Raw genomic sequence first — 144,179 nt, 5'->3', positions numbered from 1 at the left:
ATTGTGAATTTACCTCCACCGAAGACCGTGAGGCAGCTTTGCACCACACTGGGACATAAAGATATTACAAAAAGTTTATCAAAGGATATGCGCAAATCACTGCACCTATGGAAAAATTGTTGAAGAGAGATGTAACATTTCTATGGAATGAAGAATGTCACAAGAGCCTCGGCACACTAAAAGAAAAGATGGTACCTGCACCTATTTTCGTTTTCCTAGAATGGAATAATGAATTTCATGTTCATGTGAATGCTTCATGCATAAATTTAGGAGTAGTATTGGCACAACCTGGTGCGGGAGAAATAGATCACCCCATAGCTTTTACAAGTAGGAAATTGTCTAAAGCAGAGAAGAACTATACAACTACATAAAGGGAAGGTCTAGCTATGGTATATGCATTACAGAATTTCCGACATTATTTGTTGGGATCATATTTCAAGATATTCATAGATAACTCCGCACTAAAGTATTTGGTCAACAATCCTATTTTAGGAGGAAAATTTGCAGGTGGCTATTACTATTTCAGGAGTATGACTTTGAAGTTATTGTTAAGTCAGTAAGACTAAATGTTGGACCTGATCATTTGTTGAGGATAGAAACAGGAGAAGAACCAACAAATATAGAGGATAACCTTCTTGATGTGCAGTTGTTTTCGATCAGAGTAGCAGATGATCACTTTGATGATATTATTCAATTCTTAACCATAGAGATGGCTCCTTCATAATACACTTCGCAGCAAAATAAATAGTTGGTGGTTAAGGCAACTAATGTTTCACTGATAGCATGGCATTTGTATAAATTGGAACCAGATGAAATACGACGCAGGTATGTTCCTGAGCACGAAAGACAGATAATTTTGATAGAAGCTCATAGTGGTGCAGCTGGTGAACATTATGCAAGGAAAGCCACTGCACAAAACATTTTAAGAGTAGGACTATGGTGGCCTACATTACACAAAGATGTAAAGGAATAATGTCGAGCTTGTGATGTCTACCAAAGAATAGGAAAACCTTCAAGAAGAGAAGAAATGCCACTAGTACCACAAGTAACATTGCAGGCTTTGACAAATGGGCTATTGATTTTGTGGGACCAATCAATCCACTATGGAAAAAGACTGGTGCAAGGTATATAATCATTGCGATCAATTTTCTGACAAGGTGGGCTGAAAAACAACCAGTGAAGGATTGCAACGCAAAAACTGTTGTGAAGTTCATTTTTGAATACATACTGTCTAGATTTGGGTGCCCAAGAATATTAATGAGTGACCAAGGGTCACATTTCTTGAATAAGACCATTGAAGCATTAAATGAGGAAATTAAATTTTACCGCCAGAAGAGCACTCCTTATCATCCTCGGAAAAATGGACTATCGAAGCATTCAATAAGATTCTGGAGAATGCACTCACAAAAGTGTGCAATGTGAACAAAAATGATTGGGATCTAAGGATTCCATCGATGTTGTGGGCGTATAGGACAACATGCAAGAAAATGACAGGGCAGACACCTTTTAGGTTGGTATATGGACAAGAAGCAATCATGCCTATGGAGTACATTGTGCCAAGTTTAAGAGTTGCAACCTTCAAAAACATGGTAGACTCCAATATAATGGAAGAAAGGATGGCACAATTACTTTCTCTTGAAGAATACAGGTTTATAGCATGTTTTCTTCAACAAGTGCAAAAGGCAAGGGAGAAATCCTTTTGACAGACACATCAAGAAGAAGACATGCTTGGAAGGAAATATTGTACTTTTATATGATAGAAAATTCATGAAGTTCCTAGGAAAATTTAAAACACATTGGTTAGGATCATATATCATCAAGCACATCTTTGATGGTGTTGCAGTTCAGCTCATGAAGTTAAAAGGTCAGTTGATTCCAAGACAAGTGAATGGTAGCATATTAAAGGTATATAGGGATGACTATGTCCTTAGAGCTTTGCACTAAAGGATGACAGGAGAATAGTCTTAGTGCCACCTGCAGTTGAAAGTGGGCACTTGACTATAAACTACTTTACATAAGGGAACTTCGCCAAAGGAACATTACTATGCGATATCCAGGAGTATGTTGAAGTTCGAAAGAACTGCGACAAAGGAAGGATTGTTGCACCACAAGCGAAAGTTCATCGAATTTTTCTGGAAATATAATCATTGGAAGGAAAAAGTTGTCATTAAAAGAAATTTTTCGTTAAGAGGCGTGGGAGAAACACATTTATGAAGCACAAATGGTCGAATCTAGTTCCATATCTGCATTAAATGAGCAATGCCTAAGATAATCATGGGGTTCAAAATTCAAATTCGCTATAAAAGCCATGTCCTACTCCACATTTTACACTTTTCTATCGGGAGAATTTAGTTTGAGAATTTGCGAACAAGTGTGAGACAAGTGTGTTGTTGTATGTTTGAGAGAAGTTTCGAAGAAATTGCTAGAGATTTTGCAGAGAAAGGGCTAGCATGCATCATGGAAGCCTAGGCTGGTAAATCCGCAACATCAAGTGTACCTATGTCCCCAAGGCACACGAGGTCGTCGCGAAAACAAGTAGCCATGGAAGAACAACCATAAAGAAGACAAGAAAAGAGACCATTTGAAGCCTCTAGAGTAGATCTAAGGAAATCCCTGAGAAAGAAGGTAATGAAAGAGAAACATACAAAGAAAAAGTGGGATAAGAAACCTCCATAGAAGGCGAAGAAGCCAGTGTAACAGAAAGAACAAGAACAAATCCATGATAGTGAGGAGGAAGTCGAGATGTAGCAAATGGAGATAGAGGACGCATAAATTCCCTTTGTGCTGCCAAGCCGATTAAAGATCCCAAAGACGTGAAATGCCACACTTTTACATAGCTGCTACCATAAAAAGTGTCATTTGACAGAGAATTATTGGGAAAATTTTCGCAATTAAAGATGGAGGATTGTGACTTCAAGGACCAGAGTAAGTATCAACATTTCGATGCAAGTAGGTACCTACAACATGTATACTATCGAGAGAGAAGAGTTACAAGGTTGGAGCCACACCAGTGGGATCAGGGATTGGATAGATCAGCCTTGCTGAACATGTTAAACATGCCACACTTCGGTAGAAGCACGACCCACATAACCTGTTTTCGACAATTACTAGTATTAGTGCATGATGGATTCCTTTGGCTGGGGAAGAGGATCCTAATTCATGAAATGTTAATACGTAAGATTACTGATTGCCCTACCAAGGAAAGGACCCCGTCGAAGAGTTCGTCGGAAAAACCAAGACAAGGCAATAGCACAAACCATGAAGGACAAGTTTGGGATAATCAAAAAGTCGTGAGGTTATGATATTAAATCCAGCAATGACCAAGGGGTGCGCTTCGCTGCACACATCTTAGCCAGGAAGATAATGAGGAAGTGTAGAGTAAACGAAGTCTCTGCGGCCATGGTTTCTGTTAGTGTCAGTCTTTCCAGCCTTCCTCCAGTGATCAAATATGCTCTTACAAAGTGGTCTCAGAGTGTCAAGGTCAAATTTTGTCATTTCAGTGAGTCTTCAAGCAAAATTTGGTCACTAGGCATTAGGTCTAGGGTTTGCTTTCACTCTTTTCAAAATTGCCCAAATGCCAATCCATGTCATCATTTAGCTGATTCTATCATTATTCATAGGGTTTTCCTCATCATGAAAAGTTCCATTGGGTCATTTTACAGCTTATTCATGCTTCAGTTGCACCTAGGCAAGGTCATTTCCCTCTCCTAGGGTTTTGAAACTAATTTCTCTTGGACGGTCAAATCATCGGCAAAACTTGTATCCTGATGTTCATACACCTTCCCCTATCCTTAAAATACCTTATCAAATGCTTCCCATCACTGAGATCCCCCAAATTCCTCATTTTCGTGCAAACCCTAGTTTCTTGCTACAACTTGGCAATTTTCTAGGTTGGGCCTGTGTTTTGCCCTTTTGGACCCCTTCCCCTCACTCGATCTCTATGATTCCACTTTCCCCTGCTCCATAACATCCCTCCCTACTTCCAAAAATTTCCCCAAGAATTTAGAAGCCTCTTATCCCCTTCATTTCGCTTCATTTCGACAAAATCCCTTGTTTCACACATCGGGATAGGTTTCACTCAAAAGATGTTTCAGAGCAATCAAAGATGAATTTTGGAAAAATGAGAGAGGTTTTTTTCCACAACATGCCAAAGAATAAAAACCTCCTTCATGTTTTACACAGGTGTCATGGTTTTAGAGAAATGTCAAAAATACAATCGCCAGATCCAAGGAGGTTGAGCAAAGCACTAAAACGGCGAAAGAGGCTAGATCCACTTCGATTTTTGGCCAAGGCTTATTTGGTTGAGCATGGTACTTGATTGGGGACTCCCAGCCCAAATTTCAAGAAATTTGGAGAAAATTTTGTCAATTGTGAAATTTTTGTATTAAAAACAGGGTTTTGCCCTCAACGCGTAGCGCGCCGCGCGCTACCCTGAAGATGGGCAAGTCCATTTCTCAAAAACTCAGCATTTTTGGATTTGTCATGACAAATTACACTTGCTCAGCAATTTCCAAGACATTTCATCAGGTTTTGAGCCCTCAGAAGGTCAAAAAACATGCAAAAAAATGACTTTCTGCCACTTTTTGGACACACAGGAAGCAGTCTTGGGAGATTGCAATTTTGGAGGGGCAAATGGACACCAAATTGAGAAATTCCACTTGGGTTGGAAAGTAGACATCCATACCTTTCCAAAAAGCCTACTTTTGCCTCATTTGGATGCCGGGAAGTGCCTCAAAAGTTGGCTCAAAGACGCGCTACGCGTAGAGAATTGGGGCGCTACGCATCAGGGAAATTTGCCAGATTTTCACCTACAGCTCAGCAAAACGCAGATTTGACTAGTTTTGACTTTTTGGAGTGATTTTTCATCCTCCTTGATGTAATTGATGTAATTTTATGATGTCATGGCACTTATTTATCTCTTCTAGAAGATTCATTCATAAAAAGTCAAAAATTTAATGAATGAATTGGTTTCCTAGCTTATAGAGGCAAGTTGTTTTGACTGCCTAGATTTTAGTGCTCAGTTTAGAATTGGTTGAAATAGCTCCTAGAAGGATGAGCTCGACCCCTAGAGGCAAGGAAAGGTGTTAGCTTGCCTATATTATGTATTTTCTTAGTCATTTTCAGGGTTGGACTCTTGAGGGGTAAGCTTTTATTGTATTACACTTTGTATCTCTACAATTTTGGTAAAGGAAAGACCAGGGTTTTGCAGCCCTCTTTGGGATTCCTGTGGTTACTTGTGTTGATGGTGTGCTTCTCTTATGTACTTGTAAGTTTTATTATGTGTATCATTTTCTCACTTTTCCTTCTGCAAATTAGGCAAATGAAGTGATAAGGTAGAATTCATGACTGCTATGCTCTTCCTTTAAGTTTGCTTAATATCAATGTTTTCATCTGTTTAAGGAGAACTCATGGTGATTTCTTGCTCTCCTTAGCTCCTCACCAGTCATTCCTATCCACCCAACTCTTTCAAAGGCATCAAGACAGTCTCCTACCTTGCCCCAAAAAGACCTCTGCAAAAGTTGTGTCTCATCCCCGCACCCAAAATTGCTTTCCCCCTGTTTTCCACCAAAACCCTAAAAATCTGAAATCAAACCTTCTATATTAGTTTACTAGCCTAAAATCAGTGTTCTTTATTGGTTATCTCTGCCCTTTGAAGATCTTTGCCGAGATAGACCCGGAGAGAGCCCTCTCCTGTCCTCGTAGGGCTAGCTACGAGGCTAAGTGGTTTGATGTTGCCTTGGATTTTGCCTTCTTCAGCCTGAGGCCAGATTCGAGCGCTAACAGTTTCCTTAGCTGCGTAGTTCAACATCCGGGTTTAGTTCAACTGGGTCGGATATTTATGTGGGGAATTTTTGGAGGACTGTCAAGAGGCACAGGAAGAGGGTAATACATTTTACTATACATGGTTGATATTTATCATCACGTCGTTAGCATGCAAGGAGCTAGAGGATTCACAGTTTCCTCCAGTCGAAGCAGATGTATGTGAAGTCGCGTGGTATGCCTCACTCTGGCAAACCAAGGAGCCATCGCACGCAAAATATAACATGATATTCTTTGTACTATTGCACATGGACTTGCACATAGTGGTGAACTAGCATCCTAGGCTATCACCAAGTTTGTATGATTAGTATTGCAATATAACAAAGTTTAAGGCAGACTTTCACAGGATATATGTAAAGGCTTGGAAGGATTCGATGGAGACATGGCATCCTCTGCAATATTTAGTCACCGAAGATGACCTTCTCGGAATAAAACAACACTGGTCAATAGAGTGGATAACCCCAACCACAGAAGACATTGAAGCAGATAATGACACCTCGCATCATGCGGCTCCAAGTGGAAAGGACAAAGGAAAAGACAAACAAAGACAGAGCCAAAGCAGGAACAGGGTACCCAAGACCCTCTTAGCATTGAAGAGGCAACATAGGAATCATCGTTCATCATCAAGAAGAGGATACCTACAACGACTACGGTGAGCGCAAGGAAGAAGTAGAAGGTGGACAAATCTAAGGGTGCAATACCACTTGTCCTTACTGATGGGGACATCGACGAAATTGGAGACAAAGTCCAGGAAGTAACAATAGAAACATGGACCAGGATTGATAATCGCTACAGAGCACTCTTGACAGATGTTCAACAAGGTATTGAAAAGTTAAAGGCACTACCACAGATAACCAGACAACCGGAACAGACGGGTCAACCACTGCAGCCAAAGCAACAGATAGAAACAACATTTGGATTAAGGATTATGCAAATACTAGCTGGAGCATTACAGTTTGAATCAATCGAAGAAAAAGAGTGAGCAAAAGGGTGGGACCATGTCAATATGAACATCGCCGCACTGCCAACTTAGATATTGCACGATTTCCACCAAGGTATAACAACTGAACTGCAGGAGCGAGAACAACACACTTCACTGTTAAATATTCAGGTGGAGAAGGAAAGAGCTTCACTGAAGAAGGAGCTTGATTAGTTAATTAAGGAAAGGGATGGAGCATGCTAGCAACAAAAACAGCTAGAGGAAGTCATCACAAAAACTTGTAGTGAACTTCCAGATGTAAAGGTCTGCGAAGAAGAGTCACCAAGAAAGAAGGTTGTGAAGCTCAGCCTTGAAATAAGGTATTCAAAGAATAAGTTTGTATAAATGAAGTTCGAGTATGAAGTGAATATTACTGAGCTACAAATGATGTTACAACCAGTCACACCACTAGAAGTATGTAAGCAAAGGGAAATAGATCTAAAATTTTCACTACGAGGCTTCTCCGACACAGTGGCACATTGTGGCAAACTACTAGAAGAAATTATGCAAATTTGGACCTCACTGCAGGAGGATCCAAACATTCATAGGATCAAAGAGGAGCTCTAGATGAAGCAGAAGCCATTGGAAGAACTCCAGGAAATTGTGAATACCTTACTAATCTCGCAAAGGCTTACCATAATCACTGAAGGACAGACTCTTCAAAAGAAGATTGAAGACCTTTAGAGAAAAGAGCAGATTTTGATGGAGAGGACTCGGTCATGGGAATATGGGACCCTCCAGCTTTCGCAAGCTGTAGATGATATGCTCAAGGAGATACAATAGAGGGAGAAAGAAGTGCTATAGAAGATTACCGGACCAACAACAGAGGCACTAGTGGAAGAATTGACCAAGAGGACAAGCAGGTAGCAGAAATACTTCAGCAGTATAATGATGCCTACATGAGCATCGCAACAAAGATTCGGGGCATAGCAGCTGAGTGACTCGGGACGAGTCACATGTGAGCGTTGGGGGCTTGTTGGGCGCAACCCAACTTGGCCAGATTTTGGGCTGATTTTGGGAAGAAATCCAAGTTTTGTGGAAGTGTGCAATAGAAAGGATGTCGTGGAGTATGAAGTGAACCGCGCAATAGAGAAGAAGAGCATGAAAAAGACCACACAACAAAGTCACCGCGAAGCATCGAGGCTTCACGGAGGAGCCCCTTCCTTTTTGTAAATCCATTAAAATATTGTGAAGTTGTTGGTTTTGGTCCATATTCCCTTGTATTTCATAAACCATGGTATCGGGTCCATGGTAAGGTAGCGATGTAAATCCCTCATGTAATAGTATATATAGGGATGAATAATAAAGAAGGAAGGCATCAAATCAATCAAACTGATCCAGATCTATGTTTACATGATATTTTTGTGGTTTGTACTTTGAAGGGCGAGGCTTCGTAGTTGTGTGCGTGGAGGCCTGGGTTTGTAGATTAGTGTGCAAACACCTTGCAGTTGTGTGCGCGGGGAAGAACTGTTTGTTGTACCAAATTCCATATTATAAGCAACATTTCTTGTGGATGTAGTCCCACATTGGGATGAACCATGGTAAAATCTGTGTCTCAAGTGTTTATTTTCTTATTATCTACACTTTATTTCAGTACTCCACAATTTATGAATGTTTATGACATGTTAAGCAATGAATGTAATTATGCGAAGTAGTATTTAAGTGCAAAGTGTTTTATGAATGTGAAGTAGTAGATACATGTTAAACATAAAATAATACAATGGTGCCACAATGCAGTATCCCTTAGGCTACAAAAACCTAGTTCTGCAACCTCCCATAATCACTTCGGGTGATACTGTGATCTAATTGCAGGTCGTTGCCAAGAGGGCCAGTGGTTGAGGGTTTTGTTGGTGCACAATACATTTTCAACCTGGGTCGAACCCACCTTAGCCAAAAATTAGTCATAACTCTAGGAAGGTATTTTTGGTTCTGGACAGATGTCCGCATACAGGTCTTAACAATTTGTAACCATTTTACAATTTGTGTCCCATATTTCATCTACAACCATGGTTAGGTTTAGTTCCCCTACCAATATTAGAGATCTTATATTCAACAAAAGACATCAATCCATACGATTCCAGAACTCAAGCATAGAAGTATATGGAAAATATATATCTAATATATGGAGGTGAGTACTGGAACCTTTGGCAAAACTAAAAAGTATAACCCTTACAAAAAATTTATATGCTCGAAAGTTAATGACATGTGGATCCCATAAAATAGCCCATCCCCCTAAAAGACTAGAGGCATTTGTTGCACAAACCCTCCATCCCGGGAGAATTTCAAGAAATATTCCCAAGCTTTTTCATGAGGAACCATAGTCTCATGTACAAGGATGACCACGGGCCTCTGTACCCTAATTAAATGGTGCATGGATAACCTCTTTGTGGCATTGCCCAAGCCACAAATTTTTACAGACACAATCTTCATGGGGGCACATTATATATGATCGAGATAACTCTAAGGGATCAAGTAACATAAAATTCATCATCAACTACCACAACAAATGAATGAGGATTGTCCAGAACCTCTAGAAATTTTTCTTCGAATGCAGATGCAGGTGGATCACTAGAAAAGCCTTTTTAAAGTTTTTTAGCCGATTTTTTCTAATGGTGACATTCTGTCTAGATTTAGGAGTAATGTGACAACATTTTGATGGGAAGAAGGAACATTTAATGGTTAGTGACTCCATGTCCATAAACAAATTATGCTGCAAAAACTCAAGATCACTCCTAGTTGAAATATTAGGCAAGTAGTCTAGAGCCAAAACTGATTACAGGATCATGTTTATTAGAGGGGAGACTGTTATGTTCAACCCCAGATTCATGAAAAAATGTCTTTGGGGAAAAATTTAAACATTTGAAGTAGTGTTCTATGTATTTTTGAGCTTACGTAATGACGAAGAAAAAATAGAAGACACCCCTTATTCCCCTCCCTATTATAGGATTAAAATGTGATTTATCATTTTTTCCCACATATTTCTTTGGACATTGAGCCTATAAAGCCCCTAATTTATTAGAAACACCATCATATGCACCATATTAAGGGGGAAAAGGACATCATGTTTAGTACATGTTACAAAAGAAGCATGCCCAAATGACTTCAATTCCGCCTGATGTGATTTAAAATGTATATTCTAGTTCAAACTTCCTAACTAGTAGTGTGAACGACGAGCATTCCCATGTCTCTGTGGGAAGGAATCAAGCATGTGGCCTATAGAATGACATCCCAATAATATGAATGGGACACACTAGTAATCTATTCGATGGCGGAAATAAATGTTATGCTAGACCAATTCTATCTCTGCAGGAAGTCTGCCAAAAAAGTCCATCTCAAGCAAGACCCATGCAATGTGTTTTTCCAGACCGCCAAGGTTGTTGTCCTCCATAAAAATAAATTTTCCAATTGTGTCATCGGTCGCCATAATATCCTACCTTGTCCATGTAGGTTTTAACCCTGTACATAAATTACCTGAAAAATGAATTCTTAAAAGATAGAAAATATACAATGGCAAGAGCATAAAACATAAAACAGATATACACAAAGATTTTCCCCTAGATCCCAAAACCGGGACTACCAGATTGCTTTTTCATTATATTTCTTTCAATGTTACTATATATATATATACAGAAGCATTCATAAACCCCAATCCATTAACCCTATATTAGAACATAACCATAGTTCCCTTGATCGAATCTACAAAATACCATGGGCAGAAAACCATCATGCCCAAAACCATGTGTGAAACCCATGCAAAAAACCATAGGTAGGTTTGCCCACCTAATATACGTTCAAGAAAAAAAAAATTCTCGGGGCGCTGCCTTGGACCTCAAAGAGGGGGGCTACCGCTCCCCTATAACCCCCCGACATGGGGGGCTGCCACCCCCCTTGTTACCCCCCCCCCCCCCCCCATGCCAGATGTAACGAAGGTGACACTGGCCACCCCCCCTAACCCCGTGGTTTCGTGCCTAGGGCTAGTCGTGGAAATAATATAACACACACCCAACAGTCCATAGCTCGAGGGGAATCCCTGAGAACTTGATCCATACAAAATTCTTCCATGAGACTTCATTTAATCGATTAAAACCCAAAAACTAGTGTTATAGTGCTAGGAAACCACAACCATAGACCCATGGAAGGGAAATAATTTCATCCACATCCTTAACACGAAGGAAATGGAAGTAGAACCAACTATTGAATAAAAAAATGATTTTTGGTTTGTATTTAAGAATGGGGAACCAATGTAGCTCAACCCATTCCTTCATGAACACCATTCATTCTCACAAATTCCCACTAGCTGATAAGTGCTTGTTGCTTCAACCTAGTAATCTAGTGCCAAAATACATCTACTCCAAAAACAAGCTTTTGAATATGCGTCGTTGGCTAAATCATATTGTTTCTCCTCCTATGTGAATTTGGCACCAATTGTGTAATAGGCTTAGAAATAGGATGATCTACATAAGCATTGCAATTGAGGGAAAATTCAGGACATGGACCAGAACTAGGAAGAATACGAGAGGATGAATGCCCAGGAATGTGACCAACGATAAGTTCTACCTCCTCGGTCACCCGGATGGGATCTTTTGCATATGGGGAAGGTAGACAATACATGTCTATGCTAAGTGGCCTTTGCATACACAACCCAGATGGTCCCATCTAATCATATATGTCGAAGGATGAGGTAATCACGGTAGCTGGAAATCTATACACCACAATCATTACAAATCATGTCTCCCTTCCAAAACACACACATAATAAAAGAGATATAACCACGTCGACAATCGAATGAAAATGGATCTTTTCCAAACATACATAACAATGCAAAGAAACAAAAACTCCCATTCCATCTGGAAAAAACACCACAAAGAAAAGGAGATTTAATGTCAGTGGCCTCAAATATTGCATAGAATTATTCTAACACCTCTATCAAATACTAAAAATAATAAACAACCACTACCTTAGTACAAACTATGAGGCCCAACAATCTAGGAGAAGGAGAAAATTTAAAAAAATCATTGTAGACCCAACATATCATGCCCATCAGACCCCATAAAACTTGCCACATGGAAAAACAATGTGTCATTCTTAATTCCCTCTTGGGAAAATCCACGAAAATAAAATATATGGTCCCCATAGTCGTGTGAGCATTGAAAATCTCCATGCCAGATCCAAATGTTAATCAAGAAAACATCAAAATTGGATAGGTAAGAGTTTATGTATCCAAAATTCCATGTAAAAAGTCGAGACCTCTACACAATAGAGAAATCAATAATAGGGAGCACATTTATCATCAATAGAACTAATCTAAAAAAATGACCCACTATCGCACCTTTGATTGAAACAAACGTAAATTATGCACTAGCAATATATCATTTAGAAATTTGATAGAAAATGAAACTACTCAATATTTCAAATTGAAAAACAAGAGACACAATTCCACTCTATTGATCTGCGGAATGGAAATCACAATTTAGAACAACATGCATAGACAAGAAACAAGCAAAACCACAAGTACAAAGTGCTTTCTAGGGTAACCCAACTGGGAAAAATCCCTCAAGCTTCTTTGCATTAATCAGTTGAATAAAGAAACTATTACAATTTCTTTCTCTATCTCTGAGCACAACCTACAAAAGAAAATTATTCTCTTTGTTGAATGAGAGCCTTTAGCCAACACTTATCCAATTATCTACTCTTCCAACCTCCTATTTCCTTCCGTAAATCTGAGCAAATTCGAGCTCCTAAACAATAGGGCAATCCCTATTTTCTTGCACAATTCCCAAGGAATTGATATCTTGACTGCTTGCAACAATTGTACACTCAACTAGTACAACTCATATTTCACTGACCTTGTCTCCTCTACTCCAGCTGAGCAATTCAAATTCCATGCTTGCATTAGCTATTTTGGGTTGATTAATCAATTAACTGACATATCTATGAGTGAGACTCCTATCCCATTGCTCAACTAACCTTCCACTGACTCTATCAATAGTCAGAGGTCAATTATCAAAATACAAATGAAAATAACTGAACTAGATTGCTAAAATTTAGTAATCGCATATGCATGACTGAAATCCAAGCCCAATAACTCGAATTTAGTTAGCTAACTAAGTGAAAAGAGCCATGTCACACTAGTTAACTACCTCCAAGTTGTCCTGTTGATGTGGAAATTCGATTTACTCAATTTGACTAAGGCTAAAGTCAAATTGAGCCTTTCTTGCCACATTTTTTAACACTCCCTCTTAGCAAGAAAGCGATTTTTCACCACCACTATCCTGCACCTATGGAATTAGAATTTACCTCTTGAAAATGCCTTTATCAAGATGTCAACATCTTGCTCATCAATCAGAATGTATTATAGCAACATAATTCTCCTCTGCACACAGTCCTGCAAATGATGATACTAGATATCAATGTGCTTGGACCTGTCATGAAATACCATATTCTCAAAGAGCTTAATGTAACTATAATTATCACAATATATCACTTTTGGTTCCATCTCCTGACTGAAAATACCCAAAAGTATTCTCCTCATCCATATGTCCTCACATGCTACTTGACTTGCAACCATGTATTTAGCCTCTACTGAGATGAGTGCCACAAAAGTCTGCTTCCTGTTGTTCCAGGAAATAGCTATGGACCCAAAAATGAAGATAGAACTTGAAGTACTTTTCTTGTCTGATGGACTCCCTACCCAATCTGCATCGGTGAAGCCTTGATGCTTCACTCCCTCTGTCCTCTTGTACCCTAATACATACTCAGTAGTGCCTCTCAGGTATTGTAACACATGTTTTGTTGCCTTCCAATACAACTTGGTAGATCTTACCAGAGCTTGACTAAGTTAATTTACGGTATAGCACATGTCAGGTCTTGTGTTCACAATATACATCAAAAACCCCACAAGATGCCTGTAATTGTAGCATAAACGTATTCACCTGAAGTGGCATTCTCCTTCCTCTAGTTTGTAGCTAGAGGTGTGTCCATAGGCTTACAATTATCCATGTGAAATACTTGAAGTATTTCAAAGGCATACTTACCCTAAGACACAAACAATTCACTATCACCTTTCCATACTTCCAGCCTGAGGAAGTAATGCATTAAGCCCATGTATTTCATCTCAAATTCCCTTGAAAGAGCAGATCAACTACTCATCACCTGTCAATATTAAATCATCAACATCTAAAATAAGAATAAGAAACTTACCATCTACCATAATGTGATAGAGGTTTGCATTTGCTTCACTTTTTGTGAATGCCAATCCACTAAGATAACTATCGATCCAAGTGTACCATGCTTAGGGCACCTATTTGAGACTATACAATTCTCTCCTGAGTCTGCACACATGTGACTTCTTATCATATGTCTCAAATACCTCTGGATCCTATATGTAAATTTCCTCCTCAACAACACCATTGAGAAAGGTGGTCTTCACATCCATCTGGTGGATTTTCCACACCATCTCTGCAGCTAAGGCTAGAATGGGTCCAATTAAGGAATATCTTGCAAATGGTGCAAAATTTTCCTCATATTCCACTCCCTCTACTTGAGAGAATCCTTTGGCCACAAATTTGGCCTTGCACTTCTCTATGCTCCCATCAGCAGCATGCTTCACTTTGTAGATCCATCTCGAACAAACCATTGATTTCCCTTCTGGTCTTGGTATCACCTCCCATAAAATCTTCTTCATGATGGATTCATATTCTTCCACCATGTCATCAACCTAAATGGGTCGAGAAATTGCTTCCTCAAATGAAGAAGGTTCTTAATCAATGAGCTTTGTCATGAGAGCCATGTAACCAATATACCTCTCAGGAGACCACCTATTCCTGCGTACTGGTGTAGTGGCTCCCACATTCTCCTTAGAATCTTGCAACAATCTACCATCTTCTTTGGTTCTCTTTCTCCCTTCTCTAGAAGATTCTAGTTCAGTGGGTTCCTCCACTCTGCCTCTTGTCTTCTCCGCTGCATGTGAATGCTCCACAACCTCCTGAAGCTCATCCTTAGGCTCCTCCTTTGGAGCTAGAAGCTCCTATACCGGTGGGATTCTCAAATCTCATTACGGAGAGCATCTCATTGCCTTCTCCTCATCAAAATTGACACCTCTGCTCACAACTGTTATCCTCGGTCAAGGTAAATACACCTAGTAATTATGTGGAGTTTCAGTGTATCCTACAAAAACTCCCAACTCTGTTATAGGCTCAAGTTTCTTCCTTGAATCCTTAAAGATATGACAATAAACTAAAGCTCCAAATTTTTTGAAATGAGACACATCAAGATTTATCCCAGAGAAAGCTTCCTTCTGTGTGATCATACTAAGTATTCTATGAGGACTCTAGTTCCACAAGTAGATTGGGATGTTGCATGCTTCTACCCATATATGTAATGGAAACTTTTGGTCATGCAACATGGCTCTTGTTACTCCCATTATGCTTCTATTCTTCCTTTCATCTACCCCATTCTGTTGTGTGTTATGGGGCGCTATCAGTTCTCTTCGTATACCTTCTTTGGCATAGAAATCCTTGAAGAAATTCGAAAAAATATCACCTCGATTGTCACTCCCGAGAGCCTTCATATTCTTCCTAGTCTCCTTCTCAACCAATGCGTTGAATTCAACAAATTTTGAGAAAACTTCATCATGTAGAAATTAATGTGTAGATCAAAACTACTCATGAAATTTTGTAAATCACAAGACTTGAAGCTACTCTACTCATCTGCGGAAGTTAAGTCACCATCTAAAACGAGAAACATAGACATAACAAAGGAAACATCAGACATGCACAAAGATTTATCTAGGGGAAAACAACTGCTCAAAACCATTTCCTATCTGTATTGCATTAATCAAAGAATATGGATGAATACAATATGTTTGCTCAAGCTTGAGCACAACATGCACTTGTATCTTCTATATTTTGCCTGACTCACTGAAGCTGGCCAATACTTAGCCAATTTTCAAGCCCTCCAAGCTCCTAATTCCTTGGGTTGTTCCTCAAGGAATTAGCCCCCTATTTAAAAGGAATTTTCCTCATCTGTATTACACAATTCCTTTAGGTCAATTCTCTCACTGCATGCACCACCTGTACACACTAGAATACTCTACAACGGATCGTAAACTTCCCTTGAACTCCAATCGCAATTGGGTAACTCGAATTTTCTACATGCATGAGATAATTTAGGTTGATTAATTAATTAACTAATTGATCATTGAAGTCACACCTCGCTACTTGAAATTCCACTAGTTCCTCCAATAGTTAGAACTAGTTTAACTAACCATAAATCAATTTAACTAAATTAAATTTTTACAACTGAAATTAACTCAACCTAGGCTCCTAAAATTTACGAACCCATTGCACACAACTGAACTTCATGTCCCTAACTCGAATTAACTAAGTCAGACTCCTATTTTTTAGGAATCAACACAAGTAAATTGAACCTCAACTCATTAACTCGAATTGATTGTTCTTAACTGAGTGACAAGTGCCATGTCACCTTAGTTAACTCCTCCAAGTTGTTTGCTAATATGGAATTTCGAATTTCCTCAATTTTAATTAAGGAAAAGATCAAAATTGAGACTTTTCTTGCTACATTTTCAATGCTTCCTCTCAACAAGAAGGGGATTATCTACCACCCCCATCCTGCACCTGTGGAATGTACTGCATGCAACTCGTCTCACTGTTGTTGTTACTACTACAACATATGCAAATTAGAAGCATAAAAAGAAAAAATTGAATCAACTGTGTTTGTAACTATGTACTGGGAAAACTGTGCTACTGTTGATTCTTTTACTGAGTCACCTACTCTGCTGTCAACACTCCTATGCACTCCTCAGTATCTAACTGACACTGATGCTCCTGCTACTAAATATTATGGGCCCCCGTAACAAGGTAATGATCCATGAGGAGAATACCTCAATGAACCCTACCCAAATTTCTGGAACTATGGGGCTAGGGATATACATCGCCCCAACTCACTCTTGGAGGTATAGCTAAATGCATGGAAAAATCTGATCTACTAATACTACTGCTACTTCTTTGTTGTTGCTTCACCTCTGCTGCTACAACTACTACAATAACGAGTCTGATCTCCTGAGATCCTGAAGTACTAGCTTCCATAGGGCTACTCCCTTTAAAACTAGACTCCCCCTAAGTCTCGATCTACTTGTGGGAAATATTTCTACCCCTCAATTTGCCAATATCAATGATCACAACTCCTTTTTGTGTCACTAAACATTGGCTTGTTGATCTACCCACTAGAAGCCTGTTAGCTCCATTAAGAAGTTTGCGCATAGGGTCTTCTGGATCTTCCTTGAGCTAGGGCTCCATAACTCTACCTCCTAACAACTCATTAGTTCTTCAATGATCATTTTACATGAGGACTTCAAGGACTAGTTCTAATGTGAATCGTGCTCTGATACCATGTAGAAATTAATGTGTAGATTCAAAACTTCTCATGAAATTTTCTAAATCACAAGACTTGAAGTTAGTCTACTCATTTGCCGAAGTTGATTCACCATCTAAAACAAGAATCGTATATGTGCAAAAGGAAACATCACACATGCACAGATATTTATCTAGGGGAAAGAAACTGCACAAAACGCCTTCCTATCTGTATTCCATTAATCAAAGAATCTGAATGAATACAATATGCTTTCTCAAGATTGAACACAAATTGCACCTGTATCTTTTATCCTTTTCCTGACTGATTGAACCTTGCCAATACTTAGCCAATTTTCAAGCCCTCCAATCTCCTAATTACTTGCGTTGTTCCTCAAGGAATTAGCCCCTTATTTAATAGAAATTTTCCTCATCTAGATTGCACAATTTCCTTATGTCCTTCCTTTGACTGTATGCACCACCTGTACACACTGGAATACTCTACAACTGATAGTACACTGCCCTTGAACTCCAATCTCAACTGGGTAACTCAAATTATTTGCATGCATGAGCTAATTTAGGCTAATTTATCAGTTAACTGGTTCATCACTGAAGTCACACCCCGCTACTTGACCTTCCACTAGTTCCTCCGACAGTTAGAACTAGTTTAACTGACCATAACTCAATTTAACTAAATTAAATTTTTACAACTAAAATTAACTCAACTTAGGCTCCTAAAATTTAGGAACCCACTGCGCATAACTGAACTTCATGTCCCTAACTCGAATTAACTGAGCTAGACTCCTAATTTTTAGGAATCAACACAAGTAAATTGAACCTCAACTCATTAACTCGAATTGAGTGTTCTTAACTAAGTGAAAAGTGCCATGTCACCTCAATTAACTCCTCCAAGTTGTTTTCTGACATGGAATTTCGAATTTCCTCAATTTTAATTGAGGCAAAAATCAAAATTGAGACTTTTCTTGCTACATTTTCAACACATCCTTCTTCCGCATGAAGAAGGTCTAGAATTTTCTGGAGAATCCATCAACAAAAATAACATGGTACTTATGTTTTGTTGTGGAGGATGTAAAAAAGGGTCAACGGACATCAGAGTGGAAAGTGGATTTGGAAAACTTCCCTAGTGCAACCCTTGTAGACATCCTGCTGGTCAAGGGAGCCTTTAGGAAGATCGGTGGTAATTTTTTGCATGATTTTAAGGCACCATGGTGAATGACCCAATCTCTTTTGTCATAGTTCTCCAACATCTCGACTCTGGAATTTTTCAACCTTGCTGCTCAATGTAGTGCAATCTCCCACCTCAAGTTTGTATAGGTTCTTCACTCGAACTCCAATCTGCTTCACTTTCCTGATAGCTATGTGTCTCAGAAAGGATTTCCCTTTATTTAAAATAACATCATAGCCTTTATCCTCTAATACTACTACAAATATCAAGTTCTTCTTCAGCCCAGGTACAAACATAACATCTTTGAGGCAAAGAGGAGAGGTTTTCTCCCCCTCAAAGGTGACAGTATCAATTCCTATAGCACTGTACCTCCTATCATTCCCCATTTCGATACGCATATGGAGATCCTTCTCCACTAGGTTATTGAAAAACTCCTTGCACCTTGTCATATGGAATGAGTCACCAGAATCAAGGTACCACACACTCCCCATAATAGTGTTGTCCATGCATGCTATTAGGGTGAAGTCTAATTCAAATTGTGAAGCCAATGCTTCACCTCCTCCTCCTAAAGGCTTCTTGTGAGACTTCTTGTGCTGACATTTTGTTTCATAGTGCCCATATTCATGGCAATGGAAACATTTTATCTTGCTCAAGTCTTTCTTCTTGCCATTATTTTGGCTGGATTCAGGTTTTATTTGGGTCTTCTTTCCTTTTCCCTTCTTCCCCTTTCCAACCAAGGAAAAATTCTCTTCATCATTTTCTCTAGATGAAGTTCCATCTCTGGTATTTCTCCTGAACTCTTCTTGAACCAAATTGGACCACAACCTTTACCAATTCGGTAATTTTTCCTTTCCATTCATAAAGTCCCGGTATATGTGCCAAGATTTTGGAAGGCCTAGAAGAGCTAGGCTCACTAGGTCATCTTCTACAACATTCACCCCAACCCCTCCAAGCTCATCTCGAACTTGAGTAAATCTGGAGAGATACTATGGAATGGTATCATTCTTTTGCATCCTAATGTTTTGAAGTTTGACTTTAAAGGCCAATTTTCTATGATCATTGTTATTTTCAAATACCTCAGTCAATTTATTCCACATAGAAAATGATGTCTCTTTGCCATGGAGAATTGAGACCACATGGTCTTTCGTGCCTTCCAGAAGAATTCTCCTGGTCTTTGTAACATCCTTCTTCCATTGGGATATTTTTTGTGTATCAGACTGTCAGGGTTTTACAATGTCAGTTTTAACATATTCTAACACACCATTATCATCAAGCACTGCTTCCATTTGATCCTTCCAGGCTATGAAATTTTAGCTCCACTCTAGGGCATACTCCAATCTCAGTCTGTTGAAAGATATTCTCTCGATTTTGAAGAAAAAGTTGCTACACTGAAGCTGCAAATTCGAAATTCCTGAGGGAAAAATTCAAAATACTAGTTCTAATGTGATTTTAGGGCTTTGATACCATGTAGAAATTTGATATAAATTGCAAATGCTCAATATTTCAAACTAAAAAACAAGACACACAATTCTACTCTACTGATCCGTGGAATGGAAATCAAAATTTAGAATAACGTGCAACAAGAAAAACCACAAGTACACAGTGACTTCTAGGGGAACACAACTGGGAAAGAACCCTCAAGCCTCTTTGCATTAATCAATTGAATAGATAAACTATTACAATTTATTTCTCTAGCTCTGAGCACAAATTGCAAAAGAATAACTGTTCTCTCTACTGAATGAGAGCCTCTAGCCAACACTTAGCCAATTATTTTATCCTCCAACCTCCTATATCATTCCACAAATCTGATCAAATTCGAGCTCCTAAACAATAGGGAAGTCCCTATTTCCTTGCGTAATTCCCAAGGAATTGATCTACTGACTGCATGCAACAACTGTACACTCAACTAATATGCAACTCATGTTACATTGGCCTTGTCTCCTCCACTCCAGTTGAGCAATTCAAATTCCATGCATGCATTAGCTATTTGGGTTGATTGATTAGTTAATTGACAAATATCTGAGTTAGAATGTTGTCCCACTGCTCAACAGACCTTCCACTAACTCTATCAATAGTTAGAGGTTAGTTAACTGAATACAACTGAAAATAACTGAACTAGATTGCTAAAATTTAGCAACCACACATGCATGAATGAACTCCAAGCCCACTAACTCAAATTTACTAAGCTAAATAAGTGACAAGAGCCATGTCACACTAGCCAAGTTATCTTGCTGATGTGGAAATTTGATTTACTCAATTGACTAAGGCTAAAGTCAAATTGAGCCTTTCTTGCTACATTTTTTAACAAATCACGGTTTGGATGGACAGATGGAATTAATCATTGTTCAATGAAAATTTCTAGAAATTGCAGCCAAGAGAGATCACCTTTATACGTAATGTATCAAGAATATAGATATGATGACACGACATATATCTAACACCCTCCACTAACAATAAATCATAATAAATTCCACCCTGATGAACTATTGCAAAACTAAGAACCAGAGCATCCCTTGGATATAGAACCTATCGAAACAAGAAGTGTACAAATAACCACTTCTATATAGCGATACCAATATAGACCTTCGATATCGCCACTGCAACAAAAAAATATAGAATGAAAACAAACCAGTTGTATCTCTATGATAAATAGTAAGATATCCCAAAAATGTCTCTCGGAGGAAGGAACTTGAATTTGTACCATCTTTTAACATGAAAACATGTTCATGTTGTAACATACCAGCACAAAATCAATAAGAAAATATATCATATAGTGATCAAGCTCTCGCTACCTTAAACCGCTTCATCTATTGCACAAGTTATGATAAATATGAATCCTTTGTAAAGTATTCAACCTCAATAAAATAGACAACATCGAAATCCAATGTCGAGGTCATAAAACATACACTAGACAATTTCGGCACATAAAAAATCTCTACTTTGTATCACCCACTCCCATAGAGTTAATGTCATAAACATACATAAGAATCATTTGTCGACCAATACAACCATTAAATCTTGTTCTTCACCTATCCAAATTCACGAGATCACATTTTCGAAGATTTAATTAAAAAATTAAATATGCTTATTTGTTTTTATATCATGTGAGTCAATAAGTATTTCAATTAACATGTACCATACAAGCATTGATAGAACAACATACAAACAAGAGCCAGGAAGTGGCAATGTCACTGCCCTTTGCACATTGCTACTACATGGCTTTTGTTTATTGTGCATTGTTGTGTAACATACACTGTGTGTGGTTGAACAGCGACGTTGCTAGTAACATCATTAATTGTAATGCCTATTTATGTACTCTTTAATTTAGTTAATAATTGGTTAAACCAAAATTGATTTCAATGAATGATAATTATAATATTGAATGTCACTCAAATAACTACATAAAGGAGGAACATGTTGGCTCTTCTTAAATCACAAGGAATGTCTCATCTTTACTTATTAATTAATTTATTAAAAATTTAATTTTATAAATAATTTATAAACTATTTGATTTTTAAAAATGCTATTTTATAATTATATATTTTTAAAATATATATTTGATGATACTATCTTTTTTTAGGAAAATAAGACTAAGTTGTAATCAATTTAATACTTTTAATTTCAACAATCCATGTATGAGAGGAAGGTTAAATACTTTTCTTTATGACAATCTCAAATGAGGTGATTTTAGTATATTATCATGGACTCACATGATTTTCTCAATTTTTTTTTTTTAAATTAATAAAATAATTATTTATTATAAAAATAAAGTCATCCTCTAATATTCCTATTTCTTTTTTAAGAACACATCATGTATTAGAGGCATGAGAAGTAGATTGAACTTGTTTCTTTGTTATATATTCTTCTTTTTTGCTCTTTACTCTCTTGTCTTTTGCACTAAGGTTCTTATATTGATGCAAGGAAGGCTTTAGAGTTAGGGTTTTCTCTAAGAAAACAAAGGAAGCTAAGGTTTATGAGAAACCTTAGAGAAGAAAAGGGAGCACTTGTTTTTGTGATTCTTTTCAAAGAAGAAGCTTACATTTTTTTTGCATTTCGAAACATTCGTACTACTTCAGGCATTTGATGTGACGAAGATAATGGAAGACTATATTGTTGTATATTCTACACTTGTCTCATGTAAAAATGCAAAGAAAAACGATTATTGTGTACACTTTCCTATTGTAAATTTTTAGTTGAGAGACTAACTTTAATTGAGAATAAATTTTAGCAAAGTTAATGACTAAGATTTTGTTATCATTCCCCTCATTAAAGTTTAAAAGCATTTTAAAAATTCTAAAAACTTAAGGTAATATTTAAAGTGTTACATATGAATGTTTGAGGTTTTATTAACATATAATTTGTATAGATGACAAATTTCTTATAATCCAAACTTTGTATATTTTGTAACTTTATTTTTATTTTCAACATGTGTTCTCATGATGAACATTTTGAGTAAAATATAACCTCAAAAATTATTATTATTTTATCATTTTACTAAAAATTCAATCCATGTTAGGAGGAGGTGACATCATCTTAAAGTTAAAAGACACATTTAGTGGCTTAAATGTTAAAAATAATGAATAATCATGCATGGCCTAGCTGTAAAAATAATAAAATGGAGTCCTTATCCATTGGTGGCATCTATAATACAATATTTTTCTAACCAAGATTCCATTTCATTATGTAACTTTATATTTTTTAATTTATGAATGAAAGGTTGAATTTGAGGGAGCAAAAACTACAAACGCTATGTTACTAGGATTCCGTACTTTTGTGTTTGAAATTATAGAATCAACATTCACAATATCACATCTAAATCCATGTCCTCCATAATAAATATATGATCTCTATATAAACCTATCCACTCATTAGACATGTGGTCCATTTATTATTCAGATGACCATATTACATATACATCATTGACACAATACATGTACATTAACCCCACATGTCCCTCTTGCGGGACATACCATATACATTTAACCTAATATAAGCCCCCATTGAGGTCATAACATTGTGTTCATGGCTTAGGATTGGATGAAAATTAAATCATCGAAAAGCTCTTGATGAATTGAAGATGACGTTGATTTCAAAAAATAGTTTTAAGGTGGTTGAAGGAAGAGGAATTTTGATAACTCTATATCCATAAAATAATCTTGGATATTGGTTTATTCACTTCATACCTTTAAAAAGGACTTGATAGGACTACATGTATGACATTTTATTTACCAAAAATGCAAAACTGATAACGCTAGGCAATGATAATGTAAACACACTATCATTTTCTCCCAAAATATAAAGAAACTACAAAACTCAGAACCATTAGCTTAGCCTATGTTGACACGATTTTGCATTGATGTATATCAAATCACTTGTAAATAGAACGTGGCCACCTAAAATACCACACTAATAATCCGTAAGGGGGTGGCCATTAGTTATTCTTTTAGAAAATTACCTAAACTCAAGTTATTCACAAGGAAAATTGACATCTATATCCCAATATTGAATTCAAGATATCAACATCAACATAAATGGAAATATATTCCATGGCAATACTAAACATTCTTGGATAAAGTAAATAAGACACAATGAAATCACATGTAGATTTAACTCATAAAAAAAATGAGATGATAGTGATGTTGTTTGTGCTTATGTAATTTATTGAACAACACGAACATAAGATCCAACTAAATGATGGGTTTTTGTCACAAGTATTTGAAATTGGGTTAAAAAAAAGGATGGGGTTGATTGTAAAATGTCCTTATTATTGACTAACTCAAACATTATAGAAAACACATTTATTATTTGTACAAAACGTAAACTCTTTCCCAATATAAAAATCACATAGTTATCACATACATCATATCCTTTTCTATTTGAAATAATAGGTGATGTTACAACAATCACATAGTTATCACATACGTCATATCCTTTTTTATTTGGAATAATTGGTGTTGTTGTAACATCGACAAAAACACATACGAAATACTTCTTAGAAATGAAGGATAACAATACACATGATGTCAAAGTGATAGTAAGAGCACATTCAATGTTATATATCAAATACATTGTCTTTGATATTTTCTTTAATATGTTTCAAATGCATATTGTTATATATGTTTCTTACTTATGTAACAAGTACAACTACATGAAACAAAGTTTCCTTATTTTTCCATAATCCAAGGAAAATTACATGGAAAATAGTTTACAATGTTATTTAAAATATAATTCATGTTTCAAATGCATATTGTTATATATGTTTCTTACTTGTGTATTAAGTACAACTACATGAAACAAAGTTTCTCTATTTTTGCATCAATCCAAGGGAAATTACATGGAAAATAGTTTATAATGTTATTTAAAATATAGTGAAAAAAACAAGAGAGAACATTCTACATTTCTCAATCAACATTTATTTGTACATAGAAAATTTGAAGAAAAAAGGTAGAAAATCTTGGTTGCCTCAACCTCTAAGCAATTTGAAATAAACAACATCATACATAAACATTTATGGTTATATATAATTTTTGTCTCTAAATTATAATATACTAAACTTTATTTTGCTATATAATTTTGCCAACAAGTAAAAGTAACATTTAAAATAGCAAAAAAACACTCTAATATCTTTGAGTCTTTATATGCAAATGTAATTTCTCATTGGTAACTTTTATACCATTACTTGAAAACAATTATAAATTATATTCAATGTTAAATAAATTAACAAGTATACAGTGTTGAAATAAGTATCCTTTTAGATACTATTTGTGCTTAAATTATATCATATATATTCATAATTTCTTTTGCAACTATTCTAATTGTTCAAACAATACTTTGCTATAATTCATAACATTCATATGCATTTTAATAGTGAGAATATTTTGATATGATCTTATCATTATCTATATGATTATGAAATCAAAACCTTTAATACATTTCAAATTTGTTACACAATGTTCTTTAACAAAATGTTTATAACTTTTAATCATTTTGGTTGTAAACACAAACTGAATTCTTCATCAAAACCTGACAAATTCTAAATAAGCTTATAACCAGAACTGACTTTTTATTTATTTTGCATCCATGATCTGACTCCTCAACTTGTCGTGACGATGAACCACACTGGTTGGTTCGAAACGCGTAGACAAAAGTTTTCTTCATATAATTTTTGCCGAAACTCTTCATATAAAGTTATAAGAAACACCTCATAGTGACACTGTAATGCATTGTTTTGATTGACACTGTAATGCACTGTTTTGATTGACATGTTGCCCGCCGGACCGTTGAATTGTAATTTGGAGAAAGCTTATGATGTTTTTTCTTAAATCCATTCCCAAGGATATATGAAAGTGAGATGAAGCCTGTATTATAACTAAAGTAATTTCCAAGAAGTAACACAATTCAATCGGCTAAAAGTAGAGTCGGTGACTACCCTCCAATGGATCCCACCGTGACTCGAGTCTCTGCATTATGGAATTGTAGTCGTACTTCGTACTTAATTCTTTTCAACTTTTCTGCGTAAGTTCAAAATAATAATAATAAATTACTTATTTTTGATTTATTCTTTTCCCAGCGGAAACGCAAATTCATATCTACCACTGCTTTAAGAAACGCGTGCAGACCACCGAGTCATGGATCCCACAGTCGTCGTGTTTATAGTACTGTGTTGATGACATCTTACCGTAAAACGCGTAGTTCCCATCACTGCGAAACCCGTCGACGGCGCCTTTTAAAGCAGCAAGGTGTATACCTGCTTCTGGTTCTCAACTTTCCATACCATTTCAATTTCCCAACCCCTGCGGTATCAGCTTTGTCTATCAGTCCATCCATTGTTGAGATCGCCCATTCCATTTCCAATGGCAAACTTAACAACCACCCTCTGTGAAAATGCCAATGCTTCTGCTACTTCCTCCGCCGCAGCCTTTTGTTCAGCCACGACTTCCTTTCCCCATTACGATGTGTTTATCAACCATCGTGGCCCTGATTCCAAGAATACCTTCGTCAGTCACCTCTATAGACGTCTTATTTCCAGTGGACTGAGAGTCTTTCTGGATAGGGAGGAATTGGTGGAGGGAGGCAACCTTGCTTGTCAAATAGAAGCCGCTATTAGCGTAGCCTCTGTGCAAGTCGCCGTTTTTTCTCCCACTTATGCGGAATCAAACTGGTGCCTGGATGAACTGGTTCTCATGGTGGACTCGCGGGCTACCATTTTGCCTGTGTTTTACAATGTAAAACCTCATGTGCTCCGCCATACGGTCAAACATGGAGCATACGCGGAAGCCTTGCTGAACCACCAACAGAAGACAACGACAGACCCCCAAACTGGTCAAGAGCAGCCACGCTACCAGCCAGAGACTATTAAAAAATGGAGAAACGCGCTTGCTCATGTTGCTGATATAAGCGGTTTTGAGCTTAACGGGTGAGTTGGATCTCCCATTGATCCATCCAATCTGTGTTATTTTTCAATTGCGACTTACTTTTTCTCGCTAATTATTTTGTTCTCCCATTGGATCAATATACTTACTTTTTCTCACTAATTATTTTATTTTTTCTCCCATGTTCAGAGACGAAGGGGAGCTGTTGGATAAGGTTGTGCAAAGCATTTTGAAAAATGTTCCCAAAACACCATTGGATGTAGCAAAATATCCAACTGGTTTGGACTTAAAAGTACAAGAATTTGAAAAGACTGTGTTGTCAGAGCAGTGGGAGACTGAGCGCTCAGAGGCCAAGGTTGTCGGAATCGTGGGCGTTGGTGGAGCTGGAAAAACTACGCTCGCCAAACATTTCTTCAACCGTAAGAGATCATATTACAGTGCATCCTCCTTTTTATTTGATGTGAGAGAAGATGCAGCTAGAATGTCCCTTAATTATTTGCAGAGCAAACTCCTTAAGGACTTGAAACAGACAGATATCATGATTGGTCAGGATGAAGGAATAGGGATACTTAAAAAGCATCTGTCATCTAGTCATGCTCTAATAGTATTGGATGACGTAGATCATGTCTGTCAATTGGAAGCTTTTTTGCCTATCAAGGATATCCTTAAACCCACCAGCTTGATTTTAATTACTTCTCGGGACAAGCATGTGCTCAAAAGTTCAGGGATCTTAGAGTCCTCAATTTATAATTTAGAGGGGTTGGATAGGCCACTCTCTAGAGAGTTGTTTTGCTCCTACGCCTTTCATCATCCACTACCACCAAAAAAATTTGCAGATCTTGTTGATAGGTTTGTAACTGCCTGCAATGGTTTGCCATTGTCATTGAAAGTGTTCGGGGCACTTGTATGTGGGGAAAATGATGAACGTTACTGGGAAGAGCAATTGGATCGACTTCAGCAAACACTACCTGTTGAAATACTAGAGAGACTGAGAATCAGTTATGATTCGCTCAGTAAACAGGATCGGTCAATATTCTTAGATATTGCTTCCTTCTTCATTGGGGAAGACAGAGATACTGCAATAAGAATATGGGGTACGGTAGGGATTCAGAATCTCGAGAACAAATGTCTATTGGAGGTGGGCATTAAAAATGAGATAAAAATGCATGATCATATCAGGGAGTTGGGAAGAAATATTGCAGCGGAGGAAGGATCAATTCCACTTCGACTTGGGGGTCCGATGACCAACGAGATTGATGATTTGCTGGACCAATCGTCATGTGTAAGCGCCTCAATCATTCAAACCTTCACGTTTGGGTTTCAAGATTGATAATTAATTTTTCTTTTATTCATTATACATATGGATCTGTGAGTTCATGTGTTTTTGTTTGTTTGTGAATGAACAGAGAACAAGGGAAGTTTGCGGGATTACGATGGTTAATCGCTTCAAGTTTTATGGACATAAACTGTGTGCGTCCAGGAGGAGATCAGAGATTTCCTCGTGCAATTTTGTAAGAGATGATGATGGCCAACCGTTAATAACCGGATTTTCCGTATCTGCGTCGTTTGACGTGGGATTTGAACCCATCTCCGGGATGAGTTCAGAAATGTCATTGCACATGAGTTCAGACATGTCATGGTACAAGAAATGGAGTGATGAGGTGTTCGGGAACTGTATGAGGAATCTGGTGAATAATTCCCCCAGTTGTGGTATTTTGAACTTGCGACTTGTTGCAACCGAAGATGGTTATTTAGAACGCATTTTGAAGAGGGCGCGGTCACCACATCTCTTATGGCTCCGCTGGTACAAATGTCCATACTCTTCTCTGCCTTCCTGGATTCCTATGGAAAATTTAAGAGTTCTAGAAGTAGCAGGGTTGAAACTAAAATTACTTTGGGACCGTGAATCTCAGGTATGCTTATTTTTCTTTCTTCATTTCATCCCATTTTTTATGCCAAAATCACCATATATGTCTTTTTCTTCCTGATATTAGGAACCCTAATAATATTGCAGGTTCCTTTCCAGTTGCGAGAGCTAAATATCTTTGCTCCCCTTTCAAGCATCCCTAAGTCCATAGGGCAATTGAAGCTTTTGGAAAAGATTGTCATCGTTCATGCCCAGTTAAAGACTTTGCCAGATGAATTTTGTAATCTGCGTTTCCTGAAATTCTTAGAGTTAAGGGATTGCTCAAGAATGATATCGCTCCCTGAATCATTCGGAAAGTTGACAAATCTCCAGCACATCAATTTTTCATGTGCTTCCGCTTTGCAGATGCTTCCACTTTCTTTTGGGAAATTAATTCGTCTGAAACATCTAGATTTGACAAATTGTGCCAATTTGATTATCTCCAGTGGAACACATGGTAATATGACGATGCTGGATTACTTGGACCTTTCCAGTATTACAACGCTGGAATACATAAATCTTTCAGGCTGTAAGAAAGTGAACGAATTGCCCAGCGGTATTGGAGACCTCTACAATTTGGGAATTCTCAAATTAGGAAGCGACTCCTTGAAAGTCCTGCCATTTTCGCTCGGTTTTCTCGAGAGTTTGACTGCTTTGTCACTCCATGATTTGCCCATATTGAAATGTTTGCCCGAATCCATTGGACTGTTGACCAAGTTGAAAGAGTTGTACATTTGCAAATGTGGAATAGAATACTTGCCCTCTGGTCTTATGAAGCTGAATAATCTGGAAATTTTAAGAGTAGAAGAATGCCCGTTGTTAGAATTGCCATTTAAAAATGTTGAAAGAGAAAGGGAAAAACTAATGTTAGTCAATAATAAGTTGGACTCCTCCAATGACAGATGCATGCTTGGGCTCAAGCAGCTATGTTTGCGCTGCTTAAAAATAAGGGAGGCAGCCTTTCCAACAGGTGTTTGCCCCAACCTTCAATTTCTGTCGTTGTTTAGCTGTGAAGAACTGAGGCAAATAGAAGGGCTTTGTGGTCTGGCAGAACTTCAAATTCTCCGCGTTGTCCAGTGTGCAAACGTAGAGAACCTCCCGAGTTTTGAAAGGTTGATATCTCTGGAGGAGTTGACTGTTTGCTTTTGTCAAAGACTGAGGAGCATAACAGGGTTGGGGCAGCTCACAAAGTTACGACGGTTATTTGTTTTTAGCTGCGAAGAGATGCAAAATCTAACCACTGCAGAGCATTTGGAGGAGTTAGATATTGGTTATGTAAATCTCCCGAGCATTGAAGGGTTGGGGCAGCTGACAAAGCTTAGATTGCTCAAGGTTTCTGGCCCCAACATACGCAGACTCCCGGGTGTCCAGCATTTGGTATCGTTGGAAGAATTGAGTATTAATGGTTGCAGAGATCTGAAGAGCATACAAGGGTTGGGGCATCTCACAAAGCTTCGACTACTGCATGTCAGAGGTTGCTGGAAGATACAAAAGCTACCGGGTGTTGAACAATGCTCTTCTTTGGAGGAGTTTGATGTGCGTGACTGTCCCAATCTGCAGTGGGGTGAGGGAGTACTGGAGCATCTGCGCCAACGATTGAAGGTCAGTCTATAACATGTTAAAAAATACACCTGATGTTTCTGCAATCAAAGCTTTTTATGTTAGTTATAAATTATAAAGATAATTTGTAAATTTCTTTTTTTTGGGTTAAAGATCGTGTACATAACCGTTTATAATTCTTTTATCCCACATCTATCAACGATTTGGTTGACGCCGTAACACTTTGGACACAGTATTCTTTGATGACAATACACCATTTATAAGAAATTGTTAATGGTGAGGGATGATGATGTTAATAATAACAATAGCAATAATATTAAGTTATACATAACTATTTCTGAGTAAAGTTTTAGAGTATAGGTATCATTATTATAATGTTCTTATGATTCTTTTCCATTTCATTGATGAAAGAACCGTGTATTTTATTATCCTTTTCAAATGGCTCCATAAATAATGTAGCAATGCTTGTTTTGTAAAAGTAATTTCATTGGTATGTCTTCATAATTGTATAGGCATTGAATTCGAATATTGCCTTGAAAGAAGATTTTGTCTTACTGGACATTGTTAATGGCATGATAGAAACAAGAGGGGAGAGGGAAAAAAATGTGATCAAGGTACTTCTTCTGCATATCTCTAAGTTGATTATAACAACTAAAATACCAAGACTCCCATACTCCCATTGAAACTTGCAATAACTAGAAAAGAAACATTTCATGGCAAAAAGTTGTCATAAAACACTGCCACTAATCATATCAAAGTCCTCTTCGTCTCAAATATGTACTGTATCGATGCATTGTATGGTTAGATTAAAAGCTTCCAACAAGCAAGTATTGTATAGATGCATGGATTGAAAACTTCCACTACAACAAAAAAGGTCATTGGTGAGGGTCATGCCTATGACAGACCTTTAAGGTTCGTCACCAATGTTGCATATGGTGACAGTCCTTGAAAAAACGTTGTTGTAAGTGCATATAGTGATGGTCCTTTAAAGTTTGTCATTAAAGCCATTTTTAGGGACACTTTTGGTGAAGGTTGTTAAAGGCCCATCACTAATTTTCTCTTTGGTAACACTTTTAGTGACAATCTTTTATTGGCCCTCACCAATGCTATTTTTGGTTACTTTTGGTGATGTTAAAAAATGTTCGTCATCATTCCAATGCTATTTTTGGTTACTTTTGGTGATGTTAAAAAATGTTCGTCATCATTTTCCTAAAGTAATGAGAATATAGTTTTCCTACGAGCCAACACATGATTCATCTCTATTAGGTTTATTTTCTAACATATTCCCTTTAGATGAAGTTCCACTAGTGTGTGTAGGAACCATATTATTTAATACATGATCAACATCAGTCAATTCTATAAATGAGAAAGACCTAACACTCCTCAACACTCCTGGCACACCTTGACATGCTTTGGCACACACTAACATTCCTTGACACCTCGCCTGTCTTGGAACATCTTTGTAACTAGAACATCTTGCCATGATTGGGACACCCAAGCACATGTTGGCATGCCTTAGCACAACATAGCACTTTCGTAGCATGTGTTGGCATGCCCTGTAGTCCCTAGCATGCCTTGGAACACCTTTGCATGCACAAGCATACATTAGCACTTAGCATGCATTGAAAATTTGCATGTATTGGAACTTATTGTTAGTGTGCCTAACATGCCCCTTTTGAGAAAGATAAAGTCCTGACTTATAAACCCTCTTATGTGTTCATTTACTTGTATTTTAGCTTGGTTATCTATTTTTTTCCTTGACACATGTTGGCACACACTGGCAACCTGCACATCATGGCATGTCTTGGCACTATTTAGCACACCCTAGAACTCCCTAACACACTTTGGCACTTCTTGACATGTCCTTGTATTCTCTAACATGCCTTACCACTACCTAGCATACCTTGTCACTCCCTCCTTGGCACGCCTAACACTCATTGACACTCCTTGGCACACCCTCATATTTATTCAATTCCATGCATCTTGACCTAATGCTCCCTTGTGTTGCCCTAAAACTCCCTAACATTCCTTGGTATGCATTGGCATTCTTTGGCACACCTTAACACTCTTCAACATGCCCTGCCACTCCTAGCATGTGTAACACTCTTTGACACACATTGGCACTTGGCATTTGGCAAGTCTTAGCATGCGTTGAGATGCCTTGATATGCTTCGGCATGTGTTGGAATGGTTTAGCATGGTTTAAGTTTAAAGTTATTTGAGATCAAATATTGGAAAGTGGAACATAAGTAACAAAGGCAGATTTGACACTTAGAATGCATTAACACGTGGCTCTTGACATGTATTGGCACCTACACTAATACAAAAAAGGCCTTTAGGGGCGGCTTGGCTTGCGGCGGTCTTGCCAATGCATTTACACGTGGCTCGTGACATGTATTGGCACCTACACTACTACAAAAAAGGCCTTTAGGGGTGGCTTGGCTTGCGGCGGTCTTGCCAAAACTGCCTCTAAAAGAGTTTTTAGGGATTTAGGGGCAGTGTTTTAAAACCCCCTCTAAAGTCATGAAAATTTGAGCTTTTTTGGGGAAGATTTCTAAAAATCGCCTCTAAAAGTGTTTTATCATGACTTTTGGAGGGGGTTTTTAAATTATCACCCCTAAATATATTTTTCATGGGGACTTTTTGAAAACCCCCCAAAAATTCATGAAAATTGAACTTTGTTGGCGGTGGGGAGGGGGGTGGAGGTTTTTAAACCGCCTTTAAAAGTGTTTTCTCATGACATTTTTTTTTTTGGAGGTAGGGGCTGGGGGTGGGGTTGGAAGGGGTTTTAAATGACTTCCCCTAAATATATTTTCATGGCGTTTTTTTAACCCTCGCCGCCTCGAAAGTCATGAAAATTGTATTTTTTATTTTTTTTTGTTTGTGCCAGGGGGTTGCTAACAACCACCTCTAAAATTGTTTTCTTATGAATTTTGTTGGGGGGGTTAAATGAATACCAAAAAATACATATTTCATGGCGTTTTTTTGATAACCCCATTAAAATTCATGAGAATTTAACTTTTGGAGGTGGTTTTTGAAACTCTTGCCCCCCTACCCCTCAAAAAAAAGTCACGAGAATTGAACATTTGGAGGAGGTCATTTAACAACCGCCTCTAAAAGTTCAATTCTTGTGACTTTTTTTTAGGGGGAGGGTGTCCAAAACAACCTCCAAGAGTTCAATTCTTGTGACTTTTAAGGAGGATTGTTTGACAAACAACCCCCCAGCTCCCCCCAAAAGTCATTAGAATTAAACTTTTAAAGGTGGTTGTTAAATGAACGTCTCCAAATGTTCAATTCTCATGAATTTTGGGGGAGGGGGATCTTTTGGTGTATTGAACGGGGTAAGGGGACATAAAGGTAACAAACATGGATCGGTAGAAGTGAGAGGTTTGGTTTACTGAGATCTATAATCCTAGCATTAGAGAATGAGAAGGGATCTTGGGACTCATGGCATATGGGCTAGGGGGCCTAGAGGGAAGGAAACAAGAGCAATTGATAGGGAAACCCCAATAGTTGTGATAAGGGGATTAGGGGCCTCGTTAACACAACCCATAAGCCCTTAACCCATAACCACTAAATTCCTTATCTCCTCAACACCCCCCCCCAAAAAAAAAAAGACGTCGTTAGAGTTAAACTTTTAGAGGCAGTTGTTAAATGCCCGCCTCCAAATGTTCAATTATCATGAATTTTGGGGGAGGGTGGTCTTTTGGTGTATTGAATAGGGCAAGGAGACAGAAGGGTAGCATGGATGGGTAGAAGTGAGAGATTCGAGCATGGTTTACTGAGATCTATAATCCTAGAATTAGAGAATGAGAAGGGGCCTTAAGACCTCATGGCATAGGGGCGAGGGGGGCCTTGAGGGAAGGCAATGAGAGCAATTGATAGGGGTACCCTCAATAGTTGTGATAAGGAGATTAGGGGCCCCATTATCACAACCCATAAGGCTTCAACTTATAACCACTAATTCTCTATCCCCTTAACTCCAAAGCCATAATCCCTTAACCCACACTCTCATAACTCATGACCCACTAACCCCTTAATCCCTTAAACTCTAAGTCACTAATCCCTTAACCCCTAACCTAGAACCCTTGAACTCCCTAAGCTCTAACCCCTTATCCTCTTAAACCCTTACCCTTAACACATAACCCCTAACCCCTTAACTTCCTAACACCTAAATCCCATGACCCTTAAGCACTTAACCATTAAATCCCTTAAACCCTAAGCCTTTGGTGCTTAACGCTTAACCCTTGAAGCCCTTAACCACTAAGCCATTAACATCTAACCCCTAAGGGCGCCTAGACCTCAACCCCCTAACCCTTAAACCCTAACCCTTTATCCTTTATCCTTAACCCTTGACTCCAAACCCCTAGACCCCTTAACTCCTAGAACCCCTAAGCCTTTCTCCCAAACGGTAGGTGCTCCAACACTAATCTTCTTGGTCATATTATGTTTTTGTTTGCTAATCCCTCCAAATATAACCTCAAAGCACTACTAGGGTCCATAGAAAAAAGCCGCAAGGTCCCCAAATCTAATCTACGGATAGCCACATTCCCCTAAATATGCTCCACATATTTTCTTTCAAAGGGAAACAATATGGTCTTCTAATGTCCACAAACACATCCAAGTTCATATGAATAAAGTAAGGTTCATCTCCATGCACGACCCAAATATAATTCATGTCCACTCAAAAGAAAAACGAGGATATAAGGATGTCCCTTTAGTTGTCATCATCCTTTAACACTGGTCCATTCTCTTACCAAATGTATGGGTAACAACCCCATACAAGTCTACAATTTTTCTCAAAGGTTTTGTCCACAACATTCTAAAAAAAACATTCAAATTCCATTATTTTGCTCCAAGTCTATTCGAAATTGACACAAGCAGTCCTCAACTACATGAATGGTGCAATCTTCAAGCTATCCATATCTAGGTTCATCCCATTTTGACCCCCTTTTCTGTGCCTTAAATACAAAGTGGACCAAGGTCATCTTACAATTGGATCTCCCTTTTGCATCTGGTGAGAATATTGCCTCGTTCTTTAGGAATGGTTTGCATCTAAACATAATTACACTAATACTCTCAACATATGTGGGGCTTAAGATACATTAAGAGGAGAAAACATTAGTCAAATTCAACCTTATTGTCAAACATAGGTCAAACATATATAAAAAAATTAAATAGTCTACAGATGTAATTCTTACATTGTTGGATGGTTTTGGATTAACTCCAACATTTTATTTCACCACCTCCATGGTAGCTTTTCATTCTATTAATTCTTCAACAATTGCTTTCAATTTTCTAAGTTCCTTGTCTTTTTCTCTCAATTTTTCTTTTGTATCATGCAATCAAAGTGTATTGGGGAATCCCCAATAGCTGTGATAAGGGGATTAGGGGCTTCCTTGTCACAACCCATAAACCCTAATGCATTTAATCCCTTAGCCAAGGGTGCCCAAGGGTGTAGTTGTAGGGGCAATGGGACCAAATTTAGGGGTTCATAAAATGTTAAGCTATGGTATGTTCTATGCTTAGAGCAGTTTACTTCTTTTCTTCTTATTAGCCACAGATTAGCAATCACATATACATTAAGTAAAGTGCAGATAGAACATTAAATGATCAATAGAAAACAAGCCAAGACAAGAGACACAAGATGTGGCGGCTAGCCAGGGACAAACCCCAATGCGGGGAAACCCTTTGATCAAATCTTCTTTTATCTTCAATAGCTCAGCAGGGAGAAATAGTATAAAATTATAATTCTGTAATTTTATATTAGTAGCAGGAAACCCTAGATCAACAAAGTCAAACTTGGTCAAACGAGTTGAAATTTACCTCCAATATGCTTGGTCAATTTCCGGTCAACTAGCCCTCGAACAACTTGAAGAAACAACCCTTGAACAACCCCAAAAACACAGTCAAACTGCTGTTGACTGAAGTCAACTTGCTGCCCAAAACTAGGGCAGTCAATGCTGGTCAAACTTGTGGACGGATTACCTCGATTTTTGTGCCAAAATCTGCGGCCTGCCTAGGAGAGGCAATCACACCAAAACCGCACCCTTGATGAGTCAACGCTTGGTCAACGCAGGTCAAAGAGACCTTCAGCAGTTTCTGCGTCCTCCTTGCCCTAATGCGTCCTCCTTCTTCCCACGTGTGAGTTGTTCCTTGTATAACCCAAAACTAAGGAGAGAGAGAGAAGAATGAGTGAGATGAGATGATCAAAAAATGAATCAACCTCTCTTGTATTTATATGATTCACTGGGCATGTGTGCCACACTTTTAACTGCTGGCCGACCTTGACAATTTGTGAAGTAAATACAAATAAATTCATATCTCCATAAATACTTGTCAGAATCAGATGATCTTTAGATCAATCCTACATTTCTCGACAAGAGGAATCTAGGAAAAATATCAGCTGCCATAAATGAGGTGACTCACATGGAGTTTGGCCCTAGTTGCCAATTTTAACACTCCCTCTCAACTAGGGAGAACTCCATCCGCAATCCGTTTGACCGTCGCTACTATCCCGGCCATCAAATGCATTGCCATGCACTGCTTGGCCCTGCTCTGCTATGCTCAAACTATGAAGAAGAAGAAATGATCAAGGATGTATCATACCATCCTCCACTGACCCGAAGTCAGTCTCAGAGTGTGTCATACCACTCTCACTGATCCCAGATCAGTATCATTGATCCCAGATCAATGGAGGTCATCCTAGCATAGGGAGTATGGTAGATGCAACGATGCGTCCATCTATAGTACTACTAGTGGTCCCTAACCCCATTTCCCTACTCATTAATCAGATGACAGGTACTTCCCATGAGTCCTAGACTGCATGGGTAGGATGCCTCGACAGGAGAACTAATCATCCTGTCCACGGGAGAACGAATCATCCTGTTCAACAGTCGCCACAGGAGAACTAATCATCTTGGCCCACAGGAGAACTAATCATCCTGGCCCACAGGAGAACTAATCATCCTGTTTTACAGTCACCACGGAGAACTAATCATCTTGGCCCATAGGAGAACTAATCATCCTGTTCTACAGTCGCCACGGGGTGTCACAGGGGAAGGTTGAACCTTTCACCCTATACATAGTGCACCACTAGGGGATGGTGAGTTGCTCCGTGGTTGCACGTCGCTCCAGAAGTACCCCGCGCCCCCTGGAGCTCCCAGATCTCAATACATCATACTCGACCCTCATAAGAGGGTCTTTGAATGACATTAAGTCGTTCTCAGAAAGTCAAGAATTTGACCTTTCCCAGGGGCTTCGTCAAAATGTCGGCGACCTGTTCATTTGTACCAATATGTTGGAGCCTTATTGCTTCCTGCTGCACCATATCCCAAATATAGTGGTACCTGATATTGATATGATTGGAGCGATCATGAAATACAGGATTCTCTGATAAACGAATCTCGCTCTGGTTGTCACACAGGATCACGGTGGTATGCAATGTAAATCCAAATAGCTCACTGAAGAGCTTTTGCAACCAGACCACCTCACAAGAGGCCATACTAGCAGCAATATACTCTGCCTTGGTGGTGCTCAAAGCCATCGACTTCTGCTTCCTGCTCATCCAGGATATCGAGGTAGATCCCAAAGAGAAACAACACTCGGAAGTGCTCTTTGGGTCCACCACACTGCCTGCCCAATCAGTATCGGTATATCCTTCTAGTCTCACATCTCTGACAGTGTATCTCAACCCATGAGTGATTGTGCCATGAAGATATCTCAACAGATTTTTGGCACCAATCCAATGTGAGTGGTGAGGCTCAACCATATGTTGACTCAACGTGTTGACTGCAAAACATATATCTGGACGAGAGTTCACCAAGAACATCAATGCTCCGATAAGTTGACGATACTCGGTAGCATTTCGTAAAACGGGTTCGGCAACACTACCTCTTAACTTCTTGAAGTCAAGCTCCATCAGGGTAGTCACGGGCTTGCAGTCCACCATACTGAATCTCTCCAATATCTTCACCACATATTTTCCTTGAGATAGGAAAATCTCCCCTGGCTTCTGCCAGACTTCTAGCCCTAGGAAATAGTGAATCAATCCTAGGTCCTTCATCTCAAATTCAGAAGCCAACTCCCTCTTACGTTTGTGAATGAGAGGGTCTGCACCTGTTAGAAAGAGGTCGTCAACGTACAACACCAGTATGATAGGATTGCCATCTTCAACCTTAAAGTAAAGGTTAGGGTCAGCTTCACTCCTAGTGAATCCCAACTTCATCAAGTAGCTATCGATCCTCTCATACCACGCTTGGGGTGCTTACTTCAGCCCATCGAGGGCCTTCTTCAACCTGCACACATGAGATTCTCGATCATGAATCTCAAATCCTTTCGGTTGCTCCACATAGACCTCCTCTTTGATCGAACCATGCAAGAATGTGGTCTTGAGATCCATCTGATGTAAGTTCCATCCTTGCGAAGTAGCAAGGGCTATGATCGAGCGGATGGTGGTATATCGGGCAACAGGTGCAAATATCTCGTCATAGTCTATACCTTCCTTATGAGAGAAGCCACGAGCGACAAAACGACCCTTATAATTTTTCACACTTCCATCAACTGCATGCTTTATCTTGTAAAGCCATTTCGAAGTGACAACTGCTTTCATGATGAATTCATACTCCTCAGTGATAGCATCCTTCCATACTTGATGCTTGACAGCGTCTGCGGATGACGAAGGCTCATTTTGGATGATCGTGCTCATGATGGTCAAGTATCCTTGATACCTAGTCGACTTCTTACTTTCCCGGAAGGTTCCCCTGGGTGCAACGTGCCCTTCAACATCATCAAGTGTCCCCCTAAGCCATGAAGGCCTCTTCCTAGAAGAGGAAGGCTCTTGCGGAGGGGGATCAATAGGATCCATAGGTTCTTCCACATCGGGCATTGTCTCATCTTCCTTTTCTTTGGGTTCCCTGGTGTCAGCTTCTTTAGATCCCCTTTGAGTAGGAAGATTGTCAACTTTGTTAAGAGCCATATCTTCGTCAAAGGTGACATCATGGCTAACCTCGATTTCCCTTTGACCAACCACATAGATTCTATAGCCCTTAGTGTTTTCGCTATAGCCTACGAAGATTCCTTTCTTTCCAGATGCACCCAATTTGTTCCTCTTCTCCTTTGGCACATGAAAATATACCGGACTTCCAAAAATTCTAAAACGAGATACGTCAGGTTTCTTACCAGTGAACATCTCTTCGAGAGTCCTGGAACCCAATGCTTGATGAGGGCATCGGTTTTGCACATATACGATGATATTCGCAGCTTTGGCCCATAGAAACTTCGGAAGTCTTTGATTGTGAAGCATGGCACGAACATCTTCCACAATCGTACAATTCTTCCTTTCTGCCACACCATTCTGCTCAGGAGTATATGGTGTTGTAGTCTCCCTCTTAATGCCAGCCTCTTTGCAAAATTCATGGAACTCATTGGATTCATACTCAGTCCCATTATCAGTCCTTAAGATCTTGATCTTCTTTTTGGTTTGATTCTTGATCAAGGCTTTGAAGTGACGAAACCAGGTGAACACTTCATCCTTCTTTTTCAAGAAGTATATCCAAGTCTTGTGAGAATAATCATTTGTAAAAGTGAGGTAATATAAATATCCTCCAAAGAGTTCACAGGCATCATACCAGGTATGTCTGAGTGAACCAATTGCAATATATCGGAGGTCTTGCTTTGGCTTGAGGGGAATGGTCCCCTTTTGAGATTTCCTTTGGCACATCCAGGACATACACCTTCTTGCTCTACTCGGAACTCGGGCATCCCTGTCACCATTTGTCCTGCATTGGGTAGAGCTTTATAATGAAGGCGAGCAAACCTCCGATGCCATAGTTTGGACTAAAGTGATGTGTCACAAGACATGACACCTAGCGGACTTCCTCCGACCTGATATAATAAATCGACTTGAAACCCAAGAGTGAAAGCTTCATTAAAATTCTTTTTCCATACACGTACCTTGCCATCGATGAAGGTTACCTTGTAGCCTTTGTCCTCCATTGCCGAAACGGACACCAGGTTATTTTTGAGATCAGGTACATATAGGATTTCTTGCAGATGAATTGTATTACCCTGATTCAATTGAAGAGTGACATTCCCTACGCCTTTCACGAGATATTTTACGTTGTTCCCAAGAACAATTTCCAGGTTGGTCTCCTTTTCTATCAGATTGGAGAGATCTTCTTTGTAACCAGTGAAGTGCCTTGAGGCACCACTATCAATAAGCCAATTTCCCTACGAGTTCGGGGGAGCAGTAGTAGAGAGGGCCGCTGGTAGACAATATTCATCTTGCTTATTGTTAACAACATTAGATTCATACTTGGAGTTTCTTGCCTTCTTGAAGGGTTGTCCTTTTCCTTGATTTCCAACACTTCTTTTACCTTTGCCATTGGACCTATCATTCCTTTGATTGCCTTGAGAATGATTTTGGTCATCGTCATGGTGTGAGTCCCTTTTATCAGGGCACTCCCTTGCATAGTGGCCCATTTTGTTGCAATTGTAACATTGACCTTTTCTTCCACCCTTTGGTCCAACCTTTCCTTTGGATTTAGCCCCATAATTGTTTCTTCTTTTAGCATGAGAAGAAAAGGCAGAGGGATGGCCTTTAAGTGCGGGCATTTCTTGCTCTTCCATCCTTGTCTCTTCTTGAATACATCTAGCCATCAATTCCTCAAATCCTGGGATGACATTATTGTTGAGAAGAGTAGTCCTGAATATATACCATTCAGGTGGCAGTCCTCCAAGAGTTGTGATAGTCATTTCCCTGTCAGGAACTACTTCCCCAATAGATAGGAGATCATTCTTGATCTTGGTGATTCTTAAGAAATATGCTTGCATACTCTTATCTTTTCCCTTCTTAATTTCCTTCAGCTTATTTCTAAGGAACAAAACTTGATTTCCATCATTAACTTTAAATAAACTCACCAGTCTATCATAGATTTCCTTGGAGGTTGTCAGCTCGGAAACATAGGCCACCAGGCGCTTGTCAATAGAGTCCTAGATGATCTTCCTTGCTTTGACTTCTCCCTTGGACCACTTGCTTTTGGCAGCAGCGGATGCATTTGATGGAGGCGCAACAATATTTCTTCTCACATGGTCCAACACTCCCTGATCTTCTAAAGTCAGATCGAGAGACATCTTCCATCCGTGATAGTCAGACTTCTCACGGAGCTTGTCTTCGGCGGGGAAGAGTGTTGAGGACCCCATGAAGTTTTTAGGATAGCCTTGCCAACCTTCTCTTTGGTGATTGCTCTTGCTCTTGCTTGGGCTTTGTCTTCACCTCACCTCTGATACCATGTTAAATTATGGTATGTTCTATGCTTAGAGCAGTTTACTTCTTTTCTTCTTATTAGCCACAGATTAGCAATCACATATACATTAAGTAAAGTGCAGATAGAACATTAAACGATCAACAGAAAACAAGCCAAGACAAGAGACACAAGATGTGGCGGCTAGCCAGGGACAAACCCCAATGCGGGGAAACCCTTTGATCAAATCTTCTTTTATCTTCAATAGTTTAGCAGAGAGAAATAGTACAAAATCAGAATTCTGAAATTTTATATCAGCAGCAACAAACCCTAGATTAGCGAAGTCAAACTTGGTCAAACGAGTTGAAATTGACCTCCAATATGCTTGGTCAATTTCTGGTCAACTAGCCTTCGATCAACCTTAAGAAACAGCTCTTGAACAGCCCCAAAAACACAGTCAAGCTGTTGTTGATTGAAGTCAACCTGTTGCCCAAAACTAGGGTAGTCAATGTTGGTCAAACCTGTGGATGGATTGCCTCGATTTTTTTTGCCAAAATCTGTGGCCTGCGTAGGAGAGGCAGCGACCAAAACTGCACCCTTGATGAGTCAACTCTTGGTCAACACAGGTTAAAGAGACCTTCAGCAGTTTTTGTGTCCTCCTTGCCCTAATGCATCCTTCTTCTTCCCACGTGTGTGCTGCTCGTTGTATAACCCAAAGCTAAGGGGAGAGAGAGAAGAATGAGTGAGATGAGATGATCAGAAAATGAATCAACCTCTCTTGTATTTATATGATTCACTGGGCATGTGTGCCACACTTTTCACTGCTGGCCGACCTTGACAATTTTTCAAGTAAATACAAATAAATTCATATCTCCATAAATACTTGTCGGAATCGGATGATATTTAGATCGATCCTACACCACTCGACAAGAGGAATCTAGGAAAAATATCAACTGCCATAAATGAGGTGACCCACATGGAGTTTGGCCCTAGTTGCCAATTTTAACATAAATTCAGGATCAATGGATGGTATGAACAAAAAGGTGGAAGGGCTATCTTGTTGTGTATAGAATGGGGCAAGGGGAGGTCCAAGCATGCTTTAGTAAGATCTATAATCCTAGCATCAGAGAATAAGAAGGCGACTTAGGACCTAATGTCATATGGGCTAAGGGGCTTAGAGGGAAGGCAATGAGAGAAATTGATAGGGGAACGCCCAATAGTGGTGATAAGGGGCCCCATTATCACAACCCATAAGCCCTTAACCCATAACCACTAAATTCCCTATCCCCTTAACCCCTAAGCCATAAGTCCTTAGCTTGTACACTCATAACTCATAACCCATAAACCCCTTGACCATTAAACGTTAAGCCACTAACCCCTAACCTAAAATCCAAGAACCCCCTAAGCCCTAACCCCTTATCTTCTTAACTTGTGACACTTAACTCCTAACCCCCACTAGTACATATGGGCGGATAATTCAACGTAGTACTCCAATATTTTGGTCATACTGTCAAATTTTACTTGCAAATATGTTTTGTATTTTTTTTAAAAACCCCAAAATTTGTTAGATATTTGGCAAACACAATTATCATCAGATATATGATGATATGTTAGTCAGATATCCGACAATAATTTTGTTCGTCAAATATGCAACGACAATTGAATGTTCGTCAGATATCTGACATTTGACTAGCTCAATTATCTATCTATCAGAATATCGACGTTTGGCAAAGTCAATAATTTTTTAGTTGGACAACATCTCTCTGGTCAACAACCTTAGAAAGTCCAATAAAATTGCTATTTTTTTGTCATAATACAATTTTTTTTTATTTTTTATTTTTTTTTTTATTTTGTTAATTGCATTACAAATAGTTAAACACTATTGAGGTTTATTATTTAAGATAATTATCATTGAAAGTTTGGTAATGAAAAATGTCACATAACATTCCTCCAAGAGGACAAGGAGATGTGATATCTTTATTGGAGGCTTTGGTTGATTTCATTCCCTTGTTTCATCCATGCTTATCATCCTTAAGCCCTCACAACATTCAAAATTACTCAAAAGAGAATTTCAATCTCTAAAGTTTGAACATGCCAAAAATTGATTTGTTTTCAACCCATTTTTTTACAGTTAAACATCACGCATCATTGAGTGCGCCCATCATGCTTCCTATGGGATGTGACCTAGGTATGAACACCTTGACAAACATAAAGGAAACCTATGTACTAACGCTTGGTTGGACCAACATATAGCACAACGATTTTCATCTCAATATGGTAATGACAAAACATAAATTGATTTTTTCCTACTACTGACATTTGTCTTGGCATTCCTATCTAACAAATAAAACATCCTCACATGCTAGCTAAATAATAGTGAGTAAAGGAGTTGCACTCAGAAATGCATTAAGCATAGAAGTAACAATAAAATCAACTAAGAGTCTTTGTAACAACCCATGGTTGATTTTCCATGTAAATAAAATAAAAACAAGGTCATGGGACATGCATTCCAAGCTAAATGGTGGGAAAACATTATTGTGGGCATCACTTGTGGTTTATTAATGGCTATGGAAATTGGAAAAGGTCTTTGCAAAGGCAAAGAGGCAATAAATGACAATTTAATATAAGAAATAAAGGAAAATAGGAGAAAAAGAAGATGAAGAGACACAAATATGAATGTAAGGTAAATTAGAGGAAAATGAAGAAAAATGAGACATCAATGATAAAAAGGCATCATAGAAACAATTCACAATTTTTTGTTAGTTTTGGCTTTGGATGAATTTCAGAGAGAGAGAGAGAGAGAGAGAGAGAGCTCCAAGAGGAGAGAGCAAGGAAAGCAAAGGAAAGCAAGGGAGCGCAAGGAGAAGGTTGGATCAACAACCACAACATGAAGATTTTGCAGGTACCAAGTTGCATATGTAATTTCCTTGCCGGGATGTGAATGCATGGCACATGCAATTGATTATTTGGTTCATTTGTTGTCACTGGCATGGGTTTTTCCTGGATTGGCAGTGGTTCAACCTTGCCTTGCCATTTCCTGGATAGCCATGGTGTGATGAGATTCATTATTGTTTGAGCTTTGGATTTCCAAAAGGTTTTAGATCTGGTTGAGGTGGTCTCAGAAAAATCCCAAGGGTTGGGGTGGAAATGGTTTCTCTAGGAAGCCCTTGACAGGTGGGTGGAGGCAGGAAAATTCCTCTAGGTATGGTGAAGGAATTTTGAGGCATCTAAGCATGTTTTGGTTTTGTGATCTCAGGACTCATTTAGGTGAGATTACGGTAGCTTGAGGGTGGAGGTGGTTTAACCTCTAGATTCCATGTTTTGTTATGTCTTGGTTTATCATAAGAGATCCCACATTCATGCTTGGAATATGGCACAAGGATGATTGGCTAAAAGAGAGATTTTGTTCAACCCAATCTATGGTAGGGTGGTACATGGAAGTCACTGACTTGGTTGGCTTTTGTATATGCTAATATGAATTATTTTCTTTTTTGTGATTAATGAGCATAGGTACTAGTTATTATGTGATCTTATGGCTGAATTGTCATGGTTTATATTCTAGTTATATGCTGGTAATAAGCATGGATATATGATGTGCTCTTACTATGGCTCTTGTTCATGATTTGATAAGTTATGGAATGGTTGATGAATGCATGGGATAACAAGTGTTGTTGCAACTACTTGAGAGGGCATTGGACCTTCTTGATGATTCTCTAATGAAGTTCAAAAGTTTATGATCAGATATGCATTCATGACTTGTAGCTTCTATGTTCATCATATGTTTGGCGAAATGAGTATCATGTATTAGGCATGTCTAGGTCAATATCTTGCTCAAGTTCTGAATGGTTGGCATTGTTATCATTGTAGTTATGTTTTTGGAAAGTTATAGGCAGTTCTGGGTAGTGGTTTGGAGGCTAACTTGAAAAAGTAGCATAGATCTGATAATCACTAGCACAAAATTGAGGAATTTGGGTCATAACTGCATGCGGGAAGGCTTATAGGTGCGGTTGGAGCCTCATAACCACATGCACAGTGTGTCAAGGGTGCGGTTGGGGTTTTAGGCTTTTGAAAAAATAGTTCTAGCTCAGGATCTGATCATCAGAGATTGTGTACTAACTTCTGGGTGATCTAGTGCTCCTGAGAGGTATCAATAAGTTTTTGGATTGTAGGCCCCATTCCCATAACTGGAACTTGGAGGTCGGGTCATATCATAGTGACACTTAGCTCATGTTTACCCTAGAGATCTTGTAAAAGTGGGTAAATGTAGGAGGGGTGGTTACAGGGTGGTATCAAAGAGAGGTTGTAGCACTGTACCTCAGGGTAAAAGCATATCATCATAAAGGTTTTTATGTTTGGCATGCAGGCTTGATGGTTAATGATTGATATATACATCATGGTTATATGTGTGCCTATCATTTTTATTGTTGTTGTGGTTACATGCATGATAGTTAGCTTGTTGTTATATGCATTGCAGTCATATGCATGATGATTATTGTCATTGCGGTTAAGTTTTTGATATTATCATGTATCGTGGTAATTTGGATTGGCCTGTGTATATGTGATAGCCTCCCCTGAGATACATCGAGGTATGATTTTGATTTTGTTTCTATTGGTTTATCAAACATGGTAATTTTGTAGGATATAGAAGAGCAAAGATGAAGAGCGGAATGGTGGACTATAGTTCACATGACTACCCTTACAGGTTTGATGTGAAATCAGTGGAATGGGAAAAGTCAGTTGGGTAGCAAGGAGAAGAGTATTCTCCTGATCTAGTAGATATGCTAAGGAGTTTGAGGGAAAATATTAAAAGTTGCAAGGCAAATAACAACAGGTTGATTGAGACATAAGAAAGTCTTGCAAGGGCTCAAGAAAAACAAGTAAAAGTCAATGCAATAATTCTTCAAAGCCTTTCAGATTCACAAAAGCAGGGATAGATGGGGATCATTCATGGAGATAGGCAGGAGGAAAATATTAATGCGTCATATGGTAGCAGGTCCCAGAGAAGACACAGGATGGACAAAGATGATACAGTCAAAGGTGGCAGATCTTTGGATACACCTGACAGGAGGAGTCATACCTATGGATTTCATTCTAGTTCCAGTTCTGAGAGACATCATCACTATTATTGATAGCATCCTTATAAGAGGACTGAGAAGCGTTATTTGCCAAAAGAGTTCAAGAAAGCCAAGCCTCCTACATTTGATGGAGAGATGAAGAAATCAAAAGATGTAGAAGCATGGCTGCTTGGGATGGATAAGTTCTTCAGATTGCATGAATATTCAGAGAACATGAAAGCAGAGATAACTACCTTCAGTCCCAAAGGAAAAGAAAATATCTGGTGGGAAGACGTGAAGCATGTCAGAGGCATTAGATAAGAGGAGCTGATTTGGGATGAGTTTGGGAGATTCTTCAAGTAGAAGTACATGTCTGAAAGATACTGTAATGAAAGGGCTAAGGAATTCTATGAGCTCAGGATGGGTTCCATGACAGATGAAGGGTACACAACCAAATTTCTAGATTTGTTGAGATATGTGCGTTATCTCAAGGATAAGAAGACAAAAATTCAAAGGTTTTAGCAGTGGGTTGCCAATAGAATTCAAGGATCATATTGATTTTGAGGAGCCTCTGTCATTGGAGGAAGCCATCGGAAAGTTGAAGCATTGTTATGAGTAGTCAAAGCGCAATCCTGAGTTCAAGGGTGATTGGAAAGGAAATGAGAACACTAAAGGAAAATGGATTGAGAAGTGAGGAAAGATCTTAGGATGCAAGTGACAAGGAAAATGTAGCGCCTTACAAGAATCTCAACGTAGTTGAGAGAGGACATGAGTTTCAGCCTGTGGAGTAGCAGAGTAAAGGAAATGGTAGAGAACCATTGCAGTGTCGATCATGTGGTGGAGATCATCGCAGGAAGGATTTCCCTTTGTATTAGAGTGGTGCAACGAAGGGTGGTAGGCTCTAGATCTACAGTGCATAGGAGGTGCAAACACTTGGGGATGTAGGTTAGAGCATTACCCAGATTTATGTAGCAATGGATAATAGGCAGGCAAATCATTAGGCATCCATTATTGAGATGGAAGGTGGAAGTAGAGGGAGAGTCCAGGCAAAGGCTCAATGCATCTTGCAGCGGAAGGATCTCATGCTCCGAAACCGAGCAATAGAGCAAGTTAAAATGCATGGAAGCACTTTGGGGTCGAGGAAGCTACTTGGAGGATGGTTGATCAACTGCAAGCATAATAGTTGGTTTCTAGTTATAGGTGGATTTGTCAAGAGAATTGGAATTCCTTGAGAGATGATATGTGAAGGTGTTCAGTTGTACGGTAGCGTGATGGGTATAGCAGGGTATGGTAACTGGGATATTGTGATATTTATTTATGCACTGACAATTATGTGTTTATGGAAGTATGATGTAGGGAATTGCATGGAAAAAGAGGTTGTCATAGATCTTGAAGAAGGCTCGGGTTGAGCTTCCCTTGGAAGTATTGGGAACCATGGGGGTTGAGTCATGGTGTATGTTGAGAATTTTGTGCTTTCGGTGTTTTGTGATTTGTTTGTGCTTGATTTGTGGTTTTGATTGTGACTGGTGCATGGCCATGCCACTTTGTTTGTGGTGTCGTATTATTATTTTGTTTTCCTTGTTTTCTTTATCTTTCTTTCTTGTTATTTCCTTTTATGCTTTGAGGGTCTTGGGAATTGGTTGGGGAAAGAGGAAGGTTAATGGAGCTTGGGGAGAGCTGAGTGAAACCCTACAGGTCATGTAAGACCCGGATGAAGCCTGGTGCATGAATAAAGGGCAGCTAAAGGCAAGAATATGACAACCAACTGGGTTGGTTAGGTTCATTGGGGTAAATGGAAAGTGTCAAGACAATCATGTGAAAGGTAACAAGAAAGGTAAAGTAAATGGATTTGAGGCATCAGAGGCCTTGTCTATGTTGGGAACTATTGTTCTCAATGTTGTGCATTTTGTGCACAGGTAAAGGAAGTTTTCCTAACCTTGGCCTTATGAACGTTGGTAATTGTGTTGTGATCATGATTTTATATATATATCTGTGTGTGTGTGTGTGCCATTGTCTGATAGGGTTGCCAGGGTTCATTCTTGTAGAAGAATGATTGTTTTATGCAGGTGAATGGCATGAAAAGGTTCTTGGTTTTATAAGAATCAAGTGGGAAGGGTAGCCCTGAAAGATCTATGATGTGGATATGATTTTGATACTATGTGCTTATAACTATGACTATGTTTATGTTATGGACAGGAAATGCTGAAGGATATATCAACAAAATAAAATCAGACTAATTTGTGGCATGTTGGGATAAGCATGGATAGTGGAAAGAGCCACAGACCCAAGACTTGGGTTGTGGATGCACGCAATAAGGCATGGGCAAAGACACTAGAGGCAAGGTTGCTTGGTAAAGACGGTGTGGTCTTTGGATGTGCAATACTATTGTTATGTACATGTTGTGTTGTGTACATGTGGTATTGTCTCATCTGTATTGTGTAGTTGTTATATTGTCAGGTGTGTATTCATTATGTTGTATTGTGTGTACACATATGTATTGTGATGTACATTGTGTATGTGTATGTGTTGTGAAATGGATTGGTTCTCAGGATCCCGGGAGGCTGTGGATTGGGACAGGACCTTTAGAGCCCTGTAATAACTTGGGTTCCCTAGAGGCTATGGGTTGGAGCCCTGTAACAACTTGGGTTCCTTGGAGGCTGTAGGTTGGTGCCTTGTAACAACTTGGGTCCCCTGGAGGCTATGGGTTGAGTTAGTAATCCCTGGATCCTTGGACAGTTTGGGAAGAGACCAATCTTGAGTTGCTAATATTGAGGGTGGAGGCGGTATAGTCTCTGGATGCCCTTGTTACTGATATTAAAGAGAGGAGAAGAGAAGGCACAGGGTGCTTGCTGGGTTGGCAACTGATCTAGTGTGTGTATGTGATCAAAGAGAAAAGAAGGCATTGGGTGCTTTCCGAGTTTGGAAACCGATTCAGTGTGTGTATGGAAAAGACAAAGAACAAAGACAGAAGTAAAGAACGATTTGAAAGATAAGTATCAATATTTTATTTCAGTTTTAATTTTGCACATACTCTAGTATTTTGATTTATGATGGTTGAGTTTTGAGCTAATCGAATGTGATATGTTTATATATGATGATTTAATCAAAGTGTCAATTTGACTTGTTGTGACAGGAAGTAAACATAACTGCTAGTGCACCTTATTGACGAACTACCAATGAAGTATGTTTTGAATTTATTACAATCCCTTTTCAGTCTAATGGAAATTATGTGCTTGGTACAAGAAAACATGGAAAATGCCTAGTTGGGTGGTTGGAATTAGCTATAAGAATGTTAGTAGCAGTAGCAAAATGAATTGGAACATGCAACAATATGTTGGTAAAGCACTTTAGGAGAAAAGGCCATTATGGGACACTGGTATCGAATAGTGTCCATTGATTTCCCTGAGCATGTTATGATTGGTATGATGGATTTGAGGCAGAGATATGCCTTGGTTTTTGGACCTTCCGATGCGAGGAAACCTTGCCAAGGGATGGATTGCCTGAGGGATTGGAAAGCAGAGAAGGGGATGTTGGGGAACTTGGAAGGTGAGTGACTGCACGAAATGGGGTGACTAGATTGCCCGAGGCACTGAGAAGTAGATAATGGAAGGTCAGGGAATAATTTTGTTCTGATCATTAACATTGCCATATGGAATCAGAGTCACATTGGGAGTGTGCCTGAAAACAGAGTCAGTAACTGTTCACTGAGAGAACAAGTAGCGCAACAATTTTAGCATTGGACATTGCAGGAAAGCTTTGATGTTGGCAGTGGCTTCTGGGCTTCTTGCGAAGGAGGTGAATCCTAATTCTGGACTTCCCGCGAAGGAAGTGTGAGCCTCAAGATTCCCTTGTCGTTGATGCAAACATTGTATCCTTTTATTTGTTGGTTAAAGCAAATGTGCATATGTATATATGTGTATATCATGGCAAATATTGTATCGAGTTATGTTTATAAATCTCCATGAATAATATGTTTATTTGTTGGTTGAAGAAAATGTTTGTAAGTATGCATGTGTTCATCATTGTAAATAATTGAGCTAGGTTTATAAAGCTCCATAAGCAGTGTGCGTGTCATGTTTCAACAGTTTGTTATTATAGATACTGCATCGAGTTGTGCTTATAAAGCTCCATAAGCAGTATGTATTTTTGGTCATAAGTGTCATAAAACACTGAGGATGGTGTTCCCCCAAGGGGGAAGGGGTTTGTAACAACCCCTGATTAATTTTCCATGTAAATAAAATAAGACCAAGGGATTGGAAAGCAGAGAAGGGGATGTTGGGGAACTTGGAAGGTGAGTGACTGCACGAAATGGGGTGACTAGATTGCCCGAGGCACTGAGAAGTAGATAAGGGAAGGTCAGGGAATAATTTTGTTCTGATCATTAACATTGCCATATGGAATCAGAGTCACATTGGGAGTGTGCCCGAAAACAGAGTCAGTAACTGTTCACTGAGAGAACAAGTAGCGCAACAATTTTAGCATTGGACATTGCAGGAAAGCTTTGATGTTGGCAGTGGCTTCTGGGCTTCTTGCGAAGGAGGTGAATCCTAATTCTGGACTTCCCGCGAAGGAAGTGTGAGCCTCAAGATTCCCTTGTCGTTGATGCAAACATTGTATCCTTTTATTTGTTGGTTAAAGCAAATGTGCATATGTATATATGTGTATATCATGGCAAATATTGTATCGAGTTATGTTTATAAATCTCCATGAATAGTATGTTTATTTGTTGGTTGAAGAAAATGTTTGTAAGTATGCATGTGTTCATCATTGTAAATAATTGAGCTAGGTTTATAAAGCTCCATAAGCAGTGTGCGTGTCATGTTTCAACAGTTTGTTATTATAGATACTGCATCGAGTTGTGCTTATAAAGCTCCATAGGCAGTATGTATTTTTGGTCATAAGTGTCATAAAACACTGAGGATGGTGTTCCCCCAAGGGGGAAGGGGTTTGTAACAACCCCTGATTAATTTTCCATGTAAATAAAATAAGACCAAGGTCATGGGGCATATATTCCAAGCTGAATGATGGGCAAACATTACAGTGGGCATCACTTGTGGTTTATTAATAGCTATGGAAATTGGCAAAGGCAAAGAGGCAATAAATGGAAATTTACTATAAGAAATAAAGGAAAGTATGAGAAAAGGAAGATGAAGAGACACAAATATGCATGTAAGGGAAATTACAGAATATGTCACTTTTGTTGAAGAATCTAGGGCAAAGTAGTGTAGTGTGATTCTTCGTTACTTGATAACAATTTGTGGAGTCCTTTTACTTTTCTTGTTAGGTTATGCTTCTTCTTCTTTTTATTAGTGCATATGTGTGTACTTCATCAAACTGCTACCAAAACAAAATAACAAGAACACAAAGTTTGGCTCTCTACCAGGGACAAAACCTCTCCACTCTTGAGAAGAAAAACCTTGGTAAGTTTTCTCTTATTGAATCTTTTTATTTGAACAAATTCCAAACCCTAGACCCTTGACCAGGATATCCTCTAAGCATAAGTCAAATCCTTCCTCTTTCTGCACTATATCTTCTGGCACATGGACCTCTGTTTTTCGGCACTTTTCTCCTCAAAACTTTGTCCTCCTTTTGTTGCTTAGACTTCTTTTCTTCTTAGGAGAAACCCTAGAATATTAGGGCCTCTTTACTTCGCTATAGGGAGAACCTTCTTCGCTTTCCTTTGGATACCTTGTAGGTCTAGATACATATCCGAATGAGGACTCTAAGTGTACTGCTTTCAATTGCTGTCAAATCCGCAAAAGTTGACTTATGAAATCTTTGCACGTGTGGACAGAAACCCTAAAAATAGCCTCCTTTTTCTCGCTATCTTTTCCTTCTTCTTTGTTGGTTGAGGAGGCCTTATAGTCCTTGTCTCTTAGCCCAAAACCAAGATACTTGTTTCTGTAATTTCTTGATGTAGGAAGCCTCCTTTATCTTTGCATGTGTGGCTGTTGATGCTGTAGAAAACATCTCCTTGCCTTCGCTGTTCTGCCTCCTTATCTCATTGTCCTTGTAATCCTTTTCTTTGGCTTTTCTTCGTCCTTCTTATTCCTATTTTTTCTTGCGGATTTTAGAGTGAATTAGTTATACTTTTGAGTGGAAAACCTCTATAAATAGAGGTCTATTCCTCCTCTTCAAGCCGACTTGACTGTCCATTAGGCTGACTTGACAGTTTCGCTGTAATCCAACTTTTATTCATTATTTTGCTGCTTGGAGGCTTCGTTGATGCTAGGAGAGGATTTGACTATGCTTGGAGGTGTTCCCATGACCTTGTATGTTGACATGTATGATGTAACATGCCCTCAAAGGGTCTCATTATAATTACGTTTTGACTTTGACTTTCTAGAAGCACTTTAAAATGTGCTTGACCTATTTTCAATGAGCAAGAAACTCATTGACAAATCGTATAAAATAATTTCTCTTTTCTAGAATAAATACAAATATCAAAATTACATTTATAAAGACCTAGCCTAGTTACATTTCCTTTAACAATCCCTCTTAACTAGGGAGGTATTCATACAACATTACAAGGTGTTTGGCAATTTTCAATCTTGAAGGATTCACATAAGAGAAACTGGATTTGCAATCCATCTGTTATAACATCATATTCATTAGCATTGTCATAGTGCAAGGCCTTGAATAACAACTCCATCTCTTTACGAGACCATGAACTACAACGCTGGCGAGACCAATGATTTATAGACACCTTCATCATTGTCTCTCAAGGTACATACCCACTTGGGTGTTCACCGAGTATGACCTTCTAGGACTATTCTTATTTTGGGTTCCCGACCCTCAAAGAATATCAGTCCTCTTGCCTACTCTTGTCTTGGATGCCCTACACATCCTCAAAGAGTATCGGATGCCAGATGATTACCTAATCCTCCCATTCTTTCTTCTTGAGTGAAGACAAGAATGTTGTGTCTAACTTGTGTCTACATTTCCATTCATGGCCTTCATCTAGACTTACGGCTGTTATTCCTGGTCTAGTGCATGACCCATGAAATGGAAAACAAAATTGTCACTCCTTTGTAATCAGGGGTGATCCAAAACTCCCTCTTGATCAGAGACCTGTCAGAGCTCTCTCTTAACTGGGGACTCTTTCCTTCATCAACAATTTCTTCTTCGTGGGTTCTTCAACTGCTTGATCTCGTTCCTTTCTTTGATGTCATGAAGTCTTTGTTCGAACTTCTTCTAGGTAGGACACCATCCATCGATCACTTTCCTTCCTGCTTTGTCATGTCATTGCTTCATGGAAAGTGACTATCAGGTTTTTCTTGTCATCTTGGCTACTCCTTTGTCATCTTGTCCATGCTTCAGAATAATCTTCTCATGGATGCTTCATTGTACTTGCTTGATTACATGTTTTGACCTAGTAGCCCATCATGACTTCATCTTGATATTGCTTCAACATTGCCTTTTCTTTTGTTGGATGGCTTCTCCATCACGACATATTTGTAGAGTAGAATCAGTTATTTGCACTTTTTACATCTCCAAGGCCTTCATAGATGTCAAGGGTCCTTTCTTCCTTTATCAGAGTTGTCCTGCTTTCTTTCAGGAGATATCTTTTAAGGCATTTTGTCAGATAGTGATTCTTGGTGATCATGGTGTTCTTCACATGCTTGATCTCTTTCTTCATTAGCTTCTTTTCAGATAGATAGGTCAACCATCTAATGCTTCTTTGTGAGAGCATTCCTTCATTGCTTGCTTTCTGGACTTGTCAACATTTCTTCTTGCTTCTTAGTCAGCAATCTTATGCTCCTTATGTGAGCATATTCTTTTGTTGACCTTCATTGCATTGGTACATGCCTTCGAGCATATTCTTGGTGAAAGAGATTCTTTCATGCTTGATCATGTTATAGAACTGTACCCATGACTCAATAATATACAAATGAAAACATGACTTAAACTTTGATGCATACATACCTCATCTTGATTCTCCTTTGATCATCCTTTGGTGTGGCCCTTCTTGCTTCACCTTAGCTTGCCTGCATATCATTCTTTTCTTGAAACCCATGAATGGGATTCCCAATGAGACATCTTCTTTGGTCCATGAACCTTCTTTTGAAGATTCCATCATAGGATCTTAAAGATCCTTCCCTTGCAAACGTTTCCTTTCTTTTGATGATGTAGGTCTTCTAAAGTTTCTTATCGTGATCAATTTTATTTCATCATGTATGAGGTCTCTACTAGGTATGCTTCTTCTACATGAATATCTTGAGCTATATCTGCCATGCTCCTATATTATAGAAGATATTTTCACCCATGCATGATTTATTCTTATTCTAAATGCTACATCTTCATGAGTATCTAGAATTCTATGTACACCATGCTGCTAGATTCTAGAGGATGTTTCTAGCCATGCAATTTTAATTTATTCCTACATGCTCCTATTATACTCAAAACTTTGAAAGAAGTCTAGAAGTAAAGAGTTTTACCTAGTCATAGTAGAGATTTCGAGGATCTTCTTTCTTTCTTCTTTCATCTCTTGAGTTATGTGAGCTTCTTCCCTCTTCTTTTTGTTGTTGTTGTCCTTCTTAAGCTTAGGACAATTCCTTTTGTAGTGTCCATATTCTTGGCATACAAAACATTGGATTTTGGACATGTCTTTGTTGTCTGTTCTTCGTGGACCTAACTTGCCAAATTTACCCTTTCTTTTGGCCATGGTAGCAAATGCTTGCTCCTTTGATCCCACATCTTCTTTTGCCTTAAGTTTGGTTTCCTCTGTTCTGCATAGAGACCACCTTTCACTGAGAGTGGTTGCTTCCTTCTTGGCATATATGCTAGGTGTGAAGTTTCCCCACTCCTCAGGTAGAGCATTGAGTATTGCAGTTGTCATCTCTTTGTCAGACATGACTTCCCCAAGATCTTGAAGTTGGTCTCTCATTTAAGAGATTTTCATGAAGTAGGGAGCTATTCCTTCATTTGTTATCTTCATCTTGTACAATCCATTCCTCAGAGATATTACTTCTCCGGTGGTTGATACCGTGAATAACTCTACTAGCTTATCATAAATTTCGTTTGATGTCTCAAACTTATAGTCATAGGGAATGAGAGAGTCTTTTATTGACTCTATCAGAATCCTTTGAGCTCTTGTCTCATCCTTATTGTACTTGGCTAAGGCTTGAGTCTGTTCCTTAGCAGGGATAGTGATATTCCCTTTGACATGCTCTAGGAGTTCATTCTCCTTGAGTAGTAAGCCAGTCCTCTTCTTCCATGCACGAAATTTATTGGTACCTACCAATTTATTGCTTTCCTTGCAAAAAGACATTGATGTATATTCAGAAGGGGACATATACTTGATATATTTTGAGATGTAATAGATTTGCTTCCTCCTTGAAGGCTTGATGGCTTGTCTTCCCTAGATCTTGATGTTATTCAAGTTGCCTTCTCCAAGTGGACTTGCTTGATGATGAGATTTGCTTGAAGACATGTAGCTTGATGTAGGTCTTGCTTCAATCTTTTCTTTTTTGTATATGCCTTTATGTAAGGCTCTTCTTCTAGCTTTCTAGACCTCCTTGATGGATGATGGATTGTAGACCCTTCTTGTCCTTGGAGTGATTGAGACTTGTAGGCTTGATGTTTCAACTTTGTAGATGCTTCTCCTTGATGAGTGTTCTTGAGTTGCCCTTTCCTTGATGTGTCACCTTAGCTCTGATACCATGTTGAAGAATCTAGGGCAAAGTAGTGTAGTGTGATTCTTCGTTACTTGATAACAATTTGTGGAGTCTTTTTACTTTTCTTGTTAGGTTATGCTTCTTCTTCTTATTAGTGCATATGTGTGTACTTCATCAAACTGCTACCAAAACAAAATAACAAGAACACAAAGTTTGGCTCTCTGCCAGGGAAAATACCTCTCCACTCTTGAGAGGAAAAACCTTCGTAAGTTTTCTCTTATTGAATCTTCTTATTTGAACAACTGCCAAACCCTAGACCCTTGACTAAGATATCCTATAAGCATAAGTCAAATCCTTCCTCTTTCTGCACTATATCTTTCAGCACATGGACCTCTGTTTTCCGACACTTTAGTCCTCAACACTTCGTCTTTCTTCTGCTGCTTAGACTTCTTTTCTTCTTAGGAGAAACCCTAGAATATTAGGGCCTCTTTACTTCGTTATAGGGAGAATCTTCTTCGCTTTCCTTTGGATACATTGTAGGCCTAGATACATAGCCTAATGAGGACTAAGTGTACTACTGCCTTCAACTGTTGTCAAATCTGCAAAAGTTGACTTTTGAAATCTTCACACGTGTGGATAGAAACCCTAAAAACAGTTTCCTTTTTCTCGCTGTCTTTTCCTTCTTTTCGCTAGTTGAGGAGGCCTTATAGTCCTTGTCTCTTAGCCCAAAACCAAGATACTTTTCACTGTAATTTCTCGTTGTAGGAAGCCTCCTTTATCTTCGCATTTGTGGCTGTTGATGCCCTAGAAAACGTCTCCTTGCCTTCGTTGTTCTACCCACTTATCTTGCTGTCCTTGTAACCCTTTTCTTTGGCTTTTCTTCGTCCTCCGTATTCTTCTTTTTTCTTGCAGATTTCAGAGTGAATTCGTTATACTTTTGAGGAGTGGACAACCTCTATAAATAGAGGTTTGTCCCTCGTCAAGCCGACTTGACTGTCCTTAAGGTCTGTTGTCGCACAGATTGTCACGACAACGCTCAGACCGGGGGCTATCACCCTGATCCCCGATCTTTCCGTTTAAGCCGTCTCCTGACGCTAAGGCGGGTAGACCCTATGGGATGAATGAAAACCCACTGTGGACCAGTGGGGTTGGGAGACACAGCAAGGCAATTTAGCACTTGATTGATTTAGAAATTAATGTACCAGTGCCTTATGGAGTTAATGATTAAATGATTATTTATTAGATGTTGCAGAAAATATGAACTTTGTAAAACAATCATTTATCATCAAAAAACCCAAGCAATGCAAGATATTCGATAAACGCACAATGCTTTAATAATGATCCAACAATTAAAGGGTAGACCCTATGGGATGAATGAAAACCCACTGTGGACCAGTGGGGTTGGGAGACACAGCAAGGCAATTTAGCACTTGATTGATTTAGAAATTAATGTACCAGTGCCTTATGGAGTTAATGATTAAATGATTATTTATTAGATGTTGCAGAAAATATGAACTTTGTAAAACAATCATTTATCATCAAAAAACCCAAGCAATGCAAGATATTCGATAAACGCACAATGCTTTAATAATGATCCAACAATTAAATTTCTAAAGATTAAATGCTTTAAACAACCATAAAATTTAAATGCTAACCAGATTCAAATAGTTAATCTCCAGATATAAACATTTAAGCACATTTAACTATACCACAACAGAAAAAAGACTTTAAAAGGAATTTCCAATTTTAAATTAGTCTTTTTCATAAATTTTTAATTTTTTAAATATTTTTTTATATTTTTTATAAAATTCTAAGCTTAAAATAAAACAAAACTAATTTAAATCTAAACTAAAGGAAATTTAAAATTATTAAAAAACTAAATCCTAAAATCAAATAAATCTAAAAATCAAAGCAAAAAATGAAAATCTAAAATTTTTTATGATTTTTTTATTTTTATTTTTTATGATTTTTAAAAATTTTAATTTAAAATGAAACAAAACTTAAAATCTAAATAAAATCTAATCTAAAACTAACACCTAATCTATATACATAAAATGAAACAATATAAAATCTAAATTCTAAATAAAACTTAAATCTAAGACCCGAAAAAGAAACCTTTTATGCCCTTTTTATATTTTTTGATATTATTATTATTTTTTTAAATCAAAATTTAAACAAAGCTAAATCTAAGTGAAAAATTAACTTAATATAAACAACAAAAAATTCTAACCCTAATCTCTATCTCTATGCATGTACATATGAAATAAAACTAAGACTGAACTAACGCATATATCATAACAAGAATACCTACGCTAAATCATGAGATGCATCTCAAAAATCGAAAATACTTTGAGTTTTTTGTTGGTTGCGTATACAGGTCTGCGGATGAGGAAAAGTCGACGGAGGGAGGAACTGCGAAGCGGCGACAGAGGATCGAACTTACAGGTGAGGGTTATCGTGATGTGAGAGGAGATGCAGTTTGCCTGCAAGTATGCGTGGAAGAGATAGCGGAAAGGAAGGAAAAACAAGCAGCCACGCAGCTGAGAATGCAGGAATGGCTACGGGATGACAACTGCGTAAGGAGAGGAACGAAGTTCGGAGAAAAGAGCTGCGAGAGGGGATGCAGGGAATGCACGTGGATATGGATGAGAAACCGCTGGAATGATGAAGCCGTCGTTTGCAGGTGGAGAATGAATAGCGGGAGAAATGTGGAAACTTGAGGGTGTTTGGAAGTCGAGGAGCGATCCTGCAGATTTTGATGGGTACGTGCAGGTTAATGGCAGCTGAAGGAAGGAAGTAGCAACGTTTGAAGAAAAGCAGAGAAAGCGTAGCAGCGTGAAAGCAAATGGAGTTGCAGATGTGCGTGAATTTGAATGGCCAGCAGTTTGATGGATGCAAATCTGGAGATCTGAACAGTGCATACCCTAAAAAAATTTCGAAATTTTCCTGTGAAAATGAAGCCCCGGCAGACAAATGGCTTGGAAACCTCGAATTTCTTCAGAAAAATCCTGCAAATTCTCCAGTAAATTTTAAATTACACTGCATTCAGATTTGTCTAATGAAAACCCCGAAATTTTTTCAAGATCTGTACCTGCAACCTACAATGGCAAAAATAGAACACCCAGAAGTAAAATGTGCAAGAAACAAAACTTAAAAAAAACCCCTAAAACTAGCTAAATAATTACAGTAATTACAGCTCAGAGGCTCTAAATAGCCAGATTTGTCAATATGCTACAGAAATATTTTCAGAATTTTAAATTTAATGTGAGGTACTTCAGAAAACCTTTCGTGCATTCATAATTTTTTTTTCAAATGATAAGCCCAGGATCAAAACTGGCTGGGCTCTTTCAGAAAATGCAATCCGGGAGTTGGCTGGTTTAGCCGAGAACTTCCCCTAACGCCCGATAAACTCAAAACTAAAGATATCCTGCACAGTTTAAATCAACCATTAACATAGAGGGAGAGAACAACAGTGAAATTTAGATCAAATGGAGATACCTGCCATTATGTTTCAGAAATTAAACTATCATTCAAACCCCAGAGATCAGACAAGATACATGTGCCTAAATCAATCTTCATCAAGTTATTATCAATGGCTGAAATTAAAATTATGCAGAAAAATAAAACATCTTACAGCATTTCCAGAAGAGTAACACCAGCAGGATTTTCAATCCCAAAGTCTTTCTTTATTGCACAAAAAATGATTACAAGAGAGCTTTCTTTAGCATCGACTCTAAGATCGAATTTGATCTCAAATGACCCCTGACACCCTATTTAAAGGAAAATTTCCCAACGGCTAGTTCGAGTGATCCATGTCAAAATGATCTCGATCGTCGATGAGGATCAAAATCTCTTTTAATCTCATCCGTCGAAATTTTAAATGCATTTTAATATATTAAAAAATTAAAATCTTGCATTTATTTCCTCAAAACTTTGACTTATTATTATTTTATTTTATTTTTCAAATTTTTATTTATCTTTTTAATTTATTTTTAAATTTTATTTTAATTTATTTTTTATTTTTTATTATTTTTATATTTTTTATTATTTTTATTGGATTCTCGAACTTAGCCTTTGGAAAAATCACCTAGGACCTAGGACTTATAAGGGGATAAAACATTTTCTAACCCTCAAGACACTTTACATCATGACTTTTACAATTTTACATCTCAAGGGGGAAAACCCATTTGACGTCCTCATAGACCACTCAGTTCTGCGACACAAATATAATCTAGCAGATCAAGTAATTTGTAATAATCTAACCAAATAATTAGGATTATTTCCAAATCACTTTTACAAAGACTCGAAGCACATTAGGATTCCCCTAAGATTCTAATGACAAAATGCATGTCGGCTTTGGGGTTAGGCTGAAGGAAAACTCTACCGATCATGGATCGATGAGACAAAAAACCTTCCGAAACGTAGATTATCACTAGAAAATTAGGTTTGCCTAGGCAATTTACATACATGACTCAGATCTGCTAAGATTATTTACAATTTACACATGCAGACTAGGTTTACAACATAACATGATCGGGCTGATGATGACTGGCACGAACACGTCGATTAAGCACTATCCCTTTTGTGAAAAAGGGGGTGTACTACTATGGGTAGTTAAACACGTAGTGGTCAACATCTGACTCTACTTGGGGACACGTTGCTGCACTGTAGGAATGTGAGAACCCAGAATCTGCATCCATGCAACACACAATAAAACATAAGTAGCGTCCATCCAAAAATCATCATATAACATTAAGCACAGGAAAGATATAAGCTCTTCATTTATTAACTATCTAGTAAAAAGTAAATCTAATCCTAAAACAGAAATGAAAATGCTGAAATGACAAGGTGTAGGGTTAGAAATACAATACAGAGGATGCCCCATGGCATCAGATGCGTTCAATATAGTGTATACTGAGCATTTGCCTGCTTTTAGGCAAATCTGTTGGCTGCTTATCGGATGCGCCATGTCCAATTCTGCGTACTTTAGGACTTTATCCTATCTGAAAATCAAGCTGCTCGCGACCGTCTGATGCATCAAATCTTTTTCTCATTTTCTTTTTCTTGCGCTTTTTCTTCGTGGCAGGCTGTATCACTGATGACGTGGAACATTCTGCTTCAAAACCCTTAGATGAAGTATGTAAGATATGTGTGACATGTCTTTCTTCATTTTGCATTTGATCTTTATCGTTTTTAATTTTATCTGGATCACCTTCAATTAACCACTTTTCAATCGAACCAATGACCTCCTCATAATAAGATGGAGCTTGTTGCAGCAAATAAGGAGGCTTCTGATCTGTCGATGTTTCCTGGTTTCTTTCATCCTCTGACCGCTGTTGAAATTTATGTACCTGTATTGTAATGGCATCTATCTGGCTAGAGTGTTCAACTTTCATAGTACTGATTTCCCTGGCATGGTCTTCTTCCATAGTCAATAACTTATTCTGAAGACATATCTGATTAGCTTCCATGGTCGTCATATTTTCCTCTAAGCCTGATAACTTGCTTTGCATAAAATTAATTTCCCTGTCATGATTAGTTTTCATGGTCTCAATTTCTTTAGCATGCTAACTTTGCATGTCGGTTACGTGATCAGAGTGTTTAATTTTCATGATTTCGATCTCCTTATCACATTTTTCCAGGTGGGTGCATAAAGTTCTCATATCATTGGTGTAATTAGTTACAAATTTTTCTTGATTGATCCCCATATTTTTTACCAGCGGCATTAGTTCTTGTATAATTTGTTTTTGATCTTCCTTTTCATTGTCAACACTGTTTTTACAATTTGTCCCTTCTTTTCCAGTATCATGGATTTGATCTGCAATGGTACAGGTGGATGGCACATTCTGATATGAAGAATTGTCTTGAAATCTTTCATCGACAGCTGGACCTTTTATAAGATTATTTTCATTTTGTTGCACAATTTTAGGGGCACAAGGCGAGCTATCTGGATTACCATATCTATCTTTAAAAGCGTTGAAAATGTCTTCTAAAGAAGTGAAAGAGTCTTCAGGACAATTATTAAACCAATTCAAAGCATCACCCTCTAAAGAAAGGACAAATAGACACATTTTGACATTTTCATGATTATATTGAGGAACTCTACAATACATGAACGTTATACGATAAAAACTCCATAAATGCCTTCTAACAACGACTGAACCACCACCCGAGAACAAAGGTAATTTAGAAATGGCCACTTCCGGTAAATCATGGAGATCATCAGTGAAATGACATGGTTTAAACGAATAACCCATGATGAATAACGAGGGACCAAATGGATGATAGAAAGAGATCTCTACTCAAGAAAATCAAGAGGTGAAAGAAGTGAAGTCGCCACTTGAACAATGAATCTAATTCTAGGATCCAAAAAGCAACAAACAAGCAGATATGAGGGAGGCTTCTTGCCTGGGAAAAATGAAAGAAATGGAGTCACCACCCAAACAAGAAATGAACCGAAGAGTAGGTGCTGATATGATGAAAGATAAGGTGATGAAAAAGATCCAAATGACGCCAAAAAATGTTGAATCTGCCAGCGCAAATGAGAGATGAGAAAGATGAAAGAATGATGAATGTTGAATAAACCAAGGACAGAAAAAACTCTATCCCCGGCAACAGCGCCAAAAAATGTTGTCGTTGCCGGCTCAAATGAAAAGATTCCAGATTCCAGATGAGAGAGAAGAATGAAGATGAAATGTCGTTGAAACGCCGAGAATAGAATGTCCCCAGTAGCGGCGCCAAAAAATGTTGTCGCATAGATTGTCACGACAACGCTCAGACCGGGGGCTGTACCTTGATCCCCGATCTTCCCGTTTAAGCAGTGTCCCGAGGCTAAGTGGGGTAGACCCTATGGGATGAATGAAAACCAACTGTGGACCAGTTGGGTTGGGAGACACAGTAAGGTAATTCAACACTTGATTGATTTAGAAATTAATGTACTAGTGCCTTATGGAGTTAATGATTAAATGATTATTTATTAGATGTTGCAGAAAATATGAACCTTGTAAAACAATTATTTATCATCAAAAAACCCAAGCAATGCAAGATATTCGATAAACGCACAATGCTTTAATAATGATCTAGCAATTAAATTTCTAAAGAGTAAATGCTTTAAACAACCATAAAATTTAAATGCTAATCAGATTCAAATAGTTAATCTCCAGATATAAACATTTAAGCACATTTAACTATACCACAACAGAAAAAAGTGATGTTGCTTGGGAGCGGGAGCGGGAGCGACCATTTTCAGAAGCTCCCGGTTTGGGAGCGAATCCGGGAGCGATTTTTTAAAAATATATATATTTTTTATATTTTTTAATTTTTGATACATATATGTCAACAATAACATGTAGAATGATGAATTAGACATAAAAAACATAGATTGATCATTGAACCATATCACATCAATCATCTAGAAATTATAATCGTCATCAACCATGTCCACAAGTTAGTAAAATACATATTACAACTGCAACATATTGAGTCTCATGAATCATGATTCATCAAATTCAATCTTAAAGTTTCAACTTCAAGCTTTCAAAATTGAAAATTCAATAACATTTATCATCATTGATCACCAAAGTTGTACTTGTAAGCTAAGTTTAACCATTACAAGAAGTAATATCTAAGATATTTCTAAGTCCTAACTTCTCACTGTTAACATGATATGAAATGTTATAAATTTATAAAATGAAACATGAATAATGAAATGAAATGAAACAACTTTAGTCTTTCACGAAGCATCATATTCATAATTCACATCATTACCAATGAGTTATAATTGCCAAGGCCCAACTTCAAACTTCAAATTTTCATTGTCACAGTGATATATTGTTTACAAAAAATATCATTATGATATGAAAAAGTCAAGAGTCAAGAGTCAAGGACTCAAAACTCAATAGTTATGAAAACTAAAGTCTAATAGAAACTAAAAAAGACAAGTAAACTGTAAATCTACAAGTGGCCCTTGCCACGAGAGTCTCCAGGAGTATAAGCAGGTCGTGGTGGTCTTCTAGGAGTCTCCCGCACAGACCGACAACCAGAACTAGAACCTCCACGTGAGGGTCTAGATGGAGGTGGCGACAACAAAGGAACAAGACTCGGACCTCGAGCACTGCTACTGGATGGTGGAGGTGGAGGTGGAGGTGGCATCGCTGCTGCAACTGCTTCATCTTCATCCCTTACAAGTTCCTCTTCCAGTTCTTCAATATGTACAATGCCATCCTCCAAATTGTCATCCTCTGGGTGATTGTCCCAAATTTTATATGTGGGATCCTCATAAGCCCGATCACAGTAATGACTCAACAACCTCAAGTTGTAGTGCACATAAACCAAGCTTTCTGCTCGGTTTTCATTGAGTCTGTTTCTTTTCACATTATGTATGTAGTTGTAGGTGCTCCAACACCTCTCTGCAGAAGAAGTATTTACAACCTGTGAAAGAACTTTTTTTGCCAATTTTGGCAAAAGTCCGTGGCCGCCATATGTTTCCCACCATGTGAGAGTATCAAATCTATCTCTGTCGTCCATTGCATGGAAGTTACCATACAAACCAATGCCACTGAAGTATCTGCCTATTTCAAGGCGCACAGCTGCACATTCCTCCCTGTCAGGTACCAACTTTTCTAATGCTTCCAAATATCCTTTAGTTACCTCTGGATCTAAATGGGGTTTGGTCCTAAACGCACCCCCTGCTGCAGGTTGGCCCAACCAAGATGTAGAGTAGTATTTTGGCGTAAGGATATACGCCAAGCAATGTAGTGGAAGATTAAGTAAATTCCACCGTTCACACACACAATCATGAATCAGTTTGTACAAGTTGGGATCTCTGTTATGAACAATATCTTTTATTTTCCCCAACATGGTATCCATCTGCTCATAGCCTCATACACCTCGCCAATCACTGGTTTGTCTATATCTGCAAACCGAATCATGTGATAAATGGGCTTGGTGAAATCCAATACTTGCCTCACACTTGTCCAAAACTGACCATCAAGAGCGGCCTCCTCCACCATTTCAAAACCTCCCATGTCAGCTGCATTTGTAGCCCTTTCCTTTAATACCTGCCAATGTGGACTTGATACCATGCTAGCCAATGCCTCTCTTACCTTCAAAAGGCGCCTGAAGGTGAGGTAATAGCTACCAAATCTGGTCTTCGCAATCTACAACAACTCCAATCTCGAGTGACTGCGGAAAAGGCCATGGATATTGCTATGATTTGTAATAAATTTTATCATTTGTTTGCCTTTCTTGTACAAATCACCAATCCATTGGTATTGTTCATTTTTGTTCTTGACAATATCATGCAACAGAAGGTTCAATGTGTGAACCAAACATCCAGACCAAAATATGTTGGGGTTTTTATCCTCAATAATTGCTCCCGCTACCTTACAATTAGGAGCATTATCAGTGATGACTTGGATGACATTTTATGGGCCAATACGTTCAATTGTTTCAAGTAATGCTTCTGCAATGTTGATGGCGGTCTTGAACTTGTCTGAGTAATCATGTGTAGTTAGAAAGATGGGACCACTAACAGACACAGCAAGAACACTTATCAATGGCTTGCCTTTTACATTTGTCCATCCATCAGATACAATGGACACCCCATGGTCAGTCCAAGAACTTGTCATTCTATTCAAAGAATTTGATATTTTTGCTTTTTCATGATCAAGGCCAACAGTTCTTGCCTTGTCATACCCAGGGCTCTTGTATCCTTTAGGGGCATCATTTATGGCAGAAACCATTTCGTGCCAATAAGGTGAGCGAAGAACATTGAATGGTATCCCACATGCATAGAGAAACCTGTAAACCTTTGAATCCACATCATTCCTACACCCCTCATCAAGGAAATCCGATATGGTTCTACGCCTTAAAGATGATGACCCTGTGCCTGCATATCCACTGCCTTGGGAGGATGCTGAAGGAGTTCTTTGTGATTGTGAGCTTGGTTCAAAGAAACCCTTTGATTTTTTTGATCTGTATTGGGCTTCCTCCTCTTCCCTTATGTATTTGGCTCTATCCGCTGCTGACACCGCTGTACAAGTTTTGATTCCTATTTGTTTGTTTCCATCCCATGGCCTTTTCCCGCAGAGGTGTCTTCTAGCACGGGTGTATGAACCTGTGTAATCAGTGTTGCAATGGGGGCAATGAAATTTAGTGGTTCCACCCCCTCTCCCTGTTTCAGCCCTGTTAACATATTTCCACAATGGAGTTTGGTCTTGTTTAGTTTTTTGAGGGTCATGTTCACCCTCCTCCAGCTCCTCCTCACCGGGGTTTTCACCAATTTGACTTTCTCCAGCTTCTTCATCCCCCTCTTCAGTTTGGCCCCTCCGTTTCCTACTCTCCAGCACCATAATAACCATAAAAGGGACCAGGAAGAGAAAAATGCCAAGAAATATAGCCAGGTCCATGGTGTTTGATGTTTGTAGGGTTTTGATTCTTGAATATGCAAATTAATTTGATTTACTGGAATTAATTAATTTAATTTATTAATTTAATTTAAATTCATGATTTTTAAACTCAATAAACTAAATTAAATTAACTAAATTACTACCTAACTAAATTAAACTAACTAAATTACTAAGTTACTTACCTCTGCAGGCTTGCTCCTCGCTCCTCGCTCCTCAGCACTTGCTCCTCGCTTCTCCTTGCTCCTTTGCTCTTGCTCTTGCTCAATGAAGTGATAATGAAATTTTTTTAGGCCCATTGGGCTTTTAAAACTATTTTTTTTTTAAATTGGATTTTTTTTGGCGTCCGCGGATTTTTTTTTTCCGCCGGATCGCTCCCGGCGCCCGTCGAAACGCTCCCGGAACGATTTTTAATGCCCGGGAGCGATCGCTCCCCGATCTCTCCCGGGCGTTAAAAATCGCTCCGGGAGCGACGAAGCGACCGCTCCCTGCAACGCTCCCGAAAATGGCAGGGAGCGTAAATTTTTTTTCCGGGAGCGCGCTCCCGAAAATCTTCGGAGCCGCTCCCGCCCGGAGCGCGATTCGGGAGCGGGTTCGGGGGGGGGGGGAGCGATTTTCGGGAGCGCGCTCCCGAGCCGCTCCCGTCGGAGCGCGATTCGGGAGCGGGTTCGGGGGGGGCGCTTCCCCGCAACTATGGAAAAAAGACTTTAAAAGGAATTTCCAATTTTAAATTAGTCTTTTTTCATAAATTTTTAATTTTTAAAATATTTTTTTATATTTTTTATAAAATTTTAAGCTTAAAATAAAACAAAACTAATTTAAATCTAAACTAAAGGAAATTCAAAATTATTAAAAAACTAAATCCTAAAATCAAATAAATCTAAAAATCAAAGCAAAAAATAAAAATCTAAAACTTTTTATGATTTTTTTTTTATATTTTTATGATTTTTAAAATTTTTAATTTAAAATGAAACAAAACTTAAAATCTAAATAAAATCTAATCTAAAACTAACACCTAATCTATATACATAAAATGAAACAATATAAAATCTAAATTCTAAATAAAACTTAAATCTAAGACCCGAAAAAGAAACCTCTTATGCCCTTTTTATATTTTTTGATATTATTATCATTTTTTAAATCAAAATTTAAACAAAGCTAAATCTAAGTGAAAACTTAACTTAATATAAACAACAAAAAATTCTAACCCTAATCTCTATCTCTATGCATGTACATATGAAATAAAACTAAGACTGAACTAACGCATATATCATAACAAGAATACCTATGCTAAATCATGAGACGCATCTCAAAAATCGAAAATACTTTGAGTTTTTTGTTGGTTGCGTATACAGGTCTGCGGATGAGGAAAAGTTGACGGAGGGAGGAACTGCGAAGTGGCGGCAGAGGATTGAACATACAGGTGAGGGTTATCGCGATGTGAGAGGAGATGCAGTTTGCCTGCAAGTATGCGTGGAAGAGATAGCGGAAAGGAAGGAAAAACGAGCAACCACGCAACTGAGAATGCAGGAATGGCTACGAGATGACAACTGCGTAAGGAGAGGAACGAAGTTTCGGAGAAGAGCTGCGAGAGGGGATGCAGGGAATGCGCGTGGATATGGATGAGAAACCGTTGGAATGATGAAGCCGTCGTTTGCAGGTGGAGAATGAACAGCGGGAGAAATGTGGAAACTCGAGGAGCGATCCTGCAGATTTTTGATGGGTACGTGCAGGTTAATGGCAGCTGAAGGAAGGAGGTAGCAGCGTTTGAAGAAAAGCAAAGAAAGCGTAGCAGCATGAAAGCAAATGGAGTTGCAGATATGCATGAATTTGAATGGCCAGCAGTTTGATGGACGCAAATCTGGAGATCTGAACAGTGCATACGCTAAATTTTTTTCGAAATTTTCCTGTGAAAATGAAGCCCCAGCAGACAAATGGCTTGGAAACCTCGAATTTCTTTAGAAAAACCTTGCAAATTCTCCAATAAATTTTAAATTACCCTGCATTCAGATTTGTCTAATGAAAACCCCGAAATTTTTTTAAGATCTGTACCTGCAACCTGCAATGGCAAAAATAGAACACCCAGAAATAAAATGTGCAAGAAACAAAACTTTAAAAAACCCCTAAAACTAGCTAAATAATTACAGTAATTACAACTCAGAGGCTCTAAATAGCCAGATTTGTCAATATGCTACAGAAATATTTTCATAATTTTAAATTTAATGTGAGGTACTTTAGAAAACCCTTCATCCATTCATAAAAAAAATTTCAAATGATAAGCCCAGGATCAAAACTGGCTAGGCTCTTTCAGAAAACGCAATCCGGGAGTTGGCTAGTTCAGCCGAGAACTTCCCCTAACGCTCGGTAAACTCAAAACTAAAGATATCCTGCACAGTTTAAATCAACCATTAACATAGAGGGAGAAAACAACAGTGAAATTTAGATCAAATGGAGATACCTGCCATTATGTTTCAGAAATTAAACTATCATTCAAACCCCAGAGATCAGACAAAATACCTGTGCCTAAATCAATCTTCATCAAGCTATTATCAATGGCTGAAAATAAAATTATGCAGAAAAATAAAACATCTTACAGCATTTCCAGAAGAGTAACACCAGCAAGATTTTCAACCCCAAAGTCTTTCTTTATTGCACAAAAAATGACTACAAGAGAGCTTTCTTTAGCACCAGACTCTAAGATCGAATCTAATCTCAAATGACCCCTGACACCCTATTTAAAGGAAAATTTCCCAACGGCTAGTTCAAGTGATCTATGTCAAAATGATCTCGACCATCAATGAGGATCAAAATCTCTTTTAATCTCATCCGTCGAAATTTTAAATGCATTTTAATATATTAAAAAATTAAAATCTTGCATTTATTTCCTCAAAACTTTGACTTATTATTATTTTATTTTATTTTTCAAATTTTTATTTATCTTTTAATTTATTTTTAAATTTTATTTAAATTTATTTTTTAAATTAATTTTTATTTTTTTATTATTTATTTCTTTTTAAATTTTTTTTAATTTTTAATTTTTTATTATTTTTATTGGATCCTCGAACTTAGCCTTTGGAAAAATCACCTAGGACCTAGGACTTATGAGGGGATAACATTTTCTAACCCTCAAGACACTTTACATCATGACTTTTACAATTTTACATCTCAAGGGGGAAACCCCATTTGACATAGACCCTCGTAGACCACCCAGTTTTGCGACACAAATATAATCTAGCAGATCAAGTAATTTGTAATAACCTAACCAAATAATTAGGATTATTTCCAAATTACTTTTACATAGACTCGAAGCACACTAGGATTCCCCTAAGATTTTAATGACAAAATCCATTCCGGCTTTGGGGTTAGGCTGAAGGAAAACTCTGTCGATCATGGATCGGTGAGACAAAAAACCTTCCGAAACGTAGATTATCACTAGAAAATTAGGTTTGCCTAGGCAATTTACATACATGACTCAGATCTGCTAAGATTATTTACAATTTACACATACAGATTGGGTTTACAACATAACATGATCGGGCTGATGATGACTGGCACGGACACGTCGATCAAGCACTATCCCTTTTGCGAAAAAGGGGGTGTACTGCTATGGGTAGTTGACACGTGGTGGTCAACAAGGTCGACTTGATAGTTTCATTGTAATTCATCTTTTATTCATTATTTTGCTGCTTGGAGGCTTCGTTGATGCTAAGATAGGATTTGACTATGCTTGGAGGTGTTCCCATGACCTTATATGTTGACATATATGATGTAACATGCCCTCAAAGGGTCTCATCATAATTACATTTTGACTTTGAATTTCTAGAAGCACTTTCAAATGTGCTTGACCTATTTTCAATGAGCAAGAAACTCATTGACAAATCATATGAAATAATTTCTCTTTTTTAGGATAAATATAAATATCAAATTTACATTTATGAAGACCTAGCCTAGTTATATTTCCTTCAACAACTTTAGCAATGAGTCCTCTCACTTTGGATTATTTATTGAATCCTGGGGGTATCCCAAAGTGCAAATTTATGGGGCCTTTTATGTGACTAGAATACTAGCACTGAAAACCATCTTTACATTCGATGGTTCAACATCTTGATGATCCCTATCCTATTGACCAAAACTTTTGTATTCATTATTTCTTTCATCGCAACACCTCTAGTATATATTGATGGTGTTCATGAGCCTATTTTTGGTTCTCTTCTTTATGGAAACAATATTATCTCCGACGCCATTGTTCCTACATTTGAAACTTTAATTTTCACTTTGATCCCATCAAGGAAGTAGCTTTCGATGATGAATGGCTACACAATAGGGAACCTATGAGCCAATTGTTCATGTCGTCGATGTAGTGTCCACACGACACGGACATTTGATGGTCTATCATAGCCAAACATTCTATGATGGGTTTCATAGATACCCAACCTATGACAATGAGTTGCTTTCTTATATTGTCGAAGCCTATAAGCAGTGGTAGAATTATATTTTGCCTAAGGAAATGGCCATCCACACCAGTTGTAGGCCTTTTCCTACTTTAGATAATCCTTGGGAGTTAGTGCCCATAGATTTTATGTCACATTTTCCCTCAACCAAGCATGGTAATGAATGTGTTTTTGTTCGTGTTGATTACTTCCTTACTAGATTGGAATTTTGGCACCCTGTAAGAAGATTGTTGCAACAAAATCCACTCATAAGCTCTTCTTTGAGCATATTTTGGTTCATTTTGGGTTGTCAAAGACCATATTTCATGATAGGGATAGTAGGTTCCTTAGTATATTCTGGTTTAACCCTTGGTCCATTATGGACATCAAGCTTAACCAAATCCACTGACTTCCATCCCTAGATTGATAAATGCAAAGTAGTCAATATGATTATTGTAGATGTCCATAGAGTATACAATTGTGGTCATCCACATACATGTGTTGAAATCCTTCCATATTTTCAACAAAAATTTTACACAACTCTTCATATTTTTATTGGCCACAAGCCTTTTCAAGTGTGCTTGGGATCCCAATAATTGGCACAAATTGATGTAGCTATATTGATGGAATAAGACATGGAGATACCTCCCATACTTGAAACGAGGTAAGAAAAGAAACCAATTTTGAGGAATGCATCCAACAAATTCAACAATGAGTTCATGATATATTGGAGAAAGTTGCCACCTCCAAGTGCAAGTAGATACACAACCTATTGGTTTCGAGGTTGGTGACGAGTTATGGTTGGACTTGCATAAAGAGAAATTGACAAACTCCCATAAGAAGCTTATACCAATTTGATATGAGCCTTACACCTGCATCACCAAGGCTACGGGTGAGAATTCTTTTGAGGATAAACATATGATGATTTATTTTATTTCAAAGGTACATGTTAGGATGATTTATGTATGCTTGATGGGGTGCATGTCTGGAAATATTTCCTCTAAGATAATGAACAAGATGATCACACCATTACTGACATCAGTGATTGTGATATTCTACTTGAATGACATCAGGAAACTACACAAGGTATTTTTAGAATGACATTCTTAGGGTTTGTTTTATATCAAGGTATGTGGATCATTATGTTTTTTTTCCAAAGCATTTACAAATGACTACATTTTTAAAATATTATTTCTGTTGAAATGTGGCAACAAGAATATTCCAAATTTAATTTGCCCTTGAATTAAAATTGTGAATTAAAATTCGAATTTAGTCTCACCAGCTGCTTGAAAAATAATTAGTTAATTCATCTTGAGTTAACTAGTTGGAGAAATTCAAGTTAGAAGTCTTTTTGAAGTCATGCAATAGTTATCCCTTAAATTAAGGAGATTATCTCTTAATTAAGGAGATAAGATTGAGTTATATTTGAGTTGTAATTAGTTAGCTCAGTTTACTGAGTTAAGTACAGTCAAATTAGTTCCAAACTATTTGAGGAACTAATTGTGAGTTATCAGTTAGTTGATGCATGCATGCACTCAACCAGTGTACTCCAGATAACTGAAGATTTCCTCATCAGAAACTCATGCATGTCTGTTCTGAGAAAGAACCAGTTGAGCTAAATGTCAAGGACAGTGTACTATCAATTGCATGTTTTCTCCTATAAAGGAAACTCATGCATGCAGAAGGATTAATGCAAAAGAGAATTGCGCAGTTTTACAGGGTGTGAGATCAGTGTTACACTTGGTAACAGGAGGATCACCCAGGAGAAATTGCGCAAGGAAATAGGAGGTTGCAGGGCAGAGGAGAAGGCTTGTGAGAAGCTTTGTTTGCCTGTGAGCATCCAAGAGTATTGTACTGAGAGCTGGCTAGCTGTGAGAGCTAAGGCTTTGTGTAATTCTAATGTATTTCCACCTTGTATGATAATACAGATAGTGGGGTTTTTCGCTGAGGCTTTCCCTTGAGTATTTTTTGTGTTTCATGTGTATTGATTCTTCTCCTTCTGGTTATATGTGTTCAGCTCTGATTCAGCTCGATCTTTAAGCTCCCGCAAGTTTGATAGTAGAAGTAGATTATAGTATTTTGTTTTGGTATATTGTGTTATCGAGTTAATCTACAGTTAGATTTTCTACATAGATCTCAGAGGTAGATTTGTAGAGAATTTGTAGGAAATTCTACATGGTATCAGAGCCAAGTTTATTGGAGTTGTGAACAGTATACAAGAAGAGAATTCGAAGTTTGAACTTTGGGGTTGTAGGTGCAAATCGAATTGATATCATACTTAAAAAAAAAAAATGAGATGGGACATTATGCGACTAATTGCCCATCGAAGAAGTCCAAGAAGGGATCCTCGATAGGATTGGAAGGTGAGGCATCAGCCTCTCAATTCGAAATGGACTTTACCCTCATTGCATGCATGTTGTCATCGATGATGGGTTGTGTCTGGTATATTGACAGTGGAGCCTCATTCCACATGATCGGCGATAAAAGTTTATTCAGTGTCTTGGAGGAGAAAGACCTCAAGATGCGCATAGAGATGGGTGACGACGAGAAGTAGAGTGTTTTAGGAGTGGACATGGTTGCTTTTCAGAGGGAGCATGGAGCTCCTCTCATCTTGACAAATGTGATGTATGTGTCTGGACTGAAGAACAACTTGGTATCGGTCACGATGTTGGAGGACAAAGGCTACGATATTGTCTTCAATAAAGGAAAGGCGTTCCTAAGACATATAGACACAGGTTAGACAAAGAGGATAGGGATTCGGGTGAAGAATCTCTATAAAATAGAGGTAGATGATTGTGTAGCATTGATTACGAAAGCATAATTGGTGCAAAGCCAAGACATTGATTGGCAAATTGTGGCACAGGCGGTTGGGCCATTTACATCATGGGGCTTTGAAGATAATGCAGCAGATATCTACAGGACTTCCCAAAGGTAAACTTGAGCAAGTTGACACATGCAAAGGTTGTACATTGGGAACACCAAGTCTTCCTTTCATTATCGAGACAGTCGAGCAAAGGCTATCTTAGAGCGAGTTCATACTGATGTGTGTGGACCATTCTCAACCGCATCCACAATGAAGCAAAGGTATTATGTGATTTTCATTGATGATTTTTCTCGTAAATGCTGGATTTATTTCATTCAGAAGAAGGACCAAACCTTCTCAAAGTTTTGTGAGTTCAAAGCTTTGGTCGAGAAAGAGTCAGGGAAGAAGATCAAGGCCTTGAGAAGCGACAACGGTGGAGAATATGTCTCTCGAGAGTTTAAAGACTTTTGTGCAGCGGAAGGAATTAAATGAGAGTTGACGACACCTCATAACCCACAACAGAATGGGGTGTCCGAGAAGAAGAACAAAATTATTGTAGGGGCAGCACGGGCGATGCTGCATGACCAAGGCCTACCACTTCACTTGTGGCCTGAGGCATGCAACATAACGGTCTATTTGCAGAATAGGAGGCCGCATCGCATACTTAGGATGAAGACACCAGAGGAAGCTTTCTCCTGTAAGAGACCAGTTGTGGGTCATGGCTCATCGGTATATTTCCATGTGACAAAGGATGCACGGAAGAAGCTTGAGCCAACAGGAGAGTTGGGGATACTTGTGGGGTACACTGGTACACCTCAAAACTATCGGTTGTACTTGCGTACTAGTCGGAGGACAGTGGTTCGCAGAGATCTCATGTTTGATGAGCAGAAGGCCATGCGAGTTTCCATTGAGAGGGAGGTCCAACTACAAGCTGTGGAGGAACGGTTGGTTCCTAAGGAGGAGAAGCCTTAGACTGATGCGGAGCAGCTGCATGCAGAGGTTCCAGGAGTGGAGACATCCACTCAAGCAGAGTCTTCCAAAGATAGACGGAAACACACAAAAGAAGCTGACAAATTGTTGCAGGATGCGAGAGAGAATGTGGGAGTACCATCTTCTCAGCGCAGAGAGAGGAGGTCACCTGAGAGGTACATTAGATACATGGCCCTTGCTGCGGAATGTGTTGAGACCAAGCCATCTTCCTTTGAGGAAGCAGTGCAACAACCGATTTGGGTTGATGCTATGGTGGAGGAGTATGACTCCATAGTTCGTAACAATGTTTGGGACGTGGTTCCAAGACCGGAGAACAAGTCAGTTGTGAGTTCTCGTTGGCTTTACAAGGTAAGTAAGCTGCGGATGGTAGTGTGGAGAGACATAAGGCAAGATTTGTTGCCCGTGGCTTCTCACAGGTCGAGGGGATTGATTATGATGAGACTTTTGCATCTGTCGCAAGGTACTTATCTATCAAATCAATGTTGGCACTATCAGCACAAATGGGTTGGAAGATCCATCAGATGGATGCGAAGATTGCATTCCTCAATGGCGAGATTGAGGAAGAGGTGTACATAGAGCAGTGGGAAAGTTTTGAGACCTTCGATCGTGAGTCGCATGTGTGCCGACTCAAGAGAGCGCTGTATAGGCTGAAGCAAGCACCTCGTGCTTGGTACACCAGGATAGACAACTAGTTCACTGGGTTGGGCTTCACAAAGAGTGAAACGGATGCTAACCTGTATAGCATCGTGGTGGAGGGTAAGTTGTTGATCATCATTCTTTATGTTGATGATCTCATATTGACTGGTGATGATCAGTTGATCGTGTATTGCAAAGAGGACCTTGCAAGAGAATTCGAGATGAAAGACATGGGTCTCATACATTACTTCTTTGGCATGGAAGTGTGGCAGAAGGATGGGGAGTTGTTTGTGTCTCAAGGCAAGTATGCCAACGAGATACTCAGGAGATTCCACATGGAGAAGTGCAATCCCATGCAGATTCCTCTAGCAGGAACTGGAGGTAGGAGGATGCTACTTCAAGAGAAGTAGTAGAGGCTATTGTATACAGGTAGCTTGTGGGTTCACTAATATACTTAGTGAACACATGACCAGATTTGTGATATGCAGTGAACCAGCTGAGTCAAGCGATAGTTCAACCTACCAAGATGTTTTGGAAGGCAGCAAGGCATGTATTGAGATACCTCAGAGGCACATTTCAGTATGGATTATGGTACAAACGAACAGAGGGAGTGAAGCTACAGGGCTTCACTGATGCAGATTGGGTAGGGAGTCCATAAGATCGGAAGAGCACATCAGGGGGGATTTTCAACCTTGGGTCAGTGGCAGTTTCTTGGTACAGGAGGAAATGGAGGTCGGTTGCACTCAGCTCGGCAGAGGCTGAATACATGGCTGCAAGTCAAGCAGCATGTGAGACCATTTGGATGCAGAAAATCCTAGTTGGTTTGTTTGATCAGAGGATGGATCCAACTGTGATCTATTGTGATAATCAGAGTTGTATCAAACTCTCTGAGAATCCAGTATTTCATGCTAGGTCCAAGCACATCGACATCTGGTATCATCATCTCAGAGACTGTGTGGCGAGGAGGATCATGTTGCTACAGTGTATTTCGACAGAGGAGCAAGACGCTGACATTTTGACAAAGGCATTGTCAAAATGTAAATTCGAGTTCCATAGAGACAGGATCGGGGTGGTAGATAATCCCTTTCTTGTTGAGAGGGAGTGTTGAAATGTGACAACAAGAATATTCCAATTTTAATTTGTTATTGAATTAAAATTCGAATTTAGTCTCACCAGCTGCTTGAAAAATAATTAGTTGGAGAAATTCAAGTTAGAAGTCTTTCTGAAGTCATGCAATAGTTATCCTTTAAATTAAGGAGATTATCCATTTTTTTTGTAAATCAGCATTTTTGTATTAATTCATAGAACACATAAGGTACAAAATGGTCTGCTTGCACAAACTAAAGAGAAACATCCTTGCCCGTTTACAATGGTTATGAGCCGCTAAAATTCTGTCTATCGACCCCAAGGCATACCACGCAGGGTAGCACATAGAAGGGTTGGGGACTGCAAAATAGTGTGCCCTTTCCGGCAATTGGATAAAAAGATAGAGAAAAGACCAGAGGGACATCAGAGACAGAAACAAGTCAAAACAGAAAATCGACCAGTAACCTTGAGATCAGAGACAAAACAAGTCCTAACAGCAATAGCAAACTGAAGCTGACAAGCCATTACAGCTTAAGGATGACATAATCTTTGGTAGGAGCACCCGGGTTGGCTGAAGCAGTCGAATTACCAGGTTGAGGAGTGCGCTGAGTGGTTCGTTTCCCCTGGCTGGTACCTGTAGCCTCCTCCACACCCTCCCCCGCAACTGAGGAATCCTGGCGAATAGTGTGCCTGAGAAGACTGATTAAAACACTCATTTTTTGGGAGAGATTGTCAACTTGTTGCACCAGGGCACTAAGCTTGAAATCTAAGGCGTCCAGTTTCGCCGTGTGCTCTATGGAAATAAGGGAGATAGCTTGATGAGCCTGATTAATGTATTCCCCTTGCATACTAATCGCCTTGGCTAACATAGTCTTCATCCTCCACATCTCAGCCTGAGTGCACACAAATTGGGTGGCCCGAGTGGTTGCAGTTCCCGGATCTTGAATCCACTCCACCTCTTTCTCCAAATCCTGCTCTTCCTCCTCTGCGACAATAGCTTCAAGCTCCTCTATCTTGCGCTTTTCTTATAGGGAGGTGCGTGTTTCATAGGAGTCTCGAGCACTCTGAAGGTCTGTTCACCGAGGCATTACGGCTACCCCAGTGTTGCGGGGGAGCGCCCCCCCCCCCCCTCGCTCCCGCTCCCAATCCACGCTCTGGGCGGGAGCGGCTCGGGAGCGCGCTCCCGATAAAAAATTTTGCGCTCCCTGCCAATTTCAGGAGCGACATCGGGAGCGTCGCTCCCGGAGCGAATATTTAACGCTCGGGAAAGGGGGTGGAACTACTAAATTTCATTGCCCCCATTGCAACAATGATTACACAGGTTCATACACCCGTGCCAGAAAACACCTCTGCAGGAAAAGGCCATGGGATGGAGACAAACACATAGGAATCAAAACTTGTCCAGCGTGTCAGCAGCGGATAGAGCCAAATACATAAGGGAAGAGGAGGAAGCCCAATACGAATAAAAAAAATCAAGGGGTTTCTTTGAACCAAGCTCACAATCACAAGCACAAAGAACTCTTTCAGCATCCTCCCAAGGCAGTGGATATGGAGGCACAGGGTCATCAGGTTTAAGGCGTAGAACCATATCAGATTTCCTTGATGAGGGGTGTAGGAATGATGTGGATTCAAAGGTTTACAGGTTTCTCTATGCATGTGGGATACCATTCAATATTCTTCGCTCACCTTATTGGCACGAAATGGTTTTTGCCATAAATGATGCCCCTAAAGGATACAAGAGCCCTGGGTATGACAAGGCAAGAACCGTTGGACTTGATCATGAAAAAGCAAAAATATCACATTCTTTGAATAGAATGACAAGTTCTTGGACTGACCATGGGGTGTCCATTGTATCTGATGGATGGACAAATGTAAAAGGCAAGCCATTGATAAGTGTTCTTGCTATGTCTGTTAGTGGTGCCATCTTTCTAACTGCACATGATTACTCAGACAAGTTCAGGACCGCCATCAACATTGCAGAAGCATTACTTGAAACAATTGAACGTATTGGGCCATACAATGTCATCCAAGTCATCACTGATAATGCTCCTAATTGTAAGGCAGCGGGAGCAATTATTGAGGATAAATACCCCAACATATTTTGGTCTGGATGTTTGGTTCACACATTGAACCTTCTGATGCATGATGTTGTCAAGAACAAATGATTTGTGATTTGTACAAGAAAGGCAAACAAATGATAAAATTTATTACAAATCATAGCAATACCCATGGCCTTTTCCGTAATCACTCAAGATTGGAGTTGTTGAAGATTGCGAAGACCAGATTTGGTAGCTATTACCTCATCTTCAGGCGCCTTTTGAAGGTAAGAGAGTCATTGGCTAGCATGGTATCAAGTCCACATTGGCAGGTATTAAAGGAAAGGGCTACAAATGCAGCTGACAGGCAAGGTTTTGAACTGGTGGAGGAGGCCGCTCTTGATGGTCAGTTTTGGACAAGTGTGAGGCAAGTATTGGATTTCACCAAGCCCATTTATCACATGATTCGATTTGCAGATACAGACAAACCAGTGATTAGCGAGGTGTATGAGCAAATGGATACCATGTTGGGGCAAATAAAAGATATTGTTCATAACAGAGATCCCAACTTGTACAAACTGATTCACGATTGTGTGTGTGAACGGTGGAATAGACTGAATCTTCCACTACATTGCTTGGCATATATCCTTATGCCAAAATACTACTGTACATCTTGGTTGGGCCAACCTGCACCAGGGGGTGGGATTAGGACCAAACCCCATTTAGATGCAGAGGTAACTAGTGGATATTTGCAAGCATTAGAAAAGTTGATACCTGACAAGAATGAATGTGCAGTTGCGCGCCTTGAAATAGGCAAATACTTCAGTGGCACTGGTTTGTTTGGTACTTTCCATGCAATGGAAGACAGAGACAGATTTGATGCTCTCACATGGTGGGAAACATATGGCGGCCATGGACTTTTGCCAAAATTGGCAAAAAAAGTTCTATCACAGGTTGTGAATACTTCTTCTGCAGAGAGGTGTTGGAGCACCTACAGCTTCATACACAATGTGAAAAGAAACAGACGCAATGAAAACCGAGCAGAAAGCTTGGTTTATGTGCACTACAACTTGAGGTTTTTGAGTCATTACTGTGATCGGGCTTATGAGGATCCCACATATAAAATTTGGGACAATCACCCAGAGGATGACAATTTGGAGGATGGTATAGTACATCTTGAAGAACTGGAAGAGGAACTTATAAGGGATGAAGATGAAGCAGCTGTAGCTGCAGCAACCAAGCCACCTCCATCTCCACCATCCAGTAGCAGTGCTCGAGGTCCGAGTCTTGTTCCTTTGCTGTCGCCACCTCCATCTACACCCTCACGTGGAGGGCATGTGCCTTCTAGTTTTGGTCGTCGGTCTGTGCGGGAGACTTCTAAAAGACCACCACGACCTACTTATACTCCTGGAGACTCTCGTGGCAAGGGCCACATGTAGATTTACAATTTACTTGTCTTTTCTAGTTTCTATTAGTTTTCATAACTGTTGAGTCTTGAGTCCTTGACTCTTGACTCTTGACTCTTTCATATCATAATGATATTTTTTGTAAACTATATATGACTGTGACAATGAAAATTTGAAGTTTGAAGTTGGCAATTATAACTCATTGGTAATGATTGTGAATTATGAATATGATGCTTCGTGAAAGACTAAAGTTGTTTCATTTCATTTCATTATTCATGTTTCATTTTATAACATTTCATTTCATGTTAACAGTAAGAAGTTAGGACTTAGAAATATCTAAGATATTACTTCTTGTAATGGTTAAACTTAGCTTACAAGTACAACTTTGGTGATCAATGATGATAAATGTTATATATTGAATTTTCAATTTTGAAAGCTTGAAGTTGAAACTTTAAGATTGAATTTGATGAATCATGATTCACGAGACTCAATATGTTGCAGTTGTAATATGTATTTTACTAACTTGTGGACATGGTTGATGAAGATTATAATTTCCAGATGATTGATGTGATATGGTTCAATGATCAATCTATGTTTTTTTTTTAATGTTTTTTATATCTAATTCATCATTCTACATGTTTTTGTTGACATATATGTATCAAAAATTAAAAATTAAAAAATATATATATATTTTTAAAAAATCGCTTCCGGATTCGCTCCCAAACCGGGAGCTTCTGAAAATGGTCGCTCTCGCTCCCGTTTTCGCTCCCACTCCCCGCTCTTGTTCCCGCTCCCAAGTAACATTGGGCTACCCTCACGCGCCATACTTCTATGGCAGAGAACAGAAATTCTGAGCCTTCTGAGAACACAACTGAAACTATGCTGAATGCTGTGGGAAAGCAGAGTATTACCCTTCTGGTGGGAGGCCTTAGTTATAGTAGATGGTAACCTTGAAAGGCCTAAGGCTTCCCACTTCTCCATCTGATGAGCGCATGTCCAGTCATAATAACTGCTGCTCCGATCCCCACATTTCTGTTGATGATACGAATCCTTATTATTAACTCTGCCACGCTTGAGCCAATTTGCGGATTGCCAAGTGTCTCCCTTTGTGATTTGATGTCGGCGCTGCCCATATTTTTTGTTCGATGTGCTCCTTGGTACTAGCCCTATGTTCTTGTGAATTAATTGCCACTTCCTCTCTTGTACTCCCTTGGTCTGCCACCCACTTATCCTGATGTCCCTTCGATTGGTTGGATTCATTCTCCTAATATGGGGAAATTCTTCATACCCCTGTGCCACTTCTTTCGTTAAATAATGTCTTGCCTCGAAAGAAGAGTGCACTTGTTCCGCAGCTCGGTGCATGTGATCTCATGCCGACAGGTGTCCAAGTGGGCTGAGGGATTATCAATTTCGTAATTTGCCAAATGATCTGCTACTGCATTCGCCTTTCGTCTCACTGCATGAAGGATTAACCCGTCCAGGCATGAAAGGTGTTCAGCAATGAGTTCTGTTACCTTGGCAAGCCTCCAGTGCCTCGTGACCTTACTTGGTTTAGCTCCTGTATACATTCTTCTTGCTGCCGTGATCGCCAGTTGAGAATTCCCTTCCACTACGGTGGCTCCAGCTTTCAGTCGTCTGAGAATTATCAAACCTTGCTCAAGCGCTGCAAATTCCATTTCGATATTAGTCCCTTCACCCAGCGATTGACTATACATATGTTGAATTTCCCTTTTTCTGTCCTTAAGAACACCTCCAATGCCTGCAGGTCCCGGATTTCCCCTGGAGGCTCCGTCAAAGTTGAGTTTGAGGAAGCCTGTTGGCAGAGGAATCTAGGTATTCACATTGGTACTTAGTTCCTGTCGATGATTTGATGAAAACGTGATGGTTCCCATGTTAATATCAAAAGCTTTCAGAATCTGTAAGTCCGAATTTGAGATGTTCTTGTCCTGTTCCATTCTCCCTTTGGAGAGAACTGTTTGCTTGATATTTTGAAGAATTGTGTCTTTTGTATAATTTATGCCTCTTGTTTCATTTAGGAATACTCGCCTGTTTCTTTCTTTCCAAATCGTCCATGCTATAAACCCTGGGATAAGTTTCCATATTGTATTAACCAGTTGGGTATTGGAGAAATTACCTCTCCAATTCTCTATGGTTTCCTGAATTGAATTCCTTACCCTATCCGTCTTTTTAAGAATGGTTTCCATCCAATTCCATAGGCTGTCTGCCCATTCACAGGTATTGAAGAGGTGATTCATGGTTTCCTCCTCAATTCCACACATGGGGCAGTGAGATGGACCTATGAATCCTTTTTTCCTGAGATTCTCCCATGTAAGCATTCTTCGGTGCATTAGGAGCGAGATGAATGTTTTAATCTTCGGCCATAGTTGGGCGTCCCACACTTTGCTGTGCCAATTGACTTTTTCTTCATGCTAATTACCTTCTATATGTGTTCTTACTTCTTTGACTGTGAAGTTGCCCCCTTCAAGCTTTCCCCAGCGTAATTGGTCATTATCCCCTGCTTTCCTTATCCTTCTTTTGGCCCGCTCTGTTCGTAGGTCCTTTAAACTATTGTTTTCTTCTGCCATAGATTCTGCCTCATTGAATATCCATGTTCTCCACGCTTGGTCATTTTCATTAGGCTTTCAGTATTGATTCACTGTAGTTCTTCCTAGCTCCTGGTTTCTTCTTTAGATATCTAAGAATTCAGGGCTTTCCAGCTTAGGGAGTTGTTGCCACGCATCTTCCCAGAAAAGGGTCGTCTTTCTGTCTCGAATTTCCCAAAAACTCTGCTCCTGAATAATATGCCGGTTGGTTCTCGCCAGGTTCCAAATTGGAGAGCCTTTTGGAGTTTCTTGCATTCAGATTAAGTTCTGCATTTTGTGATTTTGAGCATACTTCTCTTTCCAATGTTTGGCCCATGGTAATTTGGGTTCCTTTAGCCACCTCCACCATAATTTTGCACCACAGGCATGGTTAACAGTGAATGGGTCTTGCAGGTTTAGCCCTCCCAGATGTTTGGGTTTGCAAAGCTTATCCCACGCCATTAGAGACCATTTCTTCTTCTCTGAATTACCCGACCAGAGAAAAGCCCTTTGGATGACCCTTATCTTCTGTAGAACCCCTTTGGGAGCTGGAAGAATGGAGAGCATGTATTGCGGAATGGCCTGGAGGACAGCTTTGGTGAGGACCAGGCGACCTGCGAAGTTAAGGGCTCTGTGTGTCCAATGATGACATCTTTTTTCCAGGCTAGCTAAAAGCTTTTCCCAGTGCAATTTTTGCCAGGGCTTGTCAGTCAGCGGAACGCCGAGGTATCTCGAGGGGAGGTTGCATCTTTTGAAGCCTAGGATGGTAGAGAGATTTTTCTGAACAGCTAGGTGTGTATTAAAAAAGAAGATAGAGGATTTTGATAGATTAAGCTCCATACCTGAAGCTTTGCTGAAGAGATTGAGAATACTTTTGTATCCCATATCTTCTTTGACCGAGGGTGTGCCATGCAACATTGTATCATCTACAAACTATTGATGTGTTGTTGTCGGGTTTGAGGGCAAGGGTTGAAGTCCTTCAATGATTCCCTCCTCTTTAGCGTTTCTGATTAGCCGGCTTAAGGAGATTATCTCTTAATTAAGGAAATAAGATTGAGTTATATTTGAGTTGTAATTAGTTAGCTCAGTAAACTAAGTTAAGTCTAGTTAAATTAGTTTCAAACTGTTTGAGGAACTAATTGTGAGTTATCAGTCAGTTGATGCATGCATGCACTCAACCAGTGTACTCCAGATAACTAAAGATTCCCTCATCAGAAACTCATGCATGTTTGTTCTGAGAAAGAACCATTGGAGCTAGATGTCAAGGACAATGTACTATTAGTTGCATGTTTTCTCCTATAAAGGAAACTCTTGCATGCAGAAGGATTAATGCACAGGAGAATTGTGCCGTTTTACAGGGTGTGAGATCAGTGTTACACTTGGTAACAGGAGGATCACCCAGGGGAAACTGTGCAACGAAATAGGAGCTTGGAGGGCAGAGGAGAAGGCTTGTGAGAAGCTTTATTTGCCTGTGAGCATCTAGGAGGATTGTACTAAGAGCTGGCTAGCTGTGAGAGCTAAGGCTTTGTGTAATTTTGATGTATTTCCACCTTGTATGATAATACAGATAGTGGGGTTTTTAGCTGAGGCTTTCCTCCGAGTATTTTCTGTGTTCAATGTGTATTGATTCTTCTTCTTCTGGTTATATGTGTTCAGCTCTGATTCAACTTGATCTTTAAGCTTCCGCAAGTTTGATAGTAGAAGTATATTATAGTATTTTGCTTTAGTATATTGCATTATCGAGTTAATCTATATTCAGATTTTCTACATAGATCTCAAAGGTAGATTTGTAGAGAATTTGCGGGAAATTCTACAATTTCTCTTATATGCTCCTAGGTTATAATTCAAAGCATCATAGGTACTAAAACTCATGAAACTCTTGTTTTTTGCTCTAAATAACTGAAACTCCCAATTGTATTATTCCTAATATTCAAACTTGCACTATTGTTAAGACTATTTCCTTTAATTCTTATTGTTCCTCCATAAGTAAGATGACTACTAGGTGGACTTGAAACATTATTAACAAGCTAGTGTAGTGTTACCTAATTGTATTTAAGAAGCATAAGGGATGGAGTTGGCATGAGGCCAACTTTGCTATTGTCTAGTGTCATGCTCACAACTGGGTTCTCATCCCGTCTAAATAATTGTGACACATTTGCTGGCCTTATGATATGGTTTCCCATTAGTTCATTTGATTCTTTCTCATCCACAATCTCATTCTACATTGCATCCAACCTGTCACTTTGTAATCACATATCTCTCGTAACCCCACTCTAGTGTGTTCATCAGACCTCATTGAGGTGCCTTGATTACTACTCCTTATTGAGCTATATTTTATCATCAACGCTTTGTTTTGCAACTATTTGTTGGCCAACTCACCTTTCCCATTCAAATTTTCCAACTCTCTCATCCTCACTTCACTACTCCCTTCCTCGCTAATCTCCTTTTGCAACTCCTCATTACCTTCGTAATTTTCTCACATCTAGTTCAACCACCTCTGGTTAGTTATCTCTACTTCCCCAAAGCTTGTTTGACTTGCTCTTTAGCTTTTGTGTCCTCGATGGTCATTTGATCCTTTGAGCTCATATCTTTGCCAATCCCATTAAAACCGGTTCCTTAATGCAAGGTTTTACATTGTTATGCTCAATGGGTTAATATGAAACAATTTTTCCTTCACCAACAACATTTTTATCCTTGTAGGGTTTGTGTTCACCAATATCTCTCAAAACCCCTTCTGAAATTGGTCCTTAGCTTTTGAGTACAACTAGTACAATTCTACTACAAACTAAATACAGTGTATCCTTTCATTGTTTACTCCCCCCAAAATTTTATTGCTTGATTAACCAAGTGTTTGCAACGCTCCAAATTTATTGGATTTAAGATTTGACTTGTCTTCTTGTCTCCTTAATGGTGATGTGGGGTTTCATTAAGCATATGCAACCATTCACACAAACTCACTAGAAAACTCTATCCATAAAATTTCAAAGATGTCTTCATACATGAATGTCTCCTTGAATTTTTCCATTCTCCAACAAAGTAGTGGGGCTTCCTTGCTAGAAAATATTTCGTTCTATCATCAAAACAATCTTCCACTTGTGGTTTAGCCAGTTGTTTCTTCATTTTGCTAAGGCCTCAGAATCATGTTGTGGTCCCAACAACATAACCATTTCTTGGCTCTAATTGGTAAACTAGGGTCCACTTAAGTGTCCAACAAACATTTTACTAGTCTAACATTGACATTATCAATTCCTAAAGCAAGGAAGGTCTCACTTGAGGAGTGTTTCCAGGGCGTTGGATAGGTGGGGAGCTCTACATAGTGAATTTATCATGTTGTGATGCAGTGCTTTCAAGTAACATTCCATATACATTCATTTAACACTATGCAATCCAACAACAACCATAATTTATCGTCTAGCTATGTTATGAGATTAAATTAGGTTGTTGTAATTGATATTAATAATGGAGAGAGATTCAAGCATTAATCTAAATATAAAACATAGAAACATAACACACACACACACACATATATACAGTCTAAGTAGCTATATTCAACTTTGGATTGATAAGCTCCATATATATATATATATATATATATATATATATATATATCTATCTATAGTCTAAGTAGCTATATTCAACTTTGAATTGATAAGCTCCACAATGTTATATATATATATTGACTGTGATTTAGACTTGGCTAGTTGTTAGGCTCGGCAAGCAAAGCTTAAGTGTAGGAAGTGAGTTTAGGATTAGGATTTGATCTGTGATTATGACTAGGATCATCTTTGAGCTCATGATCAAGAACATTTTTTTAAAATAAAAGTTTCAACCTATACCTCCTATTAAAATTTCAAAATAAATTTCTACCTCATTTATAATATTTGTGTAATAAATGGTGACCATCAAATCAATTTTCAATCACATTTGTAACATCTATTTTCAACATATTTTTTTGAATCTAAAGTTATGCTTTTTATAAATAATTTTTACCTAGATTTTGATGGGTGTTTTGACATGTATTATATTGGATTTTTTAAGAATAAATTTGCAACCCCTATTTAAAATATGGGTGGATAATAAAGTCACACAATAGGTTGAAAATACCTTTTTGTATGTAATTTTAGGATGCATTTGAGGCTCAAAAAAAGGGCTTATGGAGTGCTTGCTGCATTCTCTTTTACCACTAATTAACCATAAATATGAAGATGATCAAAATCAAGAACACAGAAGGGGAATTGGTTGTCCTTGGTGAAGAGATAGAGATGTTGTAGATGAGCATAGAGGTTGGGCAACTAAGGAAGCTTTCACCCATTGGTTTTTAGAGAGGCACGTTTTAATATTCCAAGTTATTCCTAGAAAACATTCAACAAATTGGACTCTTTTTGCCTACACTAAAGAGCATTGGAAGGGAAGAAAATCCCTAAGGCACTCTCGAGCATAGTAGTGGAAGATCTTCCTTATGTTGTGTGGGGAAGTGGAAGAGAGTGCCATTGATATTTTCGGGTTAAATTATGTGTGCAATGCTTTGTAATGAGTGGATTAGTCATTTCGTGAGAGCAATGGGTTCGACTGAGTGAGTGGGAGCCTATATCTTACATTGATTTTCCCTGGTGACCTCATAACCCAACTTGGGGATGGCATCTGTAGTGGATGCCTACCATTGGGAGGAAAATTGCTCATATGCAACTACTTTCCTTGGACCATTCTTAGTTAAAAAATAAGTGTCTATGAAATGTGATTGAATATTATTTATTGTAATAAATTTACATGGATTATGCATGTTATGTGTGATCAGGTTTAATTTAATCATAGATTCTTTGTTGCTATGAAATGTTAGTGAATGCTTGTTTAATCCCATTGCATTTTTATTACTACACCTTATGTGTGCATTTAAATGAGTTACAAACCTCCCTAAGAAAACCATATTTATGTTATAATGGCGAAATGGTCCCTCAAGGGCCAAAATTTTAATGGCCTAAATCCAACAACAACCATTATTTGTCATCTAGCTATGTTATGAGATTAAATTATGTTGTAATTGATATTAATAATGGAGAGAGATTCAAGCATTAACCTAAATATAAATCATAGCAACATAACACACACACACACACACACACACATCATTGTGGAGCTTATCAATCCAAAGTTGAATATAGCTACTTAGACTGTGATTTAGACTTGGCTAGTTGTTAGGCTTGACAAGCAAAGCTTAAGTGTAGGAAGTGAGTTTAGGATTAGGATTTGATTTGTGATTATGACTAGGATCATCTTTGAGCTCATGATCAAGAACATTTTTTTTTAAATAAAAGTTTCAACCTATGCCTCCTATTAAAATTTCAAAATAAATTTCGAACTCATTTATAATATTTGTGTAGTAAATGGTGACCATCAAATCATTTTTCGATCACATTTGTAACATCCATTTTCAACATATTTTTTTGAATCTAAAATTATGCTTTTCATAAATAATTTTGACCTAGATTTTGATGGGTGTTTTGACATGCATTATTTTGGCTTTTTTAGACTAAAAACTTTTTAACCTTATTATCAACCTAATTTGCAACCCCTAATTAAAATATGGGTGGATAATAAAGTCACACAATAGGTTGAAAATACCTTTTTGTAAGTAATTTCAAAGTGCATTTGAGGCACAAAAAGGGCTTATGGAGTGCTTGCTACATTCTCTTCTACTACTAATTAACCATAAATATGAGGATGTTCAAAATCAAAACCATGAAAGGGGAATTGGCTGTCCTTGGCGAAGAGATAGAGATGTTGTAGATGAGCATAGAGGTTGGGCAACTAAGGAAGCTTTCACCCATTGGTTATAATTGTTCATTGGTTTTTTGAGAGACATGTTTTAATCTTTCAAGTTATTCCTGAAAAACATTCAACAAATTGGACTCATTTTGCTTACACTAAAGAGCATTGGAAGGGAAGAAAATCCCTAAGGCACTCTCGAGCATAGTAGGGGAAGATCTTCCTTATGTTGTGTAGGGAAGTGGAAGAGAGTGCCATCGATATTTTCAGGTTAGATTATGTGTGCAATGCTTTGTAATGAGTGGATTAGCCATTCCATCAAAGCAATGGGTTTGACTGAGTGAGTGGGAGCCTATATCTTACATTGATTTTCCCTAGTGACCTCATAATCCAACTTGGGGATGGCATCTACAGTGGATGCCTATGACTGGGAGGAAAATTGCTCATATGCAACTACTTTCCTTGGACCATTCTTAGTTGAAAAATAAGTGTCTATGAAATGTGATTGAATATTATTTATTGTAATAAATTTACATGGATTATGCATGTTATGTGTGATCAGGTTTAATTTAATCATAGATTCTTGGTTGCTATGAAATGTTAGTGAATGCTTGTTTAATCCCATTGCATTTTTATTACTACACCTTATGTGTGCATTTAAATGAATTAAAAACCTCCCTAAGAAAACCATATTTATGTTATAATGGTGAAATGGTTCCTCAAGGGCCAAAATTTTAATGGCCTATAAGTGGCTAGCCATCCATGGCTGAAAATGCATGGGATGGAGATGTCACATCACTTTTGCTACCCCTTAAAAGTTTTGACTTCTTACTAATGTCTAACTGCCACTTTAACTAGTGCAACTAATTTCTTAAGTAGGCTTACCATTTCGTTTTTGAATTTATCTTGCATTTTTGCATTCCATTCATCCCATCATATAGTCATCTCCAAATACACAAACAACATAAATATGACATATCCACAATCTTGAGTTTTCTTAGTCATTTAAGATCCAATATTAGATGAATTGGCATAATTTCATTGTAGCTCCATGGATAATTGAAATGATTCCTTTGACTCAAACATGTTATTAGGTTTAGCTTCAAATACTACAATTACTTTTGTTCAATGGCTGATTGTTCTACCATATTTGATTGTGATTACATTGGATTAAGAGGTGGAGAATGAAAATATAGCAATTAAAACCATGATTTTTTCGTCCTTCCAACATAAATAGAAGCTACTTTGTTTAATGAGAAAAGAGTGCAAGAGAAGATGGTGAGATAATCTATGTGCCTGTTTAGGTGATCCCATTACCAATCCAATCTATTCCATTGAAACACACACCCTTTTAATGCTAAGTAAATCTCCCATCTATGTTGTAAAAAAAAATGGAGAAAAAGTTAATATAATTCAAAAAACTTAGACAAATCAACCTTCCCCTCTTTCTTCATAAAAGTGGGTAAGGAGCATGCATAGAGACAAACATATTGATTTTAAAAAATATAACTTAAATATACAAAATGTAACAACCTTATTCACTAATATACTCTTTATTTTTTATTTTTAAAATATTAATATTCTCTTGAATCATTTGAAAAATGGAATGCTTCAACAAAATTTCAAATTAAAACAACCTAACAAAATATAAAAAATCGCTCACCAAAATTTCACATTGAAACAGCCTAACAGAATATAAAAAATTACTCACCAAAATTTCACATTCACATGGAAACATTTTAACGAAGTATCCATGCTAATATTAAAAATTCAACCTATATAAGAATATGCCTAGGAAATTTAGTCACATGGTGATTATCCATCAGGCCAAAGCAAGACTCCCTTCACTTCGTTGAAGCGCTTACTCCTTCTTCCTTTCTTCAGCAGCTCTCCATTCCTTTCCTCAACAAGGGTAATTTCTTTGTTTTTGGTTCTGACTTCAGGCCAATCGAGCCCTCCTTCTGGCTGTCGAAGAACTGCTCTCTACTTTGAGAGTTGGAACATACTCTTTCTACTTTAAGGATTCAACAAACCTTCCTTCCCTTACCCAAAGAAATGCTCTCTTCCTTCCTTCGAGGAGTGGAAGCGTACTCTCGATGGCTCCTTACAGATTTGGCAAGTCTAGATTCCCCACCTCGAAAACACTTCTGCCCTGATTCAAAGAGGGGAATTACTAATTATCAATGGATTTGGAAGGTAAAATTTTGTGAGTCACAGTCAACAAGAAATCCTAAGCACTATTAAACATCAACCTGCACACATTCACACCTCTCCGAATTTGAATCTTGTTCCCTTTTTCTTCTTGCATTTCAATTTTCTAAACTCTCACAAGATCTACAATAGCGCATTCCTCATTCCATTTCAGACCTACGGGCTTCTAGATCTGCACGGTAGTGCCTTGAATTCATATTCCCATTGACCAGGTATTTATGATTGCTTATCGCTACAATTCTACAATGTCGATTTTCTAGAATAAAAGGACAAAGAAAATGGAGAGGTCCATCAATACATTTCACAGAGGAGGCTAGATACTATCACTTGCAAATAACACTCTGTCCTCCCCCTTGCACTGCATCACCTCACTAAAATCCTGTTCGACCCCCTAAGAACCCACTTTGAACGATCCATGGTGGTATTTTGTTAAAATTGGAAGCTAGGGCCAAACTCCACGTCGGTCATCTTATTTATGGCAGTTGATATTTTTCTTGGATCCCTCTCATCGAGAGGTGTAGGATTGATCTAAAGATCATCTGATTCTGATAAGTATTCATGGAGTTATGAATTTATTTGTGTTATAAGACAATTTGTCAAGGTTGGCTAGCAATTAATTAATACCCACATGTGCTCAACGTTTTAGTATAAAAGGAGATGACTTGAGAGTCATTTCACATAGAATTCTCTCTTGATTTCTCTCCACTCGCTTTGGGTTTTAGTGTGAGAGAAATCTCGGAGGAAGTAGCCCCTAGACGTTGGAGGAAAAGAGGCTGCACTAGCCGCAACAAAGAAGATAGGCCAATGAAGCTATGGAAGGGATCTACGTTGACATAAAGGAGCTCATGGAAGAAGTTTAATGCAGCTATGGAGGAGGCCTTAACAAGCCCTAGCCGCAATCCTAAAATAGCCCTAACATAGTCCTAAAGTAGCCCTAACGTTGTCCTAAGTAAGCCCTATCCGCAGTCCTAGCAAGCCCTAGCCTATGACAACTCTACACATCCATTGGTGCATCACAAGAGCTCATCAAAGGAGCCCAAGGAACTCGGCTAAGGGAGAGAGGTAACTCTATGGAAGCCGCAGCAAGAAGGCTAGGACAACGAGGGAGTTAAGGTCTGTTTCAGGGCTAATCAAGCTGCTGTTAGAGGACCGAGGAGTTGAGCTTGGAGGCCGAGTTGAAGAAGGGTGAATGCAGGACTGTTTGGGGCAGTGAAAAGGTAAGGGAAGTCTGTTTTGAGTGGGTTGTAGGTGACAGCGTGGGACCACTTCAAAACAGGGACAACGTGGAGAGTTTTTGGGCCAGATTTGTGCCTAGAACAACAACACGTATGTGGAGGAATCTTCCTTAGTAGGGCCGCAGAGATTAAGAGCTGTTTTGGTGGATGGTTAAGGGCTGTTGCAGCATGACCAAATGCCCTAACCAGTGATAGTATAAATAGCAGTGGAAGCATACAATTGGGACAACAGTTATGGCATGGCACAAATGATGGGACAACAACAATACAATTGGGACAACAGCTATGTCATGGCACAATTGGATAGCAGTTGTGATGGGACAGCGACAATAGCCAATTGGGACAACAGTATGGTAAGAAAGATGCATGGGCAACATGTTACAATGACAACATGATAGCAACAATGTTACAATGATGGCATGGGACAACAATGTAACAATGGGACAACAGCAAAGGCATGCTTACAATGAAACAACAGTATGGTAAGCCAGGTGCAGTAAGCACATGGTGGCAAGCATGGTGCAACAAGCACATGGGACAGTATGGCAAACATGGTTCAGCAATGGCACATGATGCAGTGCAGTGATGGGTACAGTCATGATTGATGAAGCATGATGAGATGTAACATAGTGATGATGGGTGGAGCATGGTGCAGCACAGTGAGGTGCAACATGATGACGAGGTGCAACACAATGATAGGTGAAGGAGTCACCTTGGAGAATCAGTTGAAGTAACATGTCTTCAACTGAGTTCAGCTATCTCATGTGTCATCTTCTTAGAGATTATTTATGCTCTTATTTAGATAAGTCAAAGTGTTGACTTCTGTTGTAAATGTACTATCTCTCTCTCTCTCTCTCTCTCTCTGCTGAACTATTGAAGAACATATAAGAAGAATTGATTAAGGGTTTCCCCACATTGGGGTTTGTCCCTGGTTAGTGCCACATCTTGTGTCCTCTTGTCTTGGCTTGTCTTCTGCGATCTATGTTTATGTTCTATCTGCAATTTACTTTAATGCTGATGTGATTGCTAATCTGGAAAAGATATTGAGCTAACTGTGAAAATCGAAATAAATTGCTCCAAGCATAGAACATACCTAAAATTAACATGGTATCGGAGCGGAGTTGAAGACAAAGCCCAAGCAAGAGTGAAAGAGCAATCATCGAAGATAGTTGGGAAAGGACAAAAGGCTCAGTGGGTTCCTCATCCCTCTTCAAATTCACCAAGGGTGAAGTCGAAGCAGGGAAAATTATTAGAATGGCGCAACGGAAGCTTTTGATGGCCTACCTAAAGATCACTTCAATGGGATGTCCAGGTCTAAGGGTGGAAGGAAAGGCAGATGCCTTGTTTGTATTAAGTTCGGCCATTATGCAAAGGAGTGTCTGAATTGCAGGGACACATCACTTGATGAAGATAACAATCATTCCAGGGACATCTTCAATGATCGAAGGAATAACAGGTAATGCAGGTCATCAAGGAAATAGCTGACTCTTCGAAGAAAGCAAGGAACCCTAGGTATGAAGAATCAATTATTGTTTCTGATAAGATAAAGAAGCGTTATCTTATATTGGCCCTCTCCTCCAGACTCTTTGGGAATCTGGCTTATTGATTGTAGTGCTTCAAGGCACTTCATCGGATAGAAGGGTGCTCTCTCTAATTTGGTAGAGATGGAAACAATCGTGGGATTATACTTGGAGACAATGCCACCTATCCCGGAAGGGTGTATGAAATATTATACTTGGAGTCAATGCCACCTATCCCGGAAAGGGTGTATGAAATGTTACCCCTCAATTGAATGAGGGTAACTCGATTCATTTACAAAATCTCCTTTATGTACCTAATCGCAAGAAGAACCTGTTGTCCATTTCGGTAATGGAAGTCAAAGGTTTCAGGGTGGCATTCATCGATGGAAAGGTACGTGTTTGAAAATGAAATTTTCAAAGATGCTTTTATTCATGGGTTCAGGATTGGCAATTTGTATCAAGTTGCAGAATGGTCCATTGGTGACCATGTCAGTTGACACATCTCATCTATAGCACCGAAGGTATGTTTATTATGGGGCCCTACCTGATGTGAGTCAAATGGTGACAGGGATGCCTAAATTCAAAAAGAGAATAAAGGTACGTGTCTGAGATGTACCATAGGAAAATCTTACAAGGGGACCATTCTCCTCATATAGCAAGTCCACAAGTTTGGAACAATCCGAGGGTTTGAAATTCATGATCAGGAATCTCATGTATGTAGGTGGAAGGAAGCCCTCTATGGCTTGAAGCAAAACACCCTAGGCGTAGTATGAGAGGATTGATCGCTCTCTAATGAAGCTGAGATTCACTAGGAGTGAAGCCGATCCAAACCATTGCTTGAAGGTTGTGGTTGATAGACCTCTCATACTGGCACCTTTTGAGGATGACCTCTTTCTGACCCTCTCATTTGCAGAAGTAAGAGGGAGTTGGATTTTGGATTTGGAATGGTAAACTGCAAGCCTGTGACTACCTCGAGGATCTTAACTTTTAGAAGTTATGTGGTAGTAAAGCCCGACTAGATTTGAGAAATGCCTCTGAGTTTCATAAACTCATTTGCATTGATGTTCTTGGTGAACTTCCGTCCGCATATATGTTTTGCACTTAGCATGTTGGGATCATATTTGGTTGAGCCTCCCTGGATTGGTGCCAAAAATCTTCTGAGATATCTTCGGGGCACAATCTCTCATGGATTGAGATACATTGCCGGAAATGTGAAGCTTCATGATTATTCGAATGTCGACTGGGTAGGCAGTGTGGAGGATCGCAAGAGCACTTCTGGGTGCCGACTCTCTTTGGGTTCTGCTTCGATATCCTGGATGAATAGGAAGCAGAAGTCGGTTGCTATAAGCACCGTTGAGACTGAATACATAGCTACGAGTATGACCTTGTGTGAAGCTGCCTGGTTGTGGAAGCTTCTTAGTGAGCTATTTGTACACATGATGGATACCACCGTGATCTTCTGTGTCAACCATGGGGGATTCGATTGTTGAGGAATCTCGTATTCTATGATTGCTCCAACATATAAACATCAGATACTATCTTATCTGGGATATGGTACATCGATGAGCGAGAAGGCTCCATCACATTAGGACTGATGTGCAAGTCGCAAACATTCTATCAAAGCCCCAAGGAAAGGTCAAATTTGTGACTTTCCCTGTTATGAAACCAGCTCAAGAAAAGATAGAAAAGATAGATCAACGCCTTAGAATTCAGCCTCTTCGAGGGGGCAACCTCCTTTACATTACATAAATGAACAATTCTTGGATGATACAAATGACAAAACCTCCTTTCTAAATATAGGAGTCTATGGAGTCACAATATAATCCAGCCGACCTAACAATAATAATATAAAGCCACAAAAATAACAATAGAGGGATTCTATGGGCACATTAATAACAATATGGGGGTAATGGGGGCACAACAATATAAATAAGGGGTATAACTACAATAGTAATGGGGTAATCACTAGTATTATAGGGACCCAACATTCCCAAATGACTTGGAGTCGTTGAGATACCCTTTTATGAGGGTCTTGCATGATGCATGCATTGAGCTCTGGGAGCTTCGGGGGGCTTGGGATACTTCTTGGAGCAACAAGTGACCATAGGGCGACTCACCCTCCCCTAATGGTGTGCTCTGTACAGGGTGAATGGTTCAACCTTCCCCTGTGATACCCAGTGGTGACATATGGACAGGATGAGTGGTTCTCCTATCGAGGCATCCTACCCATGCAGTTTGGGACTCATGGAAGTACCTCTCATTTGGCCAATGAGCAGGGAAATGGGGTTAGGGACCATAGTAGTACTATCGATGGGCGCATTGTTGTATCTGCCGTACTCCCTATGTTAGGATGACCTCCATTGATCTTGGATCAATGAAAATGATCTGGGATCAGTATGAGTGGTTTGAGACACTCTCTTTTGATATTGATCTGGGATTAATGAAACCGACTTCGAGTCAGTAAGAGTGATATGACTCACTCTCTTGGAACTAATCTGAGATCAGTAAGAGTGATATGAGACACTCTCTTCATATGGAACAGACTTCGGGTCAGTAGAGAATGGTATGAGACATTCTCGATCAATTCTTCTTCTTCATGGTTCAGTAGAGCAATGCAGGGCACTGATGGCAAATAGTATAGTCTGGGTAGATGGATTAGCAGATAGTTCTCCCTAGTTGAGAGGGAGTGTTAAAATTGGCAACTAGAGCCAAACTCCATGTGGGTCATCTTATTTATGGTAGCTGATATTTTTCTTGGATCTCTCTCATTGAGAGGTGTAGGATTGATCTAAATATCATCCAATTCCGATAAGTATTCATGGAGTTATGAATTTATTTGTGTTATAAGACAACTCGTCAAGGTCGGCCAACAACTAAATAACACTCACATGTGCTCAACGTTTTAGAATAAAAGGAAATGACTTGAAAGTCATTTCACACACACTTCTCTCTTGATTTCTCTCCACTCGCTTTGGGTTTTAGTGTGAGAGAAATCTAGGAGGAAGTAGCCCCTAGAAGTTGGAGGAAAAGAGGTTGCCCTAGTCGCAGCAAAGACGACAGGCCAACGAAGCTATGGAAGGGATCTACATTGACCTAAAGGAGCTCATGGAAGAAGTTTAACGCAACTATGGAGGAGGCCTTAACAAGCCCTAGCCGCAATCCTAAAGCAGCCCTAACGCAGTCCTAAAGCAGCCCTAATGATGTCCTAAGGAAGCCCTAGTCGCAGTCCTAGCAAGACCTAGCCTATGACAACTCTACACATCCATTGGTGCATCACAATAGCTCATCAAAAGAGCCCAAGGAACTCAGCTAAGGGAGAGAGTTAACTCTATGGAAGCCGCAGCAAGAAGGCTTGGACATCGAGGGAGTTAAGGTCTGTTTCAAGGCTAATCGAGCTGCTATTAGAGGACCGAGGTGCTGAGCTTGGAGGCTGAGTTGAAGAAGGGTGAACACAGGACTGTTTGGGGCAGCGAAAAGGTAAGGGAAGTCTGTTTTGAGTGGGTTGTAGGTGACAACATGGGACCACTTCAAAACAGGGACAACGTGGAGAGGTTTTGGGTCAGATTTGTGCCCAGAACAACAACACATATGTGGAGGACTCTTCTTTAGTAGGGCCGCAGAGATTAAGAGCTATTTTGGTGGGATGGTTAAGGGCTGTTGCAGCATGACCAGATGCCCTAACTAGTCACAACATACAATTGGGACAACAGTTATGGCATGGCACAATTGATGGGAAAACAATAATACAATTGGGACAACAACTATGTCATGGCACAATTGGATAGTAGCTGTGATGGGAAAACAACAATAGCCAATTGGGACAGCAGTACGGTAAGCAAGATGCATGGGAAGCGTGTTACAATGATAGCATGATAGCAATAATGTTACAATGATGACATGGGACAAACAATGTAACAATGGGACAACAACAAAGGCATGCTTACAATGAAACAACAGTATGGTAAGGCAGGTGTTAGACTCTCTCATAAAACAATAATAAATCCAAAAATAAATAAATTAATTAAATATTCCAAGTTAGGAATTTGTGCCTAACTCTTGGGTTGTTCCTCTAAGATAGGAGTTAGTTTAGGTAACTCCTATATTGGTGTGTGTCTGGTGAGAAATTATCTCAACCAAAGGAGAAATTATCTCAACCAAAAGTCTCTAAGATAGCACGCACTATCTTGAGAACACTGTCTCTCATCTATTTATTTGTAACACTATATTCAATTATTTGAGGAATGAGAATGTATGAAAGTGAGAGAGAAGCATGAGGCTTCAGCCTTTTTCCGCCAATATTGTGTGTCTGGTTTTTCTGTAATTTGTTTGAGTTAGTTTCATTCTCATCATGTGGTATCAGAGCTAGATCTGAATCTGTGTTGTGAGGAGGTTGTGCCTGTCACAGAGATCTATGTTGAAGAGACTACGTTTAAACGTTGTGCTATGTTGAGATTTGTTGCAGAGGAGAACGCTCTCGTTCCTGTCGAGAATGATCTACGATGGCATCAAAATACTGATCTGGTGAACGATGTTGCCAAGAACATTTTGGTGACTGCATCCGTGGACAACACTGTCATCCTTTCTCTTTATTGCTAGTGCAACCTAGGTCTGCTAATTTTGACTTCATAGTTTGGGTTTGTTTGAAACGATTAATTGCCTGTGTTTCTACCTGGAAGGCGTGCATCGAAAGTTTTTTTAGGAGGGTTTATCGAATTATTGATTTCAGTCGGGAAGCTCTCGCATCACCGCAGATTTTTATAATTCTGTGAGTTGGAAGCTTTTGAAAAGGTTTTCGGTGCCAAATTTGAGCTTGTAAGTTGAATTGATCGTATGACAGTGGGTGGAAGTTGCGAAAGTGTGGACTTGTGCGTAAACTCTAAAGTATGAAGCGTTGAAGATCTGATTGATGGGGTTGCGTTAAGGAAGCAGGTGAGGCAGTAAAAACGCAAAGACATTGAAGCAATGTTTTTTTGCATTGTGTAAAAGTTCATGAGAATTAATTAGGTCGTGAGATGTTCGATGTTTTAAAATTTCATGGGGTCGAGCTGGTAACTACTTCGTAGAAGAGTCAATTTTGGAAGAACCTGTGTGTTGCATCATCGTAAAGTTGCGGTATTCTGTCCAGTGAAGTTTGCAGCGGATGCATGTGCATACGTTGCTGTATCTCTGGAGAGAGCCAAAATAAATTCCAATCACTTCCTGGTTTGCATTTCGATAGAGTAAATAAGGAAGATTTATTTCGTATTCAAAATCGCTGAGTAGATCCTCCACCAAATTCTCCGCACTACGCCGGTTCATAACGATGAACTGAAACCGTGGCTGGGTCCTCCTCTTGACAACAAATAGAGGTCCCTCGACATCCTTGCGACTCCATTGGCTGAGCTCCATGTTGAAGTCGTAGAGAGTGACATGGCCGGCGGTGGCGAGAATTTCTTCGACATGGCAGTCGATCCGCTGCAGAACCGTGAGGTTGGAGTCATTGGTGACCTACTGGCTCAACTGGGGGATTATTTTACCGTTCTGAGACATTTGGCCTATTGCCTGTGCTGAAGCTTCTGTTCCTTCCCTGGACTTCGCTTGTTTTACCTGTCGTCAATTCACCAATCATCCGAGCATTCGTCTCTTCTCATAATGGCGGCCTAGCTTTCTGGATAGGGAAGCAAAGACCACTGCCAGTCATTCACTCAGTCGGGAATGTTATGGCATGGTATTCTTTTCCGTGCAGTTAACTTTTAATTTTCGCATTGAGGTTCATCATGTGTGCGTGTTCAGTTGCATTATTTTATTTGAAGTTTCAGATCTGATTAAAGGACGCTGAAAATTGTGAGGCAGCCAGAATCGAGGCCGAGTCAAGTCGAGACGCTGGGTAATACAAATCAGTTGCATTCTTGTCCAACTAAGCTATACACTTCGTAATATCGTTGTGTTCGTCCCCATTTCTGTCTCAGCAAAGGAAGGGAGGAGGAGGAGCGCAAGTTTTGGGTTTTGGTGCGATTAAATTTCATGTGGTATCGAATTTTTGAATGCATGTTATTTTTTCAAATGAACGTGAATTCACTTTATTAAAGGAAAACATTAAAAATTTTAAATGAGAATTTAAGAGAATTTTTTGAAGTTTATAAATAAAGTGAAAAATGTATGGCTTTGTAATAAACATGCCTAAAGTGAAGGTTCGATTCGAGACCCATATTTAGTTTATAAAGTAAAAAGAAGGTGTAAATTTTAAAAGTGGAGAGATAAGCGTGCATTTTTTTTTAGTGTGGAGTAACAAGCGGGAATTTTATGAAGTAAGGGTTTCTTTCTTTGTAATGGAGTGATAAGTGAATTTTGTAATCCAAAGATTGAATCAGTGCAGGGATTTCTTTAAAGGCATTTGCTTCCAAAATTTGCGAGCATCAGATTCTCACTACTTGAGAAAGCTTCAATTGCAATGTTGTGAAGCTGAGCAATTATGTACTCCAAAGTTTAATAAAGACATAACTTTTTGTGGTGATTGTGTCCTAGATCCGCCAGAAATTGAATAAGGGGATCTTAGGTACACCATGTGTATTTGTGATGGCGAATGTTTTTTTATGGCTTCATGTTGTTGCTTTTTGATTTGTGTCTAGTTTTGACACATAAATGATCGCATTTACCACACACATAAAGTTCAATGCAAGTAAGCACAACACATGTAATGAAATAGCTGCAAGGAAGGATAATTAAGCTCCACACATACAACAACTCATCAAAGTTTTCAACATCGGCATTCTACCTCAACAAACAAATTCACTCAATACAATCAAGTTCATGAATCTGCAAACTCCAGTATTTCAAAGCAAAGTCTACATCACTACATTCAAGTTAATGAATCTGTAAACTTCAATGTTTCAGCGCACAGTCTACATCAACATTGTTGAACTTGTAATCAAACTCAAATCACATTGAATTGTAAGGGTGAATTCTCGGTTGAAACTGACACCCAAGTCTTGAATTGAGTCAAATTGCATTCATTGTCGTGAATCATTGAAATCAGTGTAAGATTTTTTGGGTGCATTTTCGACAGTGTTCGACACCCTTCCTTTAAGCAGAATCAAGTGAATGCACGATTTTTAACTCTAAAGCAAACAAGCAACAAGTTCACATCTCCTGCAAGCGAGCGTGAGTATTCATTCAAGCAATTTGCCTCAAAATAGTACAAAGTTCAAACTTTCAAGCGAGCCAGAGTGAAGTAAATTACAACAACCATCAAAGCAACCAAGCAAGTTCCACTCTATACCAATCAAGCAAGTTGAGATCGACATCAAGCGAGCGTGGCTATTCATTCAAGTGAGCGTGAAGTCATCAAGTAAGGCAAGTGAGCATTCACACAAACGCGATCATCATCAAGCGAGCGTGAATTCCAGTGATCAAGTTCAAATGGCGCAACATATTCAATGGTTAAACATTCTTCATAGTTTGATAATCTCCAGTGATGAAGACATGGTGCACATCAGCAAAGAAACTCTTGCTGATTTTTCACGGCATCTACAACAAACACAAGAAACCATTGAGTTTCTTCAATTAGAGTCGCAACTACAAAGAGATGAGCTGCAAAAAAAGAGTGCTTCTTCCAGGTCATTCAACCATACAGATGAAGATAAAGATGTCGAAACCAAATCACTCATCCAAACAACTTCAAGTGTCGAAGTTGTTCATGATCAAATTCAAATTTCTTCCAAACCCATCATCAAGCCCTGGGAAGAAATTCAAAATAACAAGAATCGACGAGGCTTAGGATATGTCACTGATGACACCAACTTACATATCCCAGATTATTCCAAGCCAATTAAGTTTGTGAGTGCAGGATTTCTTGAGCACCTCACCTCAGTAGGTTCTGAGAAAGTTGCAGACAAACAGAATTGCATGCAACTTGATGTTGAAGTCCAACTGAAATGTTCTCATTGTCAAAGAACCGGTCATATGGAAGATCAGTGTTTTGATCTCCATCCTTGTCACCATTGTGGCAAGCAGAATCATTCCTCAGAAAAGTGTCGCAACCAACAAAAATCAGCCAGATTGAAGATACATTATGAATGGATCGATCCTTGGGAATGGTCATCCACTGTCAAACGGTTATCTCAGTTCTACAACCGACTACAATCACACATAGTGCAGCCAGCAGTGAACCGATGATGGTACTCTCATGCAATTGAATGAGGGAGTACAACAGTGAAACTCTCCTACACCTGAAGGGGGGGAGTTCAAATATATTTTGGAGAAGATTGTCTCTCCTTTCAGCGGACAAAGGGGGAAATGTCAATGAAATTGACAAGTGGTTGTCAGACTGAAAGTCTCGACAATATCAGCGAAGCAGCCAGTGGGCATCTTCATCAGCCAGTGGGCATTTGTCATCAGCAGTGAGCATCAGCAAATTCGCTAGTGGGCGATCGATAGCCAAAGCAGCAGTGAGCAGCTTTCATCAAAGCAAAAGCAACATCGAGTTGTTTTTTGACATCTTGAGCCAGTGGGCGATCATCATCAGCAAAACACGCCAGTGGGCGTTCATCAAATTGTGTCAGTGGACACCGGATGCTGTTTTTCAAACAAAGGACAGTTGGATCCTTTTGCGGCTTGGCACGTGATGGAGTTGTCAAGCAACATTCAGAGATGAATCAGGCATGCAGCTGATTCATGTTCTCTTCAGATTTGAGTTTTTTCCAGCATCCAGTTTTGGCGGTTTTTTCAGGCAATGTTTTTGAGGATCAACATGAGAACTTGGAAGATGGTTCTTGTTCTTATTTTTTGATTTATCATTGAGGGGGGGAATGTTAGACTCTCTCATAAAACAATAATAAATCCAAAAATAAATAAATTAATTAAATATTCCAAGTTAGGAATTTGTGCCTAACTCTTGGGTTGTTCCTCTAAGATAGGAGTTAGTTTAGGTAACTCCTATATTGGTGTGTGTCTGGTGAGAAATTATCTCAACCAAAGGAGAAATTATCTCAACCAAAAGTGTCTAAGATAGCACGCACTATCTTGAGAACACTGTCTCTCATCTATTTATTTGTAACACTATATTCAATTATTTGAGGAATGAGAATGTATGAAAGTGAGAGAGAAGCATGAGGCTTCAGCCTTTTTCCGCCAATATTGTGTGTCTGGTTTTTCTGTAATTTGTTTGAGTTAGTTTCATTTTCATCAGCAGGTGCAGTAAGCACATGGTGGCAAACATGGTGCAGCAAGCACATGGGACAGTATGGCAAACATGGTGCAACAATGGCACATGATGTAGTACAGTGATGGGTACAATTATGATTGATGAAGAATGATGAGATGCAGCATAGTGATGATGGGCGCAACATAGTGCAACACGGTGAGGTGCAACATGATGAGAGGTGCAACACAATGATAGGTGAAGGAGTCACCTTGGAGAATTAGTTGAAGCAGCATGTCTTCTACTGAGTTCAACTATCTCATGTGTCATCTTCTTAGAGATGATCTATGCTCTTATTTAGATAAGTCAAAGTGTTGACTTCTGTTGTAAATGTACTATCTCTCTCTCTGCTGAACTATTGAAGAACATTTAAGAAGAATTGATCAAGGGTTTCCCCACATTGGGGTTTGTCCTTGGATAGCGCCACATCTTGTGTCCTCTTGTCTTGGCTTGTCTTTTGCGATCTATGTTTATGTTCTATCTGCAATTTAGTTTAATGCTGATGTGATTGCTAATCTGGAAAATATATTGAGCTAACAGTGAAAATCGAAAAAATTGATTTAAGCATAGAACATATCTAAAATTAACATATTTGAATGATGGACCCCTTGAAAAAGAATTCACGAACTATCCCATCTTCGCCAAATTTTTTTCCAATGATTTCAACTCGATGAAATTTGCCAGCAAGGCCCTCAATAGTGGATCCGTGGTCTCGTGCGCAGATAGCTAGTTCAATGTATTCTTTTGCGTGAAAAGTAGCTAAGAAATGAAGCCTATTCACACCATGACGAGCTAATTCAACAACTCTTAAGCTCAAAGGATGCCGAGGGGGTTTTGAATGTAGTTAAATTTCGGGTTAGCAGTTTGCAGGGGTCGGTGTAGAGAGTTAGGTCTAAGATTGCAGAGACCTACAAACAGATCAGGCTAAATTCTCAACAACTTTCACACCTCCATGAGGCTATTGAGATTTTGCAGAACACTATTAGGGTTATAAAACAGGTGAGAAAGTTGAGAGAATTGATGGATTTTGAAGGTGATAGCAACAAGTTGGACCTCATTAAAGTTGCTCAAATGTATAATGAAATCGAAACCCTGAGAAAGGAAGGGGATCTTTTGGGCATCGAGGTTGTCGATGAGGAGATCCCCTGGTTAATGGAAGCGAGGAATCGATTGCGATCAAAGGCGATGAAGGTTCTTGAGAGCAGAATGGAGCCTTTGAACAAGGCTAAATTAGGAAGTGCCTTGCAAGTGTATTACAACATGGAGGAATTAAGGTCCGCTGTGTAGAAAATTCCTGTAGATTCACAAGCTAATGCAATTTGATAAAGCAAGAGACAAGAATATACTTCTACTCTTTACAGCGGAAGCCCATAAACATCGAGCAAACAATAATTGATAGGGGAAGAGAATCAAAGGCACATAACACAATAAATACCTGGGGAAAGCCACAACTCAAAACTCCACTATCTGTTTTGTATTAATCTGGGAAATCAAGATGAAATTACAATGCTTGTTCTCTCTAGAACAATCCCAGCACTCAGCAAATTCAATCTCCAACTCATAAGCAAGCTCAAGGCAATATCTTAGCCAATTCACAAGCTCTCCAAATCTCTATTCCAACGTGTAATTCCTATGAAGGATAGCTTTTATTTAAAGGGAAATAAAGCCTTTAAAAAGAGCGCAATCCCTCAAGGACCAATTCGTGAATGCATGCACTATCAGTGCAACTCAAAAAAATCTAAAACAATTAGTACACTCTCCCTGCACTCTAGTCTCGACTGGGTCTTTCTCAGAATCAACATGCATGAGTTTTTGATGGTGAAATTTTCAGTTAATTAGAGTAGCACTAATTAGGTAACTAGTGTCCCAACTAACAGTTTATTCACTATTAGTTCTTGAAACTGATTGGAACTAATTTAATTGGGCTTAACTCAATAAACTGAGTTAACTAATTACAACTCATTCATAACTCATCCTTAACTCCTATAAGTTAGGGAGAACATATACATGTCTTCTAAAAGACTTCCAATTCGAATTTCCTAAATTAATTAAGTTAATTAAACTTAATTAATTATTTTCAAATTGCTATGAGAAAATAATTCTATTTTAATTCACAGTTTAATTCAAGGAAAAATTAAACTGGAATTTCTTGTGGCCATTTGTCAATACTTCCTCTCAACAAGAAAGGTATTATCCACTACCCCAATCCTGTCTTTGTGAAACTCGAATTTACATCTTGACAATGCCTTTGTCAAGATGTCAGCATCTTGCTCCTCCGTGGGAATGTAATCTAACAACATGATCCGCCTCAATACACAATCTCTGAGATGATGATACCAGATATCTATATGCTTGGACCGATCATGAAAAACTAGATTTTCAGAGAGTTTGATACAACTCTGATTATCACAATAAATCACTGTCGGATCCATCTGCTGACCAAACAAACCAACCAGGATCTTCCTCATCCAGATAGCCTCACATGCTACTTGACTTGCAACCATGTACTCTGCCTCTGCCGAACTGAGTGCAACTAATCTTTGTTTCCTGTTGTACCAAGAAACTGTCGCTGACCCAATACTAAATATCCCTCCTGATGTGCTCTTCCTGTCAAATGGACCCCACCCAATTTGCATCGCTGAAGCCTTGAAGCTTCACTCCCTTTGCCCGTCTATACCACAACCCAAACCTGAGTAGTGCCTTTGAGGTATCTCAATACATGCTTTTTCGCCTTCCAATACAACTTGGTAGGCCTAACCATCGCTTGACTAAGCTGGTTAACTGCATAACACATATCTGGTCGTGTGTTCAACAAATACATGAGTGAACTCACAAGCTGCCTGTAAACAATAGCTTTCACTACTAACCCTGAAGTAGCATCCTCCTTCCTCCAGTTACTAGCTAGAGGAGTCTCCATGGGTTTACTGCTCTCCATGCGGAATCTCTTAAGTATCTCATTGGCATACTTGCTCTCCATGCAGAATCTCCTAAGTATCTCATTGGCATACTTGCCTTGAGAAACAAACAACTCCCCATCTCCTTGCCATACCTCCATGCCAAGAAAGTAATGCATGAGCTCCATGTCCTTCATCTCAAACTCTCTTGCAAGATCCTCCTTACAAGATTTGATGAGCTTCTCAACACTTGTCAGTATGAGATCAACTACATAATGTACAATGATCAAAAGCTTACGTTCCACCAGTATGTGATACAGGTTCGCATTTGCTTCACTCTTCGAGAAGCCCAACCCAGTGAATTAGCTTTCTATCCTGGTGTACCAAGCACGGGGTGCTTGCTTTAGCCCATACAACGCTCTCTTGAGTCGGCACACATGCGACTCATGGTCCAAGGTTTCAAAACCTTCGGGTTGCTCTATGTACACCTCTTCCTCAATCATGCCATTGAGGAAGGCAGTCTTCACATCCATTTGATGGATCCTCCAACCCATCTGTGTAGACAGTGCCAAAATAGATATGATAGATGAGTACTTTGCAAAAGGAGCAAAGGTCTCATCGTAGTCAATCCCCTCTACCTGTGAAAAGCCACGGCCACAAATATGGCCTTATGCTTCTCAACACTACCATATGTAGCTTGCTTTACCTTTTAAAACCAAAGGAAGCTCACAAATGACTTTTCCTCCAGTCTCGGGACCACATCCCAAACAATGTTTCGAACTATGGAGTCATACTCCACCATCGCATCAACCCAAACTGGCTGCTGCACTGCTTCCTGAAAGGAAGATGGCTTTGTCACAACACATGCACCTATAAGTGCCATGTATCCAGTGTACCTCTCTGGTGACCTCCTCTTTCTGCGCTGAGAAGAGGTTGTTCCCACATTCTCCTGTGTATCATCCAACAGGTTAGCTTCTCTAGTGCGCTTTCTTCCCTCTTTGGAAGACTCTCCTCGAGTGGATGTCTCCACTCCCGGAACCTCTGCATGTAGCTGCTCCACATCAATCTGAGGCTCCTCAACCTTAGGAACTAAGAGTTCCTCCTCCGCATGTAGCTCAAGCTCCCTCTCAAGGGATACTTGCATGGCCTTCTCCTCATCAAAATTGACATCCCTGCGAACCATTGTCATTTGACTGGTTTGCATGTACACCCAATAGTTGTGGGGAGTATCAGTGTACCCCACAAAGATCCCCAACTTTGCTGTTGGCTCAAGCTTCTTCCGTGCATCTTTGGTCACATGGCAATAAACCGATGACCCAAAAATCCTGAAGTGACCAACATCTGGCCTCTTACTGGAATAAGCTTCCTCTGGTGTTTTCCTCTCAAGTATCCGATGTGGGCTACGGTTTTGAACATAAACCGCTATGTTGCATGCCTCAACCCACAAGTGTAGTGGTAGGCCCTGATCATGCAACATCGCCCTTGCTGCCCCTACTATGCTCCTATTCTTCCTCTTGGCAACCCCATTCTGTTGAGGGTTATGAGGTGTCGTCAACTCTCGTTTAATCCCTTCCGCTGCACAGAAGTTCTTAAACTCATTGGAGACATATTATCTATCGTTATCACTTCGTAGAGCTTTAACCTTTTTGCCCGACTCTTTCTCGACCAATGCTTTGAATTCACAAGACTTTGTGAATGTCTGATCCTTTCTCCGCATGAAAAATATCCAGCATTTACGAGAATAGTCATCTACAAATATAACATAATAGCTATGCTTGGCGGTGGATACTGTTGAGAATGGTCCACACACATTTGAATGGACTCTCTCCATAATAGACTCTGCTCAACTGTCTCTATCTCCAAAGGAAGACTTGGTGTATTTTCCCAAAGTACAACCCTTGCATGTATCAACTTGCTCAAGCGTACCTTTGGGAAGACCAGTAGAGATTTTCTGCAATATCTTCAAAGCCCCATGATGCAAGTGGCCCAATCGCCTGTGCCACAACTCGCCGACGTCTCGGCTCAACATCTTTTCCGCTTTTGAACTCAAAGCAGCACAATCCTCTACCTCTATCTTATAGAGATTCTGAACTCGAATCCCTATCTTCTTTACTTGACCCGTGGCTATGTGTCGAAGGAACGCCTTTCCTTTTGAAAAGATCACATCATAGACTCTATCCTCAAGCATGGCAACGGATACCAAGTTCTTCGTCAGTCCGGGTACATGCATAACATTCTTCAAGGTGAGTGGAGCCGCATGCTCCCTCTGAAAAGTAATAGTGCCCACACCAATAACACTATACTTACTGTCATCACCCATCTCGATATGCATCTTGAGATCTTTCTCCTCCAGTTCACTGAATAACTCTTTGTCGCCAGTCATGTGGAAAGAATCTCCACTGTCTAAGTACCAGACACTTCCCATCATTGAAGACACCATGCATGCAATGAGGGAAAAGTCCAATTCGAATTAGGAGGCCAAAGCCTCACTCGCCGCTCCTCCTGAGGACTTCTCCTTGGACTTCTTCAATGGACAATTTGTAGCAAAGTGACCCATCTTGTGACAATGAAAGCATTTAACTTTCGTCATGTCCTTCTTCTTACCTCCATGATAAGAATTTGTTTTGGAACGAGAAATTCTACTTCTTTGCCTTAAACGCTAAGGCACGGTTCTCTTCATCATCAGTCTTTGATGAAGAGCCATCCCTGGTGTTCCTCCTGATCTTATCCTGCATCAAATCCAACCATAGTCGTTCCCAATCTGGCAGCTTCTCTTGACCATTGATAGAGTCTTGATAACTATGCCAACTCTTTGGGAGTCCAAGAAGAGAAAGGCTCACCATATCCTCCTCGACAACTGTGATTCCAAAACTTCCAAGTTCATCCTGACATTGAGTGAACTTGGTCAATTTCTTTGGAATCGTCTCACCTTTCTCCATCTTGATTTTACGAAGTTTATCTTTCAGTGACAACTTCCTTTGATCATTACTATTCTGATACAAGTCTGTCAATGTTTTCCACATAGCATGCAGAGTTTCCTTTCCATGGAGACTCGAGACAACGTGGTCTTGAACTCTCTCAAGGATTATCCGCCTTGCCTTTGCCACACACTTCTTCCATTCGGCCAAGTTCTGTGCATCTGTAGCTGCTGGCTTGGGGACTTCTTGATTAATGAATTCCTTTAAGCCATTATCTTGTAGCACAACCTCCATCCTATCCCTCCAGGCTATAAAATTCGCGCTGCCTTCCAAGGCATACTCAAGCCTCAATCCATGGAACGCCATCTGTCGATCCTGAAGTATTTATGCAAATTCGACTTTCACCTGTAATCTAGAAACTCAAAACTTCGAAATCTTCTCTCGAGTGCTGATTTAAATCAACGATATCTCCCTCATCTGAACTCCGATTCGGCCGATTTTTTTTGTTTGAATTTGGGTATCTTTTCCCAAGGAATCCAAATTTGCAATTTGTTTCTAAAAAAATTGCACATAAATTCTCAGAACTTCTCTGCAAACTCTCGGCCCAAAAAAAATCTTGCTCTGATACCATGTAGAAAATTCTTGTAGATTCACGAGCTAATGCAATTTGCTAAAGCAAGAGACAAGAATATACTTCTACTCATTACAGCGGAAGCCCATAAACATAGAGAAAATAAAAATCGATAGAGGAAGAGAATCAAAGGCACATAACACAATAAATATCTCGGGAATGCCAGAACTCAAAACCCCATTATCTGTTTTGTATTAATCCAGAAAATCAAGATGAAATTACAATGCTTGTTCTCTCTAGAACAATCCCACCACTCAGCAAATTCAATCTCCAACTCATAAGCAACCTCAAGGCCAAAGCTTAGCTAATTCACAAGCTCTCCAAGTCTCTATTCTAATGTGTAATTCCTATGAAGGATAGCTTGTATTTAGAGGGAAATAAAGCCTCTAAAACTAACACAATCCCTCAAGGATCAGTTCCTGAATGCATGCACTATCAGTGCAACTCAGAAAAATCTAAAACAATTATTACACCGTCCTTGCACTCTAGTCTCAACTGGGTCTTTCTCAAAATCAACATGCATGAGTTTCTGATGGTGGAATCTTCAGTTAACTAGAGTAGCACTAATTAGGTCACTAGTGTCCCAACTGACTATTTACTCACTATTAGTTCCTGAAACTTATTGGAACTAATTTAACTGGACTTATCTCAATAAACTGAGTTAACTAATTATAACTCGTTCATAACTCATCCTGAGCTCCTATAAGTTGGGGAAAACATATACATGTCTTCTAAAAGACTTCCAATTCAAATTTCCTAAATTAATTAAGTTAATTAAACTTAATTAATTATTTTCAAATTGCTATGAGAAAAGAATTTCATTTTAATTCACAGTTTAATTTAAGGACAAATTAAACTGAAATTTCTTGTTTCCATTTCTCAACACGCTGTGGAGGCCATGATTAGTAAATACAGGTCCCACGCTGTTAAGCATGTGAGTTGGGTATTGGACATGAAGGCCATATCGGTTAGTTTTGGTTCGGGCTTTGGATTGCGTGGGATTCAGAAGAGTGGCACACTGCAGATCAGAGGCAGTCTGAAGGCAAAGGAGGTATTGTGGCAGAGGATGGGATCTTGTATGGACCAGTTGCATTCGACTATCCTTATAGTGTGGCATTTGCAAAGGGTGTCGTCAAAGAAAAGGGATCCTTTCATTATTCTTTGTTTCTTGAAGAAGTAATGCAGGTATGTACTTGTAAGTAAATGCTACCATCGATTTCTTGATCTGCAATTTACAATCTTTATAACTAGCACTTGCTTTGGTGAATAAAAATACATTATTTTATTAAATTTGCATGGGATGCCACAGGGATTTTAATAAAAAATATCACTTGAGGCATATAAACTGATTACAAATTATCCTCCAAATATTCATTTTTTTGATAAAATCTACTTGATACCATTATTGGTTGTGCCTCCTATTCAAACCTTTCATAACAAATCCCTTCATATGATCAACCCTATAATTTAGAATTTCTTTGTTTGACACACATAACAGAAACATTCTCCCAATTTTCACTACACAAACTATGATCTCTATTGCCAACATCTGATAAAATGAGATCAATTTTCTGTTTTTACATACTTGGTTTTTTTCTAGTAGGTTGTATGTGATATCAATACTTGAAGGCCCAAAAAAAATACAACATAGGACTAAGCATTCCGGTTTTCTAGTTGGAGATGTTTTCTGTTGGAAATACTGAGAGGGGGGGTGAATCAGTGTTTCTTTTTCCCACTATTGTTTTACCAGTGAAAACATATATATATTCAGAACACAAGATGAACAACAAGAATAAATGCTTTTATTAATATAAATTGTGCAGTAAAATAGATACAATATATAGATGGTTACAATCAGTTGCCAAGCTCCAACTTGGACTTTGGTAAGGCTCCAACCTCCAGAGCACCAACTCTATTTCGCCAAGACACCAATCTTGGACTTAGGGGCACAAACTCCCAAGGACTTCAATCCTTCCTACTTCTGAGGCATTAACCCCAAGGACCCCAATCCTTCTCACTTTTGAGGCACCAGCCCCAAGGACTCCAATCCTTCTCATTTTTGAGGCACCAGCCCCAAGGACTCCAATCCAATCTTGTCAAGGCATGTTTGATAGTAATCTTTTGCTCTTAGAACTCTTCTCTGCTGAGTTCTGTCTATTTACAGCTTCACTGTAGTCTCCAAGCTACAATATCAATAACAACCAATCTTCTTATGAATAAGTCTTTACAACTCTGCACACTGCCCACGCATAGTCTCCAATAGCCTTCATGCTCTCTGATAATGTCTTCACACAACATTAGTCAGTCTACTGTTAGTTGCACTAAGCATAAAGAACAACTTTTTGTTCAAGCTTATGTTCTCTGCTGGCTACTTCTCCCCTTCGACTGTCTACTGTCCTGTTGGCCCTTCGACCCTCTTTCTATTCTGTTGGATCCTCTCGCTCCCTCTGTCTCCTCCAGCTTATTTTCCACAACGTTCAACAACCTTCAACAACCAAGCCACACATTCAAACAATTCTTTATTTTCTTATATCTGACACCCCTGGCCTTTGGCTTCCTTTCTCCGCAGGCTCTTCGGCTTCCTCAACGCTCGCTTATCCTGTCAGTTTCCTCCTCGGTCGCTGTCATTTCCTCTGCGCTTGCTTGCTTCTTCGGCTTCCCGAATTTCGGTTTCCTCTGTCTATCCGAGCGTTCCAATATTCACAGGACACGTTCAGGAGGAAGAGAGGCCGCATACACAGAGAATACTTATTACAAGTTAAAACCTGTAACAACGCTCCTTTTATCCATAATTATTTGACATACACAGGGCTTTACAGTGTAACGGACATGCCACGTCCTATCGCAATCGCTATCAGCTTGATTCTAGTCTTCTGAGCTATCGGGAGCATTCCTTAACGTATCTCTATCTCCAAATCCCGCGCAAGCAATATATACAAATACACAGGAAAATATATGAAAAACAGGGGAGAAATACTAATGGCGGATTTCAAATTTAATTTACCTGCACCTATTCCTGTATCGGGTCCATGCTTAAATCGCAATCGGCGATTTGTGACTCCCGGGGGTCCTTTATATATCAGACCCATGACTCCGCCGATGGCCGACGGCCGATCCTCCACTGCTTCGATGGATCGGATGCGATATGGTATTAAACCATGGTTTATATCCCTGTCGGGTCCGCAGCTCCACAACATTATCGCAATCGGCAATCGCGGCTTCTGGAAGTCTTTTATAAGTCGAGCTCATGACATTGCCGATGGCCGATGGCTGATTCACCATTGGACGCGATATTATATTAAGCCAAGTTGTGATGTCGCATCGGGTCTGCAACGTTCATTGCTATCGGCGATCGCAAAGGGGCCGCTTACCACTGTATGACTTCCGCTCCGAATTCCCGATGCGATAATTGCTATCGGCGATCGCAATGATCCACTTGACATATTGTAGTGCCCGCTTTTGAAGTGCCGATGCGATATTGTGTGCCGGACCCAATACAACTCAACATTCCCGTGTATAAGGTTTCAAGTCCACTTTCTGCCTCCGATTGTGTAAAGGCATATATACGTGAATTTTGGCCTCCAATAGTGTTAAACACATATAAGCATGGTTTTTGCTGTTGATGGTGTATTTGCATATATAACCAAGTATTTCGCCTCCGTTTGCGTTAAATGCATATTTATATGGTTTTTGGCCGCTGATAATGTTAAAGCCTCCTTTGCTCCTCTGATAGCTCTCGATAGTGTTATTTGTGGATATATGGCTCCCAATCGCTGTCTGCTTCCTCTGTGGCTCCAATAGCTCTGTTTGTTGCGTCCCATGGCTCTGTTTGCTCCTCTCGTCTCCATCTGCTCCTCTGGTGGCTCTGTTTTGGCATATATATATGTTATATATATATGGCTCCTCCATTTGCTCTGTTTGCTCCTCTTCCTTGGCATATATGTGGCATATATATATATATATATATATATGCTATGTTCTGCTTGCTTAGTTTGCTCCTGTAGCTCCACTAACTCTGTTTTGGCATATATATATATATGTGTGTGGCTCCTCTTGTAGCTCCTCTTGCTCCAATGTGGCTCCTCTGGCTTGGCAATGTCTTTCAAAGACCTCCTTGCATATATGAATGCCTCTCTTGCTCTAATATCTTGTGATATGCTTTGATTTGTCTCTTTAGGTAACTCCTCTTTGCTTATGGCTTGGCTATCTTGATGGCCTTGCTCCTGTCTCTTCATGGATCTGTTTTGCTTCCCCTTGGCTTCATGTCATCCTCTCGTATCCAGAATATTGCCATATTGACATCAATGACAACCTAGGTCAACATTTTCCACCTGAGATTTCTGGCCTACAAATTGCGAAAATCCTTCATACTCCTTGCCTATGCCTTTTGGTCACTTGAAGCCCAACTTGAAGATAAGGCAATATATCATGTTCATCTGAAAATGTATGTTCCCATGCTTGTGTTGGATGTGATTGCTGGTTCCTACTCTTGCCCAGGTTATGAGTCAAGAGTTTTTGTTCACATTGATGAATTGGATGAGCTTACTATTTGGCTTGCACATCTTGATCATGGTAGAGTTCATATTTCTATCCATATTCATAACATATTCTTCTTCATTTTCTCCTTCTTGTTATTTCTTCTTCAATATCTACAAGGAACAATTCATTGCACAAGTATGCAATTATTCAGACTACATAAATCTATTAATACATGGAAAACATATCAGTGTGAATGTAAATGAGAAAATATGTTTTGTTAATGATCAATCTATGTTTTAACCAATTTATCTCCAATGGGATGTGTTGACCACTACGTGTCAACGACCCATAGTAGTACACCCCTTTTTTCGCAAAAAGGATAGCGCCTGATCGATGTGTTCGTGTCGTACAACTATCATCATCAGCTTGACTTCCAAGATGTTATGTAAACCCTTTTTGCATGTGTATAATGTAAATAATTTCAGCAGATCCATGTCATGTATGTAACGACCTAGGTAAACCTACTTTTCTAGTGACGATCTCCATTTTGGGAGGTTTTTTGTCTCATCGATCTATTCTTGGATGGTCGGCAAAGTTTTCCTCCAGTCTTACCCCAAAGATAGAATGGATTTTGTCGCTAGGATCTTAGGCGAGTCTTAGTGTTTTAGATCCAGTCTATGTAAAAGTGATTTGAGAATAATTTTAACTATTTGGTTAGGTTATTTTATTACAAATTGCTTTGCTTGTTGAATTATATTTGTGTCGCAGAAATGGGTAGTCTACGAGGGTCTAGTACAAATGGGTTTTCCCCCTTATGATGTAAAAAATATGAAAATCATGATGTAAAGAGTCTTGAGGGTTGGAAAAATAATTTATCCCCTCATAGGTTAATTAATTAAATTTTTTGGCCCAAAATTAATTAAAATCCTAAGCCAGAAACTTAATTAATTCTAAGTTCTAGGTAAATGTAAATTCTCCAAAAGAAAAATTCATCGGTCCTTAAAAATTAAATTTTAAAAGGTCTCAGGACTAAGGTAAATTAATTATTTTGCTAAATTTTAAACCTTTGATCCCTGTGGGTTAAGTCAAAGTCAAATTTTTGGGGAAATTAACTCAAAAAAATTATTTTTGAGTTAATTAAAATGCATTTAATTGAAAAATTCGAATTTTCTCAAAAAATTAAAAATTTCGATAGATGAAATTAAAAGAAATTTTAATCTTCAGCGACGGTCGAGATTGCTTTGACGAGGATCACTTGAACTAGTCGTTGAAGGATTTATCTTTAAATATGAAGTCATTTGTCAGTCGAATGATCCGAATTTTGAGTCGTGCTTAGCAAGAAGCTCTTGTGTAATCTTTTTCTGGATAATAAAGAAAGACTTTGGGGTTAAGTTTTGCTGGTGTTAAGATGTGTTGTTTTCATGCATAAATTTTTCTTAAGCCATTGATAATAACTTCTAAAGAGTGATTAAGTACATGTATCTTGCTCAGTTGCTGGGGTTTGAATAATAATTTAAATTTTGAATGTAATAGCAAGTATCTCTATTTGTCTGAGTTTTATTATTATTTTCTCACTCTATTTTTAATGGCTGGATCCAGTTTTGCGGGGAAGTCTTGATTTTAGATCCTCAGGCGTTAGAGGAAGTTTTCAGTTGGACCAGCCAACTCCCAATTCGTGTTTTCTAAGGAGCCCAGTAAAATTAATCGTGGGCTTATCATAAGATTTTTTGTTGGTGATACATGAAAGGTTTCAAGTTAGCACCTTCTTAAAATTAAAAAAAATATTTTTTGTGTGGGAAATTGATATATATAGCCGTTGAGAGGCTTAGATTATCAGAGCTGAGAGCGGAGTTGGACTCATACTCCTTAGATTTGAGAGATCTACCATTGTTGCGCATAGATCTATAATTTTTGTTCGTTTTCTGACTTGGGTTTTTTCTGGGTTTTAGTTTTTTTTTATCATTGTACATATCGTTTGGGTGTATTCTTGTTGTCGTGCAGCTACAAATATGAGGTGGAAATTTGTGTAGAGTCCAGATCTAGGCCTTGGAGGGTAAGATTTGGATCTCTGGGGGTTTATCAACATAATTTTCTAGGGATATTATTCAAATTTTTGCGGTCCAAGCGTCGTGAAATTCTTAGATCTGAAAATTTTCATGAGGGTTTCAGGGATAAATCTGAAGCAAAGGAACACATCATTTTAAATTAAAAAAATTCTAATTTTTTTTTAAGTTTCTGGGCTACCATTTCTTTGCTAATTGGTTTTATTGATTTGCAGCTTGGGTTTTTTGGTTCGCTGTAAAATTTCAATTTTTTTTAAGGAAACCGTTATCCCTCCATTACTCCAACCTTCATCTCTTGCCTGAGGTTTTCCCATTGTCTGCTGTAATTTTCAAATTTGCAAACGCCATCAAACCTTGCAAAACCTCAACCAACGTTTTCCTAGATCTCCTTCGCTGCCATTCTTCTCGACCTCCCTTTATGTTCATTGATGCCCACAGACTAACTCTCTGATCCACGACCCTTTCATCCTTGACTTGCGTTTTCCATTTCTTTTTCTCCCTAGGGCCCTTCTTTCAGCATCACTGCTTGTGCGACCCCTTCAAACTGCATTGACCTAGCTTTCCTCCCCGCGGCACTAGCTCCCTTCTTGCCTGCAAGTCGCTATCCCTTCTACCCGCGTCCATTCCTTGCCCTAATCTCCCTAACCCATGCCTCCTTCCTCCCCCGTGCATTGGCTTTCTTCCTCTGCGTCCTTGCTGCCTGCATTCCCTTCTCTTCTTCATTGCCCACTCCTTCTCCGTCGAGCTCCACCCTTGCTGCTGTCGCTGCACTCCTTGTTTGATTCCGTCGAACTGCACACACAATAAACTCTCATTCGACTTTCTCTTTTTATTTTATTTTATTTGTTTGTGTATTAGTTAGGGTTAGGTATTAGTTTTTTTATTAATAATTCGATTTTTTTTTATTTGTTTGTTCTCGTTTCCTTTTTTCACTTTTGGTTTTGTTTAATTTTTTGTTTTAGTTTTTCATTTTTCATTCATGACTTTGATTTTATGTTTCGATTTCTTTTTATCTTTATTTTTTATTTTGTTTTAATAAATTAAAAAAAAATCTTGAAACATTTAAAAATCTAAAAAAAAAAAAAACATTTAAAAAATCTTTTTTTTTTGACTTTAAAATCCCTAAAAGAATTAAATCAACAGAGGATTTCCGCTTTCACATTAAATTTTAATGTGGCCTATGGCCCATTAAAATTTCAATTTATTAACCCTTTTTATTTGTTTTGCTTTGGTCACATTAAAAATCTGATCTCTTCATTTTACCACATTAAATTATTTGCCTAAGGGATAATTAAAATTCAAATTTAAAGTTCCTTGGTGTCATTGGTGTTAAATGTAAAATTGTATTTTTTGTGGTATTGATTTCTCTATTGGCAAGTGCGATTAATGTTTTAAAAATTATATTGCCTATTAGAAAATTGTTCTAGATCTGAGTTCTTAATGAAAATTATTTTAAATCTGGAATCTCTTGCATGATAAAATTTTAAGCATTCGCATTTGATTGTTCATGATCGTCGCAATTCGTCACATTTATAAATTGCTTTGTATAACTTGTTTTTATTTAGTCTATGGTTAATTAAGAATAAAGACACTGGTCTATAATCATTTCTATTTTGTGGTTGTGTCTTGGTTGTATTAGTGTTTAATATATTCATCTCAGTTAACTAGGAATCATTTACATTCATCAAGTTGTCTATCTTTAAGTCTCCTAGAGCCTGTGTTCCACAGGCTATTCCCATTCATTCACCTTAGTGACTACCCCCTTTGCCTTGTCTAGGAGAGAGTCTAAACGGAGTGAGTAAGGATTAGAGTGACAACCCTTACTCTGAGTGTCTTCTTGGTGCCTAGACACTTTGTGCGACAACATTTTTTGGCACCATTGTTGGGGATAAAGTTTGTCCTTGGTCCTCACGACATTTTTCTAATCATCTCATCTTTTCCGCCATTTATTAGCTCGTCAAGCGGCACAACATTTTTTGGCGCCATTGCCAGAGATAAAGTTTTTCTGTCCTTGGTTGTCACGACATTTTTCTAATCATCTTTTCCGTCATTCATTAGCCCGTCAAGCGGCATAACATTTTTTGGCTCCGTTGCCGAGGATATTCTATTCTTGGCATTTCAACGACATTTATTCATCATTCTTCTCATTTCTCATCTCTCATTCGAGCCAGCAAAGCCAGCACTTCTTGGCATTGCCACCAAGGACCTATTTATTGGACCTTGGCTTTATGACATTTCATCTCATTTTTTTGGCATCATTTCGTCTCTTCATTTCTCACCATCCTAATTCTCGTCATCTCTCATCTAATTCTCTCATCTTCACTTTTTGCACCTGGACATTCCAATTGGTTTCCTGTTTGGGTGGCGACTCAATTTATTCATTCATTTAATGCCAGACAAGTAGTACTCCCTGAATATCCATCTGCCTCAATCCACTAACTTTTCGGTTTCGCATTTGGAAACTTCGTGAGAGATTCATGCTCAAGTGGCAACTCCACTTCTTCCATTTTCTTACAAGAATTTCTGCTAGAAGCGCACTTCTTATAGATTTTTTGATTTTCTTGAGCAGGGATCTCTCCCTGATATCCATTTGGCCCATCATTTTCCTGTTAAACAAGTCAGTGTGGATTATGACTTGTTTGCTCCTTGTGATTTTACTAATATTCAGGGAGCTCCGCATGGTTATCCTTCTTTTTTTGGTGACGTCATCGATGAATTTCCTCCTTTTCAAGGTAACAATGCTTCTACTGCGGAAACTCACCTTCAGAATGTCAGCCTTTGTATAAGCAAGTGTCTCCCATATTCTAGATACAAAGCTGTGAAGATGAAGATTTTCATTCTCACCTTATCTAGAGATGCTTTAGATTGGTTTGTTAATTTCCATAATAACACTTTTTTGATTCTCTACAATCAATCATTGATGCCTTTGAAGATAGATATGGAGATAAAGACAAAGTCAAAGCGAAAGATGAAGTAAAGGAAATTATAGAAGTTGAAAATGATTTCAAGGAGTTAATTCAAATGGTTAAAGACATACAGTTAAATCAGGCTCAAGTAAGCAAGAATGTAGAAGTTAATCAGATTCAACTTATTAAAGATATGGAACTTAATCAAGCAATATTAACAATTGATCATGCTAGGGAAATTAATTCTATGCAAAGCAAGTTATTAGCCCTGGAGGAAAAGATGACGATCATGGAATTCAATCATTCAAATCAAGTGTCTGCCATGGAAGCAAGTCATAAGAAAGAGATAAACTATATTCAAAACTGCTTCATGGGCATGAAAACAAAGAATGATAAAATTATAAAGGACATGGAAGTTGGTCAAATATCTCTTCAGAATAGATTATTGGCCATGGAGGAAAAGAAAGTACCATGTGTCATAAATACAGAGGGAATAGATATCATCGAAAACAGATTAAAAATAATGGAAGTTAATCATTCTAATCAAATGTCCATTATCCAGAATCTAATAAAGACTATGCAAGCTAATCATGTCACTTTGCAAGAAAGATTCGTGAAAACTGAACTCATTCAAGTGAAGTTAATAGTAAGACATGTTAGAGAAATGAGTTCATTACATAAGAGGCTGGAAGAGAGGAAATCACAGGTCTCGCCCTGTTGTGAATATCCCGAGAAAGAGGCTAACTCCGTTAATGAAGATTTAACTAAGAATGACGTGATCAAAGAAGAAATTAAAAGGGATCAAGTTATAACTCATGACACCTGTGAGACTGATACATAATTCTTGACAGAGCAGATGCAGAATGAAGAAAGACATGTCATGCATATCTTACATACTTCATCTGATAGTTTTCAAGCAGAATGTTCCACATCATCAGTGATACAGCTTGCCAAAAAGAAAAAGCGCAACAAAAAGATAATGAGAAAGTGGTTTGATGCATCTGATGGCTGCGAGCAAATGAATTTCGGATAGGAAAAAGTCCTATCGTGTGCAAGATTGGACATGGCAAATTCGAGAAACAACCGACATATTTGCCTGAAAGCAGGAAAATGCTCAGTATGCACTATATTGAACACATTTGATGCCATGGGGCATCTTTGTATTGTATTTCTAACCACATACCCTGTTATTTCAGTATTTCATTTTGTAGTTAGATTTGTGTTTTTCATGTTATTAGGATAGTTAATAAATAAAAAGCTTATATCTTTCCTGTGCGCAATGTTATATGATGATTTTTGGATGGACGCTACTTATGTTATATTGTGTGTTGCGTGGATGCAAATTCTGGATTCTCAGATTCCTCCGGTGTAGCAACGTGTCCCCAAGTAGAGCTAGATGTTGACCACTACGTGTCAATGACCCATAGTAGTACACCCCCTTTTTCGCAAAAGGGATAGCGCCTGATCGATGTGTTCGTGCCGTACAACTATCAGCATTAGCTTGACTTCCAAGATGTTATGTAAGCTCTTTTTGCATGTGTATAATGTAAATAATCTTAGCAGATCCGTGTCATGTACATAACGACCTAGGTAAAACTACTTTTCTAGTGACGATCTCCATTCTGGGAGGTTTTTTGTCTCACCGATCTATTTTTGGATGGTCAACAAAGTTTTCCTCTAGTCTTACCCCAAAGATGGAATGGATTTTGTCGGTAAAATCTTAGTTGAGTCCTAGTGTTTTAGATCGAGCCTATGTAAAAGTGATTTGGGAATAATCCTAATTATTTGGTTAGGTTATTTTATTGCAAATTGCTTGGTTTGCTGAATTATATTTGCGTCGTAGAAATGGGTAGTCTGTGAGGGTCTAGTACAAATGCGGTTTCCTCCTTATGATGTAAAAAATATGAAAATCATGATATAAAAAGTCTTGGGGGTTGGAAAAATAATTTATTCCCTCATAGGTTAATTAATTAAATTTTCTGGCCCAAAATTAATTAAAATCATAAGCCAAAAATTTAATTAATTCTAGGTCCTAGGTAAATTTAAATTTTCCAAAGGAAATATTCGTCGGTCCTTCAAAATTAAATTTTAAAAGGCCTCGGAACTAAGGTAAATTAATTATTTTGCTAAATTTTAAACCTTTGATCCCTGGGGGTTAAGTTAAAGTCAAATTTTTGGGGAAATTAACTCAAAAAAATTATTTTTGAGTTAATTAAAATGCATTTAATTGAAAAATTCGAATTTCCTCAAAGAATTAAATATTGCGACGGATGAAATTAAAAGAAATTTTAATTTTTATCAACGGTCGAGATTGCTTTGACGATGATCACTTGAATTAGCTGTTGGAGGATTTATCTTTAAATAGGAAGTCATTTGTCAATCGAATGATCTGACCTTTGAGTTGCGTGCTTAGCAAGAAGCTCTTGTGTAATCTTTTTTTGGATAATAAAAAAGGACTTTGGGGTTAAGTTTCGCTGGTGTTACTCTTCATGGGAATACTGTAAGATGTGTCGTTTTCATGCATAATTTTTCTAAAACCATTGATGATAGCTTCTAAAGAGTGATTTGAGTACAGATATCTTGCTCAGCTGCTGGGGTTTGAATAATAATCTAAATTTTGAACGTAATAACAAGTATCTCTATTTATATGAGTTTTATTATTATTTTCTCGCTCTATTTTTAATCGTTGGATCGAGTTTTGCAGGGAAATTTTGATTTTAGATCCTCGGGCGTTAGGGGAAGTTTTCAGTTGGACCAGCCAACTCCCGATTCGTGTTTTTTGAGGAGCCCAGTAAAATTAATCTTGGGTTTATCATAAGATTTTTTGTTGGTGATGCATGAAGGGTTTCAAGTTAGCACCTCCTTAAAATTAAAAAAGTTATTTTTTGTGTGAGAAATTGATAGATCTGGTTGTTGAGAGCTTTAGATTATCAGATTTGGGAGCGGAGTTGGACTCATATTCCTCAAATCTGAGAGATCTACCATTCTTGTGCATAAATCTGCAATTTGTTTTAGTTTTCTGACTTGGGTTTTTCTCGATTTTAGTATTTTTTTTTATCATTGTACATATCGTTTCGGTGTATTCTTGTTATCATGCAGCTACAAATCTGAGGTGGAAATTTGTGTGAAGTCTAGATCTAGGCCCTGGAGGGTAAGATCTGGATCTCTGGTGGTTTATCAACATCATTTCCCAGGGATATTATTCAAATTTTTGTGGTCCGAGCGTTGTGAAATTCTTAGATCTGGAAATTTTCTTGAGGGTTTCAGGGATAAATCTAAAGCAAAAGAGCACATCATTTTAAATTAAAAAAATTTCTAATTTTTTTGAAGTTTCTGGCCTACCATTTCTTTGCTGATTGGTTTTCTCGTTTGTTGCTTGGGTTTTTCGGTTCATTGTAAAATTTCGAATTTTTTTTAAGGAAACCCTTATCCCTCCATCACTCCAACCTTCATCTGTTACCTAAGGTTTTCCCATTGTCTGCTGTAATTTTTGAATATGCAAACGCCATCAAAGCTTGCAAAACCTCAACCCACGTTTTCCTAGATCTCCTTTGCTGCCATTCTTCTCGACCTCCCTTTATGTTCATTGTTGCCCGTAGACTAACCCTCTGATCCACGACCCTTTCATCCTTGACCTGTGTTTTCCATTTCTTTTTCTCTCTCGAGCCCTCCTTTTAGCATCACTGCTTGCGCGACTCCTTCAAACTGCATCTACCTAGCTTTCTTCCCCGCGACCCTAGCTCCCTTTGTGCCTGAAAGTCTCTATCCTTGCTACTCGCGTCCATTCCTTGCCTTAATCTCCCTAACCCACGCCTCCTTCCTCGCTCGTCTGTTGGCTTTCTTCCTCTGCGTCCTCGCTACCTGCATTCCCTTCTCTTCTTCGCTGCCCACTCCTTCTCTGTCGAGCTCCATCCTTGCCGCTGTTGCTGCACTCCTTGTTTGATTTCGTTGACCTGCACACACAATAAACTCATTCGACTTTCTCTTTTTATTTTATTTTATTTGTTTGTGTATTTGTTAGGGTTAGGTATTAGTTTTTTTATCAATAATTCGATTTTTTCTAATTTTATTTTTTATTTCGTTCTTGTTTCCTTTTTCATTTTTGGTTTTGTTTATTTTTTGTTTTAGTTTTTCAATTTTCATTCATGACTTTGAGTTTATGTTTCGATTTCTTTTTATCTTCATTTTTTATTTTGTTTTAATCAATTAAAAAAAATCTTAAAATATTTAAAAATCTAAAAAAATTTAAAAATTTTAAAAAACATTTTTGTTTTGTTTTGTTTATGTGACTTTAAAATCCCAAAAAGAATTAAAATGAAAAGAGGATTTGCTCTTTCACATTAAATTTTAATGTGGCCTATGTCCCATTAAAATTTCAATTTATTAACCCTTTTAGATTTGTTTTACTTTGGTCACATTAAAAATCTAATCTCTTCATTTTACCACATTAAATTATTTGCCTAAGGGATAATTAAAATTAAAATTTAAAGTTCCTTGGTGTCATTGGTGTTAAAATGTAAAATTTTAATTTTTGTGGTATTGATTTCTCTATTGGCAAGTGCGATTAATGTTTTAAAAATTATATTGCATATTGGAAAATTGTTCTAGTTCCGAGTTCTTAATGAAAATTATTTTAAATTTGGAATCTTTTGCATGATAAAGTTTTAAGCATTCGCATCTGATTGTTCATGATCGTCGCAATTCGTCACATTTATAAATTGCTTTGGATAACTTGTTTTTATTTAGTCTATGGTTAATTAAGAATAAATACATTGGTCTATAATCATTTCTATTTTATGGTTGTGTCTTGGTTGTATTAGTGTTTAATATATTCATCTCAATTAACCAGGATGCATTTACATTCATCAAGTTGTCCATCTTAAGTCTCCTAGAGCCTGTGTTCCACAGGCTATTCCCATTCATTCACCTTAGGGACTACTCCCCTTGACTTGTCTAGGAGAGAGTCTAAACAGAGTGAGTAAGGATTAGAGTGACAACTCTTACTCTGAGCGTTGTCGCGGTGCCTAGACACTTTGTGAGACAACAAGATGTACTTGTAATCAATAAAGAAATTAGTGTGGGACATGAGTAGACTTCCAAAGTATAATGAAATAATGTAGTTATGGATTTGCATATTTACAGAAATATATAAACTATTTGAATTGATAAAACATAAATTATAAAATGGAATTGCAAAGATAGCATTACTACGTGATTTATGGAATGCCATGAGAACATACTTTGAGAAGCTATCACCTCACTTGATTATGCAATTGTTTTTGGCCTGTTAGTGCCTCTTATAGGATTTTATTCAATCCTGTCTCTATTTATTTAAATTGGCTGGCCTCTCCTATAAGTATTCAAAAAGAAAAGATGTTTCAAGTTTCCTTCAATACAGACAACAACCAACAATATTCCAGATGCAACAAACCAGGAATACCCATGAAATGCACAATTATAGTTTTAAGCACAAGAATAAGGTCTCATAGTTATTCACCATCTCACCATGAGCTTGTGCCATGTAGCAAAATGAAATGAGTCAACAACATACTAAAATTGCAATTTCACTGATTACAAGGAACAAGTAAAACCTCATATTAAAGAAAGGAAAAATTGCTACATTCTATTTTGACTCTGAAAACAATGGAGAGAAAGACTCAATGAATGTTTACAACACAAATTCATATACATCAATCCATATGTACCACGTTAAGGATGCTTATATTATGAAAATAAAATTTTGAATGATTGCAAGAGGGAGAAAAGGAGAGCCCCATCTAAAGACGAAGGCCAAAAAAGGCACTGAGTTCGTTCCATTGTAGGTTTTTCTTAATTCAACATGCTTTCCTGATCCAAGAAAGTTGAAATGCAAATCCATTATTATAACATATTTGTCAGCATTAACTTGAGACTGCAGCTATCATGTGAGGTAAAAATAGCTATTCCAAGCAATTTGTTTATTGATTGAGCTTGGATTATCAATTTATCACCAAGTTTGTTTTACCACCAAACAGTGTTAATTATTTTATAATCCATGAGATTAAGAGACATCTTTGACATTTCATCTCAATCAAAACATTGAATTAGCCTTTTTCCTTTCTTGGTTCTCAAGAAGTCTATAAAAGGGTTCAATCTAAGCCTACATTATGTTGAAGTAAGTGTAACTAGGTTCGGTCTTCATAAATGTAAGTTTGACTTTTGTATTTATTCAAGAAAAGAGAAATTATTTTTATGATATTTGTCAATGAGTTTCTTGCTCATTGAATTAGGTCAAGCACATGTTTAGAATGCTTCTAGGAAGTCAAGAGTCATTGTATTTATGTAAGACCCTTTGAGGGCATGTTACACTATGCATAAAATAGTATAAAGGTCAAAGGAATACCTCCAAGCAAAGTCCAAGTCCTCTCCATGTAGCAACGTCATTCAAATGAAGCAAAACAAAGAAAATAGTGAAGATATGGTCAAGTCGGCTTGAAGACCGAATGTCAGCCTAGAGGAGGGACAATCCTCTATATAAAGAGGTTGTCCACTCCCTCATAAATAATAGAACGCAAGCTCTGAAATCAACGAAGGTGAAAGTCGAGAAAGTGAAGGGAAAAGGCGAGGCTAATTGTCTCCAAGACAAGTGAAGAAAGGAGGAAGAAGACCGTAGTGTAGGGGGACTAGAAACATCACACGTGCGAGGAGAAAGAGGATAAATTGCGGATATAACAGCAGTAACTTTTCAGTGCAAGATTCGTTGGTGTTTGGGCTAGATATTAGGCCTACAAGGCCTCCCAAGTCAAGCGAAGAAGTCTCTCTCTCTAGCAAAGGTGAAAGGACCCTAATTCACTAAGGGTACCCTCCACATGTGAGAAAACTAGGGCAGCAGAACAACAGTACAGTCATACACCCATATCTCAAGAAGTATCTTGTTTGAAGAAGTTTACTTGAGCAAAGGATAGAAGAGGAACATCTCATCTAGAAGGCTCACTCAAGGAAGGTCTATCTCTAGACAAGAAACAAAGAAGGAGGACGGAGTGCTGGGGAGAAAGTACTGGAAGGACGAGGTCTATGTGTCGGGGAACAAAGTGCAAAAAAGAGGAGAGGACTTGACTTGTGCTTGGAGGACAGCCTAGTCAAGGGTCTAGGGTTTGGCAATGATCAATAAGAAGCTTCAATAAGAGAAACTTACCAAAGGGTTTTCCTCTCTAAGAGAGAGAGGTTTTGGCCCTGATAGAGAGCCAACATTTGTGTTCTTGTCTTTATGTTTTTGGTAGCAGTTTGATGAAACACACACACTAATAATAAGAAGAAAATCAAGCTAAGATAATTGTAAAAGTGTTTCACAAATTGTTATCAAGCAGTGAAGAATCCTAACAAACACCATTTCCCTTAATTCTTCAACATGGAATAAGAACTAAGATGACACATCAAGGAAGGGGCATCTCAAGAACACTCATCAAGGAAAGACATCTACAAGGTTGAAGCATCAAGCCTAATCTACTCAAGAAAAAAAAGACCTACCATCTATCATTCATCAAGGAAGACTACATAGCAAGAAGAAGAGCCTTATACAAAGGCACCTACAAGGAAGTACAGATCAAAGAGGGACCTACATCATCTACAAGTTACCAAGCAAATATCTTCATCAAGAAAGTCCACTTGGAGAAGGCAACTTGAAGAACATCAAGATCCTAGAAAGGCAAGCCATCAAGTCTTCAAGGAGAAAGCAAATCCACTACATCTCAAAATCTATCAGGTAAGTATATGTCCCCTTCTGAATATACGTCAATGTCTTTTTGCAAGGAAAGCAACAAATTGGTAGGTACCAATAACTTTCTTGCATCGAAGAAGAGGATTGATTTACTTCTCAAGGAGAATGAACCCCTTGAACATGTCAAAGGGAATATCACTATCCCTCCTAAGGAACAAACTCAAGCCTTAGCAAAGTATAATCAGGATGAGACAAGAGCTCAAAGGATTCTAGTAGAATCAATCAAATACTCTCTCATTCCTTATGTCTCCAAATTTGAAGCATCAAAATAAATTTATGATAAGCTAGTAGAGCTATTCTCGGTATCCATAGCCAGAGAAGTGATATCTATAAGAAATGAATTGTACAAGATGAAGATATCAAAGGAAGGAATAGCTCCCTACTTCATGAAGATCTCTGAGATGAGGAATCAACTTCAAGAGCTTGGGGAAGTCATGTCAGACAAAGAAATGACAACTATAGTACTCAATGCTCTACCTGAGGATTGGGGCAACTTCACATCAAGCATATATGCCAAGAAGGAAGCAACCACACTAAGTGAAATGTGGTATCTATGCAAGACAGAGGAAACCAGACTTAGAGCAAAGGGAGATGTGGGATCAAAGGAGCAAGCATTTGCTACCATGGCCAAAAGAAAGGGAAAATTTGGCAAATTTAGTCCATGAAGAACAAACAACAAAGACATGTCCAAAATCCAATGCTATGGATGCCAAGAATATTGACACTACAAAAGGAATTGTCCTAAGCTTAAGAAGGACAACAACATCAAAAGAAAGAGGGAAGAAGCTCACATGACTCAAGAGGTGGAAGAAGAAGAAAATAAGCAAAAGAAGGAAGATCCTCCGGATCTCTACTATGCCTAAGTCAAACTCTTTACTTCAAGTCTTCTTTCAATGTTTTAGTAGGATAGGAGCATGTAGGAATAAAATAAAATTGCATGGCTAGAAACATCTTCTAGAATTTAGAAGCATGTAGTACATAGAGTTCTAAATACTCATGTAGAAGTAGCATTTATAATGAGAACAAAATGCATGGTTAGAAATATCTTTTAGAATATAGGAGCATGGTGGATATAGCTCAAGATGTTCATGTAGAAGGAGCATACCTAGTATAGAACCTCATCCCACGATGAAAGAAAATTGATCATGATTAAGAATCTTAGAAGACCTTCATCATCAAAAGGAAAGAAACATTTGCAGGGAAAGGGTCTTCAAGATCCTATGATGGAATCTTCAAAAGAAGATTCATGAATAAGAAGCAGATGTGTCATTGGGAAGTCCCATTCATGGGATTCAAGAAAAAGATGATGAGCATGCAAGTTAAGATGAAGCAAGAAGGGAGACACCATGAGCAATAAAATAAAGTCAAGATGATCAAAGGAGAATCAAGATGAGGTATGTATGCATCAAAGTTTAGTCATGTTATCATTTGTATATTATTGAGTCATGGGAATAGTTCTATAACATGATCGAGTAGGAAAGAATCTCTTTCACCAATGACATGCTTGAAGGCATGTACTACAATGCAATAAAGGTCAACAAAAGGATATGCTCACATAAGGAGTATAAGATTCCTGACTAAGAAGCAAGAAGAAACACTGACTAGTCTAGGAAGCAAGCAATGAAGAAGTGCTCTCAAGGAGCATAATATGGTTGACCAATTTATCCAAAGAGAAGCTGTTAAATTGACAACTAGGGCCAAACTTCATGTGGGTCATCTTATTCATGGCTAATAATATTTTTATTAGATTCCTCTCGTCGAGAGGTGTAGGATTGATCTAAAGATCATCCGATTCGGATAAGTATTCATGGAGATATGAATTTATTTTGATTATGGAATTATTATCAAGCCGACCTACAACTCATGTAGGCTCAGAAGTCCAACAGTCGCATCTATTCAAACATCATCAATTGTGTATAAATACAATAGAACTTTTCCTCATTTGCACTCACTCATCTCATCACATCTCTCTCTCTACTACGCAGAAAAGAGTCTCTTCTCTACTGCGCAGAAAAGGGTCTCTCTCTCACACATGTGAAGCTGGAAGTTGCTGAAACTGAAGCTGCAACTGTAGATCCAAACTTTGACCAGCGTGGACCATCAAACCTCCTCTTCTGATTTGCGCTGTAGGTTCATCTAAACCTCCTCTGAAAGTTACAACTTTTGGTGGTGGAATCAAGTCGATCCGACGGACGGTTTGCGAGATATCGACTGCCCTAGTTTGAAGGAAGCTGCTGAAACTGAAGCTGCAACTGCAGAAGTGAAGTTTGACCTGCGTGGACCAGAAGATCTCCTCATCTGAACTGCGCTGTAGGTTCATCTGAACCTCCTCTGAAGGCTGCAACTTTTGGTGGTGGAATCAAGCTGATCCGACAGTTGGTTTGTGAGATATCGACTGCCCTAGTTTTGATGATGAAGCCGCTAATGCTGATGCTACTGATCTTGGTTTTTCCACTGTTGATATAAATCATATTTATTGTACTATTTCTCTCTGCTGAATTATTGAAGATAAAAGAAGATTTGATCAAAGGGTTTCCCCACACATTGTGGGGTTTGTCCCTGGCTAGCCGCCACATCTTGTGTCTCTTGTCTTGGCTTGTTTTCTGTCGATCGTTTAATGTTCTGTCTGCAGTTTATGTACATGTGATTGCTAATCTGTGGAATATAATAAGAAAAAGAAATAAACTGTTATAAGCATAGAACATACCGTAACTTAACATGGTATCCGAGTTGAGGTGAAGACAAATCCCGAGCAAGAGCAAGAGCAATCACTGAAGAGAAGATTGGCAAGGCTATCCTAAAAGAACTATGGGGTCCTCAACACTCTTTCCTACCGAAGACAAGCTCCGTGAGAAAGCTGACTATCACGGATGGAAGATGTCTATCGATCTAAACCTAGAAGATCAAGGAATGCTGGACCATGTAAGAGGCAATATTGCTGAGCCTCCATCAAATGCATCCGCTGCTGCCTGGAACAAATGGAAAAATGGAGAAGTCAAAACAAAGAAGATCATCTGGGACTCTATCGACAAGCACTTGGTGGCCTACATCTCTGAACTAGACACCTCCAAGGAAATCTATGATAGACTGGTGAGTTTATTCAAAGTCAATGATGCAAATCAAGTTTTGTTTCTTAGAAATAAGTTGAGGGAAATCAAGAAGGGTAAAGATGAGAGTATGCAAGCATACTTCTTAAGAATCACCGAGATCAAGAACGATCTCCTATCTATTGGGAAAACTATTACTGACAGGGAAATGACACTCACAACTCTTGGAGGATTACCATTCGAATGGTACGTGTTCAGGACTACTCTTCTGAACAATAATATAATTCCTGGTTTCGAGGAATTAATGGCTAGATGCATTCAAGAAGAAACAAGGGTAGAAGAGCAAGAAATGCCCATGCCTAAAGGTCCTCCTGCTGCCTTTTCTTCTCATGCTAAGAAAAGAAATAATTCCGGGACTAAATCAAAAGGAAAGGCTGGACCTAAGGGTGGAAGAAAAGGACAATGTTACATTTGCGATAAAGTAGGTCACTATAAAAGGGAGTACCCTGATGGAAAGGATTCACACCGGGACGATGATCAAAATCCTTCTGATGGCAATTAAAGGAACGATAAATTCAATAGCAAAGGTAAGAGGAGAGCTGGGAATCAAGGAAGAGGACAACCATTCAAGAAGGCTAGAAATTCCAGGATGTATTAAATGCACCTGACCTTTGTAAGAACTTGGTGTCCATCTCGGTAATGGAAGACAAAGGCTACAAGGTAACCTTCAACGATGGCAAGGTACGTGTATCGAAAAATAATGTTAAAGATGCCTTTACTCTTGGGTTTCGTGTTGATTCATTTTATCAGGTCGATGAAAGTTAGGTAGGTGTCATGTCTTATGACACATCTCTTCAGTCCAAACTTTGGCATTGGAGGTTTGCCCACCTTCATTACAAAGATCTACTCGATGTAAGACATATGGTACAGGGATGCCCGAATTCCGAGTAGAAAAAGAAGGTGTATGTTCGGGATCTTCCGAAGGAAAGCTCAAAAGGGGACCATTCCCCTCAAGCCTAAGCAAGACCTCCGATATATTGCAGTTGGTTCACTCAGGCATACCTGAGGTTGGAATTAAGAGGGAGACTACTACACCACATACTCCAGAGCAGAATGGTGTGGCACCGTATGATTGTGGAAGCTGTCTCTATGGGTAGATGATGTAACAATGCCTGATGTGGAAGAACCGATGGATCCTATTTATCCACCTGAGCCTTCCTCTTCTAGGAAGAGACCTTCATGGCTTAGGGGGATACTTGATGATGCTGAAGGACATGCTGCACCTCGAGGAACCTTCCGTGAAAGTAAGAAACCTAACAGGTGTCACGAATACCTGACCATCATGAGCACGATCATACAAAATGAGCCTTCATCATTCTCAGACGCCGTCAAGCATCAAGTATGGAAGGATGCTATGACCAAAGAATGATGTCTATTATGGAGAATGATGTCTGGGAAGTAGTTCCCAGACCCCAGGACAAGACAATTGTTACTTCAAAATGGCTTTACAACATAAAGCTGCAGCAGATGGAAGTACGAAATAGTATAAGGCTCGTTTTGTTGCTCGTGGTTTCTCCCAGAAGGAAGGTATATACTATAGACTATGATGTGATATTTGCACCTGTTGCCAGATATACGACCATCCGCTTGATCATAGCCCTTGTGGCTTCACAAGGATGGAACCTACATCAGATGGATGTCAAGACCGCGTTCTTGCACGGTTCTATCAAAGAAGAGGTCTATGTGGAGCAACCCGAAGGATTTGAGATTTATGATTGAAAATCTCATGTATGCAGGTTGAAGAAGGCTCTCTATGGGCTGAAGCAAGCACCCTGAGCATGGTATGAGAGGATCGATAGCTACTTGATGAAGCTGCGATTCACTAGGAGTGAAACCGATCCTAATCTTTACCTTAAGGTTGAAGATGACAAGCCTCTCATACTGGTGTTGTATGTGGATGACCTCTTTCTAACAGGTGCATACCCTCTCATTCACAAATGTAAGAGGGAGTTGGCTTCTGAATTTGAAATGAAGAACCAAGGACTTGAAGTGTGGCAAAAGCCAAGGGAAATTTTCCTATCTCAAGGAAAATATGTGGTGAAGATTCTGAAAAGATTTGGTATGGTGGATTGCAAGCCTGTGACTACCTCGAGGATCTTAACTTTTAGAAGTTATATGGTAGTGATGTCGGACCAGATTTGGGAAATGCCTCCGGGTTTCAAAAACTCATTCGCATTGATGTTCATGGTGAACCTCCGTCCGAACATATGTTTTGCAGTTAGCATTGTGAGCTCATATTTGGTTGAGCCTCACTAGATTGGTGCCAAGAATCTTCTGAGATGTCTTCAGGACACAACCTCTCATGTATTGAAATACACTGCCGGAAATATGAATATGCATGATTATTCGAATGCTGATTAGGCAGGTAGTGTGGAGGATCACTGGAGCACTTTTTAGTGTTGTTTCTCTTTGGATTCTGCTTCGATATAATGGATGAGTAGGAAGCAGAAGTCGGTTGCCATAAGCACTGCCGAGACCGGATACATATTTACGAGTATGATCTCGTATGAAGCTGCCTGGTTGGGGAAGCTCTTCAGTGAGCTGTTTGAACACATACCACTGTGATTCTCTGTAACAACCAGAGGTGGGATTCGATTATTGAGGAATCCCGTATTCCTCGATTGCTTCAGCAGATAGACATCATCAGGGATATGGTAAGTCGATGAGCAAGGAGGCTCCATCGCATTAAGATGATGTACAGGTTGATGCACCTTGTCAAAGCTCCGAGGAAAGATCTAATCTGTGATTTTCCCAAACGACTTGGAGTCGTCAAGAAACCCTTGTACAAGGGTCCTGCATGTTGCATACATTGAGCTCTGGGAACTCTAAGGGCTTGCGGTTCTTACTGGAGCAACATACGACCACAAGTGACTCACCCTCCCCTGGTGGTGTGCACTGGAACAAGATGCTTCGCTCTCTTGTGGGACAAGATGATTCGCTCTCTTGTGGAACAGGATGATTCGCTCTCCTGTGTAGCAAGATTGATGTGTTCTCCTGTGAGGCCTAGATTGATGTGTTCTCCATGGCGGCCTGGATTGATGTGTTCTCCATGGCGATTGTAGCAGGATTGATGTGTTCTCCTGTGAGGCTCGGATTGATGTGTTCTCCATGGCGATTGTAGCAGGATTGATGTGTTCTCCATGGCGGCCTGGATGATGTGTTCTCCATGGCCATTGTAGCAGGATTGATGTGTTCTCCTGTGAGGACAGGATTGATTAGTTCTCCTGTCGAGGCATCCGACCCATGTAGTCTAGGACTCATGGGAAGTACCTCTCATCTGATCAATGAGCAGGGAAATGAAGTTAGGGACCATAGTAGTACCGATGGACGCATCGTTGTGTCTACCGTACTCCCTATGCTAGGATGACCTCCATTGATCTGGGATCAATGATACTGGTTTGGGACCAGTGGTAGTAGTACATTCTATGACACTGACTTCGGGTCGGTTGTTACTGGTTTGGGACCAGTGGTACGCACTTTGAGACTGACTTTGAGTCAGTGGAGGATGTTACTGGTCTGGGACCAGTGGTAGGAGTTGTACTCACTATGACGCTGACTTCAGGTTGGTTGAGACTGGTCTGGGACTAGTGGTACATATTCTGAGACTGATTTTGAGTTAGTATGATACATCCTCGATCATTTCTTCTTTTTCATAATTCGGACAAAAGCAGAGCAGAACAGAACAAAGCAGAGCAGAGCATAACAGAGCAGAGCCATACAGATCAGTACAGGGCAGAACAAGACAAAGAAAAACAGGCAGAATAGAGCAGGGCAAGGGTCAGGTTGTACAGGGCAGTGCATTTGATGGATGAATAGTAGCGACCGACAGACAAATTGCAGATGAAGTTCTCCTTAGTTGAGAGGGAGTGTTAAATTGGAAATTAGGGCCAAACTTCATGTGGGTCACCTTATTTATGGCTATTAATATTTTTATTAGATTTCTCTCGTCGAGAGGTGTAGGATTGATCTAAAGATCATCCGATTCCGATAAGTATTCATGGAGATATGAATTTATTTTGATTATGGAATTATTATCAAGCCGACCTACAACTCATGTAGGCTCAGAAGTCCAACAGTCGCATCTATTCAAACATCATCAGTTGTGTATAAATACAAGAGGACTTTTCCTCATTTGCACTCACTCATCCCATCACATCTCTCTCTCTACTGCACAGAAAAGAGTCTTTTCTCTACTGCGCAGAAAAGGGTCTCTCTCTCACACATGTGAAGCCGGAGGCTACTGAAACTGAAGCTGCAACTGTAGATCCAAACTTTGACCAGCGTGGACCATCAAACCTCCTCTTTTGATTTGCACTGTAGGTTCATCTGAACCTCCTCTGAAGGCTACAAATTTTGGTGGTGGAATCAAGTCGATCCGACGGATGGTTTGCGAGATATCGACTGCCTTAGTTTGAAGGAAGCTGCTGAAACTGAAGCTGCAACTGCAGAAGTGAAGTTTGACCTGTGTGGACCAGAAGATCTCCTCATCTGAATTGCGCTGTAGGTTCATCTGAACCTCCTCTGAAGGCTGCAACTTTTGGCGGTGGAATCAAGCCGATCCGACAGTCGGTTTGTGAGATATCGACTGCCCTAGTTTTGATGATGAAGTCGCTAATGTTGATGCTGCTGATCTAGGGTATGCTATTGTTGATATAAATCAGATTTATTGTACTATTTCTCTCTGCTGAACTATTGAAGATAAAAGAAGATTTGATCAAAGGGTTTCCCCACACATTGTGGGGTTTGTCCCTGGCTAGCCGCCACATCTTGTGTCTCTTGTCTTGGCTTGTTTTCTGTCGATTGTTTAATGTTCTATCTGCACTTTACTTTATGTACATGTGATTGCTAATCTGTGGAATATAATAAGAAAAAGAAATAAACTGTTATAAGCATAGAACATACCATAACTTAACAGAAGCAAATAAAGAAAGAGATCAAGCATGTGAAGAGCACCATGATCACCGAGAATCACTATCTGACAAGATACTTTGAATATATCTCTCGAAAGAAGGTAGGTCAACTCTGACAAAGGAAGGAAGGACCCTTGACACCTATGAAGGCCTTGGAGATATGAAAGATGTAGATAACTAATTCTACTCAACGAAGATGTCGTGATGATGAAGATGACTCGGTATCGACCCGGCCGGTTTGATTTCAATGACTCGGTCGTTGCAAAAAATACATTAAATATATTTTTTTTATAAAAAACATAATTTTAAAGATTTTCATTCATGTTTCCAAACACAAAGTTTTAGAATATAGAGAGAAGACAACGATTTTCATTCATGTTTCCAAACACAAAGCTTTAGAATTTAGAGAGAAGACAACATATGATCAAACTAGGCTCATGAATATATCCATTATATCAAAATGGCACCCAGTGCACTATCCAATACAAAGTTCATACTTAACCACCAATGCCAGGATTCTTTTCTGCCTCGGCCTAAGGACAATCACTAGACTACAACAACATTAATACCAATTCTCTGCCCCTAATGAAGTTTCAAAACCCTTGATTTAATTTTGGTCAAGCTCTAGAACAATTAGAGGTATATATGTATTTATTAGTCCATTGCCAGAATGTTTGCCTTTTTAAAAACATTGTATGGCTCAATGCATTGCTTCAGTTTTCTAATTCATGCCACTCGGATAACCATACTTTGGCCTTGTAATTTTCAAAACTTTCTCATAGTGATAGATTACTTTAAAGTTTAGGGCTATAAATATGCAATAAACAACAACCCAACCATTGATATGTAGGAGGCGGAACAACTTTTGACAAATGTGCTTCAGGATTTTTGTCAAAGAGCTGAGTAGGCCGAGTTGTTATTGAGCCGGCTGAGTCATTACTGAGTCGGCCGAGTTGTTACCGAGTTGACCGAGTCAATGACTGGCTCGGTAACAACTTGGCCAACCATTCTGTTTCGGCCATCGAGCCTACCCGACTAGGAATTGGCTCGGTCTGACTCGGCCGAGTCGGAGTCGACTCGGCCGTTTTTTAAAACAATGGGCAAGAGGACTGATATTCTTTGAGGGCTAGAAACCCAAGACAAGAATAGTCCTAGAAGGTCATACTCAGTGAACATCGAGGTGGGTATGTACCTTGAGAGACAATGACTAAGGTGTTTATAAATCATTGGCCTCGCCAACATTGTGCACTGATCTATTGAGAGATAAAGCTTCAGTCAAGGCCTTGCCGAGGAAACAATGTTGGTTATTATGATGCTATAATAGATGGATCACAAATCCGATTTCTCTTATGTGAATTCTTCAAGATTGAAACATAGCCAAACACCTTGTAGTGTTGTATGAATACCTCCCTAGTTAAGAGGGAGTGTTGAAGGAAATGTAACTAGGTTCGGTCTTCATAAATATAAGTTTGACTTTTGTATTTATTCAAGAAAAGAGAAATTATTTTTCTGATATTTTTCAATGAGTTTTTTGCTCATTGAATTAGGTCAAGCACATGTTTAAAGTGCTTCTAGGAAGTCAAGAGTCAATGTATTTATGCAATACCCTTTGAGGGCATGTTACACTACGTATAAAATAGTATAAAGGTCAAAGGAATACCTTCATGCAAAGTTCAAGTCCTCTCCATGCAACAACATCATTCAAACGAATCAAAACGAAGAAAATAGTGAAGATATGGTCAAGTCGGCTTGAAGACAGAATGTCGGCCTAATGTCAGCCTAGAGGAGGGACAGTCCTCTATATATAGAGGCTGTCCACTCCCTCATAAAGAATAGAACGCAAGCTCTGAAATCAGTGAAGGTGGAAGTCGAGAAAGTGAAGGGAAAAGCAAGTCTAAGGGTCTCCAAGACAAGTGAAGAAAGGAGGAAGAAGACCGAAGTGTAGGGGACTGTTTCTAGGGCTAGAAACAATCATTCTAGGGCTAGAAACAGTCACACGTGCGAGGAGAAGGTGGACAGATTGTGGATATAACAGCAGTAACCTTTCAGTGCAAGATTCGTTGGTGTTTGGGCTAGATATTAGGCCTACAAGGCCTCCCAAGTCAAATGAAGAAGTCTCTCTCTAGCGAAGGTAAAAGGACCCTAATTCACTAAGGGTACCCCTCCACATGTGAGAAAACTAGGGGAACAGAACAGCAGTACAGTCATACACCCATATCTCAAGAAGGATCTCGTTTGAAGAAGTCTGCTTGAGCAAAGGATAGAAGAGGAACATCTCATCTAGAAGGCTCACTCAAGTAAGGTCTATCTCTAGACAAGAAACAAAGGAGGAGGACAAAGTGATGGGGAGAAAAGTGCCGGAAGGAGGAAGTCTATGTGCGGGGGAACAAAGTGCAAAAAAGAGGAGAGGACTTGACTTGTGCTTGGAGGACATCCTAGTCAAGGTTCTAGGGTCTGGAAATGATCAATAAGAAGCTTCAATAAGAGAAACTTACCAAAGGGTTTTCCTCTCTAAGAGAGAGAGGTTTTGGCCCTGGCAGATAACCAACATTTGTGTTTTTGTCTTTATGTTTTCGGTAGCAGTTTGATGAAACACACACACTAATAATAAGAAGAAGATCAAGCTTAAGATAAGTGTAAAAGTGCTTCACAAATTGTTATCAAGCAGTGAAGAATCCTAACAAACACCAGTGCCCTTAATTCTTCAACACATAAGACACACATCATGCTTTGTCAACAGTGTCTTGTGAGCAAAGAGTGGTATTCAAGGATTGTAGACATAGTAAATTGGTACTTCCTACAGAATTTCTTGGCCAGTTGCAAGTCTAGGAGGGCAGAATTCAGTTGAAAAGTCCCTAGATGCAATGGGATGCTTGAGTATGGCAACCTCTGAACATAATCTTAATCTTGAATGTACTATACATCTATGGAAAACTTTAAAACCACCACTCTCAGTTCTATCCGCTAGGCATACAGGTATGTGTAATTAATCTAGCTTCTAAAGATTTTGAGGAAATCCGTACTTTCCCTCTCTTCTCGATGTTATTTCTCAATTTTAAATATGGTCCTTCTAAATTTGGCTGCTGCCAAAATAGGCCATGATATTGGTTGCCTTCTAAACTAGATAAAATGGAATATTTTCTCCTGTGTTAAGTTCAAGCAATTGATTGTTCCTGCAGAGATAAAAAATTAATATAATAGCAATATAGTCTAGGAAATGATGCAAAGTCAAAAGGAGGTTTGAATTATTTGCATATTGAAACCTGGATTCTTCAGATTTGTATCTTAGTGCTTAACCAATTAGCTTGTCAAACAAAAATTGATGTATCATAATCAACAATAAGAACTTATGTTGAATAAATGTATCTTTGAAGAAGGATTCTCCAAGCCAAAATACAAAGATTAAAAACATTGAAGATCATTACAATTTGAAGGTAACCAAATACATAGAATATATGTCTTGCAAAGCTCGACTCCCAAGAGGCAATGTGATCTAGAGTAGGAGCAAAGCAGCACAGAAAATGCACTGTTTAAGAGGCATTCGAAGGCAAAATCAACAGCAGGACAAGGGAGCCTAGATGCTGAAGGAGAATTTTACACCTTGAAGGATACATTCAGAAAGGCTATCTACCAAGCACAATGTCAGCTTGTAAATGGATGATAATTTTCACTACTGAAAGGTCATCTGTAAAAGGCTATATAATTTTTTGAACAATGCTTCCTTATTACCACAGTGGTGGCGAGCATCCACCACCTATCAAGAGGAGAGGCACTACTTACACTGAACAACCACGTAGCCTGACTTAGCAGCCCCTGGGTGGCTCAGTGGCTTCCTTGCAGGTAGCGCATTGGCCACTTCTTGTCAGGAATCAAACGTAGGTAGGGGCTATACTAATAAGAGAAACACTCTGTTTGAATTATACCAACTTCAAAATGTTTCTCCTGAGTATGTCTGATGTCATAAGAAGGATGCATGCTCAAAATGAAATTTATCAGATAACTGCTACAAGGTTGCAATTGAATGGATTATTTTATGTTCAATTATGGGAAGGCTAACATGCAGACTAAAAGAACAATATTTCAAGTATGTTAAATCTAATTGGCAAATTATAACACTAGATTGGTTGATTCTAACCTTTAGGCTTCAGGGCATGGCAGTTTTGTCACTACATTGTAATAAACAATACAAGGAATCATTCTGTATATATATAGGCTGTCGAGAGTTTGATATAGTGAACACATCCTTGCTACAGATAGTGAATGCATCCTATTATGACTATCTATGAAATATTGTCAAAGGTTCATTGTAATTTCTTTGAGTAGTGTTCTATCTTTTCTGCAGTCTGGCAAAAATTTGCAAATATATTTGTGCTCTTGAAATTGTTTAAACTTTAAATTGATTTGTTGTTGGCATTCTAGAACCTTGCAGTTGATCAAAACACTCATTCTCAAGTTGACCTAGGTAAATCTGTTCCTCCTTTTCTGGTAAGGGCCAGTTTGATATTATTATTTTATTTTATTGATTATGTTTATATGAATAAAATAAAAGACACATGTCAATTGGGTTTATCTCAAGCAGTTGGGGGGAATGATTGTTATCGTCCCCACTCAGGTCCCCACTCAGGTTCAATTCCCGCAAGTGACTTGATGAGCTTTGTTGAGTCTGAGTAGTCTCTTGAGGACTGAAACATGTATATTCCTCATATGGAATATAAAGATATTTCTCATGAAAGAAAATAATGGACCCATATTTCTGTTACTTAGTTGTCATTTGTTTATACTGATTATCTTCTAGTTCTTAAATACTTATTTCTGAACTGCATTATCCCTTCTAATTACTCTCTATAAATATTTCCTTTAAATATCTGATTTATACAATTTCATAAGGTTATGGATTTCTTAAGCAATCCTGCATCTAATGTTGTGACTTGTCATTAACACGTTGCATAACTTATCAACTAATTTAGCATTGAAGTAAGCAATGCCCCCTGATTCTGTTTGCAATTTTTTTTCCTCTAAAGCATTGAATGCTACATGACCTTTTGCTTTACGTGTTGTAGTATAGTCATGTGATTATTATTCTCACAATTTTAGCTTTGCCAATCTATTTATATAAATCTTGTCATGGCTATACAGGAAGGTGATCCAATGTTGACAGGTCGAGTTCGGGATGCGCAGTCATGTGATGATTATTCTCACAGTGTTAGTATTAGCTTGGCCGATCTATTTCCATATAGCTTGTCATGACTATACAGGAAGGTGATTCAATGTTGACAGATCGAGTTTGGGATGCGCTTGTCAAGGCTTTCGCAAGTCAAATGAAAACCTACATTCACAACATCAAGTTTTGTAAAAGAGATACTTGTCTTGGTTTATCAATTTTTTTTTTCCATGGTAGAGAATCTGATTGAGAAAATTTTGCGAGACATCAATGTTAAGGGTGTCCTTCCAGCTGTCAAGACAGAAGGGAAAAATCAAATGCTAGCTACTATAGAATCTTTCCAAATATCTTATTCGGCACATTGTTTGAGCAACCTTTCAGATCTTGTCAATAATTTGTTCCAATGTCCAGTCGAGGGAGTATCCCATCACAAGAGCAAATCTCAAGGTTTATTTCTTGCATTCAAGAAGAAATTGAATCAGTTAAATTGGACAATTATCTAACACTCCTTGTTTTATGTGAGATCGGTAAAGTCTTGCAGTTGCTAGTAGAAAAAGCTGAGTGTCAGGTACCACATTTTTTCCCATGTTCAGTTTGTTGTTTGTTACATTAACCTTAAGTTGATTTTCAGATATGCATAACATTTGCCTTTGTAATGTTCCTTGGATGCACCTTTATCATTTCACCCTTTATATTGATATGTTTTGTTTTGGGGGTCTGTTCTTGTATTCCAAATTTCTATGTAATGCTATAATTTGCAATTGTTCATATCATGTAACAAACAAATAGACATGGTTACTGGACTCCACCCTCAAGCCCACAAACTGGAACTATTTGCATCTAGGATTGAGTTGATGTTTACATGGGACCAACCCACTGAATGAATTCTGGTTCAGTATCTTGGGACTGCTCTGCTGCATTTATTCTGCATAAAAATTCATTATAAATTTAGCTCTATAAGAAAGGACACAAAATAACTACCATAATGCAATTCCTAAAAAGTTAAAACAAGAATCCCCCCCTGTATTGTAACAAACCCCCCCTTGTTGACCATAGGTGGTTATTATGTCATCCGGCTCTCGTGGTCAGTTACAAGAATGGGGTACGTACAATACATTTTTTTTGGTCGTTTTAAAATTTCCTGCATGGCACCCACGTGGCCTACCATCACAAGATGTATATTCCCATAACCAGAACTCTGAGACTGGCAGGCACTCCTCTCAACATAGTGGAACACAAGGATTACAGTCTTCTAGATGGCCCACACCAAGTATGTAATGTGTTTTTCTACATGCTCGAAGCCCGATATCAATACTAATATTCAGGCATAAGAGCATACAGGAGGACAACTTCCAATATGGTCACTATCCCTCCAATCACCTGTCCCCACTTTTCTTAACTCTGTCTGGTTTCCCAGAGCTAGCTTGCTTGAACTGTAGTTGTGGAAAATCTCCAACAGACTTCTGTAGCCTTAACACCTAGAGGGATGACCTTCTTGGACCCTACAAAGCATAGCTATTTCCAAGTTGCACCTTGGAGTACAAGGTATGTATCCTGGCCCATTAGAAGATATAACTCAAGAAGGGTTTCAGGCCATCCCAACTCCCTTGGCTTTCAAACCATGCCAAGTACACCTCAAGCCCTTCGATAGTTGATCACAAGATTCTAGAAGAAGGCAAACCAGTCACTATCTTCACGAGATCTTATTATCACATTTCTCTCCTTTTAGGATCTAAAGGGATAATATGCTTGTCCATAGACTCCATATTATCCAGGAAGGAAGCTTCAGTGGGACTGTGTTCACGTTTAATTGCACATCTCTCAGCTACTTTGTGACCTATCAGCTAAGAATACAAAGTTGCACATGTACCTGTACACACATGCTTATATCCGTCTCTATAAAAAGTTTAGACTTGAGAGCAGAAAATGTCATTAAATAAGTGGTTGGGTAAGTCGGGTAAGTCCTCCTCTAGCCTATCAATTCTCCTTACATACTAGAAACAACGTCCTCCTCATGTCATGAGCACATAATGATCACATACTAGAAACAACGTATGCAGAAGAAATTCTTAGCAGACGCTCGTATACACTTGGACTTAGAGGTCTCACTTGGGTTCATACTCCATATCATGTCTACCCCTGGCTGACATTTTGTTTATGAATTACCAAAATAAGAAGCATGGATCTATTCTTCCCTCGTACTCCTTGGGGAATTGAGGTTACTTAAGGATCCATGCATGTATCTCATGGTATATATCAGCCCTACCCCCCCCTTGGCAAGCTTGAATATGCAAGCTGGAAGTGTTTTCAAGCTCACTCAAAAGGGAGGTTTAATACTACCATGATCAAGATCATACAATTTTGTTTATATAGGGATCTAATCACAATTGCATAGTTGTTTGTGATTCATGTAAATCTTCCTTAGGTTCACAGTTTAAGCAATTGACACATGTATACATGCCACTTCCACGCATCTGTAAGCTCTTTACATAGCTGCCATTTTTTTATTATTTCATTTGCATGTGGTTACGCCAGGTCAAAAGACTATACATAACTTCTGCAAGCAATTAGAAACTAAATTGCCATACATGATGTACATATTGATTGATTGAACGCATCCAGCACTTAAAACTCTAGAAGACATCTGAAATCCAAGGTTAGGTGTCGTAAATTCTGCAATCCTTTCTCAGTTATCATAGTGAGACGACCTTGGCTGGCTACAATAGGAAGGCTTTCCATGTGACAAGTTTTCTGTTTGATAATATAGAGAAGGGTGAGTTGATAATATTTTAAAATACTAGAAGCTAACTGATTGATAGATTTGTTAAACATATAGCACGACAAAACTCTACTGCAAAACTGTGTTTTCTGCTATTATGAAGGACTTGTTCCTAAACTTATATATATATATATATATATATATATTTGAAAATCATGAAGCATAACTGTTTGCTACAGCCATGTCTTCTTTAATTAACAAACTGGGGTCCAAAGTCAAATTCAGATCCATTGTTTTCATGATATACATGTAATCCTTGTATTTCTTCAGCTAATGCCTGTGTATTAATCCTGGTACTGGCACAGTCTAGTTTGACACTTGCACTTCGTAGGAATATATACATATATATAGGTACATATTTGAGAGCATAATGGTTGGTTGGTATGGCCATCCCCTGCCCAATCTAGTATTACAGGTTGGAACCCAAATCTCCAGGGTCAGTCTAATACAGGTCTCGTATTATGGTCAGTTATGTGACATCACCAGAACAGAGGGTTACAGTTTTACATGTTATGGTTCCCACAGCACTTTCCTCCACTTCTTAAAGGTAGTGTCACTTCGATGTACCCATTAAGCTTCAGAAACAATTATGTGATCCTGTACTAAACAGAGTATTGTCCTACCTTATGCATAGTGCTGTAGATTTCAGCAAGGAAATTCATCTGGTCTTACATAAGAAATGTAGAGCTACTACAACATTCTATATATATATATATATAATGTTCTACAGAACATACTAATAATTACACACAGTACTTAGAGAGCATTTCATGTTATCCTTACACACCCGGTTCATTGTATGTTGCAGCTAACCTAGTGCATTAAGAATAGTCCAAGCATAGGGTTCATTGTGTGTTGTGGCTAACACTTAACATGTTAAGAACAGGTCAAGCCTTCCATACAAAGTTCATCATAACCTTTCATAACCTTAAGCAATGATTCCATTTCAAACTTAGATGGACTAGGTACTCAACATGTTAACAATAGCAGTAAAATTGTTGTGTGATTAACATAAGTGAGTCATAACTTTCAAGAGGATAGGTACCAGGACAAGGACAATAACTCACCTCCCAACCACTGACAGGCTACAGTTAGTCCCCTCGTGCAGCTGTCACCCCCGAGCTTAATTCCAGGGCCTGAGAAGACTGTTCTAGGACCAAGCTGCCAGATACACCAGGGGCTCTAGGGGTGGCTAGTCCAGGGACTCTAGAGGTATGCAACCTCCACCCACCAGCGAATGAGGGAATCTAGAGGTATAATCATCCACCCTCAATCCATACTAGGCACTTTTTGGAATTTCTAAGTCTCTCCGTTAGAAACCCTTCATGTACTTTATTGATTTATTCCTACCTACTTGTTCTGTTAATTAACAAGTTATTTACCATGTAAATACTGGAAATAAATACAAGTACATGCTCAACACATTACAGATCATCAATTGAAGGAAACAGAAACAAGCACACAAGTGACACCGTTGTTTTTGGACTAATGTTCCTGAAAAAACCCAATGCAGGAAAACCGGTGCAGCGATCTGAGGGTTTGATTTATTAAGCAGTTTCAGAATACAATCTGGGTGCCAAATCCGGCTCACCAAACAGAGAAAAATCTCGGTAATAGTACCTCTCTACTCGGAAGCAGATAGTCTGGCTAAAACCATGGATAAACACTCTGGCAGTTCCACAGCTCAAATCTGCCCCACGAAACCCCAACGTTAGCCTCTAGGGACTGCGTCAGCCTCTCTCTAGCCCAATGTTAGCCCTGCATCACTTTGGCTTGGCCTGCGTCAGCCTCTGGAGGCACTGCGTTAGTCCTCTGGCCCTCTGCGTCACCCCTGCTGGCCCCTCTGAGGCACTACGTAGCTCTTGATTGTCTTTGTGTGAGCCTTGGCTAGCTCTACGTGAACCCTTGGCTGCTTCTGCGTCCGCCTCTCTGGCTATTGCGCTGATCCTCTTGGTGCTATCTCTATCTCTCTGCTTTTGTATCCACTGCCCCTTAGCTGCAACTCTGATCACTCTCTCAACTTTCTCAGCAAACCCAGCCCTAGAAAGTCGAAATCTTGATCTCTTGGTGTGTTCTCCAAGTGACCTTCAAGCCTCCTCTTATACTTTTCTTGTTAACAAATCAACGGTCGAGATTAAGTCCCTAATCAACAGCTAAGATTAGATATGGCTTGATCCATGACTTTTGGAC

General features: G+C 38.9%; 1 protein-coding gene across 2 annotated transcripts; it reads left to right on the top strand.

Moving 5' to 3' along the window:
* Positions 1-26,026: 26,026 nt before the first annotated feature.
* Positions 26,027-139,868, top strand: LOC149267317 (TMV resistance protein N-like). 2 transcript variants are annotated; one of them, XM_089432209.1, is made up of 5 exons: positions 26,027-26,768; positions 26,914-28,006; positions 28,131-28,637; positions 28,739-30,232; positions 139,305-139,868. In XM_089432209.1, exons 1-5 carry the CDS (start codon positions 26,206-26,208, stop codon positions 139,458-139,460), a joined length of 3,813 nt encoding a protein of 1,270 aa, XP_089288335.1. In that variant the 5' UTR covers positions 26,027-26,205; the 3' UTR covers positions 139,461-139,868. The 2 variants fall into 2 exon arrangements, with proteins under 2 accessions (XP_089288335.1, XP_089288344.1); XM_089432218.1 differs by having other exon boundaries at positions 26,029-26,768; positions 139,186-139,447.
* Positions 139,869-144,179: the final 4,311 nt, after the last annotated feature.

This window comes from Pinus tabuliformis, chromosome 6 (genome assembly GCF_031772625.1).
Source record: "Pinus tabuliformis cultivar Carrire ecotype Pingquan chromosome 6, CPIR1, whole genome shotgun sequence".
NCBI classification, from domain to species: Eukaryota; Viridiplantae; Streptophyta; class Pinopsida; order Pinales; family Pinaceae; genus Pinus; species Pinus tabuliformis.
Note: the sequence above shows the minus strand (reverse complement) of the source record. Positions and strands in the feature narration are given on the sequence as shown.

Coding starts and splice junctions, on each gene's coding strand:
- LOC149267317 (XM_089432209.1), top strand. CDS start 26,206: ATGGCAAACTTAACAACCACCCTCTGTGAAAATGCCAATGCTTCTGCT. Junction 28,007..28,130: donor TGCTGGACCAATCGTCATGT/GTAAGCGCCTCA, acceptor GTGAATGAACAG/AGAACAAGGGAAGTTTGCGG. Junction 30,233..139,304: donor ATCTGCGCCAACGATTGAAG/GTCAGTCTATAA, acceptor ATGACTATACAG/GAAGGTGATTCAATGTTGAC.